Source organism: Ammospiza caudacuta, chromosome 3, assembly GCF_027887145.1.
Source record: "Ammospiza caudacuta isolate bAmmCau1 chromosome 3, bAmmCau1.pri, whole genome shotgun sequence".
Classification (NCBI taxonomy): Eukaryota; Metazoa; Chordata; class Aves; order Passeriformes; family Passerellidae; genus Ammospiza; species Ammospiza caudacuta.
Genome location: NC_080595.1, coordinates 37519324 through 37663502, shown reverse-complemented (window position 1 = coordinate 37663502; position 144179 = coordinate 37519324). Strand labels below are relative to the sequence as shown.

General features: G+C 40.2%; 3 protein-coding genes and 1 long non-coding RNA gene across 4 annotated transcripts; 2 read left to right on the top strand and 2 right to left on the bottom strand.

Annotated features, from left to right (window-relative positions):
* Positions 1 to 74936: 74936 nt before the first annotated feature.
* On the top strand, positions 74937 to 77419 carry LOC131555321 (uncharacterized). Its single transcript, XR_009274528.1, has 4 exons — positions 74937 to 75126; positions 76701 to 76745; positions 77005 to 77088; positions 77189 to 77419. It is a non-coding gene; the product is annotated as an uncharacterized LOC131555321 (long non-coding RNA).
* Positions 76623 to 91321, bottom strand: CEBPZ (CCAAT enhancer binding protein zeta). The gene is made up of 16 exons (XM_058801250.1): positions 91169 to 91321; positions 89284 to 90806; positions 87970 to 88201; positions 87479 to 87653; positions 87045 to 87133; positions 86540 to 86593; positions 85759 to 85861; positions 84814 to 84882; positions 83608 to 83674; positions 82232 to 82332; positions 80951 to 81008; positions 79771 to 79970; positions 78711 to 78794; positions 78177 to 78238; positions 78007 to 78088; positions 76623 to 77289 (listed from the first exon to the last, which is right to left on the bottom strand). The coding sequence occupies exons 1-16, from the start codon at positions 91319 to 91321 to the stop codon at positions 77150 to 77152; spliced, it is 3192 nt and encodes a 1063-aa protein (XP_058657233.1). The 3' UTR covers positions 76623 to 77149.
* A 74-nt stretch (positions 91322 to 91395) lies between these two features.
* On the top strand, positions 91396 to 98100 carry NDUFAF7 (NADH:ubiquinone oxidoreductase complex assembly factor 7). The gene is made up of 10 exons (XM_058802275.1): positions 91396 to 91495; positions 91580 to 91740; positions 91823 to 91903; positions 93234 to 93344; positions 94270 to 94480; positions 94971 to 95029; positions 95759 to 95872; positions 96666 to 96809; positions 97117 to 97290; positions 97665 to 98100. Exons 1-10 carry the CDS (start codon positions 91420 to 91422, stop codon positions 97875 to 97877), a joined length of 1344 nt encoding a protein of 447 aa, XP_058658258.1. The 5' UTR covers positions 91396 to 91419; the 3' UTR covers positions 97878 to 98100.
* Positions 98101 to 98373: 273 nt separating this feature from the next.
* Positions 98374 to 141906, bottom strand: PRKD3 (protein kinase D3). Its single transcript, XM_058800724.1, has 19 exons — positions 141758 to 141906; positions 138025 to 139049; positions 128320 to 128458; positions 126552 to 126683; positions 125710 to 125867; positions 123392 to 123581; positions 120589 to 120666; positions 118460 to 118643; positions 116793 to 116916; positions 113897 to 113974; positions 111994 to 112270; positions 108745 to 108797; positions 108297 to 108369; positions 105203 to 105309; positions 104482 to 104643; positions 103925 to 104023; positions 102844 to 103111; positions 101886 to 101971; positions 98374 to 101245 (listed from the first exon to the last, which is right to left on the bottom strand). The coding sequence occupies exons 2-19, from the start codon at positions 138313 to 138315 to the stop codon at positions 101072 to 101074; spliced, it is 2673 nt and encodes an 890-aa protein (XP_058656707.1). The 5' UTR covers positions 138316 to 139049; positions 141758 to 141906; the 3' UTR covers positions 98374 to 101071.
* Between the last annotated feature and the right edge of the window lie 2273 nt (positions 141907 to 144179).

The window sequence follows — 144179 nt, the reverse complement described above, 5'->3', positions numbered from 1 at the left end:
AAAAAAAAAAAAAAAAAAAAAAAAAGAAGCAAAAAAAAAAAAACCCACAACCAACCACCAAATAAAAACCCACCATAAAAACCCACCAAAAAACTCTTTAAAACCTATGTTCTGCATTTAACATGTACCAACCTCTTTCACCATAATGCCCACTTTTAACAGACAGCCAGTTCTGGTTTGAAACACTGGCAAATCATTAAAGAAAGCAGTAAGAATTTGTTCAATAGCTCAACAGTTCATGTTGCAGTTATGGTCACTAATTTAGCATCAAACCTAGCAGCATAGGTTCAGGTAAAACTTAGGGTGTTTCTTGCCTGGGTTCATGACATACTCAGCAACCAGACACATCTTAAGATTAATGCATGATTTTAAAGACAGTAGCCAACAGAAGAAATAAATGTAGAATGTCTGTTTGCAGCACACTTTCAGAGGGGAAGAAGAACTGTTACCCTGGAACAAATCCACAGATTTCTGTTTGTCTACAACAGCACCTAACATTAAATACTTGTGAAAACCCTTCCCCAGCACACCCAGCTACTTAAATACCTGTTAGTGCACAATTCCTGTCAGGGATTGATCTGCTTCTCTGCAGGCTGATGTCTGAGGTTCAGCCTTTCTTAAACACTCCTGACACTGTTTCTAGTCTTTTTTCTTCACCTTGTTTCCTGCTAAGTTAAACAGCAATTTGCAAGTACCTCCTACAGTTATTCATTGCTCCTGAATACTTTCCAAATGGAAATACCTTTGATAAAGAAAGGCAGAAGCACAGGTAGCTAGAGGTGTGGGAGAAGCTAAGTAACTTGGGTGCACAGCTTTTAAAAAGTGTTGATATTTTTTTTACTAATCACCAGAAAGATTTAATGTTTCTGCATGGAGAATTCCAGCAACAAAAGATATTATCAATTGATAAGGTCAAGATATTATCATTGACCAATAAAAAGGCACACAGACCACAGAGAAAAAAAATCATGTGCAGTTCAGTCTCTTAAGATGTCTGATTCTTAAGCCTAACCATTTATTAAGTCAATTACAGCATTACTCTTGCTGGTTCAAACAAGTCCATAACGTTGAGGCATTTTGTTCAGTCTGGATTTCCAATTTTGAAGGGAGAGGTTGAAAAAAAGTTTCAGACTCTGGCAAGACACAAAAGAATTATTCAAAGACTGAAAAATCTTGTTTGAAAAGTGAACAATTGGCAGAAATTTTGAATGTTTCATTTTTCTCTAAGAAATTTAGAAGCATGATGAGATCAGAGTCTTGGGTGAAGATACAATATTTGCATAGAGAGAAGTTTAGAGCTGTTAAGAAGAGGGCTTGCTTGAATGTTTTACAAAAAGGCATTGCAGAATGTAGACAGAGGTAACAAATTATTTTAACAGACTGTTAACAAAGCAATCTGACTTATTTTATAGGTCATTTCAATCCTGTGTATCAAGATTCAATGCCTTTCCAAAATATGCTGTTGACAATAGGGATGAAACAACATGCTCTGCTCTATACAGGAAATACATTTCCCAAAGGTTCCTTCCAACGTTCAAAACTAATAGTAAAGTTAATGATTCAGTGGAAACAAGAAAGGCCTCCTTATAATGAAAAATATTATAAAGTCCCAATCCAGCACATCAAATAAATATGCACTTATACAGCAGAATTTCAATTATCTCAGTCAAAATACCACCAAGATGTTCCTCCAGCAGCTCAGTATCTACACACTGGACAATCATATTGTAAGAAAGCAAGAGTTTAGAATTGAAGGAGAGGGGAAAAAAACAGAAAAAGCATTGGAGAAATGAAGCATAAACCCATGTCACACAGCAGGGGGCCCAGAGGGACATGGAAGTCAGAGAGGGACCATGCAGGAAACTGATAAAGAGCTGGTGGTGAAACAGAGCTCCTAAGACATTCCTATTCCTATCACAGTCTCTTTTCCCATTGCACACCTGGTAACTACTGGAGAGAATCCTTAGTGCACACACTGGCAGGGTGGTAATACCCTTGGAGGGAAGAGATTAGTTTAAGCAACACACCTCTCCAAGGATGTTTTATATTCTGAACTTCTTTTGAGAGGGCAAACATTATGAAGGAGAGGAAAAAAAAACTACTGGAGTCATCACAGGGAGTTCCTGTTTCTTATTCAAAATTCACTGATAGTAGTTTGTGCTGGAGACTAACAGTTAGAAGAGGTTTGTTTCACCTAAAAAGAGAAGACAAATTAAAACATAACAATTTGCATGTGGAAGGTGATAGAGTCACCTTTTCTGAAGAACAGAGTGCACAGTACTCATCCAAATCTTTTAGATAAAACTCTCTAGCTAGTGGGCTCCAGTTCTGAGTAATAAGTACAGAGTATTTGAGCAGACAGCAATATAATATCCCCTTCTCCAGTCACATACAGAATATAATCTAACACACCCATAAAGGCCTTTCTGAGTCCTTTGTTCTGCAAGAGGTTCCTTTACATGTACACCTGGTACCAGACACAATACACAACTTTAACTGCACATCACCCAAGCTTCAGCTCACGTTTAGATCATGCTAAGTTTTATTACAACAGACTGTTTCCTACAATGATGATGTCTTATACCACAGTAATAAGATTAATTTTCATCACAGAGTCAATCTAAGTCAGTATTGCCTTCCAGCTCTGCATTTATAAATGTGTGAATCTCAAAACAATGTTGAGGTACCTATTAGACTATACCATTAAGTGGCAGCTGCTAGAAAAGCATATTTAGATTTATTTAGCCTACAGAAATTTTCAGCATGTCATAATTTTACTGCATATAAAATGTGTATTAAGACATTAGGACTCATGGGGGAAAAAAACCAAACCTAATGGCCAGTTGTATGTACACTGGTTCATCTGTAAAGACAGCACAAGTGCTTGCAGTTAGTTCAGTCCTTGTTCAGGCACTTCTTACAAACAGATTGACTTGCAGATTCCCTGCACACCTTTGCTTCCCAAGGAAAGCAGGATGGTTGGTGTCATGCCAAGTGCTACACAGTTCAAGCTCTACGAACCTTTCCTGTTTCCCGAGATGACCAACATAAGCACACAGACACCAAGAGTATATTGACTATTCAATACAGAACTTTCATCTTATACAGTCTTAGAGATGTAAATGTCCAAGAATATTCTTTTCTTAAGGACCAATAGACCATCAGTACTCTTCCCAAGTTTATGGATGCTTTCCAAAACTGACGCTCATGATGGGACAACTTTTCAATTTGTTCACCAGCCTTAACTGACAGATATTAACATGTCTCTCACCATATTCTGCCCAAGCTGCGTATAAGACATTGTTCAGGAAGTATCATAACAATTCTCCAGCACTCCAGTGCCCTCAGTTTTAAGATACTTCTTATCCAGGAACTTTTCCTGTGGCAATAAGGAGACACCGTGCAGCTGATTTTCTAGCTGAAGATTTAAGTCCCCTCCTTCATTAAGAGGTAAACACTTCTAGTAGGCTTTAATGGTAGATCAGATTGCCATTCTACTAAAGCTGTGGATAAATCCCAGTGCTGACATAAGTCCTGTAAGGCATCTATCAATTCTTTTTCTCCTAATATATCTGAAGTATTTTATTTGCAAATATATCAGGACATTGATAAAGATTTTTAATGGAAAAAAAAAACTTGCTGGAGACTATAAAAATTAATTATTTTTGTACATTAAAATGCATTAGATTTTATAATAATTGATCTATATTTAAAGATAATTTATTATTTTTCCCATAGCATGTATTAATATCTTGGTAAAAACATTTATTCACTGTTGTGCCTTTCTGGAATGAGTTGGAGTTTCTGCAGCAGCATCAGTATAATCTCATCCCCATCTTTAAAATCAAAGTTCAGGCAATTTCCCTTTTAGCCTTTCAATGACTTATGATATCACATCTGTCTCTGTTGATAATGAGACTCCTTTTAACATATGAAATACAATATGTGTGCAATCCGTTGTTCTGCATTTAAAATCAAGCACATGAAGGTAATTCTGTCTTATTTCAACTTCTGACTTTTATAAAGAACTAGTTCTTTACAAACTCTTAAATTCATTAAAATTTTACCATTAGAAAGCCAATACCAAAATTCATTAGAAGAGTTTCTCATTTTATCCTAATACTATTCATCCAGATTTCTAATTTCATTTTAATAACTCCTCTTTTAAAGACTGTAAGAGCTATGTCGTACATATCTATTACATTAACATTTAAAAAAAACTGAAATGAAAGAGGGTTAGGGGTTTTTCTTATTCTATAAATACACTGGAAGAAAAATACTCTCCTTTTAGTTTAATAAATTCTCCACACTAAACAAGGAATTTTTCTTCCAAACACTTGTTCATCAGTCAGTCTTAGATTGAGATAACTAAAAAGAATCAGAATGTATTATTTGCCTGCACTGCATATACACTTCAAAATGTATAATTTGGGAAATTAAAACTTCCTTTCTTTACAGAGAAGAAAAAAAGGAAAGATAGAACATTGTTGCACATCTTTTTTTGCAGGTATTTAATGAAAAACAAGCAATGACTTTGGAAACACCACTTTAGTGAAGCAACATAGTTATAACTGACTATTTCAAAAGTGCTGTGCCCTTTAAACATATGTCAATTAAAAATTAAATCCACAATTTCTCTTCACAAAAAAGCTATTTTAACCCACTGTCTTTTGTTTTGTTGCTTTGTTTTGTTCTATCACAATACTGTCATCACAAGCACACAAAATCTTTGCAGATATAGTTAGAACTACATTATACTGCAACTTTTCCATGCCAATCCTGAAATCAAGTGATTCTTCCAAGTGTCTGGGAACACATCTCGCTGAACAATGTCAAGCAGTGCCAGTTGTTAGAGAATTGTTTCTTGGAAAGTGTAAATTACACCAAACAACAAAATACTGCATTGCTATGGAAGATGCAGCACTTCACACGGCAAAATTCCCTTGCATAACCACCCCTGAGTGAGAAGTAAAGGACCAGTGAATAAAACTTTAGCTGGACCAGGATCTTGTGATCCTACTGAATTGTTCCAATGATAAGACAGGCTCAGCTCACAGACAACACCACATACACCATGACACACATTATTAAACTGCAGAAACAGATCTTTCCTGTCAGAGACTCAGAATCAGGGTTTTTTTTTTTAATTAGGTTTGTTGCAATTGCTGGACTATGATGCATGATATGTTACATAAGATTTGAAAAAATTATACATGAATAAGGAAATATTTTAAACTGTAATATTAACAGACCAGCAGCATGCTTCTTGTTTCTATCACAACTTTATGGTTATAACACTATAGATTCCTATAAATCATTAATGAAAGCTATGATTATTATTTTTCATTTTCTAGTAGCACTACCATGTGGGCAATAATATTACACATTGCTAGCTGCATTTTCCACCTCAGAATTGCTTACCTGGTTTTAGTGGAATATGATAAAGCAATGGACACGGCTGTGTTTGAGTAAGTGCATTTGAAACAAAAAAGTGACTGGACCTCTCAAGTTAAAAAGCAAGCTAACTGACTTGATACATTAAAAACAAAGAGTTCCACTATTTTTTATTTGCAGACTGTTGAAGAAGCATTTTTTACTGCAGTTCAGCTTTAAGCATTTTTGATTTTATTTTATAGAACACAGATTTCTAAAATTGAGTTTGAAGCACAACATGGCCTCAATAGTAGATGACTTTTTTCAGTTGTGCATTGTAAAATCATAGCAAAGAAATGGTAGGATAGCACAGATACACGTATGAGAATTACGTGGTAATGGATTTATAAGCTTCAGCACTGTTTAATGGCTTAGTTCTGCTCAAGGACAGAGTAAAATGAAGTAGCTGGGGGAATAGATAGATCCATCTTCTAATAGAAGTTGGATAATTACTAGAAAAAGACTGTGACAATACAGTATCTCCCATGAAAACATGAAAACTGAGAAAACATTGCAAATTCTCAGACTTCAACTATTCTGCAGCTGATGTTGAGTAACAGATTCAGATGGTCCCTCTGAACACTGTACACCCTCATCAAAACCACTCTCTCTAAAAGGACAAATTAAGCACCAATCAGAGGGAGTAACATAATCTTTCCAGATTACTTCTGCCAATAAATGCTCTGCAGATTCTTCCATCCTTATGTTTAATGCATCCATTACTACAAAAATATGGTAAGAAAGCCCATAGTGAAATGTGCTCTGGGGTCTGCAGTCACAGAAGACCAAAACTCTAGTGGCAGCAGATCTGAGTAAGAAAGTGCTTGCTGTCACAATATCCCAAATTCAACTCAGAGGAAATTGCTCCTTAGAAAATGTTCCTTATCTCTCTGAGACCTTAACTACTGCTGAGCACATTTTTTGAACCCATTGACTTATTAAAAAAAAAATTAACCATCTTTGTTTGGTGGGTTTTCTTCAATCATCTTAATAAACCAGTATCTAGAGGTTTTTTGGTCATAATTAGTCTTCAGATTTAAACATCACTGTAGTTCATTTTATTATGCTTTCCGTTTTTTTAATATTACAATATTGTTCTTCAAAGCAATGCAAAAATTTCCTGGAGATAATTTCCATCTGAAGTGCTGAGGAAGGGTAATGTGGTAATGAAGAAGTAGTAAAAAATAAATCTAATCAATTCTTACCATTTCATCTACTAAATTTGACAGTTTGCTCTCTCTGATCACAGTATTTTCTCTTGAGTCCTTGCATATACATGAAAACATCAGAAATGGTTCAAAGGAGAATCACTTGTCAGGTAACTCTAAATGGTCAGAGTTCCATCAATTCTGTGACAGCCAATATCAGTTTAACGATAAATCTTTTGCATTAGGCACTCAGGTGACATAAGCCAGGGTTAACCCCATCACATTCCTCAGGCACTTTATACAAATTAAATTGCTGTTAATTGAGCAAGGGGTGCTCCTGATTTGGCTATTATCATTTAATTGGTTTCAGCAGAGTGAGCACTGTTATTTTCAAAGATACAAATAAGATCAGAACAAAACCTTACTGATTACATAACTTCCCTACCTTGCTTTATTAAGGCATTCCAAATTAATTGTTAGTTAATGAGATTCTAAAATAAACTATTAATGGTAATTGTTTCCACTTTTCTCAAACACTTTTCCAGATTAACCACATTTAGCATTTCTGCTGCTTTTTTATAATCCACTCATCTACTTTTCACAGCTTTTTGGCAAAACTCTGCTATCAATTAACATAAATACTAAGCTTTTTCAGTGTTGACTTGACAAATTAGTGAAAGAGAGAGAGAGAGAAAATCTGTTTTCAATGAAGTCACTACAAAAAGCTTCATAGATTTCAACTGGAGTAGGAACAGTTCCTCCAAAGATGAGATCTTCTGGCCTGAAATTGTTGGATAGGTATTTAGCTGGTTAACAAAGGGAGGCTTGAGCTCTTCACTACAAATTCTGCACAGGTCTCACTGAGCAGTTGTGACTGAATTTTTTTCAGTCCTGGTATTCCAAAGTATTGCACTGCTGTAGCACAAGAGCTTTCTTTTTTGATAAGGCTTATTTATGAAAAGGAAACCAATTTCACCAAGGTCAGATACTCACCTGACATATGCACTGAGAAAGGACTCAGTAACCATTGCTCTGGCATTTCTAACTGGAAATCAGCCTGTCCACACTGACATTCAGGACATTGCCCCTTTCTCTTCTGTCTCCAGCCCCTTACCTGCTTCTGAACAAGTCTTCATGGTAGGAAGCATTGATTTCATTCGTGCTCTGTATACTACAGGCAGAAATGGTAATTTCCTCCCTTAATTATTTTTAGGACTTTTTCTGCTTGCACTGAAAAATGGATTATGGGCAGCAGGATCCATGAGATAGTTACTTTTGACTGAAAATGCATGACCTCAGTCTGCATTATTGGAAAATAGGAACTGACTTTGTATTAGCTGAGGTAGAAAATATAAAGCCATGATGACCAGATTTATAGGCAGAAAAATTGTTCAGAATTATGAGATTTTTATTTGTTCTTTACCTGAGGTTAAATTGTAATGGTAACAATGTAACCATGATAAAGCATTTACTGCAGATGTGATATAAAGTGAGTCAAAGTTTAATCCACAGAATAGCCTACCCAATGCAATATGAAACAAGCCACTAGGTATGGTTTATAAGAATGTGTAAACTGTATGGCCTGCTTTAAAAAATGGCATGGTCAGTGGAGCTGCTTTCTAAGTTTTTTCTACATGCATTGTCCTATTCAGGTATAAAAAGGAGGTCAAATTTGTCAAAGATACCAAATTGCTGATAGACTTTGCTTGTTTAAGGTGTTTATTTTGATGTTGGGAACAAGTGTGCAGCAGTTGTTTTGTTTGGCCTCTGGTCAGGATCCCCAAACACACAGGCACTGGAACAAGGCTGATCCATCCCTACCTTTCTAGGATATCTGGTCTTACAGCCAGTTTGGAGTTGTCAGGTTTAAACACTGTGGGACAAAGATTTCAACCAGATCAAAAATATCATGGTGTGGTGGCTTGACCTGGGCTGGACACCAGGTGCCCACTGCAGCCGCTCCATCACTGCCCTCCTCAGCAGGTCAGGGGAGAAAAAACATAACAAAAAACTCACAAGATGAGATAAGAGCAGGGAGAGATCACTCACCAATTTCCCTCACAGACAAAACATACTTGACTTTAGAGAAATTAGTTGAATTTGTTACCAATCAAAATCCGAGCAGACTAATGAGCCATAAAACAAATCTTAAAAACTCATTCGCCACACCCTTTTCTTCTATAGATTAAAAGCATAAAGAATTGTGATCAATACAGTTCCTCAACCCAGCAAATTTGTTTTCCTTCAGAATGGATTTATAGCATCCTTTTGTCTTCAAATCTTAGTATATTAACAGTGATTATAAGAAGACATGTTCAGGTGAAACATACATTAGAATCTCCCTTAGCATATACTCTGTAAGATGAAGGTAGCCTTCATCTCCATGAAATGGAGATGGCTGCTCACAAAACTGTGCTGGACTCATTAATGCATTTGTGAAACCTTTTAGATGCAAGTTGACAAGTATCTTTGATAAACTAACTTTGGAAGTGTTTTTTCCAAAACTAAAAGCCTATTGATCATGTAGAAATCATATTAATTTTAATATGAACATATCTATTTGCATTGGTTTCTTCTGTCCCCCTCACTCTGATTTTAGAGATCAGTGTAAAATGTTGTCAGTGTGGTTTATTTCCAACAGTGAACTTTCAGTCTAATTTTGTCTTGAAGCAGGGACAAGCAATTTCAGAACAGTACTATAGGTAATTCCAATTATTATGGGATAATTCAGACCTGGTGAAGCATTAAGACAGTGCTCAGATGTGAGAAGGGATTCAGAAATTGAGTTTCGTAGGCTCTTTGTGTGGGGCTCTGGACTACCTGGCTTTTCTCTGTCCATCCACTTCTCTGAATCATTTCTGCAAATTCAGAGAACCTGCAATTTCACTCTACTCTCAGAGCTGGAATCTTGAAAAGCAATGTAATTGAAATAAATGGCTGTCATCTTTCTGAGGAAGTAAAACACTCTCTAACATGCTTTAAACTCTTGAACTTTTGAAGCCAAAGCTCAGTACATGCTGTGCATATTTCCTCCTGCTGATGATGCATACACACAACATGCATGCACATGATACCTACATTACATTTAAGGACATTTCATTTGCAGGGCAAATATTATAGCTGGGTACAATGAGTTACATCAGCAAAGGAATAAAGTAAATTCCTTTGCTGATGTATAAATAAAATAAAGTGAGTAAATTAGCAAAACTAGGTTGTTGCATTGCTAACATCACTTTCACATACAAGCTTGAAAGCATGGAAGATTAAATGCATCAAAATCTAGCTTCAAATTACAAATTGTATTGAAAACTGCTTAGTCATGGCAGTCTAAAATCATTGGTGTCAGATTGAGTAAGCAATAGCAAAAGAGTGATAAGTTAGGGGATGTGGGGCATTGCTCAAACTAGGCAGCCAGACAGGAGATGGGGTGAAGAACTCTATGGAAAATTAAAACAGTGCAAAAATCAAACTATGGGTTCTGCAAACTGCAGCATTGCAAAGAAAATCAGTTTGCTGCTCTAGTCTGCACAGCACATTGGATATGACCCTGGAGATAAAGCAAAGAAATTTGGATATAAACGCAGCAGAAAAATTGAACATTTTGCTGAGTATGGTATGCTGTTTCCTGTAAAAACAGCTAAATAATGTTACTGCTCCTGTGAAGTTGATGCACAAATATTCCAATGTACATTGTGTTGGGAACTTGTAGTTATGCTACATCAGAAGTACAGATACAAGTGATTAATTAATGTGAAACAGCAGTTCTATGGTCTCTGCATCATCTGAATTCACTTACTTGCAAGGCTTTTCAAGGTTTGTCCCTTGCTGACCCTCCATTATATGCAGTGAGTGTCCTGGGGAACCAATTGCTATGCTTGGTTGGCATAAGCATATGATTTTTTCCCAGATAGTGCACTTGCTGTATTTCATATTATGCATAGTTATGGGAAACATGGAAATATCTACTTGCTGTAATATTCTAGCAGCACTTTATGCTACTGTAACAGGCTAATATCAGTGACTGTACTAGAGAAAACATTGCCATGTAAAAGGTTTGTTCACAGAAACAAAATGCAATCTTCTCTGTGATTCATACAATAGAAATATTTATATTTTAAAGAAAAATCAGAAGTCATATTTGCAAACTGCACAAAAACGTCATTTAGCCTGGAATACCGTGTACTGCTACATACTGTGGTGCAAGAACAGACAATTCTACACAGGAGTTAGCTCACTTGGTAGATTTCTCCACTTTAAATGGTATGCTACAGATTTAATTCCATGCCCAAAGCTTTTTAAAGAATGACAGCTATGTTTCCCAATAAGCAGTCTAAAGTCTGACATCAATATAATGGTGTTTAATTGGAAAGATTTCTTAATCTCTGTAGTACAACCTTACCTTTACCTTTGTGCTGCAGTACAGCACCTTCACATGGTGAGGGGGAAACTGTGCTTTGTCACAGTTGGCAGAATTCTCTGGTTTTGTGTTTATTGTCTCCAATAAGAGTAAAATTCAGAATGAACAAATACAATTACATAAGTTTTATCCCCACCACGATCACAAATATGTTCTGGCTTAAATTGTACAACGTGGTGTGTTTTTCCTTAACTGCGCATCTGCTGCACAATTGTTTAGAGCAAAACTTTGTGGAACTGCAAAGACTCGAGGTAGTGAAATGCTGATTTGCAAACAGCAGGTATTTATATTACTGCACATTATTGTGACTGCCACTGCCTCCATCTATGAATGTGGGCTCCTGCAAAACTTGCAAAAATCTACAGGACACTGAAAACACCATTGCATTTAAACCCAGACCACTTGAAGAAACTGAGAAGAGCATTCCCTTTTGGACAGAGAAAAGTACATACTTTAGGATTACAGATTTATGGCTTAGTGCTGTAATTTACAGAGCCATTGAGTATTCCTAGTTTAATAAGGCCACTCCTACAAAAATGACACAGCATCTTGCCCACAAGATCTGTTAGTTCCAAGCCCCCTCATCCACCTCTACCTAGCTACTGTTCCAGCTATTCTGTTACCCTTCCCCACAGAGAGCTATGGTTCAAGTTGTTCAATGATCTGTTATTCTAGAGAATTTACAAATATACAGTGATAATTTCTCCATCTGGATTACAATTCATGTCCAGCGATTCTCAGAACAAAAGAGCAACTCCAGGACCCTTATCATCAGTCTCCTGGCAAAGCAGCAGAGCCCTGGCATCACCAGTGCAGCCTGTCCCTTCACGTGATTCATTGTGGGGAAGGTTTGCTACTGATATCAAAGACCTATTTGTTCATGCACCATTGACTTCTGCTTTGCCATCATGCTGAGAGATTGCTTTAATAAATGGCCAGAAACAGCATTTACGTCACAAGGAACACTTGCTACTGTAATTACTTTCCTGTCCACCCTTTCCCGCGGAGTGGAGCCCAGAAGAATTAGTATCCAATAATGGATCACAATTCACACTCATAGAGGCTGAAACTTTTCTGGGGAGGCAAAGCTTCATACACAGAAGATCAAATACTTTAATTAAACTTTGGAAGAAAGGTGTACTGATTGCTGGGCAGAAGACTTCCTACAAACTTACACAGCATGTACTTTCAAAAGTGTAACACAGAAGATGTTTCCCAAATGACTAAATATGAAAGAAGTGAAAAGCTAAATGCTACTGTATTATAGATAAGCTACTCTGAAACAGAAGCATAACTGGATATAAAATAAAACAGCCCAATAGATGAAGTAAAAGCACAAAACAGACTGAAATGATCCTCATGGTGCTAAGAATCTGCAAGCATCTTGCTTGTGAGAATATAAAATCTTTGACTTTTAAGTAGGAGAATCAAAGTCCATGTTGCCTCTCAAGACCATCAGAAAAGAAAAAAGAAAAAAAAAATTGCACCTCTGAACTACCCAACAAGACAAGTCAAAATGCCCCCTTGACTAACACAGGAAACACAGCTTATCTGCAGACAACAGGGCATACATAACAGTTTCTGAGCAAAAAACACAGAAGGAAAGGAAGATTATTTAACACTCTGCCAAATCCTGATTAACCACCTCCAGGCACTGCAGACCATTAGCTAAATAAGCATAAAAGCTTAGCTTTTAATTTTAATAACCTTGTCACAAATCAGTTTGCCTATTTGCTCCCTGATCATATGACTCCCTTGTAAACGGCTATGTGGCTGCTGAGACAGTAGATAATAAAGGCACTATTTCATTACTATGTGCATGCAACACCTCTCACAACAGGCACACATAGTCTTGCAGTAGAGGCTTGGGAGGTGCTGCTTACAAGTTTGGCAGGCTGCCCTCTCTCTGCAGATGCCCAAAACCGAAAACTTTCTGGCTTGATGCTGCCACTGCTGTGACCCATCAAAATATACATCCTTTTACTGAGGAAAAAACAGACAAACCACTAATAAAGAAATAAAAACTAAGATAAACATTTACATTACTCTCCATGAAAGAAAAGATACAGAAAGAGAGACATGGGGTGAGACATCACAAGAATGCAGTCTTGGATGTCTGGTTTCCAAGAATTTTAGACATTTGTTAGATTTTTGACTAGTGTCTTCCCCCTGATATTTTTCAAGTATGTTCGAGATCAACAAAAACATATCAAAGATTTATAAACTCTTGCAAATCTATGAAAACTGGTAAGTGGGTATAGAAGGGACTGAATGTTCAGGAGGAAAAGAAATGGGTAATTAGGTAGCATTTTTAAATTATGCTCCAACAAATCAACACATGAGAAATCCCATATATGACTCTTCAAATTGAGCTTATAATCAGTTGAAAGGTTCCAATCCAGAGAAATTCCAGTTTCAGCTTCTTATAACACATTATTACTGAAAAGAAGAAAAGTATTGCAAAGAGTACATTGCACACTTCTCAAGTATTGCAGTCATCTCTGAAAAGTCAGTGTTCCAGGAGGATTTGAAAACCTGCATTTGTCACTTTAAAAAAGGAACAGGCAATGCCTTGATAGCCTTACCCCCATGGAGCTGTGAACAAACGCTGATATTAATGGTCTGAGCACAGCTGTTAATATTGCTATCAGAAAACCACAGCCACTCTGTTGGCTACAATGCATTGCCTTCTGCCATTCCTCATTATCTATCATTCAAACTGGCATTAAAACATCAGAAAGCAGAGGTGAGTAATGCTATAATATCCTGGCTAGCAGCAATCATTTTTTGTTATGATGTTCAGTTTATTTTGTCCAACTATGTTAGCAATCACTGATTTGAAATATCCATTAGGCTTAGAGGGGACACACATCTACAAAGAGATAAAGACAACAATTTTGTGCCAGGCATTGATAAGCTATTTACTGCGCCACAAATCAAAGGAAATATTTTCACTGAATAACAGATATACCATTACAGCAATCACCAAACATCTGCCTCATTAAGATCAGAGAGGCATGCAGACACTCAAATGACTTGAATGATCAAGTGTCTGAGCACAAAGTACAAGTTTTAAGAAAAAAAAACCTACTGTGTCAACTACTGTGTTCTTCTGGGATAAGAACTTTCAAAACATAGATTACTTCACCATACTTTCAGTGGCTCATCTGAAATTAAGCAGAAATTGTAGCCTGTTCAGTTCATACAGATCTCATCTCCCACCTCTTTTGGTTAGAAACCATGTTTATAAATACAGAGGGGGTGGGTGAGAAAAGGAGGAGGAGAAGAGTTGTGTTGGAAATTAGGCTTTGGTCATCATTTTTTGACCCAAATCATAGCCTGTCTGACTTTTCATCCTCTTAGGACTTGATTGCCCATCCATTTCTGAGGGTTGCAGTCCTAAAATATTAATTTCATTCTTCACATTGACAAGACATGCCACAGCACTGTGAACAAATACCAAAGTGAACACTTATCAATATAAATTACACTTCAGTCATATTTACAAGGACATATTTCTTTCACAAGTTTTCATTTTGAGTCTTTGCTGGTTTATCCACTTGACCAAAATGACTCTTTACAGAATCAAGCAAAATACTCCATAGTTTCTCTAAATCTGAAATTCCTGCAGAAGTGATGTAATTAGTAAAAAGGTACCCCTGGGAGGAACTGTCTCAGCTGAGGATATTTCTGATAGTGATGGGCCTCTAAGGAGATGGGGTTTTTCCCCTCCTCCTCCTACAGAGGCACACCACTGCGGAGAGCCATAAAAAATTTCCATCTATTTAGATTATTGTGTCCTGTCCTTTATTTGAGCACAGTTACTGTTTGCCATAAATGTCAAATCTCATCCAGCAATGCACTAAATTCTATCTTGTGAGAACAGGTGTTTCTTAGTGTCAAGGAGAAGCTTTCCCCACAGTTTTTAACCTTTCAGCCTGTGCAACAGAAGCTGTGCTAGCATTCTGAAGGTTAAGGTTACATGCTGTGAGATTCAGACATCTTTTCTTAAAATATATTACAGCAGCTTTAATATCACCTCTTTCTCTTGCACAGCATGACAGGGATTTTAACTATCAGCTTAATTAACTGTTAATTAAAACTAAAAAGCTAGATTTTGAAGTACAATTCTTCCACGCTTTCAGGTTTTACGACTTAAGTTTTGATTTAAGCCTGCCCATTTATTGAATACTGTCAACGTTCCCTTCATTTCAGTGTTGGCAGAAACTGCCTTTATCTTAATTATATGGAAAAGGGGGGGAAAAAAATGAGCCTTGGCTTTCTTTCCTTTGCTTTTGTACTGGGCACTTTTGACAGCTTTCTTTAAAAATAAAATTGCAGTTTCTTAAACATTGGTTGAGGTATGGTTTTATGTCATTAAAATAACGGGTCTGCTTCCTCACTGGGAGATTAGCATTTTACCAGCCAGTCAAGTGAGTCTGCCTTCCTTTTTTTTTTTTTTTTAATGTTGTGATATATAGGGCTGTAAAGCACAGAATACAAATTTCCCTGTCCCTGGCCATGCACACTTTCTTGTAATACATCTGCAATTTAGTTATAAGTTAGAAAGGGAATTAATTGTGGTATCTCCAAGCACAGCTTTTCTTCTCTGGCAGACTGGCAGCTGGTCCTTTTATAGAGTCTCTCATAGGTGCCATTGAGAGGGGAGGCCCAGAAGTCCCTTATGCATGTTTCTGGTTTTATTGCAGTAGCAAAGTTCAGACATCTGTCAGGTATTACCAGTGAAGAGATGTTCAGTGGTCTGTTCAACACAAGTGAATCAGGGACACACAGTCCTTAAATGCACTAAGCAGTAAAACACATGGAGAACCATTTATCGGGAGTACAGTCTAGACACAGCCCTCAGTCATGGATCAGGGACAGACTCCAGGAGATTTCTTTCCTGCAAGGTCTCTCCCATTCAACAGGGCCCACCAGCATTGTGGTCTGCTAGGCTACACCTCAACTCACTTTCAAAAACAAGCTAGAAAATTTCTGCCCTCCCAAAATAGTTGCACTACATCACAATTTTTCCTCATTATTGCCAAATGCCCCATCAAAAAGAAAGATCTCAAGCAAGGAAAAAAATGTCCCCATCATTTTATGCATCATCATGAGACAAATGAGGAGAAATGCCCCCAAGCAATATGCTCAGTCAATATCCCATTCATCTAGTGAGGCTGAAGCATTTCTCAGAGCTGTAAGAAGCAGAGGCTGTAACCAGAAGTGTTTGTGATTATGATACAAAAATCAGCACTGCAGCCCTTCTCTCTCTCTGCCTCTCAGAAGGAGAAGGAAACGGTGATAAGCTGGATCTAAACACACCCTCATGGGCATTTTTGTTGCCTGTTCAGCTTGAAGCTCTTTATCGCTCCCAGCTGGCCTGACTCTCAGCTCTTCTCTGTTCAAGTTTTCTCCCCTCAGCCAGTTCCGAGTCCTCTACATAAACCCTCACGGGGTTCTCAAACTCTCTCTTTGCTCACTTGTCCTGCCTGTTCTCAAGAGATCCAGGACCACTGACTGTATTTTCCAAAACTACTCCAGCAAGCCTTTTATCTATCATTTCATGTAAGAAGCCAAGCAGGTTTAATCATCAAGTTCCTTAAATCATCTATAGCACCTACATTTTGGTCAATATTTTCTCAAGTGTCCTCTGAGATGAACCACCAGAAATTAGAAAATTGTGAAAATTAATCTCACATTAACACAGGAGCATAAGGGAGAAAAAAACACGGTACCAGAGCTCAAAAAGGGCAGTGAGCTTAATTGCCATCTAACCAGCCTAATGTGATCCAACAGAAAGACTTTAGAACTAGGAATCTTAATATGTGCTGAAAGATAACTGAGCAAAATTCCATTTGACATGACTGGAAATAATTAGGGCTTCAGTCCTAGGAAAGGAAATCTCACTGGTTCCTGAGAAAGGTATTTTTTTTTATTACATCCAAAGACAGTAAAAAAGCATCACAAGACCACTGTTAGCTAGAAAATAGGAAGCTCAACCCTGTAAAATTGAAATTACAAATTTATCACCTAAGCATAGTAAAATAGATATTTTAAGCTAACAAGTAAAGTAAGAACAGTTTCTAAGAGGCATTAAGTGGCTTTTATAGGCATTAATTCACACATTTTGCTATACACCCCTAGTAAACTTCAGTATTGTACCAGTGGGAACTGATGGCTTGACAGGGTGATCACAGTCATTCCTGTGGGCCTCCACAAGTACCAGTACCTAGCACATCAGGAAAGGATTTTGTCCCACATTTGTGCAGGAGCAAGAGCAGAAAATTTTGCCCTTCTGTTTAATGACATAATTTTTTTCCACTTTCCATCAGGGGAAAAAGAATTGTTCAGATTTCAGAAAAACCGTACTCTAAAGTCAAGAAACCCCATACTTTCAATACCATTGAAAGAAAATTTAAAAGAAAAAAAAAGGGTTCACCCAAGCAGTCGTGTTTACATTTCCATTAAATTTTTATCTTCTGAATTTCCACTCAGGTACCTCCCAATATCATGCCCTTAAACTAGTCCTTATGTAACAAATAATTCCTTGACACTTGTGGCACAGATGGATTATAAACAATTTGTACTTGAAACAGAGGCACTAATACCATCAACAAACCCATTTGGGGGTTTTTTTGCCTTTCCACTACTTCTGAAAAGCACTTACAACAAAACACCTTGTTGTCAATTCTGACCTCTGAGAAATGCAGTGATGGAGTGCTGGGATCATTTAATTGAAAAAGCAGCATCAATATATCTAAAAATGCAGTGACTCTTATATGGAGGCAAGGTACCAAGTCACTTAGCAGAAAATAACAATGCAAAACAAACCAGTCTCTTTCTAAAGAGGATGTTTTAATGGTGGCTCTGTGACTTGGCTTGTTCTAAAAGACCTTCTGATTTTTTCCAGAGGGATGAAAAATACTGTGGCTTGGAATATCAGCGATAGTAGGACTAATTTCCCATACTGTTAATACAGTTTTGTTTATCTGAGACTGCAAAATCAGGATAGGTTGACCTATAAAACCCAAGTACTGATCCCAGTATGATCTGCATGAGCTGATTCATCTCTCCTAACTTGTTTATTTAACAAAACAAAGCTCTAACCCTCACAGGTGTTAAAAATCAGCAATAACTATGAGACTGCCAATAAAATGCAATCCAATTCTTAATTATCTAATATGTAATGAACACTAGCTGCTTTTCAGTTTGGAATCTGAAATGTAACAGCCTATCCCAAGCAGAACTCCAAAGCTCCATATTTCATCATTACCTTTTACCAGAAGAATACAACTCTGGACTTAAAAGTTGGGATGCCAATGCCTCACCATAATCCCAGGACTGACATTCAAATATTTGTTACTGTTTGTACCACTCCAGTGATAAAAGGCAGGCTAATATATTTGCACTGCTCAGTTTCTTTACTGCAGATAGCATCAGTTCTGATCAGTGAATTATCCCATTTATTTTCATAGTCAACAAATCCCTCATTCTCTATATGCAAAGAACAATTAATGCCTGTAGTCATTCTTTACTTATAAAATATAAAGGAATCACGATTTTGTTTCTGACAACTTTTTTAAGATTATTAACCAGGTGACTTCCAAGAGGTTTCTCTGTGCCATTCAGTCTCCCTCTCTTGTTTTTCACTTCTGCTCCTGTCTGACAGCTTTACAGAACAGCAATTATCAGCAGATCCACAGTAGCAGCATTGTGACTATTAAAAATGCTACAGTTCAGAGCAACATTTTTAATTAGTCACCAGAGCAAGGCTTAAACTGGGCATACTACTCAGGTATTCTTACCAACATTTCATTTCAAATGTTTAAATAGATCTTCTAGTCACAGTTCCTACATATTTTGCATCTTGAAATAAAAGGCATTTTCTTTCCACATCCTCTATGTGCTGACTAGTTATTCAAATCTAAACAGTCCTAATCTGTATTCTCTGTTTATAATACTCAGTAGTATCTGCAGTTGCTCCTTGCATTCATCAGAGCACATGAGTACGTGAAATCTATCTCTTAATGGCTACTAAAATCTTTCTTTCTGGAGGGGTTGCACCACTGGCTAATGTGATTCTCTACAAAGTAGCTCCTTCCCATATATTCATGACTACAGATCATCTTGGGTTTGGACAAAAAAACAAATTAAACATTAAATACTAGGACTGTGTTGTCCATTTGGAAACTTTGACCAAACTCCCACTAATCTCAAGCTAAAACATGGCAATTAAAAAATTTGTAATTAACACTAACTCACTGAGTACAGTTGGGCGTGTTTTCAAGTCTAAGATCAATGACTAACATCTAAAACCTGCAAAGCTCTAAACCTTTTTTATGTACATTTCTCTATCTGAAGTGGAAGTCCAGCTCTATTTTGAGACAAAGGCTGGGCTAGTTAAAAGTAGCAGTACAATACTAACTGAATCTAATAAGAAACTTTTTGTTTTAGCAGTGAGCTAAAGATATATAACTTTCTTCATGTTTGTAGCTGTGTCTCTTGGGCACTTTGAGCATGCATTTCAAATGTTCCAGTGGTGAGGGCGGATGAGCAGGAATGATGGATGGTCGACTATCTGATAGATAATGCCGCTCTTTTCCATCTCAAAAACTGAATCCAACATAATTAAAGTTTCTTTTCAATATTCCTTTTTTTCCTCTCCGATGCCCACTGCCTTCCATTTCCCTCACTCTCAAGATTTTTCCTAATATACAATGGGCACTATTTATCAAAAATGACATTCTTAGACAAAAGCGTCTCTGGAAGGTAAGTGCATAGCTTACAGCCTGTAGAGATCACTTCTACTGCCTTGGCCAGGATTTCTGTATAAACAGTGGTTCCCAGTCACTTTTTGAGTCTTTTCCACTGTTGTGTTTCTGTTGCTGAAAATTGATTACCATGAAATATTAAACAAATTCAGCTTTGTCCTGAGAGTTTGTGAACCAGTTAATGGAAAGGGAATAGGATAGAAATTTTCAGCTCCACATTTGGTTACTTTTATCCTTTCTTTGTTTTCTTTATCTTACCCATTTGTCTGTATAAAATATATCACTCAAATGTATGAGGGCTTTTTCCCCAGAATGGTGGGGGGAATAGTCCCATAGAGGCATTTTACCTATGGCTCTATGGGATTATTATTTCAGAATAGAATAGGATTGACTGAGAAGCAAATAAAATTATGATGAGCAATGCTCCCATTAAATGAAGTGTTTTCCTTGCAGTCAACTCAGCTTTTTATATTTCTCACCCTCATTAAGTATTGAGTATAAGAGAACTGAATACTTGATGGTGCACGAAGGGGAAGGGGTAAGCATCCTGTGTCACACATACACACATTTTACTTATGAAAGATGTAATAGATATTCCCTTAAAACACGTGTGATCCCCTGGCACCACAAATAGCTCTAAATCTAGCAGTTGGCTCTCAGATGCCTTCCCACATTCTCCAAATAACTACACAGTGATGCCCTCAAGCATATTAAGGGTAATTCTGATGAATAAATATGCAGCAATCACAACTCTTAGCAGTGATGCCTGTAAATAACCTCAGGATTTTCAAATTTTACGCAGTGGTCTTAATTTTCTGAATGCAATTCTTGAAAATTTCTGAAATCTAGACTTCTTAAAGGGGAATGCAAGTGATTCAATGTCCATTTTATGCATCTAGTATCCAACCCTGTAAAATATTGATAACACTGCGATGACCTCACAATTTCCAACTCTCAAAGCCACTTCAAAACCTTGAGAGATTATGCCTTTGGAAAACAGACATCCTGATAAAATGATGGCAGTGTGACAACCTAGAAGAAAATATTGGCTCTTAACAAAACCTTTCTGGAATGTAGGGAGAAAATAGCCTCCTCAAGAGTCATTTTAGAAACTCCTAATCATTCATTATCCTTCTTACAGGCTTACTTTGCCATCTTGTTCAAACATTCAGACAAACTACTTTGCATGACTCTTGTCTGTCTTTTGAGTTCATCTCACTGTAGGTTAGTTAGGATGATAATTGCACATTCACAAAGGGGAGAATCCTCAGTTGCTAAGTGTAGGTGGTGAGTTATTATCACTGCCTTAGACTGCTCTCCATTTGATTAAATATACAAGACCTTCAGTTTTCTAGCCAGAAGGGAGTTATTTCTATAACTCTGCAATTGGGATAAAGCACAAACTTCAACAAGTAGGAACTGCTATAAGCAAACATAATGAGGAGCCATGGGAAGAGTTCAGACACAAAAAAAGTGGAAACTTCAAGATAAAAAACAAAACAAAAAGGTCTAGAATTGTCTGGTCTTTTCCAGCCTAGATGATTTTATGATTCTATAACATGACAGGATTTTTTTAAAGCAGCACGGTTTTCCATCAATACATTTGTTTTGGTTAGACAAGTACTAGGCTGAATCTATAAGAATTTGCACCTGATGAGACCTGGGCCCAAGACTTCAGAAAACACGAACACATCATCATCAGCTAAAGCCGATAGCTTCCTCCTATGAAGGAAATGGAGGCTGAAGTATGTGCTCAATTTGAACAGGCAGAAACTTTGCCCAGAAAATGCCTTTCAACACTGAAACTTCAACAACAAAAAGGGCAGAAAACATTATTTCCAGTAAACTCCTCCAAGCAGAAGCTCAATTTATTATCAAAAATCAAAACTACTTTTTTTTCCCCAGCAAAAATTTGCAGAACCTAATCACTTTGCCTCAGGCCACCTGAGAGGATGAATGAGAAGTGGGTCTCAAAATTAGAACAGTGAGGATTTTGTTATTTCTGATGGAAAGCACTTCAGACAGAACTGTCCTTTAAATGTAAATTAGACCATTCAATATAAACCCAATCTTGTTTTAAGAAGGTATTTTCTTCTTTTATCAGTCAAGCTAGTGCTATAGCAGATACAAGTGTCATACTGTGGACAAGAAGATTATTTCCTGCCTTGCTAGTTTTAAAGCAGCTTTTAGATGCACAGCATGAAAATATCTTCATTAGATTATCTAGAGAAGAAATACAAGCCTATTCACCTGAGTTTTCTACAGACCTCTCTCCACTTTTCAGAAATTTCAGGGCTCTTAAATCCAAGCCTACCAATGACACTTATTGGCTTGTTCTCTTGTCTAAACTATAAAAATTAATAAATTGTAGAGGGCAGGCCTTTTTGGCATAGCTTCCTGTAGTTTTCTACTATACTGACTCCTGGTGGCTAGAGAAGGAACAATTCCTAAAATGTTCCTAAACACATGCATGCCAAAACATGCCTCAAACATAAGTCAAGCAGTGACATTCCAGCAACTAGGAAAGCAGAGCAGACAGCTAAGAGGGTGAAGATTTGCTCCTCAGACAATTAGATATGTAAGAAGCAGCCAGTAGCCACAGCTGGAAAATAAAATTTAAAAAAAAAAAAGCCAAATATGATGCCTCCACATTCAAGAACCTCAGTTTATTCACATACAAATGGGGGCAAGAAGGGAGAGTGGGGGAGTTGCATTAAAATTTCTTTTCCTGCTTTTCTTGTGCAGTGTGGGTTGCTTATTCCAACTGTAAATTATAAAGGACAGGTATCCTGGCTGAACTACAGCATCAGTCCCCACACTCTTTTCTGTTCTCATAATCTTTTTTTAATCATGTTTCTGTGTGTTTGCAATACTTTCCATTCCTTCTCTACCAGTCCTCATTTCTCTTTTCCATCCAAGTCCTGACATTTCTGCCTGCTTATTGTGGAGCCTCTGCAACTTTTTCTTAACAGTCTGTTTCAGCCATCCATTCTTACACAGTCAATTTCTCTGGGGATTACTGCATGTTCAGACCAAAGAAAACCAAATATGATCATAGGATTGGCTGCACAAACAGATTCTGAAAATTTGCAGTTTCTACTAGATTCAATAAGAAGCCTGTTCAATGACACAGGGTTTCAGTTCATCATTACTGTAAAAATTATCCTTATCAGCAGAATCCTTCATGCATACCTAGCAGAGTGTGATCTTTTAAAATCTGAGTATTCTCAGATTAGATATAATTCTTAATATGAAAACAACATCAACAAAAAGGTAGTAGTTTTTTAAAAGCCAATAATCTGAGAATGCTATGTTAAAATTCATCACCTACACTGGTTTCTTTTTTGTGATTCGTAAGGCATGCACATCTCCAGGTGCTGTTTCTGTTTACTGTGCCTCACTTCATTGTTTATCAAGTGCTTACACATCAGATGCTTACACCTGGTGAATTTGTTGTAACCCTGTGCTATTGACTATCTAAACTGTGCTCTCTGCTTCCACAGATTTTCAAGTATTCTTTTCTTCAAATATAAAAATTTTGATCATAAAAAAGTCTCAATAGTGTGTTTTTAAGATGGAATGTTTACTTTTATATCAATTAAGCAAGGGCAAACTGGCAGCTGCTTGGAAGAAATGGAAATCACACACTGGACCTTTCTAAATGGGAAGTCCTTCCTTCTGCAAAACAGAAATAGCCAGAAGAAAACTGCAGGGCAGCTTCCCTGAGGGAAAAGCACAGAAGAATTTACTTAAGTGTGAGACAGTCCCACAGTTTTCAAAGGTCAAAAATTACTGCATTCCTGCATGATTTTTCCTATATATAGAGAGAGACTGAAAATATTTTAAGAATAACAGCAGTGGGACCAGTGTCCTGGCTTTGTCAGTACCCTTGTCCCTGTTTCTTACCTACTCTTACAAGTTTATCTCGTCATAGTTTCCAAATGCTTTCCACAAAAGGAGAGGTAAAGCATATTTTCATTTCATTTCAAATATCCAGCAGGGTCCTGAGGTTTTAAGCTAATTTATCATGCTTACCATTCATCCATCTTCTATCCACTGTGTTTGTTTGAAAAGTAAAAATCATTAGAGCAGAACCCAGCTGCTTCTTGTGTTCATAAAAAGAAAGTTTCTCTGTTTGGTAATGAGATCAAAACTCCAACGAGGACAGAAGAATGCATATGTACAAAATATATTTCAGTATGTCTGACCATCCTTTAAACTCTCTTTTTACTATCCTAAAATTATACATTTACACTCTATTTCAATCAGCCCTGGACCTGCAAAATTTTTGTGTATGCTTATTTTTAAGCACTGTTAGTAGCTTCAGGATTACTGAAATAAGTCAGTCTGCAGTTTTATCAACAAGTAAAACTTCACCGAACCTGGGCCTAAACCTTGAATAATACATGGTTTCCTTCCTTAATGCTTTTATTCTTCCAAATTGTTCTTTAATTCCTCTGTTTTTCCTCTCTCATCAGTATCCTCAGATGACCAGTACAGGGCTGATTAGCACATGAAGAAACATCATTAAAGTCTAGCTTTATGTTCTGCATCTAATCTAAATTCTGCATCTTATAAACCTATGTGTAACTTTTCATCAGATCAATTGTTCTCATTTTAGAGTTCAACAGTTTTATCCCTCCAGAACTAAAAGCAGGAAATATTATCTCTACAAAGCAAATAATAGGTGTGTGCAGGGTCACTATTGTACCTCTTGGCACTTTTGGGGAATTTAACAGTTCTGCTGCGTGCAGATATATACTTTGCACTTAAATTCCTTCTTTGCTGTGAAGTGGGCATTAGACATTGCATTCATGCATACTGCTACTTTGTGCAGGGTAATTGTGGGCTGTTTAATAGCCACAGTGTTTCATTTTGGAGGTGGCTGCACTTCGGGTATGCCACAGTGCATGTCTGTACGTTGTGCTTTGCTGTTTTGCACGAGAAAAGAGATTACAAATGTTACACAGCAATGTATTTGAAGAGAATTATAAATACAATGTAATAATTTTTATCTCAAATGGATTTGCAAGATTAAAAGCTAGTTAGAAAGATAAGATCATGAGCTAAGATACAATCATAGGCTAAAGCGGGAAGAAAGGAGGTGAGAGAGAAAAGATTGAGATGAGGTGGAAACAGATGAGCTAGACTTATGGAAAGACAGCACTGAGTAGATGAAGTTCCAAATAAGAGACAAATTCTTGTTGCTGCACCACTGAAATCATGTGATAATGACACAGTGTGTTGAAGTGCAGAGGAATCCAGAGTCATTTGTACTGACAACGTGTGCAACAAAAGGAAAGCAACATAACCAACCAATATCTTCGAAGGTGAAATCATGAGCACAGAAAGTACCATCAATAAAAAAACAAGTATGTAGAACACCAGATAGGAATCAGAAAAATTACAGGCTCTCCAGAACATGAACAGGAGATAACAGGAGAGTCAAGACATGCAGGAATTTAGAAAAAAAACATTTAAAAGTGAAAAGCACGATTATTGGAAGCTTTTTTTTTTAAGTAAACTAGGGGAAAAGTCAAAATCAGAGAAACTGGAAAGGAATCTTGAAGACATCAGAGGAAAGAGATGTATAGCAGAGGCTCAGAGATGAATGGCACATAGGCAGCAGTTCCGTACATACAACACTACACTTTATGTATATGTATGTAACATTTCTGGGTAGGTAATGTTGCCTTCCTAACACAGTCAGAGGGTGGTCCAGCAGGCAAGCAGATCACGATGTACAGACAACAAGGAAGACTCTGCAGGTAAAAGAAATTAGTCTGTAGAGAAATTAATTAGAGAATTATGACAGTGGTAGGAAAAGTCACAGCTGAAGGGCTTTTTTGATGCAATAAACCAATACTTATCCAAGGGGAATATAGGTAACAGAGATTTAGGAATGCTGAGAAATTTAGATTTTTATCAAAAGAAGAGAGGCATTCTTCTCTATTCATATTTACATGAATAAAAGGGATCTGGGAATAAGCATCCTAAGAAAAAAATTATGTTCGTGTCTCACACTCTACAAAGAAGTAAATGAATACTAGAACATACAGAAAAGAAAACCAGACAATGAGGCAGAGCTGGGACAAGAAACACAGAAAAGAAAACCAGACAACGAGGTAGAGCTGGGACAAGAAACATGCAGCAACTAAACCCAGTAGTTAAGTGAAAGCACATGAATGCTTTGCTAAACATCAGTCAGGAAGAATATTCAGACAGATAAATTACTCTAATGTGTTGACAGAAATTCTCATCTGTAATTACAGAAGTTACACCAAGCAGGAATACATGCTGGGAGGAAACTATGCCAGCAAGAGGATTGTTTTTAGTATAGCTAGTTAAATGTTTATATGTCTGAGAGAAGCCAGTTGTGATTCTGCTTTAATCAGCATCTGCTCTATCAGATCAGTCTGAGTTTTAGAAGGTATCTATTGCCTTTCAACCTCATAAAAATGATATATTATTTTATTCACCCATAATATTTTTTGCCTGGGCACTAAGTAGCCCCATATCTAATCCTTACCAATGGTTTGCGCTTCCCAGTGACAAGTGGAGCAACCATCTCTGAAGCTCAATTCTTTTTCTGTACATTATCTGGAGTTTGGCTGAAAATACATTTCCTCCTGATCCATGTTTCTGACTCCTCATTATGGAAATTTGGGGAGTTTTTTCTCTGCAATACTTTATGGTCATGTTCATATCACTGACCATTTGCTAGGCTTCTGTGTTATTCCCATTAACCATTTTTTCTGGTTTTAATGAGTTACCAGAGATAGATTGCTGTAATTTTCCATACTATCACCACAAAGTTAGTGAAGATAAAGCATCCCAAAAACATGACAACAGCTTTTCCATGCCAACATGCCTTCAGATGAGAGAGGTCAAGCTCAGACATAATTTATAGGTTTGGAGAGATATTTCTTCTCACTTTCAGGTGCAAGCTTCAAACTGTCCTGTCTTTCAGGGGAAAAAAAGGCAGAGCATTTCAGGAGTGCTAGGCAGGTGTATCCAGCCAACAAAGGGCTGATCCAGGGAATGAAACATTGTTTACACTGACACTTTGTGAGAGTAACCACACAGGCACGTACACCAAAAGGAAAGTACCCCAATGTGCCCAGCCTGGTTTCTTACCCTGCAGGATGTGCCACATTCACTGCTGAGTCAGTATGGTGTTGATGTCACCTCCTGTCTCCTCCTCCTCAAAATGGGGCAAAAACCCAGGCATGACTTCTCCTTTGTACTTTCCTCTTCCCCTAAACCAATTCCTCCACTTCACACTGTGCTTTTCCACTTTTTACTGTAGTGCCATCTCTCTTCCTCCAAGTGCCAAAAGGAGGCCCAGTTGCCATTTTTATGGAAGGAAGCTTAAATATCACCTAGGTTGGAAGGAAGCTTAAAGATCACCTTGTTCCAGCTGCCCTGCCATGAGCAGGGACACCTTTCACTACATCAGGTTGCACAGAACCCCATGCTGCCTGACCTTGAACACTTTCATGCATGGGGCATCCACAGCTTCCCTGGGCAGCCTGCTCTAGTGCCTCACCACCCTCACAGAGAAGAACTTCTTCCTAAAACTTTTCTCTTCCCTTCACATAAAAGAAGCCTCAAGTTAAACTTTGTAGAGAACTTCAGGCTGTGTGTTTTGAAGGCTCATCTCCACAAACACAAACAAGAACAGCAGAACAATGCCAAGCATGGGAACACCAATAACTCGATAAGAGAAAAAGGGAAACCCCTGCCCCCTCTCAAGAGGAGTGATCAGTGCTGCTGCCCAGGTGTTAAACCATCACTTGGAGTCAACAGGTGCAGCTCCTAGTTGAAAAACTGATGGGGTGGGAGTTACTGCCTAAAGGGGTATGGGATTCCTTATGGGACACAGGGAAATAGTACTGGAGGGACAAACCAGTCCAAGCAAATTACTGAAGAGAAAAAGAGCTCTGGACTCAACTGAGACACTCATTTGCATGCTAATCCATATAAAAAGCCTACTATTTTGATATCAAGCATAAAAGTTGTTTAAGGTTCTCCCTTGTATTGTTCATTTCTTGTATTTACTGAAGAACTTGTAAGGTCAAAAATCAAATGTGGATCCTGGGTATGTGCTTTCCGGTCATTTTTTCCAGCAGGTTTAAGAGGTGATTTGAAGACTTGTCATGCAAACTGAGATTAATGGTTTCTAGTGAAAATGGTTTAGCCACAACTCCATTTCATTTCCCATTTTCCAGCTTCAGCAAAATTTCTTCACTCCAAATCTCTCTATGTATCTAAAATTTAGAAAACTTGCTGGCCATTATCCTTTACACTTCCATATGCCCACATTGTGATCCGAACCAGAAAATAAAAGAAACTTTTTTCAAAAGAAGGGCCATTGCAGAAGAGCTCACAATGGTGTGTGATATTGTTTGAAGTTGCCTGCTGAACTCACACATTTCCAGTGCTTCAGACACAGGGGTTAGGCAGGCTTTAAAAAAAAACAAAGAAACACTACTGTTCAGAAGCTTTCTTTAGCTATGATGACAATTCCTCTGCAATTGCTTATTTTTCAGATCAGTGGAGAGTGATACAGAAGGTCTTGGATCATTACAGAACATGAAGATCCTTACACATCTGAGCATATTGCAAGTGACAGCAGAACATAGAGTGAGCCCCCAACAACACTGTCAGCAGCCAGAGTTAAGAAAATAACATTCACTGAAATTTCCCTTACTTAGAGATGTTTTCTGACTTTTTCATTGACCCAACACTGTTGTATGTTTAAAGCAGTCAGAGATGTGCGTTACATCAGCTCAAGTGCCTGGTGCAGAAACACTGGGAAAAGATCATCCAAGGAACCTCACTGATGACCAGGTCAGCAAATCAAGCTGCCTACAAATGCATATGCCACCCATTTTAACAGCAGCACCTTTCCAATCCCTTCATCCAGGAGAAGCCTTCTGAAGGTGTCTGTAGACAAGGAAAAGATGGGAAACAGAAAGAAAGTGTACATTGCAGTCCTCCCACAGAAAAAGGATTGGTTCAAGCTCAAGGCTGCAAGCAGAGCCACACTGTAAGGAGAAAGCTGCCATGCTGGAGCCAGCTCAGAGGCACTGCTCCCACAGGTTTGCTGCTCCCATGCTCCACAGGATGGCTGAGCAGCAGCAAATTCACCTGCTAAAGATCCACCACAGCCAGCACAATGATCCTCATGCTATTCATCTCTCCTTTTTAAACCCAGGTTCTGACATCCACAGGCTTACATGTGAATGATTTGCTCTTCTTTTATTCAAAGTTTCTGAAAATTACCACCAAAAATTCCAAAATTTAAGCTATCAAAGGGATAAGAAATTTTAATTTTTTCTCTTAAAGGCAGTGCGTTAAATATAATATCTTCATTTTTGTGACATTTAGCACATGATTTCTGACTGCAGAATTCATGTGCCACTGAAGTTTCCATGCTAAGCATATTTGTAGGGTGCCTGCCCAAAATGCTTTTCCTGTGTGAGGAAGTGAACTGCCTCACTGGCAGGCAGTGACCTCAGGACACCAATTAGCAGAGGAGCTGCTCTTCTGTCACTAACACTGACCCACTGCACACCCAAGCAAGTGAAGGCATGTTGCTGTAGTCACATCATCCGCTCCAGAGTGCAAGTCCACTTATTGTACCTTCCCAAATCTTTAGGCAGAAGTTTGCTGTTTCACCCTTGAAATGTCAAGGTGACAAGCTCACCATAGGCTACATGTAAAATAAGGCTACCCATAGCACACAGCACTGTTTCTCCCCCAGTGTGTCCTCTGAGCAGAGCACAGAGCCTGCAGAAGGGCAGACAGGTGTCACATCTGTGCCTCCTTAATTTGTGCAAGCACCTTGAAAACTCTGACCCTCAGCAGGCAGCTGTGACCTGTGAGCAGAGGGGACCCCGTACCTGAATGACACGAAACTGCAGTGAGGATGCTGCAGAGCAGTATAAAACCAGAGGGTGAAAGGCATGGAGTTACTCAGGATACCTTAGTTATGTGTATCAACAGAGCCATTCCTGGCAATATGAACACATTTGGGTGCAATAAAAGAATTTCATTGAATTATTATTGTGATCATCATCTGACCTGACCTCAAGGTGTCGTCTTATATTTTGGTTTAACAGCACCCTCCCACTTTGCTTCTTTCCCTCTAATGACTTGGTTTCAACTTGAGTTAAACTCACAGGTTACAGAATGGGCCATTTACACACCATTATCCTTCCAATTTATTCAAATAACTGGGAAGATTTTAGTAAAGTCTAGACCACACTTTAGCCTCTGGTTTCTCTTTTCCAGAAAAAAGATGGTTGCTGACCCATTTAATCCGCCTTTAACAAAGGGGAGGGACATTTGGGGTTGTTCTCTTTATACTTGTAATCTTTCCCTCCTCAAATTGCTTTCTGGGAAGATGATCAACAGACAAGAGAGAACTGTGTCACCTTGTGATGGATTACAGCTTTTCTCCATGTCACTCTCCTCATCTATTTCATATGACATTTACAAAAGCCAGCATGATGTTATATTCATTAGTTTCTAGAGAAAGAAAATGTCTAGCAATAAGAGATCCATTTGTTTCATCACAAATAATTCTATTTCTTCTCTATCTTGGGAAACATAATGAATACTTTAAAACACTTTCCAAAATATTTCTCAGACATATTTCTTATATCATGTAAGAAATATTTAGTTCTGCTTAGCTATCATCTAGTACTGTTTCTGAGCTTTTATGTCTGTTTTTTCCAAAATCTCTCTTTAACTGACTCCACAGACACCTGCATAGTGCACATACACATTTCCATTTACTGCACAAAGCCACAGAAAAGCGGACCAAAACAACAGTTTATATTTAGGGCTGTGTTGCATCCTTAACAAAAGGGAGTGCAGTTCTGAGCTGCTCCAGAGGCACCACAGGAGGGAATTGCACTGCAGGCTGCTGGTTATTTACTGTAAGCATAGAGGTAAGCTAGCAGTAAATAACCACTCTGCTGCTCAAGTCCAGCAAGCATCAATTGTTCTGGCTCCTACTCCAGCAGAAAACACAAAGTTAAAGAATTATGCTGTAGCTGGCTTCTCCCATCCCTGCCTTGCACTCCTGCAGGGAAAGAAAGAGTGAGCACATGCTCATTTAACTTCTCCAGTGTCCTGGGAAAGCACGGAAGGAAGCACTTAGCAGGAAGCCCCTGCCTTGGAATGAAGCCTTCCTTTGTGTCCAGCTCCTGGAGAGTACCTGGGGCTTCAAAGAACCAGGCATGGCCAGTGCCTGTACCGAAGCCAGGCACAACAACCTGCCCAAAAGCCCCACCTATACCCTCATACACCATCTCAGAACCATTGTAGAACGATAAACATTAGCAGTAAAATATCCTCTCTGCTCTTGCTCTGATCTGTGAATCAGAAAGAGCAATAAAGCATTAATACAAATAGCAAGCATGCATTTGAGTGTCCTTCAGTGCATAGACAGACATTGGCTTTTTGTCTGTAAATTACTGTCCTAGTTATCATAAAAACAGTCTCTACATTCTACAACAGACCAACAGCCCAGTTCATTAATTTGGTCTCATGTCCCTCCCAAAGGTCACACAAAAATATGGTGTAGGAATGGCCATTGTGCCTAGTACAGAGCCCCTTTAACTCACCAGGAAAGGTCCTTATTCATTTAATTCTCCTTATTGCCAGTACAAAGATTTAAAAAACTGTTCATTAACAGAGGAACCCAGTAATATTTAGTTCCTATTAAACATTTCAACAAAATGGGCTCTGTTGTGTCAAAGCACACTGTTTCAGCTCAGTGTCTGAAAGGAATACTCACTCTTAAGAACATGAACTGGCAAGCACAAGGCAGGGCCATACCTGGCAGCAGCATGTACCAGTAACAAGCAAACTGGCTAATATCAAGGGCTTGAGAGGCAGATGTGTTTTGCTTGCTTTCCATTGCAAAGTGCTATCTAATTAACATTTCAGTCCTCTCTGAAAGAATGAACAGAGGGGCTGTACAAACTCCCAGTCCCCTCTTTACCCAGAGCCTCCCACGAGGGCAGGAAAATCCTGCAGATCCCAGATAGACCAGTCCAGATACAAAGGTATGCTGGGTGGCAGATGAAAAACATCCACTCTTCAGCTGAAACCATGGGAAATATACAGCCATAAGAAGAAGAGATGAAGTCCAAAGAGAAGACATTCAAAAATGGATGCCTGCTCCTGGCCTTTATTATCCATCTTGCAAGTAACTTCATACACACATGTGATTTCCAGCCAAACCTTATTACTTTCCCTCTTCCTGCTATAATTGTTTTATTTGCCAATTTACCCACTTTGGGGGTGCCCTCACTTATGCCCTCTATTTCCATGTTGGTAACATGGAATGCTTTCCAAGGCCTTTTTTTGTTTTCATTGGCAAGTATCCCTTTTTCCACTAGGTACCTTCCTCTCAGCTTCCCTGCAGTCAGTCACACCTGCAGCTCTGCTCAAGAGCAGGAATACAGACACAGCTTTGTTATGAGGGCTGCCAGCATCTGCTTCTGAATGAATGATACACAGGCTAGCTCGCAGCAGCTGCACCTCACAGATCCAGGTTTTCCAGGATGAAGGACTGACTGTCAGGCTGGTAAGAGAAGATTCAAGCACAAACACAGCTCTGAGGAGCCTCTCACAGCAGCTGGGCTCCAGCAGCCTCCTACACAAAGTGCAGACATCAGCCATGACCAAGCAGACTAACTGCAGCAGTTCTGCTGGGGGTCAGAGCACCAACATTGGAGGGACAGTGAGAGCGGGTCAGTCAAGCATATTTCAGGGGGAAAAAAATCCAACTAAAAGATAGAAAAGTATGTGTGTGTTCCTGGCACCTTGCAGCTCACAAAAATCAGTCCCTATCACCCACACTGCAGTGCTAGCCCAGTGCTGCAAGCTTAGAAAAAGCTGTCATTCTGACAGATCCATGCCAGGCACAGAGACTAGGCACACAGGCATCCCTGCTGAGCACGTGAACAGCCCCCAGCCATGCTGTAGCACCTGCTGGGCAAATATGGGTCAGCACAAAACAGAGCAAACACAGTAAAACTGACTGGCCACAGACTGCAGACACATGAGCACGATGGTTCACATGTGCACAGCAGCAGGCTGGCCTCAGCAAGCCATGACTTGCAGTTATCAGATGTTACCCAAGTGCATCTGAATGATGTTAAAACATGGGACCTCGCCTTGATGTCCTCTTTCAGGATGCCATTTTTACCCAAGATTTTAGAAGCTAAACACAAAATTCTGATACTCACTCTGTGACAACTCAGCAGAGATTCAAATCCAGGTTGAGCATTCCACAAACATCTGCATCTCACTTTAATAGAAATTAGTTTTAAAAAAGCATGCTGCCATTTAATTTCCAATAGTCACAAGCTCTGTATTTTTCTTTTTGTACAAGGGGAAAAGAATAGATGAACATACACTTTGCTCTGTTCTTTTCCTGGATCCATGCCCAGAAATCAGCAATACACACCAGTTTGAATGATTTACAGGGAAAATATAAATTCACATTTTCCAACTGCACAGCTCCCTGTGTCTCCAACACACTCAGCTATCAAACCTTTCAGGTGCAGGCTGTGGCAAATTGGTGCTCCCAGACTGCATCCCTGGAGTTAACAGAAAGCAGAGTACAGCACAGCACACTGCTGGACTGACTCCAAAGCTGGGGGAGGTCAAGGAAAAGATTGTCCCTGACTTTGGTGAGATTCAAAGAGGCTCTGGAAGGTTGTGTGTGAAAATAAATGGTAACGCAAAAAACAAGCTAAGCCTCAGCAACAGAGAAAGAGAAAGAAACCTTGCAAAAGCATTATGCAGCACACTGAACACTCTTACTCTGACTGGAGAGCAAGTTGCAGGCAACACCCAGATTGCAATATACTCAGCAGAGAGCACCAGTCTCAAAAATCCCCAGTCAAATCCACATAAGCTGTTTTTTCAGTAGTTAGCCGACGCATCACCCTGAACATCTGGGAAAAGCACTGGAAAAACTTGCTGCTAACAATTGGTACCCATCCTGCACTGGAGTGAAAGGCCAGCAAAGTGCCTGGGCTCTACAAAACCTGCTCATCTTTTGCACTTTGTACAGTGGCCACCAGAGCTGCTGCAGCTCCCTGCTCCTGTGAGCAGTCATGGTGCTGCTCAGAGCAGAGACCCTCATCTGATGTGGCCCAGAGAGGGGCTGTACGACACCCAACTAGAACATCAGCACTGCCTGGCATAACTTGTATTCAGCAGGAGCCATAGTTAGAGAAAATCAGGGACCAAATAAGCATGGCATTCTTAATTTTGCTCCAATCTCCTGTTGGTTTAGCTCAGGGATATGAGCTGCTGTATTTTCTGTGTAGTTAGCAGCCTCCAACACCAACTTTCTCTTATCTAATTTCCATAAAACTAACAAAGTGTTCACAACACCCTTAACAAAAAGTTCCATGCCCAATACCCTCTGCGTGAAGATGCAATTTTTTTTAAAGCTTTTTTCCTATTAACTTTATTTGATGCTCAGCAGTTCTTGAATTGGAACACACAGAGAATATTCAACCCTTCATGTGTCCCTTTATCAGAGACTACTCAGCTGTCTCTTTCCAAACTGAGTCCCAGTTCAGTAACAGCCTCCTACAAAAGACTTCTTGTGCCTTTGATCACCCTTTCTGTCCTTCTCCAAACCTTTCCAGTTATATTGCATCATTTTTAAATACAGAGATCAAAGTTTCACACATTATTCAGAGGCACGAAAACCACATATTTACACACAATGTCATGTTTTGTTCTGTATTCCTTTCCCTATAAACATGAACATTTGATTTGCATTTTTAACCACAAGTGAGTAAATGGACATTTTCACAGACTTATCCACTAAAGCCCCAGGTTCTCACTCCAGATACCCCAATTCTCAGTGTGAGCTCAGCTCACTACTCATCTTTATGCAAACCGGATTGTTTGTTCCCCACATGGATCAATTTATCACCACCTAAACTGAATTTTATCTAACATGTTCTTAGCCAGTCAGTCTTATGAGGTCCTCCAGACAGACTTCACATTTGCCACCCCTGCTATGATGGCATGGTATCTCCAGAAGTTTCTCTCCAAGCCCTGTGTGAGCAGAGCCAAGAGCACACACATTCCTGTGTGATCTCCTCAGTCCAAGGACTGACCACTGACCTTGTCTTCCAAATTTTGGCCAAATTATCTATCCACACCAGAACTGTTCTTTGGATGTCATAACTGCTTAGGTTTCCTAAAATCCTCTACCAAGGAAGCTGGTTTTCACTAAGGTCTCTGACAAAAGTGACCATACTACACATCATGGTTATCAACAAGCTTATTGACTCCTACAGAGAACAGCAACACATCTGCAAGGCAGATGCACAACTTGACTCTTACCAAGCATGCAATACTTATCCAGACATCCTCTAATTCTTCATTTTGTTACAGTTTCTACACTGTATCAAGTACTTTTGTCAAACTTCCTGATCATATGTATCACCTCCTGCTGCAAAGGCATCTCCAAGCCAGCAGATACACAGTGCTGCAAAGTTGCAGCTCCTCTGAGGATTTTGGATGAGCACAGTCTTGTTGTGGTGATTTGTTACTGTTCATTTTGACTATTTCTTCTACAACTTTTTACAGTCACTGCAGTTTTAGAAAGACTTTCTCAATGGGACCCCACAGAAAGGTTTGTGGCATGGGAAATTTCCCCAGATTATTCCATAGAAAACAATTTACAGAATTAACGAAATTTCCTTTCATTTACCTTAACCAAGTTGGAGTATTCCTGTTACACCTTGATCTCCTATTACTCCTACACATATCCAAGCAGGTTTCATGCTCCTGATGCATTTAAAGAAATATATGATAGTTACTATAAAAGTTTGGATCCCTTTCGGCAGTTGATAGGTAAAACTGAAAAATTTGAGTACATTTCTGGGCTTTATATATAACATACAAGAGTAGGATTTTTTTTTTTCCTCTCTTTCTTCAAACATCATTTCAGCTTCTTGGCAGATTCTTCTTACTTCTGATAATCTCTGTTTTGGGCAAAAGAAATCATCATGACTTCCTGCAAATTCTTCTAATAGGTGCAGGGTCCTTAAATAGTCTTCATGACAGCTTATTAATAACACTTCTTCAATTTTACACAATTACCCTTCTCCCCACTGGGGACAGCTGTGATGATTTTTTTGTTTCCCATGTTCTAACAAGAACACTTAACCAAAGTATATTAATAGTCCTTGTAACAGAGTTTGTAGGATTCAGGTCCTACACATCACTTGGCACAAAGCCACCCACCCCCTTGCAGGCCTGCTGATCAACTGCTCCATGAACCAGACACCACCAAGTTCATCAACACTTGGTTTCTTCATCACATCTTATCCCCTTCAACAAGAAGGAAATCAGAGATTGCCATTACTCTTGTTTTCCTTGTCCCTCACAGGCTTTATATTTTCCAAATGCACTGTGCTGGCTGCTCTGTCCTTCACTAAAGTTTTTACCCCAGATAAAACTTTTTCCTTGGAGCATTAGCAGCCACAGTACATTTCTTCTTAGAAGCTGACTGGTTCCCTAGACAATTTATTGTGCTACTGTATGTCATGATGGACAATGTAATGATGGACATCTATTCACACTGTAAACAGAAACAAAGGTAAAGGCACACTATGGTAACAGTGAAAAGGCTGTTAACCAAAATTAAGGCTTTGGAGTGGGAGACATGACTATAATACCAGCCAAAGTGGATAAAATTAGTAAAGAGGACGTGGAAAAAGAATAAAGTGGGTGAAATTAATCTAGGACCAGATTTGTCCTATTATCCTACTGCTTCATATAGTCTGCCTGTGCTCACAATTCCAGTCAGTGGAGGGATGATAATAGCATTAGGCAGAAAAACCCAGGAATTCATATGCATAGTTCTGAACAAAGGTCAGAGAGAAACCACTCCCTACAGTCTATTTTGCTGTACAGAACAACAACAAAAAACCCCACAGAGGCTTATTTATAGGAAAAGACCACACACCACAAAGATCTGATGCAATGGGACACCAGCAAGTTTCAGCCCAGCAGGGTTGCTCTCCCTCTCTCTTAAGACCTTCCTAGCTTTTTCTTTTGAAGGACCAGAGCTATAGAGAAGGCTCCATTAGGACATTACCATACCAGGAAAAATAGACCTGCCTGGAATATATAAAGAAGATACTGTAAGGTTGTTTCATGTGCTGCCTAATCTGCATATCATTTCTGGTTTGTGTGCTTCCAGGCTGTTTGAACCCCCTGCTTGTTCTTCCACAGCTGTAGTAGTGCAACATCACTTCTCAAATGGAGCAAAATTCAGCTTCAAGTCACCAGGAATAGGATTGTCTCCAATATTCGTAATTTTTAGCAAGATCGCTCAAAAATACCAAGTTGTTGTATTGAATAATACAATGCAACAAAGTTCTAATTCTTTTTCCTGATGCACTGGAAAGTGTTGTATAAAAGTACTGCTTTTTGTACCTTGAAAGCAAGAACTATTTTCAAGTAGTTTATCTACATTTAGGATGAATTGAAGGAATAAACACATCTGACGACTCCTCTCGTTCAACCATGCTGTACAAATTCTTCCAGGGAAGGGTATAAGCTTCACAGGAGGCAAATACGAGACAAGGAATGCCTTGCACTTTTAAAGTCATAAAAGCAAACTATGTCACCCAGTTCTCTATGATATGCTTCAAATTTTTTTCCCATTAGAGAAGTAGTTTTCATCAACATAAATCAGTTCAGAAAGGTTATGAGTTAATACAGCTGTACATGCATTCATTTACTCTGTAAAGATTTCTAAAAATTCTTTTTTGACTTATTTATTAATGTGTTTCTTGACAGTTCTTCATCTACAGTCTATGGCAAGAGGGCTGCAGAAAAAGTGAATTTGCTTTTATGTAAGTCCCTATTGAAGACAAGTTTTGATGTATTTGCTTTGTTTTACTGCTTTCTGAGCCCTGTTGAACAGTTCACCCTCCATGCATCCAAGAAGTATAACATCCCTAACAGACACACTACAATAACTTTACATATGGCCAGAGAAAAACAGAAGGAAAGGAAAACTATCTCTGCAGGTAATCTTTAAATAATATTCCTTAGATGCCCTATCACTTGATAATGCAAAACTTCCTCTAGAAGAGGAAAAAACACCTGACTGCCAAGTGACCAAGACTAAGGCGTGCTGCATTTCCCCACCATCTTCACAAGAATACATGGCAGTTTTTCCAGCTCAGTCTAAAACAGCCTTCATTGTATTCCAACAACGTTCTCACTAGAACAGACATGAATAAAAGACTGATATTACCCTATAAAATGCCTGTCCCCAAGTCAAAGCACATGCACTGCTTCAGAACATGTTTCTTTTATTACCCAAAAGAATTGTTAGTACCCAACAGGTCTTGAGTTAGACCAGCTTGGCTGACCAGGTTTAAGTCACTTTACAGCAGAAAATGCAGCATAAACAAAAACATATCCCCAACAATTACAATACCAATTTCAGGGCCATTTTGCAGTTTCCATTTATCTCTTTTAGACTGCACTGTCCAATTTTACTTACAAAAAAAATTAGGTTAGACTTAGAGAGATCAAAGAGAACCTTGTGTCTGGACAGATGTAGGCTAATTGGCAATGCCTTGACCCTCACAGGGGTCTGCAGTCAGTGCAGTACATAAAGAGCTATTACAGTTAATGGGTTAGTTCTAATTGCACTTTCTTTCCCTGAACACCACACTAAAAATGTACCCCACAGAGACAGAATGTGCTGCTTGGTCATTCAGACAAGACTCAGGAAAACTTACAGAGTGCTTACAGTAGGGACTAAAGCGCACAACTGTGACATGATTTGTTAAAATTGAGAGATAGAAAACATAGCAAAGTAAGTACACTACAAAGGAGCTGACTTAGCTTCTTCTTATAAAGTTTAGACTTCACAGGTGCCACAGATTTCTGGATGAAATGTGCCTCCATAGACAGTCACTTTCCTGTCCTCTCTTTACTATGTTTACTAATGTTCCTATAGAATATTAATTTATAGAAACACTGTATTAACAAAGTCACCAATTCACAGGAAGATTTGAAATACCAACATCCCCACTTACCGAAGTCAATCAAAACCCAGAGGATTAATTAACCACTAACCACATGGGACACAAAAACCAGTGCCCTCCCCATAACAGCAGCCACCACTCTAAGTAGCTCAAAACTTTCTCTGGATCATAAAACACTGATCAGTAGCAGAAACTGGATTTCATGGGATGAACCACTAGATTCCTCTTGATTCCTTTACTCCTTATAAATGGAGATGAAGCACCCCAAGAGTGGAATGGAGAGTCCAGATTTCACCCTAATGCAGCATGAAAGTTATAATGCCACATCTCACACAATTTTCAGCCTGATCAGAGTACCGATCTCCTTGCAGATTGCAGAGAAGGCTTATTTCTGCTGTGACTTTTTCTTGTGCAACTTTATTTTGAACTAGCAAGATCACTGACCACATTTCTGCCATTTCTAAACTAAGACTCAGAAACCAGAGGGTAGAATGTTGTCAAACAATAGGGAATGATCAATTTCGAGTTAGGAACAAGATTTAACCTTAAAAATGAAAATTTTAAGGTTATTGGTGAGATAGAAAAGCACTTTGCACAGATTGCAGGTGCTGTGTTTTCTATGGCAATAAAGCAAGATAAGCACATTTTTTAAAAATGAAAATATCTAGAAACACAAAAAAAATTTCCCTCTACCAAGTGCATATTTTCACCTTTAGAGGATGCATACAAACTACTCAATTAGCAGAGCTGAGAGGGAGGTATTGAGATTCAAACAGATTAGCTTCTCCAGTTTGCACTAAAATACACAGGATAGAGTAGAAAGGCTTGGAGCTTGCTTCTAATCTGCTGAAGACAAAACACCACAGAACACAGATTCCCCTGAAAATCTGTTGACCTTCAGTCTGTACTAAAAGTCCTGATGTTTGGATACCCAGCAACTGGATTTTTCCATTGACTTGCTTAAGCAATGAAAAGAACACATCTACTTCTCTTACACTTTCAGGAGCAAAAACATCATATTTCCCTACAACCACAATTTTGAACTTCAAGCTAAAACCTGTTGTAAACAGGTCAAACCCAGAGGCAAAAATTCATACTAAACTTGGAATCTCATAGCTAAGCTCTTGCCATGGGCCCATCCATCTTTCATGATCAAGAGATATTTTCTACCAATTTTCTGTGGGTGTCTCTGAGACAGTATAAGACAGGGACAAAACACACTATTTTTTTTTTTCCTCAGGCTTATTTCTGTCATGATTTCAAAAGTGAAAAACAATCAGCCTGCAGGACTCTTCTTTAGAGGAAAGCTGACATTTATGTCACATTGCAAATGTTACAGGGCTTTCCATACCGTCTATGATGAAAATAAGAAGAATCCCTTGAAATTCTGTAATCTGACTTTAGAACTTTTTCTCCCCATAGCAATTTTAAATCACTAGATTGCTTTTAATGAAAGAAAGGAATGATTTATGCACATGTTCCTCTGCAGTTTAACACCTACAGGCACACTGCATACCATGGGAAGGCCAGGTTCAAAATTCAGGGCTGTTGAGTGTCTGGGAACAAAAGTAACAACAAACTGATGCTTAAAGAGGCTACCTAGAACAGAGACTAGACAGTGTTAAAGGAATTAAAGTAGGTATTTATTAAAAAGATATTCAAACAATACACCTTGGGCAGTACAAGAATCTAGCTGTGGCTATACAAAAGATGGACTTCTGTTCAAGAGTTTTCACACTTTTGTAAGTTTTGGTCCATTTACGTATTTGGGTTATTTGTCTAATTACAGCTGCAGTTTATGAAGTCCCATCCTCCCAGACTGCTCTCCTCAATTCATTGTTGTTTACACTTTTTGGGCCTGAAGCTGCAACGGTGTCCTTGGTTCTCAGGCTGGAAAAGGATTGCTTTGTCTGACAAAAGTGTGAAGAGAACTTGCTAACACTTTATATGAAGTTCAGAGTTATATACTAATGCAGTACAGAATCTGGAAAATAAGAAAGCTAAAACTTAGGGCACCAAAACCATTCAGGGAAGTCCCTTTGAATTTAGATGCTGTTTGCTCTCTAAGAATCATCCCTTGTTACAGTGACACCACAGCCCCAGGACTCCCAGAAAACCAAGTTAATAACCTAAACAGTGACAACCCCCATGGTGTTTCTCCAGTACTTCTGGGAGAGCCAGGACTAATTCCAAAAACCAAGCACAACTCTTGTGCACTGCACATACAAATGTTTCACTAGTACCAGGCTGTCTGTGGAAAGGCAGGTCACTTCCTTCAGCATTTCAATAAATTAAGGTTTAAAAAAATGAGCAGTCCTCTGTAACTTTGTAACTCCAGAACCAGCTTAAGACATAGGAAATATTTTATATTAAAAAAAGGTCATGCATTTAGCCTGACAACCTGGATATTAAGCTTCATCACTGTGGGATTTCAAATGACTGAATATAAATCTCCCAAATTAGGCAACATAGAAGCCGATGTGCCCCATCACTGACAAGCATTAGTAGCTCCAATCCTTGCTGGAGAATAAGGGCACTGAAAGATGGCATGTTTATTGAACAATCTATTTTCTTACTCAGCATGCAAGGCTCTTCTTAACAGGTAAAAAATGAAGCAGAAAGAACTTAATCAGCACAGCATCTGGTCTTCTAAAATATGTGAAATTATAATAGCACTTGTGGCAAATCCTCATGCAAAGCCATTAATTGAACTTTGGTCCTAGGCAGCCTTGCCAACTGATCTGTTTAATACAAACTGCACTTCTTTTCAAGAATGTTCTATTTTGTTTACATATTTGAATCATTAATCAGACAAAGAGTGACTGAAGTGAGGGTGTCTCAGTAGAAAACATTTTGGCATCTTGCTCCAGTTTCTCTCCCATCTGCCTCCTTAGAATAAAAAAATCTCCTGAAAGTAACATTTGTTTTTCTTATATATCAACTGTAATTAGTCAAGAGGATGTTCAGGGAGCTTGACATAAGAAAGCCAAAAAAGTTACCACTTTTTATTTATTTTCTGCTTGTGATTCCTGGTTAAGAGCCATGCAAAACAAACATATGAACTGCTGACCTCCTGGATGGATTTTACCAACATGAAATATCCAGGGTTTTAAATTATTTTCTGGTGCCAAACCATCCTTACAGCTGAGCACATTTAGTGAATGCGTATTGCCTATTTAGATAAGACTACATGCAAAAAAAAAAAAAAAAAAAAAACATATACAGATAATACAGACACACAGGATCATGCTAACTGGGAACAAAATTCCAGAATAGTAACATCAATGCTAAATTTAGCCTAAGAGCCTTCACATGCAGTGCTGAATCTTTCTTTCACAAGTAGCTCATTCAAATATTACAAAATTTACCCTTACTGCTGGTATTCAGGGTTCTAAAATCAGTCCTGAATAAGTCTTGTGGGTGGGATAAGTGATCAATAGAAGCAAAAAATTGATCTTGTCTTCAGAGCTACTTTTAGGGGGAATAGGTTGTTGCTGGCCATGCAGGTATTTCACTGAACTGAAGAAATCCTCTGTGAGTGTCTGACTTAACAACCTTTTTCACCTTGCAGTTTCAAAGGAACTAATTTGGCACACCATAAAATGTTAATTTTCCAGGTGTTTCCTTAGAGGAAAGACATGACTTCTCTTCATTAAAGAAAAAAAAAATCTCAGGCTCCAAATTGTAACCTTTCTTTTTTTAATTTAAAAGCAAGCTGGGGAAGTGGGGTGTCTCTTACAATTAGGTAGCAAAGCCAAAGTCACAGGTGGGTGACCTTCATTACACCAAAACCCTAACTCTCACACTAAGCAATAAATGATAGGGGCCTTATGAACTCAGGACAGGGAAATCAAACTGAAATACAAAACCACTTTTATCTCAAAGCACCAAGGGTTACAGCACTTCCTTCCAAGCACACAGCAGCTGCAGGTTGGCAGGGGTGAGCTGGCTATAGGACAGCCTGACCCTAGCCCCCTGTCCCCTCTCCCTTCCCAAATGGAAAAAAAGCACATCTTCCAAAATTCCTTTGAAATAAACACAGAGGTTTCAAACAAACCTCTCCCAAGTGTACTTCAGTTGCCAAAATCTCACATCCCACTAACATGCTTCATGTCAAATGCCCCCCAAGGCAGAAGCAGCCTGTACCCTCAAAAACTGGAGCTGGGACTTGGAGCAGTGTGTCCTTGGCACGTGTAATTCAGTAAGGTTCCCTTGGGTCTGCACCATTTGCCTCAGTAAACAATAAGTTAGGTCCAATTTCTACTGTCAGTCCTTCTCTCTAAAGAAATAATCCCCCCTCGAAAAGCTGGTCTTTAGACTTCAAGGCTGACAGGGCAGGAAGATGCATGCAAGAAAATTAAGTTGGAGAAAAGACAGAGAAATATGCAGGAGGGAGAGAAGACAAGTGAAAAAACATAAGAATCACTACTTGATTATGCCTCTAGAGAAACTGCCCTAGTAAGCACAACAACTCAATGTTACCTATTTGTATCTTATCACATCCATGTCAGCACTGCCTAATTTATTGTATACTTTAATAGCCATATTTGTATTAGTTTCTGCTCCACACTGTCAACATTGCTTGCAAAACGCAGACAACAGCATTTCCCCCGTACATCAGCACCACCACTAGCCAGAAAACAGAAAACAAATTCTGGGTTTGGAGCATACAGTAGTGCTAACAATTTATATACAAAGGCAGCTGGAGCTCATTTTTATTACCTCTCAAGACAAAACTGCAGATCTGGCTTTGTTATTCTTGTGGACAAGATGGCAGGGACGCCACTAAGGAAACATGACAAGAACGCTGCAAGGTGCTATCTCAGCCTGTTGAGTTTTTCCAGAGGGAAACAAAATGAAACGTACTTGCAAAGAGCACAAGCACTTGAAATTGCTAAAAAAGTCTCAGATCCAGAGGAGCTGGTCCCCTGATCTCTGTGCTCATGTCTGGCAGGTGCTACACATGCTATGGCAAAGCAGAATTAAGCCTTAAAATAATCTTAGCACTGGTGAGAGACCAGGGGAAGGGGCAGTGAAGAAGGAAGTTAAACTCATTGCCACATTAGGCATTCAGGTATTAAAGCACAGCATAAATGCTATGCCATCATCACTGCTCAGCTGGTTGCACACCACAGAAGAGAATGGGGGGATCCTTGCTCTCACAAGGTCACAGTGCCCCAGCAGAAACCTCCACAACAGAAACTCCTTATTCATCCTTAAAAGAGCTAGAGTAGCCCCTGAGTAATTTCTTTTCTGTTTCATTTATTTACCAAACAGGGATCTCTGAATCGCTAATTCAGTGTTTAATCTTAGTGGTTCATTTTAAATGCTTCAATTATTGATGTCAACCATTCCCTCAGTTTCTGCACAGGAACAGTGTCTGGTTTTATACAGCACTGTCAGAACGAGGATCCAGGATGCACTTAACAAATACCAGCATGGCTTTTGTGACAGGAAAGGTTGCAAGTGGAGACCTGTTTCAGCAGGTTTTGATCAACTTGAGAGAGAATTAAATTTTGTAACCTTTAGCAAGGCTGTGCTAAGAGGAAACAGGAATGTCCTTTTCTGTAAATTTGAGAAACACAAAGTAGGCTACTTCCTCACTCAGAGGCCAGCCATTTCTGTAAACTTTTGATGCAAAAATAAGTCTCCTTCCTTCCTTCCTCTCAAAGCCATACAGATGTTCCTGCACTCTGTTCTTGGGCTTCCAAGCACTGTTCTCTTCTGGGTGTGCAAAGGTGGAGAGCCTTCCAACCCAGCTCTGCATTTCTTAGACACTCAAAAGTCTCCATAACCCTGAGCCACCAGCTCCCAAGTCCAATCTCTCTTGAAGAACAGGAAGGGATGTGTATTTTTTCTACTAAACTGAAAAATCTGTTTAGAATAATCCCCCTCCAGAGGCTCACTTGCTGGTGGTCATTATCAGCTTTTAACATCGAGCCTCCTGATGTCCCCAGGCAGCTGCAGAGGCACATTAGCTTAATTCTGTGGATACAGAGCAGAGGCAAAGATGCTTAGCCTAACACAAGCAGGGAGTCCAGCTGAAACAGCCAAGCCACAACACAAATCTCTTGGCACATAGCCTCACACTGCTCCTTTCCATGACCACAACCTAATCCCTCTTCATCACAGAGCCATGGAGGAAACAAAATGTCACAATATATTTGAGCCTCCATAGAGGTAAAGGACAAAGACCCATGTGTCTCACATTGCAATATCAATCAGTGCCATTGTCCACAGTCCACTTGCAAGAAAATACTTCTGCAACTAATGTAATGCCTCAAATTTGCCTCTGCATTTAATCAATCACAGAAGCCCCAGATCATGCTGGGACCATCAGAGAATGTTATCAATTTCACTGCTAATGAGCATGGAGGAGCAGAACAGTTTTCAGGGAGTACAAATGAAAGTGTTAGGTGCTGTTTGCACTCACTTAACAGAGAACAGTTGCATCAGTTGCAGAGAATTTCCCTCAGAGGCAGATACCTGTGCCCAGAAATGACAACAGGTATCGGCAGGTCTTCTGAATGTTATGATTTCTTGGAGCTAGTTCAGCTGTCCCTCTAAACCAGGAGAAGTACCACTGTTAGCAGGGAAGGCACACATAGACAAGATCAAAATGTGGTACTAGAGCTGCCCCAGAATAAAAATTCTGTAAGGTGAGATGAAAATTAGGTTTGTAAGTGAAGTCAACTACCTTGGGGCATTTGATTCAGCAATGTGCAACAGCAAGATAAAAGTAAGAATTTAAGAACACGTTGGTATCCTGCTTTTGAAGTGTATTTGTGCATTCAGCTAGCAAAGGTATTGGTAGGTGATTTTAGAAGGTTGCACTTAAATTCCTACTCACGTTTCAAAGACAATTCATTATATATAAAAAAAAAAAATTTAACATGCTCTAAATGCTTGTTCCTAGTCCTGTTGAAGTCTGGGGAGATTTTGCTAACTGTGCCACAAGAATAGACAAACCGGAGAGGAGAAGGTACGAAGTTAGATGTCTGAAATCCTGCCACCTTCCCATGCATTACTGCCCAAGGAAGCACACATGGCAACAGGACAGAGTGCCACAATATTCCCCTCACTAGGAAGGGGGCTGCATCCATCAGCCAGCAGCAGAGAGCCCCAAAGCCATCACTGATCTCTTTCACTAGTAGTTTTGTGGCTATAAACTAAAGATAATCCCCAACTAGAAAATTGAAAAAAGGTTAAAACGTCCTGGAAAATCATCTTAGACAGCCTCTAAGTAACCACACCCTCTCATGTGAGATAGTATCTGAGACCTTACCAGAGAAAGGAATCATCAACAGGAAGCAAGGAGAGCTGTGCTCCTTCTAGAGAGACCTTGACAGGCTTGAGAAGTGGACCAGTGAAAACCTCATGAAGTTCACCAAGAGCAAGTGCATGGTCCTGCACCTGGGTCAAGGTAATCCAAGCACAAATCCAGGCTGGGTGGTGAAGGTGTTGAGTGCAGCTCTGAGGAGAAGGACAAGAAGCTTGACATGAGCCACTGCAGCCCAGAAAGCCAATGGAATCCTGGGCTGCAGCCAAAGCAGTGTGGCCAGCAGGTCCAGGGATTCTGCCCTTCTGCTCCACTCTGGTGTGCTTCTCATGGAGTAATGCATCCAGTTCTGGGGTCAAAGGGCTGGAACACCTCTCCTGAAGACAAGCTGAGAGAGTTGGGGCTGTTCACCTTGGAGAAGGCTCTGGGAAGACCTTACAGCATCTTCCAGTTCCTAAAGGGACCCTACAAGAAAACCGGTGATGGAAATTTTACAAGGGCATGTAGTGATAGAACAAGGGGGAATTGCTTTAAAGTGAAAGAGGGCAGGTTTAGATTAGGTATTAGGGAAAAAGTCTTTACTATGAGTGTGGTGAGGGACTGGAACAGGATACCTAGAGGAGTGGACACCCAATCCCTGGAAGTGTTCATGGCCACATTGGATGGGGCTTTAAGCAACCTGAACTAATGGAAGGTGTTCCTGCCCATGGCAGCAAGGTTGGAGCTAGACAATCTTTAAGATCCTTTCCAACCCAAACCATTCTGTGATTCTCCCAAAAGAAAACAAAGATACAGAGATTAAAAAATCCATCCAATCATACAGCAAGACTATAGAAGATTGCAAAGCTGAAAACACATTTATTTTGCTCCTCCTAATACCTTAACTTAAAAGAAGCCGAGTGGCAGTTTTCAGGAAGGAAGGGATAAAGAGAAAAAAACAGACCTGATGTCCCTATTAATGCCCATTACTCTTGTTTCTGAAGCTACCAGAAGGAAGATCCTGCTTGTAAGAACCTATACTGTCCCCATCCTTCCCAGTGTAAAAGGCTATGTGCTTTCTTGCTCTAAATATGAAAATTTTCCTCTATCCTTGTATGATCCCACAGACTGAAGGGAAATGCACCATTTGATGTAAATCATCAGAAGGAAACAAATGGTCCCTGTGGAGAGATAACCCCTTCTTCTATCTGCATCTGTCAAGTTCGGCTCATGACAGAATTATGACCCCAAAATAACATTTTAATAAGTGTTTACATGTTACCACTCCCCAAAGACTACGCTGATAAAATTCTGCCTCAGAACTAATTATGCTTCAAGACAAGGCTACCCTCAGTGGATGCGGCAATAAAAAACGGGACAGGAACAGGTCTGTCCTTGTCAAGCTCCGGGCTCCTCCTTGTGGATGCCTTTGAAAACTGCGTGCTGTGCACACATTCCTGTGAAAGGAAGGAAGAAAGCAGCTCCGTTTGTGCTTCAACATGTCTGGAATTTCCAGTGCCTTTGTTAGTTACATTAAAAATATGTGAATATATATAGGCATGTGTCCCCTTCTCCTTCCACCCTCCATCCCGATGGGACAAGGAGGGACAGATCAGCTGGCTGTTCACCTCGGAATCTCTCCTTGATGTTGTGTTCAGGATCAGAGCACTGGAAAGGTAACACCACAGCAGCATTTGACAGACCCCTTCCAGCCCTACCAATTCTGTGATTCTGTGATTATCACCTTGTGCTACACAGATTGTGAAGTGGACAAGACCAGACATGACCACTGCAGGTGTACGGGTGAGAAAACACCCAGCAACGCACACCTGAAGACCTGAGGGAGATATGACATCTTGGTGTTCCACATTCCCTCCCATACATTTCAGATCAGTTTCCGTGTGCCCTAGACCATGGGAGCAGCGAGGAAACAGAACAAAAGTGAATGAAGATTTTAACATCTTCCCTTTTTCATCTTAATGCCCAGAAGAAAAAAAAAAAAAAAAAAGGAGGCTTCTACTGCTAACAAAAGATCTTCTGCTCAGCAGAGGTAAAAGGACAAATTAAGTCCATTCCAATACCAGCAGAGGAGCAGATCAGCTTTTGAAATCCCTATATCAAGACTCAGACTGCTGGTACAAGTAAATATTCCCACAGTAGCCCTGTAAACAGGCAGGGCTTAGAGGCAGTATAGTCCACTGCTGCATTATTATTCACTGGGGCATCAAACATTTCAGTGATGTGTGTGTTCAAGGAATGAAAAGAGCTGAGAAGATGAGTCCTCCCACAGTCAACCAAGACACATAATTCATTCAAGAAAAGCATCAGTTGGGTTTATCTTACCCACATTAGACATCCCTGTTCTGATGGCAAGGCATATTTTCCATCTAGAACAGATAGCTAATGTACATCCACTTGCTATTTTGCTACAATGATCCTTTTGCTTTTTCCTCCCCTTCTCCCCTTGTATTGTCACCCCCAAACAGCTTCTCAACCTTCACTTTGCTTCAAACAAGAAAAAAAGTTGAAGTCTCTTCTTGAACTTTATGGCTGAAGAGACCTGGGGCTGGGGGGGTCTATTCACCTATCCTACTCCAAGTTTATTTTCCTTGAACATAATGCGACCAGAACTATCAGATATACAATATCTGATAGTTATATATATATATACACATATAAAAGAGAGAGAGAGGGGGAGAAGATACAGAGCTATCTCAGGATCAGAGATTAACTTCTCCAGAGCACCAATTCTGCCCTGACTTCAGTGGGAATACCTTAACAGAAACATCCTATGCTTATTTTTGATACTAGGATGCTATGGCTACACACATGCTGACACATACATGTAGTCTTTCCCCAGACTGCAATCTCCAATAGGAAAAAGAAATTCTTGCATGAAATGGTGAATCTAGAGTCTCTGTCCTCAAGAAAGCTATTTTAGAATATTCACCTGCTACTGTATCAGCAGAAAGTTGTTTCTCTTCTGCTGTGAAGTTTGTTATTCTGATTAACCTTCAATGTTCATATTGTATTTAAAGAAATATATTTCCTTAATCCACAAGTGATTAATACCATTTTTATCTGTTTTAATTAAAAAATAGTATTTCCTGACTTCTCTAAGGATTTCTAAACTCCATCTCTCTAATAGTGTATCTGTGCACTCCAGAGATATTCTATATCTGCATCTCTGGAAACAGCTTTGGTAGGAGCTGAAGAAATGTTAGGGACAGACTTTTGGCCCTTTTTGTACAGCCCATGATGTGCACCAGTACCTCTGACCAAAAGCACCCAGAACTTCACCACAAAGAGATGCCAGTGCATACCTGGCCTCCCACCTCCCCATCTCACAACTTTCAGGAAAGCCTTTGCCTTGCCTGCTCTAGCACAAGCCCTGTGCTGTGAGATGTTTACTCATTCTGGCACACACACTGTGTCACATTATCAGGTCAGAGTTTCAGTATCAGCCTGAGGTGCATGCTGCTCATGCTTTATTTTTTTTATTATTTTTTTTTTACCTGTACAGAACCTAGACCACACTTGGCTCTAAAACAGTCACACGAAAAACCACCCATCAACCACAGAACAGACAAAACTGCAGCAGTGCAAAAGGTCAAATCCTTCCATTTGGGCTTTTCTTTTTTAAAGATCTTTATCCAAAATTTGAGCCACAACACTAAGGAACAGTAAGTATAGAGATGGATTAACAAGAGCTCTAAAAATTGTTATTTATTTTCTGAGATGGCCATGCAATGATAACTTATTTCCTCGTCCTACAGGCTCACGAGACCCTCTACCTTGGCTATGTAATCTGAACGAAAAAGACAGTTTCATCCAGTGATTACAAGAAATAAATTAAAAGCTCGCTACAGGCATACAAGAGGGCCCTTGGGCTGTGTCACGTTGCCATCTAGTGATCGTCTCCAGATGTTACACACGAGCCATCCCACCCAGCTGTGCCTAAATCGCCTGGCCTTACCCCAAATCACCAGGGAATCTCATATCAGCCACCCCATCCTGGCCAGAAAAAGTCAGTTAAACTGATTTGTAACAATTTTATAGAGCCACCTTTTCTACATTTATTATAAAATAATATAATAGCTTGGATTGGAAAGACCATTAAAGGCCATTAGGTCCAACGCCCCTGCAATGAGCAAGAGTATCTTCAACTAGATGACATTGCTCAGACCCCACGTAACTTGACCTTGAATGTTTCCAGGCATGGACGAGACATTTACCAGCTCTCTGGGAAACCTGTTCCAATGTTTCACTACCCTACCCATCATAAAAAATTACCTTAATCTAAATCAACCTTCTTTTAATTCAAAACCATTGCACCTTCTCCTATTTCAAGAGACCCTGCAAAAACTTTGTCCCCATATATATATATACACACATACGTCTTCAGGGTAAATAGATACAAACCAAATGTTGCCTCCTAATTCACTGACCAAAACATTTTGTTTACCCTACTTAAGGCTCTAATTTAATGGTGATCTATAAAGAGAGGGGTAATAGAAGAAATTGCCTGGAAGTCAACAGTGAGGCTAACTACTGGAAAAGAGCAAACTTGCACCAATGCTTATTCCATATTCAGATTTGAAAATTCACTATTGATTAACCTTGGCTAGGGAGCAGTTTTCCCACAACAGGAATAATACAGATACCCAAGACTTTAAAAAGGGGGATAGGGGAGAGCAGTAGCCAACAATAAAAAAACATCAATTGAAGAAATACAACCCAGAAAAACCTTTAAGGATGAAAGCACACCCAAATCCATTCAACATGGAGAGCTGTGGCAGTGTCTGCAGCAGGCAGTCTGAGAGGCAATATTTGTGTGTACTGGCTGTGCACCAGCATCACAGGATATTTAAAAAAGGTAGATTCTCACAATTATTTTTACCCTCAGGTCTTCCTATGTCTGGCTCAGGTGGTGGCCAATGGGAAAGATCAATGGAGTTAAAGAGGCTCAAGACAGGCCACTCAAAAAATTTACTGTCAATCTACAACTCTTCTGTGCCTGTGCAAACAGCAGATCTGAATAGCTTCACAGGGAGAAAACAAAAGGAATCACCAACTTGCCACCCTCAGGCACTGCCCAATGCCAAACCCTGAGTTACTGGCACCATTGCATTCTCCTTCAACAAAAATACTAATAATAAAAATCAGGGGGAAAAATAAAGTGAAGTGAAATAAAGCAGCAAGGTTTTACTTCTTTTCTTAAGACATGGTTCAAAATATGCTGGAAGGAGTCAGAATTAGAAAGGTCAGATTCTCAAAAAAAAAACCCAACCAAATTAGTTGCAAGTCCAAACCATCAAAATAAAAATTACTCAAGACAGAAAGTCATTAAGTGTACACAACAGTACAATGATATAGAGCAAACAATGAAAAGCTGTTCATCTGACGTCTCGTTCTTCTTGACTATTTGACAAGGCAATTACTGTCACATTTAGCACCTTTCTGTGCATTTCAGGAGACAAGGTCTAATTCTTGATCCTTTTGAGGAAGTCTCACACCAAAATGTCATGTATAACTAATGAGCTTTTTGTAAACACTCAGCAGAAAATCCATTTATAGGGTCGGTTGTGTGTGCATACAGGTCCTTTTATGAGGCTCCTAATTCACCATCCTCCCCCCTCTCATAATTTGAGCACTTACAGTGAGAGCACAAGTATTCTTAAGAAATAAATCAATACAATTCAAGAGCAAAACAAACTGTGCTCAAAAAAAACATTGTTTATCTGCCTTTTTAACAAAGATGTACTGAAGAGATCTGTAATTATCACCTGAGAAAACGCACACTGCCCAAGTACTGCCAAGTACTCTGAAGAAGACAGCACAGCAACAGGGGCAGATATTTATGGGTTTTTCTCTCCATTTTCAGTACATATTTGCCATGAAAAATTTTATCCAAACATGGATAATGAGCTGATGATTGTCCACTTCCTTGAGCTGCAAAAATACTTTTATTTAGTAGACTTAATGAATTCACCTCCCTTCACACATTTTTATGCTTCTCTGATTGAATACTGTTCTGTTGATAGGATTTTTAGTTCAACTTTGATGCAGTAAGACAAAGACTCAGAAAACTAATAAGTGCCATCGGCTAAGGGACTAATTCATACACCAGAGATTGACTACAATGTTTCTTACAGTTCTCTGCTCCTGAACGCAGAACCTAGTAGAACTGTTCCTCAATTGCTGTTTTTCATCTGCATTTTAATAATTATTTACTCCCATCTTTATTCTTACAGCTGAGTGAGCTCTTTCAAGCTGATTTTTCAGACAAACCAAGTCCATATTTTGGATTCAACACTCACCAAAACACAACCAGGAAATAAAGACCAGAACTGAAGCCTGCCTCCTCCCAGCTACACATCTTAACCACCAAACCACAAGCACAGACACTCCAGGCAGAACTTTAAAGCTTGCATACCACATTAAGCAGCAAAATTACCCCTTCTCTATGTGTAATTAAAAAGAAATCAGTCACACAAAACTCTGTTTTGTAAGGTATCTCCTACCATAGACCAATTCCATGAGCACTTGCAGAATCAAGCAGTCGACAAGCCAGAGGCAGAAAAGGACTTTCATTCCTGTGCCTGCAGAGTTCAGACTATGCCAAGAAAATGATAATTCCTAACATGTGCAGAGTGAAGACACTCTGGGAACTTGAGTCAACCAAAGATGCCCTTGCATAAGTTAGAAACCTCTAGGGTCTAAATACTATCTAAACAAAATTCTTTGGGTCATAATTTACAAATCAAGGACCTGAATTTATCCTAAATCCAATGCCAAGCATATAAATTCCAACTTGCAATTGGTCTTGCTCCTACCATCTTTCCATGCAACAAGCCTTGAGCTGCAAGGGAGGCTCCTATACTCTGTGGGACCACTAACATAGTAACCACGGTCAGAAGTTTCAGAAGGAACACACATGGAGAGATGAAACTGGGACAGCCCTGTAGAACAAAAATAAAACCATTCACATGCATCAGGTATTAATCTACAGCCACATCTGCAAAGATGCATGCCTCAAAATTGCTTCTCTTGCACTAACAAGCCTGCTATGGAGATAAACTGACAGAAAACTTGAAAGCCATCTTATTCTGTGTCTGTTGCTGTGCTTGGCACGTTTTATGGCCGTACAACTCTTTTCTTTCTGTAATTGGCTGTGCTCAATACTTCACAACCATTTTTATTCTCTGTCTCTCTGGAAAGTTAAAAGGATTTAGACTTTCACTCAGGAGAGAAATTAAACCTCTAATTAGACCAGGTGTGCTTAGAACTGCATTCCCCAGGAAACCTAAACAATTCTGCATTCATTTTGCAAATTCATAAATCATTAGAATGCAAAACGTGTAAACAGGAATTAGTCAGGAGCTTAAAACTGCACTGAAACACCAGGAATAGTGTATGCTTCCCACGCTAAAAACACCCCATGAAGCATTAAATTCCTGCTCCAAAGCTCACTGGAATTAGTGAAAAGAGACCCATAGGGGTTTGGATCAAACCTGAACTCTGCAGGTTTACAGTGCTTAACCAGCTGGAGCTGCCCTGGCTTGACAGAAACAGCTCAGGAGCTGCAGGTTAGCTCACCCAATGAGTTACATGAGCTTCCAAAGGCCCGTGTAGAGGCTTTCCATGAAGGATGAAAGCATGAGTAAAGCTGGACCTGTGGTGCCAAGTGCCTCAGAACAAGAAACAATCTGCCTGTGGCTCAGAGAAAATTAAAGTGCAAAAGAAGAAACAATTTGCTTAAGGCCACATAGGAGAATCAGAATGTCCCTACACGTCATCTGAATCCCATTCTTGTACCTCATTCCTCACTCTGAGCTCTGCTTGCTGCATTGGAAGGCTGCACTGGATATCCAGCCTCCCTGGAAAACACTATTGGTGTTGGGAAAAGCAGGTCTTCCTGAGTTAAACAGACATCAAACTCACCCTCTGCAAGGAAGAAAAGGTTACGCTGATAGCTCTGAGCAGACAGATCTGTGGAAGAAAAGGTTATCCTGATAGCTCTCCTGAGCAAATGGATCTGTGGAGAAAGGTTACCCACACATGTACCAAAAAGTGCTCAAAGGGCAGGGCCACTCACATCTCAATGGGAATTTCTTTGCTATTTATTGGACTGCTTGACTGTCCAAGAAAAAAAAAGTGTGGAAACCAAATAAATGACATCCATGTGAATCTAAAAGGATGAACTCAGATTGGTCAGTTAAGCATCCACTGATTTTCTCAATTATGGAACAAGTGCTGGCACATCGGTAATTAAAAAAACCAAAAACAAACAAACAAAAAAACACCAAAAAACTTGCACAAAAACACCTAAATTTGTCTTCCAAAAGGAAGCTAACTTTTCTAGCATTGGTTCTGAGCATATACTATTTTCCTTAAGACCTCTCTCTCCTCAACTCATTTGTAAATCTTCCCCATGGAAAATGAGACATGACAGCTACCAGGCATGGCAAAATGCCAAAGCAAAAAAAAGAAAATTTTTTTTTTTAAAAAAGGTGACTTTAAGAATCACATGACAACTAAACTAAGGTCAAAACAAGTATGACTTAAAACAACTAAGGAAATACAGTTGATTAAAATTACACTTGGATCCTAGTATTTTGGACAGACTTTGACACATAGAAGAAAGAAAATACTGTTAAAAACAGTTTTCAAAATCGTCCATATTTTACTATTAATTCAAACAAACAGGAAAACAAATCTCTCATTGAAAACAGATTCCATATTTCAAGTCTGCAGCAGCCCTTAGCTCTTCTTCTTGCAATAATGATACCACATTTGCTCATTTACCCTGTTTTTATTAAATGGCGCTCAGCACAGGGTCCAAGGCTGGAGCCATGATGCAATTCTAAAATTTCTTTCTTAGAAAAGTGTAATGACTGGAAAGAGATGAAGGGTTGTTTTTCCAGTTCAATTTTAAAAACAACTCAAAGCAGATATTTTCCTTACTATCCATCATGTTTTGTATTAGCCACTGAGATTAGTGCAGATGAAGTATAGCCTCTAGCCTATCTTTCTAGCTTATTAATCACAGGAGTGATCCTATCTATGTGGAAAATAATGAATTTTTAAACTCTTCATAAAATAAGAGACTGGTCGAGTTGTATCTAATGATTTTTCACTCTCCAAATTACAAGATAAGATTCTGCAATTCAATTCTATCAAGCAGATGGTGGAGAAGTATTCTATAACACCACACAAGTCTTTGTATGATCCTGATTTTCATGTGTAAAAGATTTCACAGAGAGGGGGTTTCAAGATACTTTTTAAAAATACATTGATACATGCATATATGTATGAAGATTTTGCTTTCTAGCAAGAACATGGTTAGAATGTTCCACTGCAATTACAGATACACACATTTGGAAAGTTGAGATAAGCCTTGGGCTGCCTGACCCCCTGAGCAAAAGGACCATGAGTGTGGGAACTGTGACTTTCCATTTGTGGAGGCTGCAACTGTAAGGGACCAGCTGTATCAGCTGAATGTTCTCAGGTCCTTGGGGCCTGATGGAATTCACCCCAGAGTGCTGAGGAGCTCGTGCAGCTATGGCAGGACCTCTCTTGATCACGTACCAAAGGTCTTGGCAGTCTGGGGAGGTCCCTGCTGACTGAAGCAGGCCAGTGTTATTCCACATCCTCCTACAAAGAACAAGGTGAGGGAAGACCCAATGAACTACAGACTTGTTTGTCAAACCTCAGCACCTGCAACCATTCTGGAGTACCAGAGTCTGCTGGGTACTGCTGAAAGGCATTGAAGAATAATGCACTCATCAGGTACAGTTAACAAGGGAAAGTCTTGTTTAACCCTTTTGACACCCTCCTATGATAAAGTCACCTGCCCAGTGGACAAAGGAAAAATGATGGATGCAATTTTTCTGGATTCTAGGAAGGCTTTTGATACTGCCCCTCACAGCATCTTTCTGGAAAAGCTGTCCAGCTGTGGGATGAGCAGGTTCAGGGTGCACTGCGTGGAGAACTGGCTGAAGGGCAGAGCTCACAGGGCTGATTTGGGCTACACCTGGCTGGCCACTGCTCACCTGGGGCTGCTGCTGGCAGCAGCTCAGTGTGAGCCAGTAGGGTGTGCCCTGGCAGCCAGGAGGGCAAACTGCACCCTGGGGTGCCTCAAACAGCACCATCAGCTGGGCAAGAAAGCTGATTGTCCACTGAGTTCAGCGTTGGTGCAGCCTCACCTTAAACACCTGGGCAGTTCTGGGCCCCACAATTTAATAAGGATGTGAAAGTCCTTGAGTGCATCCAGAGGACAGCAACAAAACCAGTGAAAGGACCAGAAGGAGTGTCCCATGAGGAGCAACTGAGGGCTTTGGGCTTGTCTTGTTTGGAGCAAAGGAGGCTGAGGAGTGACCTCACTGCTCTCCACAGCTTCCTGAGGAGGGGAAGGGGGGAGGGAGGTGCTGAGCTCTTCTCCCTGGTATCCTATGACAGGATGTGTGCGACTGTTTCAAAGCCATGCCAGGAGAGGTCCAGACTAGATATTAGAAAGCATTTCTTTACCAAGAGGGTAGTCAAACTCTGGAAAAGGCTTCCCAGAGAGATGGTCAATGCCACAAGTCTGTCAGTGTTTACAAGGCATTTGGAAAATGCCCTTTATAACATGCTTTAGCTTGGCCAACCCTGAATTGCTCAGGCACCTGGACTAGATAATCACTGCAGGTACCCAGTACCTAGTCTATTCTAAGATGGCTGCAACACAGACATATTATTTTTATTTACAAAATCTATTGATTAGGATCTCTGTGCAAGCCTGATGTTGCCTGAGGTTATGTGGTGTAGGGCTATGGAACTGGCCCTCTATGTGCTGAGCTACATCCCCGCGGCCTCCTGAAGTTCCAGTGCTGGAAATTATCACCAAAAACCTGGTGTGATCTCAACTGAAAGCGTTTCCAATACTAGTGTTACTAAAGGTTTCTAAACAAAATCATGTAGCTATAGAAAGAAATAGATAAAGGGAAAGGAGAGAAGGTCTGTACTGCTTTTTTCTGTTGAAGGCATCTTACAGTGTTATTACTGAAGCCCAGACCCATTTGAAGGTTTCCATAAACACTTCAGACAACAATCGCATTCCATAACCGGCAGCTTCAAAGCCACAATAAAACTGTGCTGGCACAAAGAAAACTCGTTCAAGAACTGACTGGGCATGACTTACAGCTACTCATGCAGTACATGTGCTGTGCTTGCACACCACACAAAGCCTTTGATGAGTGCTGCAAACACAGCACAGCAGGGAAATGCCCAGAGGCTGCCTGGCTGTGCAACTCTTCAGTGCTAGCCAAGAATGTTTTGTTTCAGCACGAAACACGCTGCCTATTTCCTCTGCTGTGACCCATAAGCAGTGATGCACTCTTGCTTGGAGAAGTCCCATGGCACAGATGTAAGCACAACTGAGAAGGGCAGTCCCTGGTTTTAGACCTCTGGCAGCATCCAGTAAGGTGGCTTGTCCACAGAGGGCTGCCAGAAAGTAAACATATCCTCAAGATATGTTCAAGAAAACAGACAGGAAAAAGTGCCGCCAATTACTTGGATCAGGAACACAGCTTAACAAAGTCACAGGGCCTACAAGTTTACAAGGGCCCACTGTGGGTTCTGTGGCCCTTCATCTCAGGGCAAGTTTCAAAAACCTTAAAAAGTGTCATTGTGAACTACCTGGAAATGTTAGACTTTAATACGAATCCCTAAAGCCTGACTATCATTTAAGAAGAAAAACAGTCCAAATTTGACCTCCTACACCATTTCACTGTACCATAAATAAAGGTGTTACTCATTTTTGTTGAGTCAGACATCTCTGAGAGCTCAGTCACATAATGCACTGATATAGAAGATACACCACCTACTGCATCTTGCTCAGCTTTGTACACACAGAGAAACAATTCTGAAAGCCCTTCATTGTCTTCAAATTACAGTCCACACTAGAGATAAACAGAGAGGAAAAAGTCAAGGACTGACCCTGCAATCAAAATTAAGCTTGCAGCCTGGCATTAGCACTGAGAGTTCATCATAACCCACAGAATCCATTTAAATGTATATTCATAGGTTTCCCATTTTTAAATGCATAATCAAAACACCTTCTAGTACTCAATACTTCACCTCATACCAGAAGGCAGGAGTACTTCACAAAGCAATTTGTGGCATTTTGGAAGGGTTTTTTGTGCAGATCAATAAACCCTGGAGTTCAGTTACACATAATTTCAAAAGGTCAGCAAGCCTTTTATATTTTTTCAGAAAATCAACTGTTCTTAGGATCTTTATCTTGTTCAAAAAAAATGTACCTCACTCCATGCCTGTGACAAAACACGTTTTTAGTAATCCTTGACATTTGGCAGTACACATGAGAGCTATGTCAAAACTACATTTGAACCCCAAGAAGCAGCCGAGCCTTTTAACCACAGGAACAGCAAATACTTTTACAAACTTAAAAACCAATTGCATAAGCAATCTGAAGGGAAGAACCACCCATCCTTGACTCAAGGAAGAATAACTGGAATTATATCAACTATAGAAAGAAATATAATTATATCAGAATTTTTTCAGTACCATATATCTGATCTTTAGCTCAATAAACTGTTAGGGGTAAGGCTGAAACTTTTATCAGGATGAATGTTCTCCCATAAGTCTTGTAAATTCCCCAAAACCTGGAGTAACCTGATGCCAGGTGTAACCATATGGGGCAATTCCCCTAGTTCCAAAAGACAGTAAAAAATATCTTCTGAAGATAAACCATGGAAATAGAAGTTTCTGCCACCATAAACATTAAGTCCCATATATTATTAGAGTACAAGGAACAGAAAGAAAATTTTAAGTAGTTTTAAAAAGCTATGCAAGGTCTTCAGTAAAAAGATCAGTAGAAGGCAAACTTATTTGATGAGTAGCTAATGCAAGGATGACTGAACGTAGGGCATACATTTTTGCTTTCTACTGTGGATATGCATGTATGAAAAACCTCACAGAATGTGAAGAATTTTTACACAGTAAACTGAAGGAAAATGTTTTAGAATAATCCATTTGAGGAAGGAGAAGAGAATGAACCCTTTCCTCCTTTTTAGTAACATTTTAGTTTCACCTAAAGGTCTGAGAAGAAGCCCATGGCTGCTGTGCCAAGCACTCTGCCATTGTGGATTTGCCTCACCCTGTGGAACTGGGTTCTATACCCTCCATTCATCCTCATTAACATCCTGCAATGCTTCACATGAAGGATGCCTGCACTAAAATATGTATTATTTTATTAAATGTCTTCATGTTTATCAGGTAAGAGAAGTCCTCAGCACTGGTACAGCAGCTCTCAATCAACTGATGCCTGAATCTGTATCCTAACTACAAACGCGCTTTTTTTTTTAATGTTAGCATGGTTTAAACTCTGCATCTGCATTTCTCAACTGGTCATATCATTGAAAATAGGACAACCCCGGATATAAGGGTATATAAAGCACTCAGCATTTGTACATTTCCTAATTAAGGATGTGGAGGATTATATTTCAGGTAACATGTAGTGGTCAGTTCCATCCTGAACCTATCTGAACAGCCACAGCCCAAAATGACAAAAGAGCCCAGAGCAAAGGTGAGAAGGAGAAAAGGCAGTCTCAAGCTTCCAAGGGGCAGTCTGTACAACAATCTCCTGAAGGACTTTGGGGCTCACCCACCTTAGAACAGTCATTTGTCTGGAGGGAATATTTCACCACCATTTGAGATAGAGGAGGTTGGTGGATGAAGGATGAGGGGGCCACAACAAATGGACCTAACCCAAACAACGTCATAATAGAAACATTCTTATGCTGCAGGAAGAACACCCATCAGGCCTACAGAGGAGCTGCAACTAAGCCTGTTCTCACATGTTTTTCAGAATAGGGATTGATTTAAACAAGTGTTTTCCTTAAAGCAGGAGCTTAGGCAGTAGAAAAATCAATAGAAGCATTTATCAGGAAAAGACAAAAATCAGTTACTTTTGATTCAAAATGAACACCGTGGGGAAAACTAGGTTCAGAGTACATCCTTCTGTCCAAGCAGAACTAGAATTTTTAGTGGAAAGTCATGTAACATAATTGGCTAACTTTTAGCATGTCTTTCAACATCAACCTAAAATCTCCCTACAAGTAAAATGCTATCAAATTTTATTAGCAGCTACACACAACAACAACAACAAAAAATTAGTAAACTCTGTACTGGAGATAAATGGTATTTAGCTGATCAATAAACAGTAACTACTGCAGTTTCAGCTTTGCTTGGAGATTAATACAACTGATAATGAGAAGTCTACAAGACTGCAAGAATTGCTTTTTAATATATGCTTATATAAAAATAATAGTAACTATATTAGTACATTATTAACCTTGAATGCACATACAGCCTTGGAACAACATGCAACTTACAGTGAGAAGAAATCTTCTGTAGTGTGAACAGACCAGTGAAAAATGCAGATAACCCCAACTTTTTTTTACTACATTTTTAACTTACTGATAAGTCTCATTTCTTTTATCTTGCCTGCTGTCTCCTTTTCCTCATCTCCAGCCTGCTAATCCCTTCAGTTATCTGTCCTGAAGTAACTGGCCTGAGGTGATTAACAAATCTTCAACACCTGCAGGTAACAGGTGTTGAAGATTTGTTAATCACCTCAGGCCAGTTGGGCTCACCTGTTCAGCAAGCCTTCCCAAGAGGATCACAGGTGAGCAGGGTTTGTGCTGTTGAATAGATTCTCTGGGGAAAAAGAAAAAAAAAAAAAAGAAAAAAAGTGAGAAAAAAAAATGACACTTCAGAAACTTAGAAATTACAGATGTTCCCAGATTCCTATGTAATGCTGGCAAATCTTGGAGTACTTTTATCTCTTCTGTCCTGAAGAGATGTAGAGATAGCACTGACTAGAGATGACACTGCAAACTAGAGAATAACCCACCCATTCTCCATCTGGGCACCAGTGGCAAAGTGCCATCAAAAGCAAACAAACCACTTCTTGTCCACAACACAGGAAGGACATTGACCTGTTAGATGAGTCCAGAGGAGAGCCACCAAGTTCAGATCAGAGGACAGAGCACTTTCCCTGTGAGGAAAGGCTGAGAGAATTGGGATTGGTTATCCTGGAGTAGAGAAGGCCTCAGAGTAACCTAACTGCAGCTTTCCAATCCCTGAAGGGAACTTCCAGGAAAGATGGAGCATGACTATTTACAAGAGCATAAACTGACAGGACAAGGAGGAATGGGTCCAAATTGAAAGAAAGTAGGTTTAGATTAGATATTAGGGGGAAAATTATTTACAGTGCGGGTAATGAGGCACTGGAACAAGTTGCCCAATGAAGTTGTGGATGCACCATCCCTGGCACCATTCAAAGTCAGATTGGATGGGGCTATGAACAGCCTGCTCTTGATGGAAATGTCCCCTGCCCATGGCAGGGGGTTTGGAACTAAATGATCTTCAAGGTCCCTTCCAGCCCAAACATTCCACAATTCTATGATTCCATGATTTTCCTATATTCTCTGTGCTGCTTTGGGTGTGTCCACACTGCCACAGGCGCAGAGAGCAGGTGGCACAAGGCAGTCATAAAAGCCATGCTGGGCTTTCTTGCACATACCAGAATGGATGTTGTCAGACATGGATTAGGATACAACAGAGGTTAAAAGCTACAGGACAGTTGGACAAAGAGGTCCTACCAGAACTGTACAACTGGATTGTATAGATTTTTTTAGCAATCCTCAGAAACCTTTTACCACCATTCATCTGTCAGAAATTGCTTTTTTTTCAAATTTCTCCAGCCTCCTTCTTTACATTTATTTCCCAGCAGTCCTGTTCCTTTTACCCAGCAAGTGTAAGACAAACAGGCAAAGGAGTCTGCCCGGATGAATGTTACTCTGTGAGCAGAAATTTCCACTTGACCTGAGAATCATATTGTTTTCATGCCTACATGTCCATATATTTTCATTTCCCATGCCAGAATAAGCAGAAGGACATTTCCCACTCTCCCTGAGGACCTCTGACCTCACATGCCTGCCTGACATGCACCTGTAGGATTGCTGTCCACACCAGGTACAGCAGCAGCAGCCCCTTCCACTCGAGAAATACAGCACAGTGCAGAGTTCAGTGATTAATGAATGCACTGCTGCAGAGTGCCAGGGACCAGCAAGCTCCTTCCCTCCTCCTCAGGCGCAGTCCCTCAGCTCCCATCTCCCAGCAGCCTGTATGTTGGTCCAGCCAGCCACAGTCACTCTGTCTTGCCTGACTAATTCTTATTGTGCAACAGTTTCCACAGGAGACGGAAATATACCACAGGAGATGGAAATATACCACAGGAGTGGTATATTCCTCTTTATACCACAGGAGTCTACAACTTCTGTCTTATTCTGTCTTGGGAGACACAGGTTTGATTCGTCCCTCTGCAGAAGGAATTAAAGTTAGGAGTAAGATCTCACTATAAGGTCATTCCATAAACACAAGAAGGGGACACTGGACTCATCACTTTGGTTAAACAAAGAGAGAGGACCAGTCCCTGCTAATTTTTTATTTTGTGGGGTGGGGAAGAGCAAAAAAGAGGATGCATCAGTGTCTGACCTCAGGGCATTGAGACGCTGAAATCCCCTGGGGATCTACCTGAAGGAACCTGAGTTTGTATTTTAAGGAAAGCAGTGTAAAGAACAAAACAAAAAGTCCAGTACATTCCTTATATCCTGTAACCACTACCAGTACCTAGATGCTGTGGTTTCATTCTCAGGACCGTTGCCTTGAAAGTATAAGTAATGAATTTACATCCAACTAGAGAGACTTTCCTGTCCCTCAGGATTTTCTCCATAATTCAACATCTCTCTCCTGTAATGCTGCAAAAACACAATGGGCTTTTTTATCTGCACAGAGAAATGGGCTGTCACAATACAAACAGAAATCTGACATTTGCAGGGCAGGATCATGCCATGTTTTGCTGAATGGCATTTTCATGGGTCTTTTCATGTACTACTCTTGACCGAACCTGATAATCAAACAGAGGGAATAAAATGAGCACTTACTGACTAAACCAGTGCTGGCCTTCAGCAACCCAACTGTGTTTGCATGGCACAAAAAAACAGCACAACATTACCTCCCTCCTGTTCCCCTCAACAGAAAGAGACTTGGAGCATTTTCCAGCATACAGGGGAGAGCACTTAAGAGGTCAAACTCATCCCCAACAGTACCACAGCAGCAGCTGATTCTAAGGAGAGTATTTACCTGAGAACAGAATGTGGCACTGTTCTCTTCTTCTATTTAATTTCAGGTAACATTTATGGTCCACAGAAAGAAAAATTAAGGGTTTTTTTTTTTGCTGTAACAATCCCCAACATCCAGCTATGTTTTCCAAAGATAAACATAGGTTCAAACTTCCTCCCCCACTTCAAATCAGTTCCTAAATAGAGCATTAATTGTATGCCACAATTGTATAATGCAAAAATAAGGAAAAAATAGCCCCAAAGATACCAAGCACACATCCCTGTAAGAAGGTTCACTCATATTTAAGGGGCCAAAACCAAAAACCAATTTTACTGACTACATGGACAATTATTCACAGCATCAGAATTAACATAATTAATATTATAATGGATTTCTTCAAAAGGGAACTTAGTATAATAATTATACAAGGCGTTCTAAATGGGAAACAAAGCAAACTACAAATTTCAGAGGTTATTTTATGCAAATACTGTAGCTGCAGCATTCTGAGAATTCCATTGTAAGCTGAATTGTACACTTCTGATACTATGAGAAATTGCTTACCCATTTATTTCTAATAACCTATTATTTATGTGCAATTTCTTTTATCCTTTTAAATGCTATGAACCCATTTAGAGAAACCACCTACATGACAACTTACCAATTATCCTTATAAAATGTTGCATTACTTTGGATTAGCTACGCATATAATTAAATGCCAGCTAACTGTTGTGTTGTGTTCATGTAAGTTAGCAGAAGTCCATGAACCCTAGCAATATAACATTGCATTTAATTCTAAACAACTATTTCTAAAATAAGGTAATTTATATTTAATCACCCCAGAACATAACAAAATTGCACTCAGTTTGGCATTAAAAAGATTAGTGAATGCAGGTATCAATATTTAACATGCAAATAACAAGTGCCATTTTCCACACCATCCCCAAACAAATTCATTCACTGCTCCACTCTTCCAGTGCATCAATATTGCAGCCACTCTCCTATGCACACCCATGAGCAGCTCCATGTGCCATGCATTTACTCACCCTGCTCACCTCAGCTGACACTGACATTTTACAAATTGGCTTAGAGTGGGCAAATTGTTGGATTACTCACACTGATTGCATCCATGCTGTGAGACTCTGCTTTCCTCTGGGTCACACTGCTGAGCACCAGTGTTGCTCAGAGGGGCTGGCCCTTGCTGATGTGGGCCCTCAGAACTGCACTTAATCATGACTCCCAGAATGGAGCTGACTCCTGCCTGCTCATGTCCATGTGCAAACTACCCAGCAAACACTCAGTGTGTTTCTTTTCAAGCTCCTTTTGTCTCTTTGAGCTCACCGTACAACTGCTGTAGCATTCCACCAGCTCCTGCAGCTCCTGTGCCCGAGACACTGTGGCTGGCACTGCCTTGGGGACAGCAGGGCAGCTGTGGGGTGCAGAGGGACCTGCCAGAGGAGGAATATGCTGCCACAAGTGGGGTACACAGGGAGCAAGCAGGATTCAGCCCTGGAAACCTCCACACCTTCTGAAAGCTGTACCTCAGCTATAGATTGTCTTTTCCTCCAATCCTCAATGATTTCATGCTGGACTTGGAACAGTTTTCCTTCTGAAGCAAACTCAGGCTAATTCTGTTATCATTTTTCTGGAGGGTCTGCCATGTCAGCAAACAGTTTTATATCTACAACATTTAATAATGATATTAATTCTACTCATTACATAGTCTTCTTTCTATATTCATGCATTTTTCTTCTCTTTCTGTGTCCTTGGGCTTCCAGCAAACAGTTCATTTGTGGACAAAGCACTTGTATGGCCCTCAAATCATAAACCATTCAAAACATGGACAATGAAAAAGGCAACTGAGGCAAGAGAGACCTGGAGGGCCAGAAACTATGAAATCACCCATGTATAAAATACACTGTCTGTCTCTTGTGCTTCAGATTGCTGAGTTAAAATGGCAAGTCAAGGCACGGGGGCTGGAGAGGCATAGACTGGCCTGCAAAAGCAATTAAGTGCCACAGAGACATTTGGACTTGATAAGAACAGAAGATTGTTTACAGCTCTGTTTACTGCTGACCATGAATACTGTGCTTTGTGTACAACAAGGACCTGAGCAAGCCCAGCACTCTGACACATTTGCTGCTCTGCTGAGACTCTGGAGGGCACAGACACCTCCCGCTGGCACCATTGTGCAGGTGGCTTTCCCGAGGCTTTCTGCTCCAAATTACGATCTCCAGCCATATGGGGAACACACTCATCAAACACACACAGCCTTCAAAGCCCATCTCCCTCTGAGCCCTCTTGTTTTTATGTGGTCCTGCTCCCCCACATGCCCCCACGCTATGTTTTTTCTCTCTCTGGCAAGAACACAGTCAGGCTTTACTGCTAGAAAAACCCTTAGGAGTCTGGGATTCAGACAGAATGGGGAACCTATTGAGATTTCACCACCAAGAGAGCATTGCTCACCCCAGGTAGGCTGGCACCCTCAGTCACCAGGAGGGGAACAGACTCCCAGCTGTGCTTGCCCCAGCTCCAAGAGCTAAGCTGCATCTTTCCAACATGGAGAACAACTTCTCTCACCTTTAAAAGCTAGGCATGTAGCACCAGACAGCCCAAGAGAGAAGGCTCCTGCAGCAGGAGAGCCCCAAGGCAGTGGGCTGTGGCAGCCATGGAGTGTTCCCACTGCTCCCAAGGCAAGGGGAGAGGGGGTTTCCCACTGCAGCCCCCTCTCAGCGTGGCGAGGGCCCTGGGTTCACACCTGGCATGACACTGCCCACCTGGTGCTGCGGGGATGGAGGTGCACGGAAACCCAGCCTCCACGAGGTCTCACCACATCTGCAGAAGTTGTTCCAAGAGCTGTCTGTGAGAAATAAATGACAAAGAAGATTATAAGTGTTCTATTTTTGGTTGCTTGCTGTTTTGGTTTTTTTTTTAACATTTATTGGGATGTATGTCTAATGCCTAAGATTAGTATTTCCTTTTTTCCCCTGAATATAAATACATTGCCTATGGATATATCAGAAATACACAATAATGCAACTATGAGTTATTTTCCTGCTGGGGCAATGCTAATGAATATTCTAGCAATGAAAATGGCTTTGCTGGCTTGTAAAATATAAAACAGCAGGGAACTCACTAGAGACCCCACAAGCATATGACAATAAACTTAAATTATTCACAAGTACACAAGCCTCTCAAGAAACCACCTTCCCAGCCCCCTCTCATTTCCTGACTGCTCCTGACTGCCTCACATTTTGAGCAAAGTCAAAGACTAATTTTCTGTCTTCCTCAAGCTCATCAATTTTTTTTGCAGAAGCCAAAAAATCATGTGAAAAACATTTAGTTCAGATACAAACTAAATATTTTATTGGCTAATACTTCATATATCCATTTGACATGCATTGCAAAGTGCTATAGCAATACAGGACAATTGTACAGACCATAAATACCTGGACATAAATGACATTTTACAGAGTGCTCTAGCAATGAGTTCAGACACAGCACTGATACAGTGTGGTCTCATTCAGAACATTGCTGTTCTTTGTTTCTCTCCTCTGCATCAATCCTGACAATATTAACATCTGTAGCAGTCACTAACCACTCTCATTGTGATACAGTGTCAAAGTTCCAAGCTCTGCAGGGTGTTACAAGTAAAACAGAAGGTTCTAATCCCCACCAAAAGTCCTTTAGCCAAAATTCAAATCAATGTTTGGACTTCAACACAACAACCAACAACTAAAAACCAACACATTAGAATATAAGTCCAGGCATCTGATGTCATAAAATGATTGTGATTGTTGTATTTTATCCCTTTTCATTATAAATCCATTTGGCACACTTTATAACAGCCTAGCCTCAGAAATAATTATTTGATGTTGCTGTAGATGTCATATGTGCCCTGTGTTTTTACAGCACTTCTATTGTAATTCAACATTAATTATCTTTCCAATTTATGTACTGCATAAAGCTGCAATATGAAATGCTAACATTTTACAAATGAGAAAATTGAGCTCAGCTCTGTCTGCTTTAATCCCATTTTACTTTTATTATAATTCAATACCAGAATCCTTCTCCTTCTTCACTGAGTTATTGACACTCTGAACACACACAAGGGAACTATCTTCTGCATAGAAAAGATACGTTTATTATTTTCTTTTCCAAGAGAAGACCTCCAATTTCTTTTTCAATACCATTTAGATATACTTTCCTGCATTATGATCACTACTGAATAGCTCATAAGGAAAACTGAGGTGACAGAAATACTAATATAACAGCATTTACCAGTTACCATAAATATCTACAACTGATGGAAAATGGTACATGTGAAGCAGATTAGAAAGTGATACCAAAACTGTGGTCAAAGAATGGAAAATACCCTCTTATTCAGAAGCTGAATGATCCAACATATTCCTTAAATGTTGTGTGTCAAAAATACCATTCAAAGCTTTACTGCTGAGTACCATAATAAAAAACCATAAAAGCTAAAATATATAGAGAGCATAATGTATAGAAATGGAAAATACATATACAAATTGCTTCCTGCATTTATGATGGAAAGAATATATAGTGAGTTTCCCCAATAAGGAACTTTATTTTATTGCTTGTTTGGTTTAGCTGCTGTCAACAGCTGCAATCTTTGTGAGCTACTGGATTTGACCTGGTGGAAAATGCCACCATCTCAAAGCACCTCACAGTTCTTTTTGATCCTCAATGTGCTAAAGTGCTTGAGGAAGGTACAAATTCTCCCTTTCTCCAGCGACATTAGGTCCAGCTTTCTTCCTTGGTACCCCAGCACATAATTTTTAACAGAATCAAACCTGTGACGCACAGAAAGCTGCAGAAAACAAATCAGCTGACCCTCACACTCATGATTCTTATATTCATTCTTTAATGCCCATCACCAGCTAGGAAATACTGAGTATGTGACTCTGTCCTGGGAAGAATGTGCAGATGAGACAGAAGGAATTTTAGAACATCACCTATAAAATATTCCCTCAGATAGCTAAACAGCCTCATTCTAAATAACATTGCTGGTGTATTTTTCAGAACATGCTTAAGAGCAGCCTATTTAGCATCTTCAGATAGGATTTCCTCTTGACCTGTTTTGGAATACTCCACTGAACTTAAAGTGCACAGGCTGGCTGTTACTGATCTATTAGTAATTCAGACAACAGGAAGTAGTGCTCCTGCTTCAACACCATCCCTGACCAAAGCCTTTTGAACTGTGTGGCTTTTAACTGCAATAGCTTTGTTTGTTGCAATCAGACACTGCTCTAAGCTGCAGTTTATCTTTCATCTAGACTTTGGAGAGCTCACAAGTAGGGATTGTCTGAGGTTCTAGCCTGATCCATGGCTAAAAACCACAGATCAATCTGTGGAGCATCTGGATTCTGTGAGTTGACTGTGGTCCATAGGCAATCCCAAGAAGAAAGATCTGTGGAGGCACTCAGTCTACTGGCCATCCCCAGTAGTCACAGAAGCCAAGATAAATAAAACTCTTCTTTGTTTTAGTTGGTGCTTAGTGCATACCACGATGGAGGTATAGTACTGGTCCTTGGGGTGAAATCAGTCGAGATTCCTGAAGCACAACTGGTGTTTCTTAAACAACACCCAGCCTTGAAAATTACACATAAATATTAACCACCTATTGATCCAAATTCCTGTCTGCCCAAGACAGAGCTACTATTCACCATTCTGGCAAAATACAAACAGATTAACCTTCATGGAAAAGAATCAAGCCAACAGCACCATAAGTCTCCTGAGCTTTAACACTCTCTGGCTGGAAAGTGTGCCTTCCTGCAATGGCCTGGATCTGCTCAGCTGTTGGTGAGAATCCAAAGAATGCAGCTATCTGCTTTACACTGGCACTCAGGTTCTGAAAGCAGTACAGTGAAAGCAAGATATGCAATATGCTTCCTCTAAAAAAGGAGTCACCCACTTGGAATGTGCATTGCCATCATCTACTCATTTCATTCATTGTTTTCTGTGTTGCATTTCTGTTTTCTGGAGCTTTGCTTCTGTATAGCCAGACTGAACTTGTCACTAAAATCAACTCGATTTTGCTTTTTCAGAAACCTGTGCAATTTCCTCTTAATTTCAGCAGATTTCAAGGAACGGGCTCAGATGTGTTTTGGCTGTCAGTAAATAGCATCTGCTGCACCCCTTTCAGGTCTTCATATATCATGACCATAATATTCTTATCTTCAACGTGTTTGTTCCAGGTGACTTCAGGTTCAAAACAGGATCCCCAGCTGACTGTAAAGAAGAGAAAAAAACCATTGGTGTGATCTTTCTTTCTAACTGGGTGCGCTTTTTCTGTTCAACTGAAGAACTGCCTTCTGTTGCCTGTTAGTTACATCAATGCAGACAAAAAGAACAGCCTGTCCTTTCCGTGGTACTGTCTGTACAGGAGAAGGACAGAAGCTTCCTCTGAAGGTAAACAGTTTGCACACAAAAACATTAATCTCACCATGTCCTTCTCTTCTGTGACTATACTGTCCTGTAAACATCTTTTAACAGACAAAGCCTGACATCTAAAATATGGGTTGCTAATGATGTATTTGGTCTAATGTGGAGAAACACTAAAGAAACAAACTGCCATTTTATTAACACTTTGAACCTGCAGCATTTCCTCCAATACTAAGTAGCAGAATGTTCACCCAATGCCATTGTCCAGCTGCCATGCAATTCCCTCACCCTTTGCTGGAAGAACACATACCCAGAAGCAAAGCATCTTTTGGACATTTTCCCCTTCTGGCATTCTACGGCTCCCTTACTGTGACATATGGCCATCAGGAAATTAATTATGGCACAGCTGTTTTCCCACTGGCCCCATTCAGTTGTTTTAAAAATACTTTTTCTGTTGCTTTTTCAGATACAATCAGTATCTGTGAAAATACAGATCTGTCATGAATCCTGAGAAGAACTCATCCCTGGAGCTGTAACTGGGGACACTTTGTGTTCCATTGTTATGGAAATGGAGAACTGAAACAGCTGTATCTTAAGGGTTTTGAAACAACACCATTATGTGGAGTGGGAGAAAGAGGACACAATTTTAGAGGACACAATCATCTCCCATTTTTCAATAATTTTCTTGAAATCCTTAAGAGACTGTAATCCTCAGAGAAGCATAAACATTGCTGAAAACACACTATACACATTAAACATTTTTGCCAAATACATTTTTTTTTTTCCTGCCTCATGAAGGAAAAAATTACAATAATACATGGAAAAAATCTCTATCCCTTAACTAATTATTTGTTTCCTCTATGGTGCATCTTGGACGTGCTAAGTATCTGCCACTGCTCAGTGACCAAGTACCAGAAACACTCAAGTTTTAACCTCATGAGTCTTTGCAAGGGGACAGCCAATGTCCCAGAGACACTGCTGCCACATTCATTCCCATCATGACTGTGAACAGAACAGAGTTGCATAAAAAAAGAAATCCTGACACTCCAGCAATTTCAGAGCACTGCAACAGCTCTACCTATGTCCCTGCTTATGTCAACTCCAGCACCCCTGAGGCCACTGTAAATTGTAGGGGGTGCTAAGAGAGCCCAAGTTTCATGAGACTCCCACTGTCTCCAAGTTGTTTTCCCTCAGGGCCACCTGCTTGGGTGCAAAAAAAGGATATGGCCTCAGAATTAGTCTTGCACACTGATACTGTCAGAGAGATGAGGCTTGTTCTTGGAAAAATAAAAAACCCACTATAAGTTTGTCCTTGAAAATAGACTTGGGGAGGTGATTATAATTTGGACGTGTTATCAAAATCCTTAGAAATGGCATCTATTTTATCCTCTTCAGAATTAAACAGAAACAGAAGAGAAAACATGTTTTTTACACAGGTGCAGCAATGATTTGTGAGAGTTTCCTGTGTGAAAGATCAAAAGGCATTAGTCATCCAAATTATCTTCTTTCCTATTTTAGGAGAAATAGCCTTACTTACTGCATGACTTCATTTTAACAACTTTTGTGCAGGAGTGCAGGAGAGAGAAAAAAACAGTTTTAAATGGAAAATTTATTTTCATTAAGATTATATTTACCTGGATCTTCACATTTAATACAATCAGTTCTGTGCTTACATGTATTCTCTGGACAGTTGTAAATATCAAATAATTTAGATAAGCCATTTCATACCTGCACTAAGAAACCCAGAGAACAAAATAAAACATGTCTGAAGTTTAAATAAGATGTCAGAGCCTTCTCATTACAAAGCTTAATTCAGTATAACAATCATCAAATGACAACACCAAAGCACTCAAATGTTTATAAACAAAGTAATGTTTTCCATTAATGAGATCCTCAACAGCTTTGTAACTGTGACCTTCCTGAATCACTTCTGGAGGCAAAACTGATTCAACAATGCATTTACTATTTTTTTAATATATTCATAACATAGGCAGTGGTGAAAATGATGAGAGCTTTTCTGCCTTTTACAGAGAGACACATTCTGGGTAGGAGAAGGAAGGAATTAGCAAGAAACTCCACTCATTCTGCTGGGGGAAGTGTCTGCCTCTCTCCACTGCCCTGGGTGAAGGGCAAAGCAGAGTCACCTGTTCACTGCCACTGCCAGTGCATGTCCCCAGCTGTGCCTGTAGCTGTGTCCATGAAGAACGTGCCAGAACAAGTGCTAGAAGAGCTGTTCCCCCAGACACCTGCGTCCCTCCCCATCCCTGGCCCTCTGGAAGGCATCTTGCAGCAAAGCCTCTCCCATGCTGCATGCTCTCCCATGCTGCATCCCATTCCAGCATGAACCTGTGGCCTGTTCCTGGAGCTGCACCTCCGAGCCAGCTTCCCCAAGGCTTCCGTGACTCCCCCTTGCCCAAATGCTGCTCTGCCGACTGCTGGCAGGACAGGGCAAGGGCACAGGGTGTTCCCCTTGACCCACAGCTGTTACAGGGCTTGCAAGGGTCTTCAGGGTGAAGAGAGAGGTGAGAATCTTGACTTCATGTTCAGAAGGCTTGATTTCTTAGTTTATTATATATATACTACATTATAACTATATTAATAAAAATAAAGTTCTCAGAATACTAGCTAAGCTAAGAATAGAAAAAAATTAGTAACAAAGCTCTGTGTCCAGGCAGAAAGCAAGAACAGCTCTGCTGTGAGCGGTCAGTAAATCTAAACATCTACCCAAGACCAATCACAAATCCACCTGTTGCATCCTACAGCAGCAAACCATTGCTTACATTTTGTTGCTGAAGCCGCAGCTTCTCAGAAAGAAGAAAAATCCTAAAGAAAAGATTTTTATGAAAAGATGTCAGTGACACACAGCCCCCTCCCCGTGTCCTGGTCGGGACGCGCCCCCTGCAATGGAGTTGTGGAGCTGACACTTCTATTTCTGCCTGGTGGCACTATGGCTTGGCGGGTCCGAGTGTCACATCATGGGGCTAGAGGGAGCCCAGCAATTTCTAGTTTCAGACTGGGGCAGGTAATCTTTCCTTTTCATTCTTTTTCCTCTAGTCTTGCCTTTTTTCACCCGGCATACAGGCTTTCCCACCAGAGTGCCTACCGGGTAACAAGGTGCTGCATTCCTCAGCACACCATGGGGAGCTGTGTGCCTGCTTTCCTACTGAACAACTGGCAGTGGTCTTTAGCAAAACATTCTCCTGCTGAGCTACCACAAACTGCCCAACTTAACAGTGTGAGATCCCTTTTTTTCCTTTATCTACTTATCCTTTGGCCTGAGCAGGAGAGGTTTACTGAGTTACTAAATGTCAGAGACAACCCGTATCATTCTCCACACCTGAACTCTTCCAAACTCTGTGAGAAATAAAAGCTAGTGCCAAGATAGGATAAACAACCTCTGAGTAGGGTCCAGCAGGAGTCTGGACCCAAACCCAAAGGGATTGTGGGCTCCTTAAAACAAAAATGCATATTTTACATTTTGTGCCTGCTTCTGTTTATTTGGCCTCTTACAGTTCAGTGCTCTGTCTCACAGCTGCTATAAATTCACCCCAAACACTACAGGCATACTTTTTAAGCCCCTAAATACACTACAGTTTCTTTCCACATCAGAACTTGCAAAACAATGCAAATTCTATATGATAAATGAGACCCTGACCCAGGATCCTCTCTGGTTAGAGCCACAACTGCTACAATGATAATGCAGTGAATTCCTTCCTCGGATCCATGTTTTCTCCAACAACCCTAAGCTTCTGCTGCTTGGGTTCATCCTGTTCACTTAAAACCCTCAGAGCAGGAATTACTTTACTAAGAAATCCCACTGAGTACAAGCAATACTTGCAAACTCAGCCACCAGGGCAAAGAGAATTGGAAAATTAATCACCCTGTAAGAATGAGCAGCAAAAATATTATATCTAATCTTACAAAACACTAGCAGAGGTGGGAGAAAAGCGTCTTACATAGAAAATTAAGGCCCTATTAAGGAAAATCTGAAGAGCTTTTATTTTGGCAATAAAGTCAGTCCCATAATATGAGTTAATAGCAATATGAATAACAGAAGACAATGAAAATGCAAGGAATAAGATGACTGTATCTTTACAAACAGACCATGTGAACCTGCTTGTATACGGGGCTAAGAACTTATAGATAGCAACAGAAAAAACTTATAGAAGCAACAGATGAAACTCCTAGTTCTAAAAGATGTTACTATCAACACAGACTTTGCTCAGCCAAGGCCAGGTTAAATTCCTGATCCTAGAGAAAAAGAACAAAGACTTAATAGAATTATGAATAGGTTTTTCTTTCTTTTATATAATGAAAGGGGGGTGCATACTGGAGGGGAGCATAGAGCGGGCGATTCAGGAAGTCTGTGCCTTTCAGGTACCTCAGCCAGTGGGGAAAAGGAAGAGGGAGATGCAGTCAGAAACTTAGGGTAAAAAACGGGGCTGTATCCCCCAACAATCTGAGCGACCTCATGGGAAATGCCCATGGCCTTTATTCGAACGAAGTTACAGAGCTCCTCTGTCTCCTTTTTGGACATAAACCTCTGGCATAATTTATTAATTTTCCTGACACTTGGGAGACACACTGATTATTTATTTCAGAGTTGCACAAACTCAAGTGCTCCAAGGTATTCCACAAACCAAGCACGCCAACTATCAGAAGTTCTTACTATTTATACAATTTAGCAAACTAAGGAATTAGTGTTCATTGGCTGCAAATGACATAGTTCCCTTATTAATTAGTCTTCTATCTTCTGTTAGATAATGATTGGCTCACTTCTCATGCTCATCAGTCAACATGCTTTCTCTTCTTGTGGGTCGGTGGTTCTCTTGGGTCCGTGGCCATGAGTTGGTGGTCACAATCTGCCCCTGACAGAAATTACCTTTTACCCAGTCAAGCTGAGTTTGCTTTGTCAGTTTTTTCCTAATCATGGGGGTTCTGCTGTATGTCTTTGTGCCCACTATCAGTAGTCCATTCTTCTCGCCTGGCTTTATTAAACTCTCCCTATATCTGAGATTACTGAAGCATATGGCGCCCAAGACCTTAACAAGGCAATTCTACCGACAAGTCACTTGTATTTCTAACTCGTGGCCATCACTTAGCGCTCGTCTGTTACGCGCTACCTGCCGCACGGATTAATGTCTTTTCTCGCTGATTAGGCCGGATGTACAACAAAGCCCGCCCTTTCCTAAAAAGATTTTTACACAGCCCACATTTTACACCACTTGCCTCCGGGCGGCCCGAGCGGGGCCGCGGCCATGACGGGCCCGTGAGGCGGCGGACCGGCGGCGCCTGCGCAGCGCTGCGGGCGGCGGAAGGCGCCGAGCCCCGGCCATGGCGCGGCGCGTCCTGAGGGGGCTGCTGCTGCTGGAGGCGGCGGGGCTGCTCGGCGCCCTCCTGCTCTACCGCGCCATGGACCGCAGCCAAGGTGCGGCGGGGCGGGCGGGGGCCGCGCCCCGGCGGGGACGGGGGGCGGGCAGGGGAGGCTCCTCCGCGCGGGGGCCGCCGGCGGTGCCCGCGGAGCACCACGCACAGCCTGGGCTGTGTAAGGAAATGCCGCCGTGTGGGGTCAGGAGCTGGGCTGGCGTGAGTGCAGGCGCACAGGGCTGGCTCGCTGGCACTAGGATTTACCTCTGAAGAACGAGCTGCTGGTGTAGCTTTACAAACCCAAGCCCGCGAGCAAGCAGTCCTTCGGGCGGCAGCACGTCACCACACCCGGAACAAAAAGGAATCCTGCCCGGTGTTATAGTAGCAGCACAGGGCCGGATGAGTATTTGAAAGGAAGACAGGCTGCCCGCAAATGAGGCAGGAATTGATCAGTCCTATTCCAGGCACCTGGCGTTGAGCCCCTGAAGGGATGCCCTGGCTGTGTCTGGGTCTCGTAGCCTTTGCAATTTGACATTTCCCAGGCTGCGGACAGAGCCGGCTGGCAGGAGGCGGCCCCCATTGTCTCCCAGATTGTTTAATTTCAGTCTCTTAGACTCAGGATTCCGTGCCCAGGTAACACAGAATAAGCAAAGCCCCAGTTTGGTTACTACGAGGGGGCTTGCTCTGCAGAGCAGCAGCCTTACTTTGCATGCAGGGCTCTGCAGGGTGCAGCACTGGTTAGATAGACCTGTGTCCCTTTGGAAAAGGAGCTGTCCTGCCTGCAGGGTCACGGTGAGCCAAAAGGCAGCTGCTGCTTTGGCTGGGAGGGCAAAAATCCACCCATTTCAGCAGCGGTGTGGTCTTCATGCTGAGTGCAAGCTGAGCTTTACCTTGGCATCAGTTTGCTTTTGTTTTCCAGGACCCAGATGGTGTCAGGCAGGCTCTTAAATTTCAGCCATCTTTGCATTTTTATTAGAAAATACATGTAACAAAAATATGGAGAACAGATGTTTTCAGCCTACTGTAACTTGATGCTAGGCATTCATATTTGAGATTTTTTTCTCCTCTTTTGCAATTGTTATATCCATTTGCATATTCTCTATAATTGCAGTTCCATAAGGTGCAGTGGGCTAATCTAACAGCTCAGTGAACTCAGAGGCTTTTACTGCTTTTTTTGTGTTAGTACTAGAATGGGTAACATCCTTTTACAAGCTGCTGTAAATAATTAAAATGGCATAAACCTGTTGTGATTTTCTACTGGGTTGTCAAGAGCGGCCCGCGGAATGATTCAGTGAACATCTAAATCTGCACAAGGAAACAAAATTTCCCTGGTTTTATGTGCATGTCAGTCTACGAGAGACATGCAGCTTCCTGTGAGCTGTAGGACTTGGCTATCACAATTGTGAGGAAGCTCAGAAAACACTGCAATGATAGGGCTGCATGTATGAGTAACCTGAATAAAGTCTCTGAAATTATTTTTTAAAAATAAATTCCTATCACATTGTTTAATGGTGGCTGTAACTAGCCAAAGTTAAACAAATTTTGATGAAACAACTCTGGTTAGAAAAATAGTGCATTTAATTATTCATCTTAATATACGCTGGGAAAGTAACTGTGATTTATCTTTCTTGTCAGATTTCAGATACACAATGCAGAAGAGGTTTCCATCAATTCTGGAAGGTGAGTTTGTAGTCGCTGGCTTCAGGATGGCTGAAGCTTCTGTTGCATCTCAATATATAGAACAGTATCTTAGGATGGCTTAAAATTTTCCCCAGGAGACACTGCAGAAGTTTTTATTGTTAAGGCATGGCTGGAGTGTCAGACTGTTGGACAGAGACCTCAGAGCTGGAGGGTTATACACTAAATAAAATCAGCCACAAAGGGGCTGCTCATTACATATGTCTAACTTAGAGCTGACATGGATTTTCCTATTTTTCAGTTTATTACAAATCCAATGAGCGGTCTGGAATTCATGGCATAAGGGAGAATGACCAGATGACATGGTTAAGCAGCAAGAACTGAAGTAAGAAAGATTAAATAAAAAACTATTTAAGAATAATTATTTTTAAATGTCCACATCAAGTTCATCGTCTTGATTTCTTGCCTTTGAACTTGTTTTTCAGCCCTCTGTGCCTGAACTGTTTCTTCCTTTTGATGATGCTTTTCACATCCCTGTTGTGAAGCCACTTGTCTCGCTCTATTTCCCACTGGATCTGTTTGACATCTGGAGAAGGAAAGATGAGAATTTAGGAGCCGATGGATACCTCTGACCATGATGTGGCATGCAGATCAATCATGTCCAAGTTAAAACTTGACTACTGTATTTATAAAAGTTAATAAAGTGCAAACTGCCTTTTTTTCTGAGAAAGCTGCGGGTTTTTTTGTTTCACAAAACAAACCTACCATCTCAGAGTTTTAGACACTGCTTTGTATTTTACTAATGCTAGACACGTTTGCATTAGGAGCAGTGTTTATTCAAGCAGCATATACACATATAATTCATTAGAATTACTTTGGGAAAACTGCTTTCTGCTTCACTGACACTGCAAGAAGACAGTCCAGTAGGTAAGTAAAGACAGCAGTACCTTATGCTTTCCCTTCCCAAGGAATCACAGACACTTTACCTTGCAGAATTCACACAAATGCTTGACAAAGAGCATCCTGCCTGTCCCTGTTCAGAGTGAAAGGGCCAAGGACAGCCTCTCCCTCTTTTCTGAAGCCTTATTACTCCACTACTCCCACTTAATATTTAGCACTGGGCATGTCTTGTCACCAGAGAAAACTGTGACATTTTCCTGATGCTGAGCTACTGTCCCTGCTGTGTGTGGTTTCTGACCCTGTGTTCCAGTTAAAGGTGGTTCATCTATTCATGTACAGAACCTGAAGGGAAAGAAGTGAATTTCAGCATTACAGCTGCCTGCTACTTGCAGTGTGTACTTACTCGCGTTATCTCTGTTGGCCATGGCGTTCATTCCGATATTGTCGAACTTAGAGCCAGCATTTTCATCCAGCAGATAGCCAAACTTTAAAGAGAGAAAATTCAGTATTCTGTTACAAAGCAACAGGTGAAATGCTTGAAAGTGCTTTTTGTTCAGCACTGATCAAACTCACCTCTTCTGCAGATGCCAGTATACCAGCATCTTGGAGTTTTCTCTTCTTTCCTCGCCTGGATCCTTCAAACAAAGAGTATTGCTCTTATGAGACACAACTTCAAGTTCCCAAAGACACTAAAACAAGTTTTACCATGTTTTAAATGTTTAGAACTTTTTATTAATGAGATTGTCTGCATTAGCTATGCTGTAAATCTTTGTTCCTCACCCCCTCTAAAAAAAGTTTCCAACCAAGAATTAAATAGCACAAATCTGTGCATCAGGTGTAACAGATGCACAGAGCACCAGTACAACTTCATCCTTCTTCAAAATTCGTCCTTCAATTCTCATCTCTTCAACAGCAGACTGTTACTGTGAATTATGCTGGCTGGGGATAACCTCCTTTTCATTTATGGTTTATTCAAATCTGAACCTTGATCCAAAATGTTATAATCTGCTGTAGTAAATCCCTCTATTTGCTGTAGTAAATCCTTCTACTCCAAAGGTTTTTGAACTATTTTATTTCTATTAAGCTTTCATGTCAGTGTTTTCTTACCTTCCAGTGATCCCGCAAAATTCATATCTTTCTTTTTCTTGCCCTTTTTGCTGACAGATTTCAGTTGCTTGTCATTGTTTGAGTCTGATAGGAAAAAAACCCAAATACATCAGTCTCCAATTTTCACACCATGTACATGTATTTAAAGTGCAGCAGAGACTAAAATTCATTTCTAGGCATACTTGTCAAAATGGTCCAAGTCTTTAAAAGGCAGTGCACACAAGCAAACCTAGTATTTCCTCAAGCTGGACCATTAAGAATTGGTCTTTGGTGTGCTGTTCTCTATGTTGTTTCCACAGCACCAGAAGGGAACGATACTATGATACATAGAATACAAAAGCTAAAAGCAGGCATTAGGTAAACCTTGAATGTCTGCATGGCAAGTTTGGTGAAATAATCTCATGAAAGATTGTGTTAACAACTGTATGAGCAGTTTGCCTCCTCTACCCTCAGTCATCTTCCTGTGACATTTAGTTATTAATTGAATACTCCATTAATCTCTGCTTTTCCAGCCACATGCACTGTATTCTGTGTAAACTGTGCTTTTCAGGTGAAAAAATAAAACCATGCAGATACAAGAATCAGTTACTACTACTCCAGTGGTAATAAAAAATTGAGTGCATAGCTCTATTACAAGAGTAAGATGTTAATTGTGAGACAGCCATTTCAATAAAACTAACTTCATCTAAAAAAACCCAGCATTAACTGTGTCTGAAGAAACACAAAAATTATCAATTACCAGATTTTTTTTCCCCCTTGAGCTCTTTTAATATTTCTGCCTACTGAAGCCAGTTATTCATGTATAAATTTTCAGAATGAAAGAAACATGTCTCATTTGGAAGTTTTTGATGCCTAATTCCCACCCTCATCTAGGAGCTTGTGCCTGGAAATGCTTCTCTTAAAAATTTCATTGTACAGAGAAAGGCTTGTCATTTCTTTGGTTAAAAGCCAAACTTCCCACCTAGATAACTAAAATGGAATTTGCATATGTAATTACATATTATATAACCTATTTTTAAAGCTTTTTCTTCTTGCTTTTCAGTAACAAATGGCACTTTACCTAGGTCATCATCATCTTCAGACACATCCATAAATACACCTCCTTCTTCATCCATATCCTCTTCAAAGTCTTCATCCATACTTCCTAAGGAGACTTCCTCATCGTCCAGATCGCTGAAGTCATCTTCATCATCAGAATCCTCCCAGTCAGCACCAGATCCCTCACCTTTCTTGTGGCCCTTGGGATTTTTTTTTATATTACTAAAAGAAGATGAAACAAGCTTAGCACTTCATCTGGAAAAATGCTGTTTGCATCTAGGTGACTGGCAAAGACTATGTTAGGAAAGTTCAACATCATTGCAAAGTACTGCAAATGTAGGCTGAGACCTAAAATATACATATTATACACTCAGGTATGTTTTCAACATTGGTATAGGCAGTTGTGTTATAAAAGTAAACTATTTTAAGAAGTTCTGGAGAGAATCCTACTCTGAAATTAGCAGAAATGACAGCTTGAGTATTTTATCTCCTCTGGGTGTTTGCTCCTTTTCAGAAAGTCTTTTCTGTAAAACACAAACTGCTCTATTAAACACCAGTCAAGATCACAAAAATGTTTCAAGTTTCACTAGTTTAGACTTTAGTTCTGCTGTTGACTTAAGTGAAAAAGTCTCTGTGCAAATTCAAATGCTGCATTATAGATACTTTGAGTAAAATAGAAGCTGCTTAATCATTTACAATTGGACTCAATGAACCTAAAGGTCCTTTCCCACCTAAATGATGATTAATGGAAATGCTGACTGCAGGAGAACTGAGCTCTGTGACTCTGGATCTCACAAAGCTTGTTAACTGTGTTAGGTCCAGTTACAGCCAGTACTTATGGCAGCAATGCCATTATGCCTCATTCTACTTCCTTTTGTACTTGGTAATTCTCAAACACAAACCCGAGACAATGAAAAACAAGATTTTACACTGCTTACTGGGTCACTCTATTGTATAAAATAAACAATTAATTAATTAATTAAGATAATCCAATACTACAAGTCTCATTTAAGGACTATAAGCATCCCAAAGTCACCACTATGGGACATGCAGAAAACCTGCATTACTCAATGTAAATCTGATATTGCCTTTTTTGCAAGGTGGTATTCTAAATCGTTCTGAAAAAAGTCTATCTCCTTCCACAGAGGAAACTCTATACATGTACTAAGACAAGAGGAGTAAGAACTAATCTGGAGTCTTACCCAGCAAAATCAAGGTCATCCTGGTCAACAACGGCATTATCAGCAGCTTCAAAAGAATCTAGGGAGAAAGAAAAATGTTATTACAACAAAGAAATATGCAAGTCATTGCATTCAGCAGGTACCTTCCAGTACCTAAAGGATGCCACAAGAGAGATGGAGAGGGACTTTTTCCAAGGGCATGTAGTGACAGGATGAGGGGGAATGGCTACACAATGAAAAGAGTTTAGATTAGGTATTAAGAAAAAATTCTTTACTGTGAGGGTAGTAAGGCACTAGAACAGGCTGCCCAGAGAAGCTGTGGATGCCCCATCCCTGAAAGTGTTCAAGGCCAGGCTGGATGGAGCTCTGAGCAACCTGTCTTGTGGAAGCTGTCCCTGCCCATGGCAGGAGGGACGGTATGAGGTGATTTTTAAGGTCCCTTCCAACCCAAGCTATTCTAGGATTCTAGCATTGCAAAATATCTGATTTTCAGATATAGGGCCATTATTTGAAGCTTCTGAATTTATGAAGCAAATTCTCATGGGAGATACTACTAATAAAAGACAAATGCAATTAGTAACAAATTCTTGTTGTAATAAGACCACGTTAATTGAGTCACTAAGAACCTGACAAAAGAATGCAGAATTCTCTGAAAATACTGTACAAAACACTTATGGAGATTTAACTGGATTTTTTTTTAATACATATAAGTAAAATCTGAAATAATAAAATAATGGACATTTTCTGGTACACTAACAAATTTAAATTCTGGAACAAATCACACAGCAATTCCAAAGCAAAGTACATGCTACAGGAAGAGCTAAGGCTACTGCAGAAGTTTGCCAATGACCATCCTGAACTCATAATCTCATGAAAGATGTTAGAAACTATGAGAGAAACTGTAAGCAAGACTGAAAAAGGCTAGGCAGTAAAGAAAAAATAGAGGCAAATGTTACATGCTGTTAGAACAGGTTACTCAGACTTAGGAAGAGAACAAAAGGGCATGCCACTCATGAGTGTAGGTTCAAAATCAGACAATTCCCAGCCACTCAAACAAGCAGACTACTGCAGTGGAGGGAGCAAGGCCCCTTTTCCAAACAGCCACCCAGGCAGCTCACACAGCACATAGCAGGAGCTGCTGTCAGCAGTAGCACAAAGAACACTGGAAAGCCAGTTTTCTCCCACTGCCATATTCCTCTATCTGGCTCCTTTACACAATATGAACTATAAAAAGGATAAATTAGTAATTTGAAAAATCTGGGAATACTGGGATAGTTACTGCAAGGAAGAACACAGCCTTACCCAATGCTCTTTCAAATTCGTCATCATCCACATCTTCCACACTTTCTTCATCATCCAGACGCTTTTGTTTCTCTCTCTTCTTATCAAACTTAGAATAAAATCTGAAACAACAGACACAAAATTACAGGGGATGATGTTTGACTCTTTTATTAAAGAATCTGCAAATTGTTTCCCATGTATGTTGCCAGTGGAAAACTGTAAGTGATGGTTTCAAACACATCAAAAATCAAGAGACTTGTACTTCCTTTGTTTATCAAAAAATCAGCCACAACTGTAATACTTAAAACAATGAAATTTCACTGGCCAAAGGTGGCAGAAGTTATTTTCAATGTAATGAATTTATAAAAAACCACAACAAAGATGTAAAAATCTGCCTTAGATTGAGAAGGAAGAAAGGATCAAAATCAACTTGAATATAATTGGGAAAAAATAAAGAAGACATTCACACATCAAGTTTTATTACATTTTCTCACACAACCCTCTTCTTTTGGGTCTTAGTTTTATCTTCTGTCAGCCATTTTCACCTTCATTTCATGTTAAAGAACCACCAAACACAGAAGGCAATTTTGACCATATACAAAAGAGTACTTTGTACAGAAGACTTCAAATGTGTAATCTCAGTTTTAGCCATCCCCAATGTAACAATAATGTTAACTTTTCACATGGGGGCACATTTTTAAGATGCTTTTCTTTAATCTTGAAACTAACACCGCTATTTTATTTATTTAGTAGTAGTATATTCCTCAATACTACAGTATCAATTAATTTATAATAAATGAAGTTAATTCAAATAATAATTTGCTAAGGAGACACAAGTAATCCGTATTTTGATCCAACAAAAACAAATCTTTGCCAAATGCGTATCACTTCAATTTTAGTACTACAACTGCATTTTTATATTATAATCTCAAAGGAAATTCAAAGAAACAGAAACAACTATGAGTAATAAAAATCTAAATACTCTGAAAGGTAGCTCCTCTTTTTTTTTGCCTTGTTCCATTCTAAAAAGCTTTGATGTTAATAACATAAACAAGCTATATTCCAGCTGTTATTATATATACCTCTAATGTGTAAGAATTACAACCCACAAGATATTCACCATTACCCACTACTTAAGGCTTCTCTATTATAATGTCAGCTAACTTAATTTACTTAAGCTACAAGCCCCAATTGCCTTTGTTCATAGGTGATATTCTTTCCTAAGCACTTTTGACAAATGTAAAAATTGTGTCCAAGAAAAGCACTAAGTCATTCAAATGAATCAAAATTTGCAAAACCTTGAAATACCAGAAAGTACTTACAAAATGCAGTGGGTTTTAATGGCACTGCATTAAAAAAACAACACTTAAAATGAACATTCGCAAGTGTTCCTTTACCTGTGAAAGAACACTTCATCCACTGGGATTTTGCTTTCATCTTTGGCCCGGAATTCCTTACTGTTGACTGCAAAAAGAAAAAATGAACTGATTCAATCCAAGTTGAAATGCTGGTTATTCTTTCCAGAGGTTAAGCAGCACACACAGATAGAAGCAGACACACGGTGTCATCCATTCAATAATGGGGAGCTTATCTGAAAACCTCTTCAGACCAACACAGAAAGCAATTCTGACCATATACAAAAGCGTAATTTTTACAGAAGACTTCAAATGTGTAATCTCACTTTCAGCCATCTCCAATGTAACAATACTGTAAACTTTTCAGACAGGGGCAGGTTTTTAAGATGCTTTTCTTTAATCTTGAAACTAACATCACTATTTTATTTATTTATTAGTAGTATATTCCTCAGGACAGAATTGCTCCTAAATTGCTCCTTAAACTCAGAATAAACTAAAAAATGTGACAAAGTGTATAGGCTAAAATTTCTGTTTTCAGCTTTAAGAGCTGTAAAACCAGCCATAAAAGTACATCAGTACATAACTAAAACCTCTGCAACACAACAGACTCAAAGCTGGTGGAAAAGCACATCCCTGGGAATGCTACAGAGACACTGTACCTCTTCTGTCCTCAAGTGGCATGTTTTACTGATAGTTTGCTCTGGTTTTTTAACTGCTGGTTTTTAAACTACATCCTACTCTTGACTGTTAGAAAGTGGGACTGGACAAAAGGCAGCTTATTTCTGGAGGCAGGAAGACTCTAAGCAAAATAACAGTGCCAAAGAAAAGATACCTTACACTCATCCTTAAGCTGCAGCTGTGGCATTGTATGGAGCAATCCATATAATTTAATGAAAGAACTTAATGTCATTTAAATAATTATATAGATCCTTTTTTTCTGGTATTTAAGCCACTTTTCAATAATAATAAACAGAATAAAAATGGCTATAGAATAACTGACTTTCTCTACATAATTTTTTCTTGAAATGATTCAACACATCCAAAGTTCCATCTGTGAAGATTCCATACATCCTTACAAGAAGATGAGGTGATCCTGAACAGGAGGCATGACCATTGCACTCCTGATGGATGGCACTTTCTTTTATTGCTAAAACAAACAGTATAGACAGTGCAGATAACACATCAACATCAACCAACCAAGGATTTTTTAGTCATCATAATCTTAACTGATTTAAGGGGCAGACTTACCTGCAAGATTCTGTATATCCTTCATAAACTGCTTCTTCTTTGGCTGCATTACCACACTGCTGGTGTTTTCTGTATCAGAATATAAATCAGAGAGAATTTTTATTTTATGACTATTGATACAGAACTGTTAGGAGCAGCTGTCAGACAGTGGGTTGTGCTGCCATCCAAAATGACCTCAAGAGGCTGGAGAAATGGGCTGACAGAAACCTCCTGCAGTTTAACAAGGGGAAGAGCAATGTCCTGCACTGAAGGAGGAACAACCCCAGGTACCAGTACACACTGGGGGCTGCCCAGCTGGAAAGCAGCTTGGCTAAGAACACCCTGGTAGTCCTGGTGGACACCCAGTTGGCTGTGAGCCAACACTGTGTCCCTGCAGCATAGAGGGCTGATGGTTTTCCTGGCATTTGTCAGACCACACTTGGAGCCCCGTGCCCAGGTCTGGGCTCTCCAGTGTAAGGCAGACATGGGCATACTGCAGAAATCAAGGGATGGGTCGTTAAACTGATGAAGGAGACTCCACCTGAACACCTGGAAACACTTTTTCACTGTGAGCACAACTGTGCACTGGCACAGATTGCAGAGAGGCAGTGGAGTCTCCACTCTTGGAAACATTCAAAAGCCATCTGGAGAGTCTGCTCTAGGTGTCTCTGCTTGAGCCCACAACCTCACAGGTCCCTTCTAGCCTCAACCATTCTGTAGTGTTCACATCTCTCCATCCCTTGCTGATTCCTGCAAAGGGAGCAGTTCTGCACTGCAGGTGTGAGGGCCAGCATGATGTGGCTGTCAGCTGGCTCTGGGTTGCAGACATCTCTCCACAGCCCTGAAGACTGATCCCACTCCTCTGTTCCACCACTTGCACCCCAAATACTCAACAAGGCCAATCTGAGAGAATGACAATTCAGAGAGCACCTACAACCAGGATCACAGGTACAGAGAGGTGCCTACCTTTGCCTTTGCTGAGCTTCGGATTTCTGTACACAAAGCGATCCAAGAACCTCATTAAGGTGAAATCCTGCAAAGGGTCACCGGAGTACTGAATGTGATTTCCCTGAAAGAAGGAAAAAGACAAAAAACATTAAGGTGTCCATTTTAGAAAGACACCATCTAAACACAGAGGACTCAATCAGTTCAAGAACAACATTAAAACATACTTTAAAAAGATAAAGATTTGGGGATACAATACCACATAACCCTGATCAGATCCTTCTTTTTGCAATTTCACTATTTGCTTAACTAAACCACAACTCCTTTGCTTTGTTTCAGTGATAAACTGCCTGGCAATGTACTGTGCTAACAGCATGTTAATACTCAACATCATTTCACCATATATTCAAATGAAAAACAAATATTTTAAATACATATCTGTGAAAGTTGGAGTGGTTTTTGCATACAACAGTATTTTTAAAATAATTTGTTACTGTAGTAGGGTTTCCCATATTTAAAAAAAAAATTAAATGAAAGGATATTAAAAAACCTCTAATAAAGCTTTAAGCATTATATAATACCTACATTTCTACAAAACTAAAACTTTTGTAAGCAATATCCTTTACATATAACATTGTCATTCCATGAAAAGCTTGGCATTTTAGAGTATGATAAGAGCTCTGCAGAGCTGCTAGTTACCCACAAATTGTAAGGAGACTTGATAATGTATTTTTTCAAATGGCAAAAGATACCGGACATAAAATATCAAACCTCAAAGCAACAAGCTAGCAAAAGCACTTACTTCTAGAATCGTTTTTGCAAACAGGGCCACAGATGGATGAAAATGTTCAGAAAGCTGAAAAACATGAGTCATTAATTTATTTCTAATTAAAAAATACATTGTAAGACCACTCTGTGACTTACTAAATAACAGACATACACATAGCCATGCAAGGCTGATGGAAACACTTTAACAACTGAAGAACTTCAAGTTCTAATCTTTTATTTGCATTAAATACATTTTTATTTACAATTTTATTTAAGTCAACACTAAAAAGCTTTAATGATCAAAGCTAAGATCCAATAGTCAAAAAATATTATTATTGTCCAAATCCCCACTTTAAAAATTTCTATTCCCCACTCAAGAATATCAATATTGTATGGAACATATACAAGCTTAAAGTTAAACAACGTGTCAGCTTTAACCTCTCTCTTCAGCTACTTCAAGAATAACCAAGTTCTTTTCCCTCTCTTCATACAAGGGCCTCACTTTTAAACTCAACAACAACAATTCAAGAATGTCCTACCTTTTTCAGTTCCCAAAGGCTTGTACTTTCAGCACCACAGTACAAAGGACTTCTGTGCAGAGGATCATAGGAAGCTTCACCCTTCCTGCCTGTGGGGTGGAGGGGAGCAAAACAAATTTTCTCAGGTAACTTTACCAGAGTATTATTCTTATTTCCCCCTAACAGTAATGCTGCCCATCACTCCCAGCTGGACAGGCCAGGGTTCATCTGGCAGCAGGACAAGGCTGTATTCAGCTGCCCTTGAAATACACTAGTCAAGAGTCTCATCACTGCTGAGGTAACAGATAAATTGCTCTGAGTGGTTGCTTTCAACCAAACTGCAATTTAAAAACTAAAATAATGTTTTAATCACTGAATCTTACAACAACTCTTAACCAGCATGTCCCTGTTGTGGACTCTTAGCTGTTAAATTATCTATTTTCTTGCCAATTTACCTCCCATATTCAGATGATGAACCCACGAGGCTGATGAATTTGAATTGTTTGTTTTAGCAGAATTTTCCATTGTGCTTTTCTTTTCATCTCCTACTTCTTTGTCAGCATCCACAAATTTTTCCTCATCCTCTTCAGCCTCTTCTTGATCCTTAAAGCACTCCTCATCATCTGACCCCTAAAAAACAAAAACCATTAGCAAACAGCTTTTCCTATCCATATTTACTCTGATTTTTTAGAAAAACATACGTAAATTTCTTGAGCTACTTATAAAAATTCAAACAAATTATGGCTGATGTTTGAAAAATACGGATTTTTGTCCTTGATATAGTACTTAAAATAGAACTTTACTGCTTAGAGCACACAATTATAATGGTCCCTCCCCATCTCAAGAAACATGTTAGCAAATGGTTACTAAAAGACAGGTTAGGAAAATGTGCTTATGAAAACAGCTCTTATTGAAAAAGGAGTGAGATAAAGAAACCATCTTATACCATGTGATCCTGTAACTGGGCCCTTAACTCTGGTTTTACTTTCAGAAGCTCAGACAGAAGGTACAGGGTTCCACAAATGAAGGGAGGCATTTGTCCACAAGTGACTTGGAGCAGCCTCTTCACAAAGGCCTTCACACGCCGCAAAACGACATCTGCCTTCAGAGACTTGTAGACAAGATTTAGAAACATGGATGGTTTGGAGCACGTTGCTAAAGCAGGATCCAGAAGCTTCCTGTAGGACACACAGGAGAAATTTTGCTGATTGTCACAATGCACACAGGAGAACAACTGCTGTTAACAACAATTACCTACATTTTTCAGAGGGCGATCTAAAAACAGTTTGCTCCTCAGTATTCCATACCATTAATTTCAATCCTGAACTGTCAGGAGCTGTGTAATATTTCTGGATATATATGAGACACTGAAGATTAATACAAAAAAAACCAAACTGCCTTGGTAAACAAAATATTGCAAGAAAATAAAAAGAAACTGAGTTCAACTGAAAACAGTTTCAAGATCTGAGTTATTCAGTGTTAAGAAACTAATCTGATTTGTTCATTTTAAAAAAGAAAGCAAATGGTTAAAAATCAGCACACTCCACAATCAGATCAGACACTTGTACTGAACAGACAAGTTCATTTTCTGTTCCAATTTTTTTCCAGGCTGCCAAGCACAGTAAGACCCTTAAATACACTCCACATTCTCAGGGAACTTGAAATTCTTTTTTTTTAAAAATCAATAACTTCCCCTTAGTCGTCTAAACAGAAGGCTGTAAGGATCCTATAAAGAATCTAAACAATCAGCTGGCACAAGAAAAAAAAGCAGTATTTTTATAACACAAGGCTTTCCAGCTACACAAATTAAATAATCTAAAAAAATTAAGATAATATTCCTCCTCCTCAAAATAAGGAAAAAAAAAGAAACTATTTTAGGCTATTTACAGGCCAAACTTATAGGCCTAATTACTTTACAGGCTAGTACCTGTAAACATGATGTCAGAAGGAACAGTTATCAATTAGTTTCAAATAAGATCTGGAAGTAAAGCAAGCCACCAGAAAAGTGGCAAAGGATAAAATGCACATGTGCTCTCAGGACCTATCACTGTCTTTTGTTTTTATCCTTATGTTAAATCAAAGAAATCATCAGCAGCTTCCAGCTTCTACAAAACATCAGGAATTTTAGCCAAAGAAACACGAAACTAGGAAGATCTTAAAAGCAAAGTGTTTCTACAAACTTTAAATTAATGGTGACTACCATAAAAATGAAATTTAAATTAAAATGAAATGAATATAAAAATGCAAACCTGCCACTTACTTGTACAGCGCTGTATAGTACCTGTCCGACACAGTCTGCTGAGAGTCCATCACTTGGAACAGCAGCATCAGGGCCTGGACACTGGTACTGAAGTTCACAAGATGCAGAACTTTGAACAAGGTGTTCATTTGCTCTTTCACTTTCTCATCACCAGTCTCAGCGTAAGGGTAAGCTCTGTTTACCCCACAAAGAAGAGCACTGAGCATTTTGGATTCAACGTCCTTTTTCTTTATGCAGTTCCGGAAAAAGGAGAAGTACAGAGTTATCAGCCTGTTAGCCAGTGCACTTTCCTCATGACTGAGGACTATCTGATTCAGAAAGCAGATAGCATAATATTGAGTTTTCACGTTGATGTTTGAGCGGTACAGCAGCCTCTCCACCTCACTGCACACCACTCCCTTCATGTTTGGATGCTTGTGAAGCAACGTCTCCAAGAGATAGGAGGCTTTGGTGGCGATCTTGTTCTGAGGGTCACCCAGTTTGTTCACCAGCAGAACCAGCAGAGCTTTCTCCTGCTCGGGCTTGTTACAGAGCAGCTCGTGGGACACTGCCAGCGCCCGGGATTTCGTGGCTGTCAGGCAATCATGGCTCAGTGTTTCCAAGGCCTGCACGAACTCTGCTATGTGCAGCTTCAGGTGATGCTCAAAGTACCAGAGGATCAACCTCCTGTCTCTTGAGTCCTTGTTGCCACTCGACATCTGCACTATGCTGTTAAGGGGTCGCTGGGAGAACGACCGCAGTTTCCGATTGTCTGGTAAGATATCTGTAATAAGAAGCTCCTTGAAAGTATCCAAAGCCATAAGGCTCTGCTGCCTGCTGCCCTTTTTCTTTATGAGGTTTATCAAGTTCTCAATGAACTGGAGACTGTGGACAGCACTGTCCTGGATGAGAAGGGTCATTGCTGCCATCCTGTCAGCCAAGGTACCCGAGGACACAACAGTTTTAATCCATGCAGCAGAGGCCCCCTTCTGATACTCTGTCTTATTCTTAAACAGGTCTGTCTCGTGTTCATACAGCTTCTGAGCCAGGGCCTTGTACTTGGACAAAAGTGTGTGATTCTGTGGTTCTGGAGAGAACTCGTTGGTGTATTCCATATCATACCACTTACCTCCTGGTTTGATCAGGATTGCTTGCCTAGCATGAAATTCAAAATCTTCTTCCAGCCTTTCTTTCTTTGCGGAAGGCTGCTGGCCCTGATCACCACCAGCCTGCTTTTTCTTGCTGTCTTTCACACTGCTTGCCTTTTCCTTTCCTTTTTTTTCTTTTTTCCCCTCTAGTGAAGGACGATTTGTTTCCTTTTTGCTTTTCTCTTTCTTTGGAGGCTTCTCTTTCTCCTTGCTGCCGCCATCATCATCATCCTCATCCCCCTCCACCACCAGGCAACTGTTTGCATACTTGTTGAGCCCCAGGGAGCTGACGAACGCCTCCAGCTCCCCTTCCTTCAGGTCATCGATCGTGTCCTTCTTGCCGCCGTCCACCATCTCGCTCTCCTCATCCACAGCACACAGCATGAGGTAATCTTGCTGCAGAGACAGGGCACATCTGTCACTGGCAAGGTTTGCCAAGACTCCCAAGGCTTCCCCACAGAATCCATGAATGGTTTGGGTTAGGAGGGATTTTAAAACCATAAAGTTCCAACCCGCCTGCCATGGGCAGGGACACCTTCTCCTAGGCCAGGATGCTCAGAGTCCCACGCAGCCTGGCCTTGGGCACCTCCAGGGATGGGGCACCCACAAGTTCTCTGTCCCGGTGCCTCACCATCCCCTGAGCACAGAACTTGTTCCCAACACCTGCGTGTGCCCCGCAGACCCCGCGCCCCGCAAGGGCCCGTCCGGGATGGGGGTCCCGGCCGCCACGTGCTCCCGCTCCTCCCGCGCTCCCTCACCTTGGTGCCGCCGAGGCGCAACACCTCTTCCAGCGTGAACTCTCCCGCATCCCCGTCTCCTGCTTCTTCGTCACCATCGTCGTCCTCCTCGCCGCTGTCGCCGCCCGCCTTCCTCCGCTCCCCCAGGCCGAAGTCCCAGAGCGCGGCCGCCATCGCTGCCCGCCGGAAGCGCTGCCGCGCACACGCCTGACGCGCCTCCGGCAGGGACCGGGCGGGGAGGAGGAGGAGGAGGAGGAGCGGGAGCCGCTGCCATGGTGCTGCCGCTCGCTCGCCGCGCTTTCCTGGCGGGCCGCCGGCGGCTGCCCCGTCCCGCCGCCTCTCCCCGCGGTGAGCGCCGCCTGTCCCCGCTTTCCCTCCCAGCCCTTGCGGGGCCGCTCCACTGAGCCCTCCTTTCCCCTTCTCTCCCCACAGCTCCGGCGGCCGCGGCGCGCCTCTCCTCGGGCGCGGAGGGCGAGGCGGCGGCGGCCGGCGGGCCCGGGGCGATGCTGCGGCACCTGACGCGCAAGCTGCGGGCCAGCGGGCCGGTCACGGTGGCCGAGTACATGCGGGAGGCGCTCACCAACCCCGGGCAGGTGCGGCGGGGCCGGGCCGGGCAGGGGGGGCCGTGCCTCGGCCTACGCTCACCGCGGCCCCTGGGCCGCTTCCCCCTCGCAGGGTTACTACACGCGGCGCGGCGGCGTCGGCGAGAGCGGGGACTTCATCACCTCGCCCGAAATAAGCCAGGTGTTCGGAGAGGTAACGCTGCTCCTCGCGTCCTTAGTTACTTGTTGTACTTTAACCACGCGGGCCTGGCTGGAATCCTGGTGGACAACAAGCCATCCATGAGCCAGCAGTGAGCCCTTGTGGCCAAGAAGGCCAATGGAATCCTGGGGTGCATTAGGAAGGGCACTGCCAGCAGGTCAAGGGAGCTGATCCTGCCCCTCTGCCCAGCCCTGGTGAGGCACAGCTGCAGTGCTGAGTCCAGTCCTGGCTCCTCAGGACAGGAGAGACATGGAGCCCCCGGAGTGGCTCCAGTGAGGGTAACAAAGATGATTGAGGCTCTGGAGCATCTCTCTAATGAGGAAAGGCTGAGGGAGCTGGGCCTGTTCAGCCTGGAGAAGAGGCCCTGAGAGGGGACCTCATCAATGTCTGTGAGCATCTGAAGGGAGGTGCCAGCAGGATGGAGCCAGGCTCTGCTCCGTGGTGCCAAGCAATAGCACAGGAGGCAATGGGCAGGAACTGATGCACAGGAAGCTCCACCTGAACATGAGGAAGAACTTTACTGTGCACTGGCTCTCAGATTGCCCAGAGAGGTTGTGGAGTTTCCTTCACTGGAGACATTCAGGAACCATCAGCACACAATCCTGTGCCATGTGCTCTAGGATGACTTACTTGAACAGGTCCAGGTGGCCCAATGTGGTCTCTTCCAGTTTCCATCCCAACTGATTTCCAAGCCAGTGTTCAGATACCTTATCAATGTCAAAATACTGGAGTAGCAATGATAAGGTTCAAGTTACTTCCCAAGAGAAAAATTGGTTTTGAGGGAGGAAAGGGGGTTTTGTTTTTCTGAAAGTCCTTTGTCTGAAACACCATCTGTGCTTAGTAACACTTTACTGTAATACAGAACTTGCTTATAAATAAAAAGAGTTATGGTGCTTTTCCAGTGTGAAAACTCTCCTCAAAAATTATCTCCAGAGTTTGATCTGGCTCACTCCGGTGTGATCTGGTTTCACTCTGGTCTCATTTCCAGAAGTGAAGATTGGCTAAATCCTGTTCTCAGTGATGCTTTGGTAAATGCATTGTCAGGAAGAACATTTGTCCAAAGGTACATGGGCAGTGCATTTAGGTGAAAGTTCTTGCTCCAGCCAGAACAGACTCCTCACATTTACTGATGGAGAGTTTCTTCTGCTGGGCTGACAGCAATCAACAACCAATGTTAATACTCAAAGGCATAATTCTTCTTAACTTTGAAATACTGAGACAGAATGTTGCCATGTTATTTAAGTTATGGGACAAAAGGCAGGCATGATTTTCCCCAAGTGCTGAAGTTGTTACTGTAACCCTGTGTGCTGTTTCTCACTGGCAGCTAATAGGAGTATGGTACATCAGTGAATGGATGGCCATGGGCAAACCGAGCACCCTGCAGCTGGTGGAGCTGGGCCCAGGGCGGGGCACCCTCACCGAGGACATCCTGCGGGTAGGTGAGAACATTCCTGTTCTCTGCTTCTGCCTGTATTCCACACCTACAGTCAAATCTGAAGGGAGGATGTTTTGCTGCCAGGGTTTACCCTTCCCTGGTAGCCAGATCACCTGAGTCAGGGTGGCAGCTCAGGCTCTGATTAGAATGGAGGAGTTTCTGGGCCCAGGGCTCTCAGGGGGAAGGAGACTGGGGCCAGCGTGTGCACACTGCACAGACACATCTGTGACCTTCCAAACACCACTGGATAGAAGGGCAGGGCAGGAATACTCCACTGTAAATTATTTCTGTGTAGGGAAACATTATCCAAACTGAGAACCATCTAGGAAGTTGTTGCTGTGTGCAATTGAGATGGAGACCTTAGTGTAAGGAACAGAACAGGGGAGTACAATAACAGAGAATGAAACTGTGTTAATTCCTTTGGGGATTTCAGGGCCATATTTCTTTTTGAGTTAATGCTTTGTGTTCAGCCATGCCTGCATGGCTGTCTTAATTAAAATGCTGCAGATTCATAAACAGATTGCTAATGGGACTTAGCATGACATAAGAACTTTTATTCTATTTACCTATGTTAATAAAAATAGTGAAATGTGGGATATCAAACACTTCTTCAAGGTGGAAGGGAAACTGAACCATTTCTTTTCTAATGGTAGACCTTCTACAGGTCTTAGAGGAGCTCCTACTAGTCTTCCAAATTAGCTTTTCTTGTTGTTATCCTTTATTAAGATTTATGCAGAAACTCACACTTCCTACTGGAGGAGCAAAATGCAGTCTCTCTCACTGAGATTGTTAGTGAAAGCCAACGAAAACCTTCACCTTGAATAGTTAATAGTGAATAGTAAATAGTGAGAAGGAAGGTTAATACTTACACCTTTGATGTACACAGCACAAGACTGCACCTAATAGAATTCATCTGCCTTTATAGGTCTTCAAGCAGCTCTCCTCTGTCCTTAGTAAATGTGATATCTCTGTTCACCTGGTAGAAGTGAGCCCTAAACTCAGTGAGATCCAAGCAGTGCTGCTGACAGGAGGGAAGGTGCAGCCAAGCCCCGAGGATGAGTCTGCTTACATGAAAGGCATTAGCAAGACTGGAATTCCCATTTTTTGGTACAGAGACATTCAAGATGTGCCACCAGGTGAGGAGCTTGAGTGCCTCGTTAAAGTGATGGTGCCCTTCCTTCACTGACAGCTTTTGATAGCAGAGGGCATCTCTGCTAGCCTTCACACTGGACAGAAAAGTAGTTGTATACATATTTGTTCTTACTTGAGTCTGAGACAGGATCTTGGTTCATTTTCATCACTGCTGCCTGTTCTGTCTACCTTCATTTGGGCATAGCTACCCAATTTCCTATATTCTGACTTTCTTTTCATGGCGGGGGAAAAGAAACCTCACTTTACTGGCTTTGCCTGAATCTTCTTTCACAAGATAGTGATCTGAAATTCATGGATTGGCAGCTAGAGCTAGCTGTAAAAATGGTATCTTTATTGTGTGCAAGCTGGAAATAATTATAATTTTTTTCACAACCACATTAACTAGCTTAATTCATTAAAAACCATAAAAATATTTTAAACTGGAAGCTGTTAAGTGTTAATAATTTAATGCGTTCTTTTTTTACCTTCCCATAGGTTACAGCTTTTATCTAGCACATGAGTTCTTTGATGCCCTGCCAATACACAAGTTTCAGGTATAGCAAGATTTTTTAATTGTGACCATCTGCTTAAACACTTTTTCTCTTTGATGAAGAGCAGAATTAAGGTGCCAAACAAGTCACATGCCCTGTCTCTGGTGATGAAATAATTCTAACTGAGTTGGACAGATAAGGCTTAATTCAGCTGAAAACTGAATTATTAAATTCAGTAAAATTAGTTATTATTTTTGAATGGAAAAACTTGAGGAAAGCTAAGGATTTCTCTCTGCTGAGATAACTCTCAAAGTTTCAGGTTTTTTTATTCCTTATGCTACATTAACGCAGCTTTTAATTTCCACATGATTTTCTGTAATACTGCTAACAAAAGACTCAAGGGCTTTCACTTGAATAGTAATGAGAGTAGCAAAATAGAGGCTAGATACAATTCAGAAGTAGGTAATTTATGATAGTCACCAGTAGAATGAAATCTTTTATTTTGATAAGTTAAATGTTGCACTGTCAATAGAAGAGGCAGTGTGTTTCTTCAGAGCATCATTCATTCCTTTTAAGTGTAATTAAACCTGTATTGTTGGCTCTGCACATGAGACTCCACCACAAGCTTTTTCTAAGGCAGTTACTGGAATTAAATAAGAATGAGTAATAGTTGTTAGCAATGTGTTGTTCCTAAAACCTTTGTGGAAAGGCTTGACCTATTATTTCAATGAAATGAGCAAGATACTGTGGTACTGTTGAGTGTAACCTGAGTGCTTTGGGCTCGTTGAACAGCGAACGGAGAAGGGCTGGCGTGAGGTGTTGGTTGATATTGACCCACAAGTTCCTGACCAGCTGCGGTTTGTCCTGTCACCATCCAGGACCCCTGCAACACAAAACTTCATTCAGGTGAGGTTATGCCTCCCAGAGCTCATCCTTACACCTTTATTGACTCTTCCAAGTACATTTAGTGCTTCTCAGTTACTCTGACAGCAAGAAGAGGGCTCTCAGTCTATAAATGAATAGAGCTTAAAATTTCCACCAGCATTTAGCTCTGTATGCTGTGAAACTGCAGCACAAAAATTACCACATGTATGAAACCTCACAAAATAGGAGCTTGAACACAGAAAATGCCTCAGAGAGCAAACTGAGGCAGCAAGGGACAGGCAGAGTTCTCCACTGTGTGTGTGGCATCACCATCTCAAGAGTGGCCCTGCCCCAACCAGGCTCTCAGCCTGCTGCAGGGTACTCAGGGCAGCTGCCTGGCCTTTAATGGAGAGTGGCTGTGGTTTCTTCCTGAAGTGCACTGGATACTCAAAGCCACAAAATTTAGTACTGGAGATTAAACAGAGCTACAGAGTCTCACACAAGAAGGCCTCTCAGAAGGGTGTGCACAGGTGAAGCACTATTTTCCTTAAGTACCACAGTAAGGAAGTTTCACCTGATACAGATATTCTTGGTAGAAAAATTTGCATTTCACTACAGGTTATTGAAGAGAGTACTGAAATCCAGCACTCAGAAAATACTAAATGAGAATGAGTGATAGTATAAACTAGCTCAAGCCAGTGTAGGTAGCCTAGAATGCACCTCCTGTACCTGCGTGTCCTTGCAGAGCAACAGCCTCAAGACACCAGGTGTGAGGGACACTTGCCTTGTGCTTGTCTGCTAATACAGGTGTTCTGGTCTTTGAACTGTGCACTAGCCAGAAGAAACAAGAGACCACGTGGAAGTGTGTCCTGAGGCTGGTGTCATTGTGCAGAGGCTGGCCTCTCGGATAGAGAAGGATGGTGGGGCCGCTCTGGTCGCAGATTACGGCCACGATGGAACCAAAACTGACACGTTCCGGGTAAGGCATTTGCCTACAGCAATAAGCCAAAAGATTCTGTTATCTTTGATCATTAGGTTCTTGTAAGATAAACTTCCTAGTGGGCATAATAGCAAAAACTGCATAGAACTGAGTCATTCCTGTTTAATCAGTACCTAGAAGGGTTTCTATCAGATGGAAAGGCTAATCTGAGCTCTTGCTACATTTATCTCTAATTTTCCCTGTGCAATTTGCTATTGTCACCACTCAAAGGCACAGCTTAATTTTGCTGTCTCCAGCTATGATGGTTGGACTACAGCTGGGTGTAATCTTCCAATTTCATTTTCAGGGTTTCCGGAATCACCAACTTCACGATGTGCTGAGTGCTCCAGGTACAGCAGACCTGACAGCAGATGTTGATTTCAGCTACCTTCGAAAGATGGCCCAGGGAAAAACAGCTACGTTAGGCCCTATAAAACAGAGGGAGTTTTTAAAGAACATGGGCATTGACCTCCGACTGCAGGTACAAGAGTGTTCTGAGCTGCAGAGCTCTCCCAGTCCACAGGCAATACTCTTAAGCAGCACAAGAGCTCTAGTAAAAATCTTTGGTTTTAAAATGAAGTTGTTCAAATTAGCATGTAGGTATGAGATCAGAATGTTGTTTCTGCTAGATGTAAGTTACTCCAGATCCCTGAAAGTAAACTGATTATATTATATTTAGGAGCACTTAACGCAAAACTTGCATCGGTGTATGGGCTGTGGGTCACCACCAGTGATCTCACCAGTTCTACCAACCATCACAGCACTGTTAAGTGAAAAGGATGCAAGAAGGGATTGCAGGTATGCAGCAATTTATAGGAATGCAGGAGGGGCTCTAACCTGCTTTTTTTTTTCCAGGTGCTCTTGCAGAATTCAGGTGACACAGCAACTCGTGAGCAGTTACTTCACAGCTATGACATGCTGATGAATCCCGAGAAGATGGGGGACTGTTTTAATTTCTTTGCCCTGCTGCCTCACCACAGACTTGTACATCCTGACAAGAAAGATAAGCCAGAATCAAAGTCTCCCCTACCACCTGTTGCTGGATTTAATGAACTGTTACTAAAGTAATTTCAAATACTATCACAAAATGCATGATGGCTGTTTCAGAATAAGCGTGGTGCAGCCCACCAAACCTCTGGACTGACCTACTCAAAGCAGTACGAGTGGAAATAAAAGACTGCACACACAGAAACAAGAACACAGAGAATGAACAGTGGTTTGGGGGTCTTATGAAAGAACAGAGTGAAATGTTTGCTAGTGGAATCAAAACTTGTCAGTAATAAAGATGCACTAAGGATACTCTAAATGTATTCAAGCTTTGGTACTTGAATAAAATCAAGATGCCTTGATGTCTCTGAAGATATTTTTATAAAGAGAATAGTGACAGGATGCATGTAAAAGGAGTTCCTACTGGCTGAATTTCCACAGCAGGACATATTTAATAAAACTACAAACAAGAAAATATAGAACCATTTACTCCTAAGAACATTTGATAGGAGAGAAAATTCATGTAAATAAAAAGAACAAGTCTGATAGGGAAATAAATTTTATTTTCAAGCTTACCAGAGGATATTTACAAACAATGGGGTGTATAAAAATATAAAAGTACTTGACAGTGTCATTTTGAGGCTATAAATTTTACATGAGCTTTTTTCTAGCATCACCATAGCACTATTGCTTGAATGAATGCAACTTAATTCATCTAGGGGTAAGGGTATTAAACACTGTAACCTACTGCTGTCAAAATCTGCAGTAAAGGTAGAAAAAAGGGAATAAAAAACTCAGCTATTTTTACTACTCTAGGAATTTTACTCATGATGTAAGCCTGATTTTTTTGGTTTCCTGACTACTACCTGCTTGTGGCTTCTCTTGTCTGGCTCCATAAGTCTGCATATGATCAGGCAATCTCCTCCAAAGGCCAACAGCATTATTTTTATTTTCATACAACCTGAAGAATAAATAGTTCATATAATATTTTGAAGCAGAGCAGACTTCATGGGGAGAGACAAAAGCCAGGCCTTCTACTTCATTATTGTCCCCTCCTTCCTCTGTTGCTGTTGTGCTTTTTCAAGTGACTGAGCTGCTTTATTTCCTCCCTTACAACAACACAAACAACAAACCCACAGGTAACCTGAAGTAACAGCTCAAGTAAAAAATCTGAAGTTTAAAACCAAACGGTATCTACATATTAGTTAGGATGGAATATAGCAATGGCTTCACTGAAATTTGGTCACTTGAGCACTGCAAGCTTTTCAACAGCACTGCTTTCCTTGCCAAGAGCAGGCAAATACCAAACTACCAATGTCAGCGGTGATTGCTCTGCTTGCAGATGAAAAGCAGTGCCTCTGTGAACAACAGTCCTGAAACCCTCTCTAAACAGGGTTAAGAATCCAGAGCTCAGCCTTTGCCAACACAGACACCTACAAAATGCAGTGGCACATAGATAAAGGGCAATGGGAAAGAAAGAGTGAGTTACAGACCCAGACCTGCCTGTGGGCACATCCTTCTGCAGCTGCCACTGACCACTGCCAGGTCACTGCTACTGCAAGCAGCTGCCAGCTCTGAGCTAACCATGTAACACTTTAGGTACATCTAACAACTTAGAAATCTGCTCACCTGTTTCCTTACCTGAATAAAAACAGTAGAAAAACATACTTATCTACACACAAACAAAAAAAGAAATATCTTTGTAGGAGAGAGGAGATACCCCAAAGCCTCTCACTGCCTTTGCAGTTCAAGCCTGTATCAGTATTTTAGAAATATTTCCAACTAAGCTCCAGTTAAGCAGCTTGGCACATCAGGGATGCATGCAGCCATCCAGCACCCTCCAGGAGCACAACACTGTTACCCACAAAAAAAAAAAGATTTCACCCTTTTAATTTTTTAAAATAAGACCAAAAAACCTCTTCCATTTGCACTTAGCATTACAGCCTCAAACTTCTTTGAAATACCATTAATTTGATCTGTCCAAGGGAATCATTCCAAAGAATACTGCTGCTTCCCCTCTGCTGTGCCACAAGTCCAATTAGTGGTTGGGAATCCTTCAGTTGAGGCATGTGCACAGAAAAAACTGAGTTAGGAGTTGCTTTTGGCCTCTTCATTCAGCTCAAACAGTTCTGAGCACAGTACAGAGGATGGGAGGGGCTGCAGGTTAAGGTGGGAAGGCAAAGTCCTTTCTCCTACAATCCAGCTGCCCTGGCAGAAGCAACAGCTGATGTGCTATCCACTGTTACTTCTAGGTTTTGAGCAGAGTTAACATAAGACGCTAGCAGGCTACAAACTACTCCTGATCTAAGTCCGGGGAACCTTAAAATATTAGAAAAATATTAGAAGAATTTAAAAATCTTATTACTCAAAATGACAGAAGAAAGCTGCATGTATTTTTCCCTATTTTTCCACATCCTTCTGCTAGAAGCTGGTCTTCCAGAGTGAAAGGATATGCTACATCAAGTCTTGTGTGCTCTCTGCATTATTTGTGTAGTTTTAAGGCAAAATGCCTTTGGTGTGTATCAATGATGTGCCAGCCTTGCACAGCAGCACACTGTTGTGGCTTATTGCTTTTTTTAACAGACAAAATAAAAGCCTAGCACAGCTTTGGTTGTTGTCTTTTTAGAATGTCAGCCAGCATTTCAAGAGGAATGTAAGAAGTTATGGCCTTATCTTTTTTTTTTTTTTTGGTTGCTTTCTGTAAAAAGTTCAATTTGGGCCAAGACACACATATTTAACTGTCTAAACAGCAGCAAATTATTCCTTCATGTATGAAGCTGTATTCAACTAAACCACCATGTTTTGCTTTAGCCAAGGTATTCTGTACTGATTTCTTTATGGAGTCTCTTCACCATCCACAGTCTGAGAAACGGGAGATGTATCTAAGTAACAGAAAACAGTCCTCTATGGCCTAGTAAATAGGGATTAGAAAACTATTACAAAACTCTTACTGCGTAGGCTATTAAAAATCAAAAACCCTCAAAAAACACAAACCATTCAGTCTGTACACACTACACCTCTGTAATGGCTTTGTAGTCACCCAGCTGGGTGAAATGCTACCCAACAGGGCTCTGTATCCCACTGTTCAGTAACTACTCCGAGTTAAAGTCAGGGATGGAGAAAAGTTTGCAGACAGCAGTCTAATCCCATGGCAATGGAGGATCCTCTGGGGCTTCACACACCAAACTATGTGTACGGCATTTGGAAAGAGCAATAGCTGTTCCACTTTCTGCCTGGAGCATCCTTCTTTGCTGCAATTTAGCACAATAAACAAATCAAGGGTCTTCTTCCATGTCATCTGGATTGGGAGCCATAATGAAGTGCTGGGGGTACTCGAGGTTGTGCTCGTAAGCGTGTTCTTTCCAGCGTGCATCGTCGCTCTCATGGGTAATGTAGCGCTCTCCAATGCGGGTTTCAAATTCTCTGAGGTCAAGCCAGGTCTGATAATCCTAAGGAGTAAAAGAGATTTAAGGAAGCAGTTTTAAGAAACAGCAGCACTACATTCCCACAGATAAGTTCTGCAGTTTGTGTCCATTTTTAGTGTAAATAGCCACAAGATACAACCAACAAGATCTGTTTAAAAAAAATAAAAAAGCCCCAACATTATCCACAAAGAATAGTTCAGAATTAAATAGGCTAGTATCTGAGGTTGTCAAAGCAGCAGATAAAGTCCATTCCAAACAAATCTTTTCTAAAGGGACTACAAGTTATGGCACACACCAGGCTGTGTGTCCACTTCACCACTGAACAAATAATGTTTGCCTCCATGCTGACATCACAGGGCTTCATGCACTCATCACTGCCCACAGTCAGGGGGAAGCCAGGAGAATAAACCCATGCTGTTGTCAGACAGAAAGGAAAAGGTGGGAGAAACAGTAAGACAAATTTCCCTTGAAGAAAGAAGGCATTCATAGATGGTCAGAACCCTGGAGCACATCAAATGTAAAGCTAAAACCAGAAATGTTCAAGCATTCATGAATGCTTGTTAACAGAATGTGACACGTGCGGTTTTCATAAGCCTCTGAAGGATTTCAGCCAAAAAAATTATTCACCCATTATAAACATAGAGAAAAAGGCAGATGGGCTTACCTGTAACCATGGGTGACTGAGGGATTTGTCAACGCTGAAACGTTTTCTCATCTTCACTTGAAGTAAATTGTTTATTAAATCAATGGCTGGCAAAGAAGAAGAAAAATTATATTGTTAAAACACAAATCACCTCTACCATCATTCACATGCTGCAGTAGAAATTATTTATGTGTGAGTGTATCCTATACTGAATTCCTTTGTATTTAATCAAGCTCTTGAGTTGTTTATGTTAAATGTGGCTACAAAATAAGTATGGGGTAAGTTCCCCCTACTTTTGATGGAAACACTAAAAGCTTTACTATATTATTTGTTAATCTTTTTCCCTACTGCTTTTAGTGATTTTCAGATATGCTTAAGAAGCTTGAGCATAATCCTGTGTTCCACAATAATAGAGGTACGTCCACTATTGTATACTTTTGTATAGGTCCTTCCACATCTGCCCGTGTATTAATCATGTATTAACCAAACATGGTAACAACACATAACCAAAGCTGGCACTGGAGAGCTCTAGAGAACAGCTTTGTAAACTTCTAGGTTGACACTTAAATTTGTACTTCCTAATGTACAAGCTAAAATTCCAGATTCAACTTTGAACCATTTCTGTGATTATAGCTCAGATAAAATATACCAGCATTCAGCAAATACCCACACATGAATTAACTTTCCTCTGGGACTTTTGGGAAGTGTCAGATTACTCATCCCATTCATCATGCATGAAATTTGTATATCTTGCTAAATCTCCTCTCTCCCCTGCCCTGAAAATTATCTAAAGCACTGTATTCCACAATTTATCTTTCACAAATATATTTATCTCATATTTATCTACTTTGGCATAGTCTACTAAACTCAAGCTATCAATAATTTTCACACTCCTTTCTCAATGAACCTTGAAGTTTAAGCATTTGAAAGCATTACCCACATACACAAACATTCTAACAGAGAAAATTACTTTATTTACCTTCACTAGAAATTTCCTTCCAAGGATTTGGTGGGTACATAAATGCTGCATTTTGAATCTGATCATTGATATCCTCATCTTCATTAAAGGGGAATGTGCCACTGAGGCTGACGTAGACGATCACCCCCACTGACCACATGTCCAGGGAGCGGTTGTAGCCCTTGCTCCGGAGCACTTCGGGGGCCAGGTACGCGGGAGTGCCCACCACAGAGCGCCGGAAGGACTTCTCACCAATGATGCGTGCAAAGCCAAAGTCACACAGCTTCACCTGCAGCAGCAGCACATTTCAGACTCAGAAATCCCTGCCTCACTTCACACCCTTTCTGCCATCCCTTAAACATTGTATGCATGCAAACAGAACAAAACCCCATGGAAACCAGTCCATTAAGTTTTTAGGTTGCTGGGTTTGCAGCACACAGATCAGCCGCGCTTCAGATCAAGAGCTGAACTGGCTCTGCACAGACTCAGGTCTGAGGCAGTTTGTGTATTACACGGCCACAAGTGTGCAAATAAGGATGAAGTACCTTGATTCCAAATCCAGCTCATTTTCAGAAGTGAATCCTCACTCTCAAAAGGCACAGAACCAAAGTTAAAAACACACATGAATCCCAGCCAAATCACATTCCTCTAAATCATATTCCCGAAGTTTTGGCTACACAGAAATCAAACAATGAGTTTTAGCTCAAACTCAGAGCCAGCAAGCTCTTGACAGAGCATCCCAGTAAAATACATTAACACCTGGCACGTGCAACGATGCTCAAATCCTCATGATTCTACAACAGTTGCTCAACTTGAACACAGCAGGAACTTATGGAGATAAAACAATCCAGACCAAGTTCAACATGTAACCCCAAGTCAGTAAGCCCTCCTCAGAGTATAAGGAAGAGCAATGCACTAAAGGCACTTAGTGAGACAAGGGGAAAAAAAAAAAAAAGAGATGACTACAATACATGCAGTTCAAGTAATTCTAGAAGTCAGCTGAAAATCCCACAAGAGGTTGCTTTTTAAGCAGCAGTGCCAATACTGCTTTAAAAAAACCCCAATGAATAGTAACGAGAAGTATTGTTTAATCTTCACTCACTTGAGGGAATGGTTCTGCTGATGCTAGTAGTACATTTTCTGGTTTTAAATCACAGTGCACAATATTCTTGAAGTGTAAATTCCTCAAAGCAACAAGTATCTACAAAACAAATGAACGCTTTCAGAATATATTCAAGCAGGTCAGAAGTGTCAAAAGACACACAGACTAACCAATACAGCAATTTCTAGCAACAGAGTCCTCAAGAACTAACCCATATATACTGTGCAAGGACTGTTTTTCCAGCTTACCAATACTTGAAAACAAGGGGGTTTATTTTCCCCAAGCCTTTCCCCCCCCGTTCTGTTTTTTTGAATGCTTACTCTTTTGACATTAATTTTTAGATGTCCATAATGTTATGTCTTGGGAAAGAAGGGCAAAAAATTAACATAAGAAACATTCAAAGTTCTTTTCTTGTTTATTCAGCTTTCTTTAGATGTGTAGCTCTCTCTGCTCTCTTCTGAATAACAATACAGAAAACCCCTTCTCCAAATTCTCATCTTATAATTACAAAACCCAAATCTAGCCTTTCCCCTCAAAGCAGAGGAACTGATGCTCACCTGAGTGACCATGAATTTAGTTATTCGTTCTGGAAGTCGACTTTTCTCACTGGAAAGAATCATCTCTAGCATATCCCCATGCAGCTTTTCCATCACAACAAAGACTCGTTCTGGGGTTTCAAACATACATTCCAGGTTCACAATCCCAGGGTGGTGCAAATTCTAAAACAAAGCAGCATAGGTACATTACTAAAATAAAACAGTATGAAATAGCCTGAATTACACAGAAATGCTGACCACAAATAAAAAAAAAAAACAAACAGTTAAAGAGATGCAGGTGAAAATAATACCTGAGGAAAGAAACGAGCTTGAAATAAGTGTCAAAATGAAACATGCCAGCTACTAAGGATAACTTGTTTAATACAACTTAGCTCAAATGATTAATTTTACAGTTGATGCATGTTCTGTATTCAAGTTATTGAGTATAAGAATAATACTCAAAGATTGAGGAGCCAGCAGTGGAGAACAGGAGGGAGTCAACATGGAGCCAAAGTTCATGGCTTTAGTGGGACACCCTACAGTGGGGTAGATATCACCCCCAAGTTATCAACTCCACCAAGTACTCAAGAGTTCCTGCTTTTATAAGATTCTCTCTTCCAAAAGTACTCAGAAATCACAGATGTAAATTTAACAATCAATTCAGAAAACTTAGACACAATACAAAATCTCATTAATGGTCTATTTAAGACAAAACTCCAACACGATTCCGAAACACTTATACCTGGAGAATGGCTACTTCATTACGAAGCTGACTTTCCTGTTTAGTTGGAAACCTCATCTTGTCAATGACTTTGATAGCCACATCTCTTCCAGTCTTCCTATGTTTTCCTAAACAGAAAGTCAGTGTCAGCCACCAAGAGGTAGAAGCAATTTATAGCCATTAAATATTACAGCAGAAATTCCTTTTAGGGGAAACCAGTATATTCTGTCAGGTGTACAATATTACCATATTTATATTTAGAATTGCAAATGGCATATGAGTAAAAGAAGTGATCAACCTCCACAGGAATTCTGTAGTTTAAACTTAAACCAGTTACCACTCTGCTGTCAGGTACACATACACTGACATTAGCTGTATTGGGTGGAGCTTTTGCTTGTGCAAGGGACTTGCACATGAGCAAGTAATAACTGCTCCACAGAATATTGCCTCTCCTGCACAATCAACAACAATTCAAGGCCAAAGTGAAAACAGATCTACACACCCACTGTAGTGGTTTCATACTTTCATGGGCTCCACGTGGACAGGAAATTACACACCTAATACTCTTTGGGAAACATGAGAGCAACTAGGTACCCCAAAGAACAGCAACACATTTAACACCCGAGGCAGTCTGCTGTGATCAAAAAGCTCTAAAAGGTTGTGGTAAGAAAGAAAATGTGGTAAGAAAAACACCACTCTGACAGCACCACATATTATTCCTTGCTGCAACCTGCATCAGCTCCATGAGAAGCATTCTGCAATACACAGTGAGGCTGTTTCCAGGGCTAAGTGAGGAGCTGTTCACGCTTGCCCAGCTTCTTCACAGCTGCACAACTGGTTCCTTTCAGTCACATCAGAGAGCTAATGGGATCACACACTGCAAGGCCTTGGCAATCTGAGGCATTTAGTACTAAACTATGACAGAACAGTAAGTCTGCACCAAAGAAAAGTGTCGTTGTCCACTCAGTGAAGGGTTTGGAAGCCATTTTAGGAGAAGGGGTGACACACACAGCTACAGTGCAAGTGGCACAGAAGGTTCTACCAGCACTGCTGTGGGGAGCCCAGCCACACCTCAGCAGCCAGCCAGCCTCTCCTGCTGCCCCCTGGTCAGCACTGGGGCCAGGGCTTAGGCAGGGCACAGGAACTGCTCCACAGCTGCTCTCTCTGCCAAGGCAGATGTTAAACTACTGCACCTGCCTTTAACATCATCATGAATAAAGGGCTTAACTCCACCAGATAAAGGAAATTATATTGAAATGTAGCACAAATACAACCAATTACAAACTAGATGCAAAACACAGAAGGCAAATGCTAGATTGCTGAAGAATGTAAAGCAAACCAATCCATCTAACAAAACACCTAACTATATAAACTGGACTACAGCTAAAACTTGCCCATAAAGAGTAACAGACAAGCAGCTTGAAAATTCCTTTTGTTAAACAAAACACAGCCAGCCAGTTTTCAGTGCAAGTTTTACATCAGCAAGAAAATGTCAAGAGTAGTTTTTTCTGTCTCCCTTTTTTCAGATCTTTCAAACTAATTAAAGTTTGAAAGGAAAAGCAGAGGGAAACTGTTCTCACTGATACAGGGAGTTGGATATCTATATCCTATAACTTTTGATTTGCAATTTTGAAAACGTTTGTCAAGAATAGGGGACACAAAAAATGCAACAAAAAATAAAAACCCAATCCAAACCCCACAACAATGAAAGCAACCTAATTTTTCCATTAATTGTTACCATTATTTCAGTATGACTACACAGGTGCAGATAAGCCAACATCCAAAGTTACCAGGTCTAGCCTCTCCAAACACCAACAACAATTAAGCAGTGTGTAGAGCCAGAAAAACCATAGTCTTTTATACTGTCCTCTCATACTCTTTCAGCTTGTGATTTTACATTAAGAAGTAAGCATATCTGATATATTTTAAGCCTTTATTCAGTTAAAAAAAAAAAATCGATGAAAGTTTTTTGTAAGTGTTTACTACACTTATAAGCAATTGTAAGTATTGAATCATGCAAAACATCAAGCTGAGATTTATCTACAAGGCAATTTAGGAAAAATGAAACCCAGTCATTAAAATAACTGTCTGCATTTGTTAATTTCTATTCATAAGAGAGGGAGGATATTTTGATTCACACTATGCTTTAAGAAATGCAGAGGGGGCAAAAAACCTGATCTCTTTCAAGAGTGATGTAAAACCAGACCAAACTGTATTTCCACCAAGCAGTTTAGAAGTAATAAAGTAGCTAACTACACAATTGGCAAACAGAAAAATCAAAGCCACAACACTTCCTGATTAGAAAGAAAATGTGACAGAAGCAGAAAGATTACCACTTGTAAATCATTACTTATGACTTTTTCCAGATTTATGGTCTGTGGTTTTCTCAACACTTGAGATATAACACGAGATTGAAAAAAAAAAAAAAAAAAAAAAAAAAAAAAAAAAAAAAAAAGAGATAGAAACAGAGTTCATATGCATTTCTAGTATTTCTCTTTTTTGTGATGACATATTAAAAACAAGTTATATGCTGCATGCAACAGAAGGTTTTAAAAACTAGGTGATAATACTAGACTTGAAACCTAGGGCTAACATGCTTGGCAAAGAATACCTCTTTCTACTTTGCCCTGCTGACAGAAATTTGTTTGCATCAAGTATGTCAATAACATGTTTGCATCCATATTGTCAAACCATAAACTATGTGTTTTTCTAATTGCTTTTGGCCACATCTCTCAGGTGTAATTCAAAACAGGTATAACTGACAGCAAATATATGACTTCTAATACTGTAAAGCACAGTGTTAGAATTTGCAATTTGAAAAAATCATAAAGCATGGTCAAATTGGATTGCTTTGTATTTTACTGTGGCCAAAATAAAAATGCATATTCTAAACTGATTAGGATGCCAATGCAAAACTGTAAATGCAAGAATTTATTTGTAAGAAATACTGTACATAGAATTGCAGAACCACGCAGCAAAGTAATCCAAACACAACTTTTAACATGATTAACTTCACCTAGACATTCTAGATACAGCTAAGTAAGTATGAAAAGGATAATATTATCAAGCAGACATTCTACCTTAATAAATGCTAATGGAACATAATGCAATTTACCTCCATATACAATACCAAACTGACCAGAACCCAGCACTTCATCAGCAAATATTTGGTACACAGAGCTGATATCCTAAGGCATGAAAAAAAAGAAATCACAAATATCAGGAGTCATTAAAATGTTCAGGACCACATTAGGTATTACTGGCTAGGCTGTAATTATATCTGGCATTAATCAAAATCTGTAAAAGGTACCATCATTACACTGAGGTGCGAGAAAACACAACAAACTTCTCCTGAAGAGGATCCACTGAGCTGCACCAAAAGCAGGGACACACATTCATAAAAACTAACAGCCGTGGCAGGTGAGTAGGTAACTTCCTGCACAAACATGGACTTCTTTACCTAAGTGCTCTGGTGCTGCTTTCTCATCCAGACACTGCTACTACCAATTACTCTGTAATACTCAGTCAATAAACATCACTGTAATACAATGCACATGACTCACCACATTCTCCTGGACCTGGCAATTTGAAACAGAGATGCTTAGAGACAATTCTTCTGCAATAAAAAAGATAAAGCCAAGTTAGTAAATAAAAAGGGCAGACTTTTTCTAAAAAGAGTGGAAAAATGAGAATCAACCAAAAACCCTTTACTGACTTCTAAACCAGAATCGGTGAAATGATTTTTAGTTGCAGAAACTTCATACTCTGGAACTCATTAGATAAATAACCCTGGAAGTTTTGTTGGGACTATTTGTCTTTTTTTGTCCTATTCCTGATTACAAAAACAGTAGAGCAATACAAGTGTGTACACAATAGACAGCTGGAGAACCAAAAGCAATAGTAATTGTATCATAGTTCATTAAGTGAATAACGATTTCTGGTAACAATAAAGAAAAATACAGGCAAGAGGAGCAGGTAGATCCCTCATAGTCAGATGAATGTGGCTTCTCATCTTCTGTGGCACCAAGATATACAGAATTAATGCATAAGAAAATGAAACAAATCAAAGAAATCAAGTAACAGAATAACTGATAATTAAAAAGGCAATAAAGCTCATAAGATTAAAAAAAATAAAACCTTTGTTTTATCGATAAACTACAGAAGCAAATCAATCATTGGAACATAAGGGCACATTCAGGAAGATTATCTAATTTCCAAGTAAATGTATCAGATAAAAAATTCTTCAGTCTGCAGCAGACATTGATGTCAATTTTTCATTACAATAACACTGATGCACAGGCAAGAAGAGATATGCCAAGGAAGGCAGGAAATACCCTTCTCTTTTGAATTCCAAGGTCAAAGTAAAGCATCTCAGAGTAGCAGACATCTACCACTTGGAGTCTGTTTCTCTGAAGGCATTCCAGACCCAACTGGATGTGTTCATGTGTAACCTGGACCCTGACTTGTCAGTGGGGTTGGACTGGATGATCTCCAGAGGTCCTTCCAACCCTAACAATTCTGTGATATTATGTTAACTTAAAGAACAAAAAGAAGTAATTCATCTACAATGTACCTAGAAAACACACTATAAACTTACTAGCACTTTGAAAAGAGCCTTTATCATCCTAAAGAGAATTTAGAGAAAAAAGATGTCTGATTTTTGCCACCTCTGCTTCATCTCAAAGAAGAAATTTACAGAGAGAAGACAGGAAAAATTACTAATTGTCAAAGACATACTGAAGTCCGCATCTGAAATATGAACTCTGAGTCTTGCAGATGCCTACTGATTACTGACTAAAACCAAGTCAGTACTGAAGTAACTGTACAGAACACAAGGGAAAACAATAAAGAAGTCAGACAAAAAATTCCTAAGGTGAACAAAAACTGCTTCAAGGTAACTAGAAAATAAAGATACAGTTTTGAAAGTGTTTAACAGAACACACTGAACCCTTCTCCACAGATGGCTACAGAATACGAAATAACTCTGAGGTAAAGAGTGAGTTCTTCCTTCCATTTTTCTAGTGTCTGAAATGTGCAAGAATAAGGGCTAAGAAGCAGTCACTTCTAAAGAAATTAGTAATGCCACAATTCCATACAACTTCTGCAGCAGGTAGATTCTCTGTACAGTAGGCAGGTTTCTTTCTCATTTTAGCTCAGAATCACTCCACAAAGAAACAGCCAACCCCAAACATCAGGTAAAAAGGATGGTGGTTACAAAGGATTCTTTGCCATGGGTGATACTGGAAGAATATCCTCATTTCTAACTACCTCTGGCCACAGTGGGGTATATAAGAATTAGATGATACTTTGCGGACTCTTTGACACTACAAATTCCCTGCTGCTGCAAGTATTTCAAGCACTAGCAATGTCTCCCTCCTACTTTTGGTCTTTTCATTTAAAGGCATGTATTTGAGACTTTTCTAAAATTAAAATCTAAGGGCCCTTGAGATACAGTTCATGATTCACAAAGTGTAGGAAGAAGAGGGATGAAGAGACATTTTGTGGCCTTCTGAGAGTTCAAAAACCAACCTGAGTTGCCTAAAAATATGGAAATACCACTCCTTGACTCACTACAGTTTCTTATACTCCTAAAATACTAAACATATTAAAATACTTCCTCTCAGTATCTACCACTGCAGTTCTATTCCCTACCAATGTCAATGGAATGTTATTATTTATACCTGAAAAACAATTTGTTTTGGAAAAATCAAGTGTCTTGCAAGTCTGTCAGCAACAGTAACCCTTAGATGCTAGACAGCAAGACAATTTTTGTGTATCTACATAGAGATATATACGTACATATATATATGAAACCAAAAATTCCACATCAAAAATGGCATTTTATGTGTGTACAAAGCCAGGTATGAGGTAGCATCTCCGAGGTATGTTTCTTCACTGTAATTACATACCAAAGCCAGTACTGGCATTTCAAATTTTACTATTTTAGACCATTGCTGCATTTGCAGGAAGTGCCATTACCTCAGACTAGCATTTACATGCTCTTAACTGCTGCTGATGCAGAGTAGCCAGATATCAGAAACAGAGAAACTGATCTCAGAATCTACTGCAAAAGAAAATTTTTCTACAAGGAGATTAAAGAGTAGATGGAATTTGGAATGAAACTGAAAAGTAAAAGCATAAATCTCAGTACAGAATGAGAATGAATGTTGTTGCAAGGAACAAGGAGATGTCTTAAAAGCAAGAAAACAATACATAAGTTTAGTGGAGCCTCGATAATGAATATAATCCTATGCCAGATGAAAAAAAGGAGGGAAGGTGCATAAAAAGAAGAACAGGGTACTTTTTATAACTACCTACAGCTTCAAAAAAGTTTTTTACATCACTGATGGTATTAATATAGCAACACTAACTCCTTTCTTCTCCTTAGCTACTGACATCTCATAGAATTTTAAAAATATAAACATATATAGGTACTAACATCAAAAAAACCAAATTTGTTTCTTTCAAAGTGTATGCATGTAATCTGAATATATTTATTTAGTTATGTATGTTAGAAATATGTAATCTGTACTCCCTTTTTACATCTGCATTTGTTATTAGTGGTCCCACAATAAAACTCTGCACTCTGCATTCATATTGTATCTGATTCTTTACTACTTTCTACTACAAAGGATTAAAGGATTTGCCCACCCTCCACAAACCTGAGTCATTTTTAGAGACTCATGGCAAATGACAAACCCAATTCAGCAGTACTTCAACAGACAGTACTTCACTCTAAATAAGCCCCGTTCCCAAAGGAATCACTACCACCAGCAGCTTCAGCACATGAACAAGAGCACCTCACTGCTTACTGTGATCTTTCCCTTGCCCGGCAGCGGTGCAAACACTAGGCTGAGGGGTGACTGGCATCAAGGCCTGGCGGATGGCTTTCTCCCAGCTCTGAGCTACGTCAAGTCCCACTCCGGAGGCAGCAAGGACCGGACTGTGATGAGCGCTGCCATTGTTCTCGCCAACAAAGTACACCATCGTGTCAGTGATGATCTCAAAACAGTAGGGGTTGCTGCCCTGCACCACATGTGAAAAATCTCGAGGCTGAGTCACCTGGAGAATTTCTGAAAGTGGAATCTCCTGAAGAAAGGTATTAGAAATTAAAAAATGAAAATGCACATAATATTTTAATATACTAACACCCATAACTGCAAGCGTTGCAAAAAACCAAAATTAAGTAAATCAAAAAAACAAAACTGAAACACCAAGCTTCATAAATAAAATTGAACTGTGCATGACTATTGAACACCAGTGTTCTGAATATCTATATGCAAGCCTAGACAGACTTTAAGGCCCACCACAGTTCCCTCCATACAACTACTATTTGCTACTCAAACTACATTAATGTTCATCATGAGACACACCCCCACTGCATGGGTAAGTGATGCACAAATACAGAATGATCATTTTCTCCTTGCAGTTTATACAGCTTAGGCAGAGAAGAGCAGGTGGGGGAGAAAGTGAAACACTAACATTAAGGAGAGGATGCAGCTAATCAATAAGCACTGCTTCGTGCATCAGAATAATTTTGGGTAAACGTAATACAGATATTAGCAGATATTATCTGCATACAGATACTATCCTCTACCTGGTCAGTTTAAGACCATGGTACAAGAGTATTACAGAACAGATCTCATGGAAGAAATGGTTTCATGGTCACGCTAGGTGGAGGAGGACATTCCACATCCATGGGAAGGTGCAGGTGCATGTCACTTGCAAGAGCAGTGAACAGGCAGATGAACACCAGGCAGGCATTAAGAGGATAAGAGACAGCAGCTGATTGAGATGAAGAGCAAATAAATGTAAAGGCAAAAACTATGAATTACTTTAACAGCAAAGACAATCAGATCTAAGCAGTTAAAACAAGGGGTGCAAAGGGGCAAGTGAAAGGACTAAAAGCAGTGACGTAATGGAGCAACAAGCAAGGAACATATTTTACCAGCTGTGTTTTGAATGCACAGGGCAATACAAGTATCAGAGAGGTCTGAGAAGAGACTGCATTGGTCAAGATAGGGATGAAAAGGATCTGGGGGCAAGTTTAGCTGGGTGTACAGAGAAAAGGCTTGATCTTAGAGATGTTATAAAGGAAGAAGCTGCAAGATTTGGACCCCCACCTAAAGGCATAAGACAAGAAAGGGAAAAGTCCTGTTTACACATTCAAATGCATTTTCTGAATATTCCACCACCAAACACAATCCTACATTGACAATACACTACGCTTAAATTATATAAACATAAGGCTATACAGTAAATTTTCCTATAAAGCTTGCTTGAAACTTTCAGTTGTACGGTAAGGAGTAACTGAATTTGAGGAACGTTGAAATAAAATACATAAGCATGCAAACTTTCAGTCACTACTCAGACAACACAAAAATTCAAGCCTTCATTCAAATGGCGGCCAAAGAAATTCTCTGGTAATTGTGAGGAAAGCTTAATATGCCAGGTAATTCAGGAGAACAGTACATGCAAAAATGTAAGGAGAGACATACTCAAGGGAATTAGAGCAGGAGCTGCAAGCAACTTCTCAGAGTTAGTCTTGATCCTTCTCACTTACAGGCTTTGGGCAACAATTAACCTGGTCACAGTTTTGATTCAAAAAAGAGATGGGAAAATGGAGATAATACGTAAACTGCTCACAGTAGACTTCATATCTATAAAGCATTGAATAAATCAAGTGAAACAAAATTATTACTCATCATTAATTACCTTGTAATATTTTGTTCCAGATTCATTTTGAAATAGTGTGAGGCATTTGCTGTCCAGTCTCCAGTAATGTCTTTTTCTCTACAAAATGCAGAGTACAATTACATAAGGAATAAACCTTTCATATGGCTTTTGCTATCTCATTATTTAAATTAAAAATGCTTTAAACTACTGTGATAATCATTCAAAATTAATCTACAATAATCTTAGACTACAGAAATGAAAAAATAAACTTTGGGAACAAATACTTTGTCTTAATTGAAGAAGCTCAAAAATTATTTCCAAAAACTAGCAAATATCACTTACCTTCCAGCAAAAGCAGTGACAACAGGAGTTACCTCATATAGGAAAAAAGAGTTACTAGACAGGCTTTACTCCAGGTGCATATTCTCACAAAATCTGAGCCATTCAAATTTAGTGACAATTGTAGGAGTCATGCTTTCTCCCTTCATGCCCTCATACCAACATTGCAAGGTTCAAGCACTGAGCAAACCTAACAAGTCCTTAATTCTTCCATCAATATAGAGGCAAAACAGGCATATTATGAGATTCAAATGAAAAAAAAAAACAATTTAGGGAAAAAAAAAAAAACCAAGACAGACTACATAGCCATTTGTTGGAAGTATCCACCAAAAAGAAATCTCCCTGACCACAAAGTAACGTGGATTAACTGTTGTATATAACTGTCTTATAATTTAAGCAGAAGAATATTCTTCAAAACAAAGAAGCTTTTAGAAAGCTACTATGGTTGTATGAATCAAAGTACCTGTAAGATACTTTCCTTGCACCACGCTGATATAGTTAGAAAACCACTTCCATTTTTCTGGGACAAAAACCAAGACCCTTAACCCTAACTTAGGATGACAAAGTTTGAAATATCATTCAATTACATTTCCATTTTATAAACTTTGTCATATTAAAAGCAAAGCTGTTTTTTTCTTTTCCATATTTAAGCAGAGCTTAAATCACTTTACTCAGGGAGAAGCTAAGTCAACCTATAGGAGTTAGACAGAGAAAACTAGATCAAAAAATGGATTTAACTAAAAGGAGTTCCCAGAGAGCACCGGGACAATGGGTGAAACAAAAGATGTAAACCCCTCATTTCAACATATATGCTCTTTATTAAATTGTGAATCAGGAAAGACTTTGGAGAGAGGAATTAAGGAAAAGGCTGGTAACTTACTCAGGGGTTCAGAATCTGCCCATACCCTACTCTGAGAAAGGATGGGACCAAGGTTAGAAAAAGAGTAAAGATGATGACATAGAAACTTCTCATTTTAAAGAATGAAACCTCTTGTTATCAGGGAGCAGAAGAAGCACGCAGATCGTGCTGTTAAAATGAACCTGTCTGGAACTGATAGGAAGCTCAGTTGTTTCAGGAATAGGAAACAGTCTGACACTGCTGAGAACAGAACGGCCAAGGGAAATAGCCGATGTTGTAATGCCCAATACGGAAGTCTCCTCCCATTAGGAAGCTCTGTGAGATCTTGTTTGGCTGACTGTCCTTTGGGTCAGGATACTTCATCTGACTGGCCTTTTCAGTTGATGTCATTGAGGTAGCAGCCAGACTGACAGATGAAGAAAATCAAACTAAACTAAGTTGTTTCATCAGATCACTGTTCTAAGGGGAGGCTCAAAACAAAAAAAAGTCCATGGGAAAACATACTGGTTGTACTGAAAGTTTAAATCAGAGCTGAATACCAGGTCTGCCCTGAACAGTTCTGCTAGAACTATTCACCTCTGTCTGCTACCTGGCCTTAGTTTTTCCAGAGCCAGCTGATGATAATTGTGACTTTTACGTAGACTTGGCTGTTACCATATCTAAAATACGCTAGATACTTATTTTGGATTGTGATAAATATATCCAGGTACTAAAAAATTGTACCTTAAAGAAATGGTTTTTAAGGTAGTTTCACAAAGACCACTTACAGCAGTCAGTTTAGCTGACAATCACAAAAAGTGAAAACATTATAGTATAGAGCTGCCTATTATCACCTTTCAAATTGATTTCTTCAGAACTTAAATAACTGTGCTTTTTAAAATTCTCTAGGCCTCCTCCAATCAGATGCCACAGAGATAAAGAATGCAAAAGTATTTCTGCTGCCTTTCATGAACAGTCTCAGTATGCTATAATGTTCTCCATGAGATCTGGGAACTTCTTAAATTCCTCGTTTTCATTCATCTACCAAAAAACAAGAGGACTGATTCACTTCCTCCCATCAGACAATACTAAGGAACCCTGTTATTTTGCCTTGTCTTCCTCCTCAATACACAAAAATCAAGTAGCTTGCCTACTCAATTAAGGTAGCATTATTAGCAGCACTGGTAACAAACAACAGTGTCTTTCTGGGGGATGCTTGCTTACCCAAGGACATACAGTCAAGCCACAACTCTTAGAGTGAATTGCTAGAGGAATTAAGGGTTCTCATATCTACACATAACTATTTACACACACCTAGATCATTAGAATAATACTCTCAACCACTTCAGTACACAAAATATTCTTATGAATTCCACCTTTTCACACAGAAAAGAACAGATCAGAAAAGAGACAAGTATTCTGTAGAACAGAAAAAGAGACAAGTGTTTAGTTCAACTACTAAAGAGAAAGATGACACAAACAAATTATTCTAAGTTACTTTCTCAGGAAAGCTGAAATACTGCAAATGCAATTCATTTGAGGCAATGTAGAGATGCTTTTCCTTCTTAAAGAGGAGAAGGAAAAGTACTGTTTAATCACCACATGAAGAATTTTGAATAAATTACACTTTCTGTCTGGAACCAGATTTCTTTATAATGAACATCACAGCTAAATTCTTTCAAATTATACTCTAATCAGAAATAAAACATACTAGTTTAGAGAAATAACTTAATTTAGGAAGAAACTGAAGTAACTGACCAGGTTGTCTCTACTAGTATAGTGGACCATCCATCCTTCTTTCACCATTGTACTGCTCTTCCTCTTTGTGTGTTTGATTGACTGTACAACTCGCATGAGAGGAATGTTATTGCTTGTTGAAGGACTAAAAAGAAGATACAACAGTTTAATATGGAACAAGTTAAAACACAACAGTACTGCAATTATACTTGTTTTACGCATTTAGTCCATCATTTTCAGGAACAGACACCTTTTATGGATTTAGTCCATAATTTTCAGCAACAGACACCTTTTCTCCCCATGCAGATTTAGTTGATGGATGAATTTGATAAGGCATCTGAGCTCCTACTAGGTGTCCTAGGGCAAGTACTGCAGTACTTAAGGAAAAGAGAAGAAACACACTGGATTGAGGACACCTACAGAAATTATCCTCTTTCAAAACAATCTGCTGAGACTGCTAGTCTTTCATGCCATTTTACACCACAGAAATATAATTAGCATCAGCATAACTATAATTTCTTATTGTCTATGTAAGTTGATTATGCTGCTTCATAATATTGTGATTAATGAAGGTCCCTATCAAAGCAAACTTTCAACTTAAGAAAACACAAACCAGGGTGTGTTAAATCACAACTGTACTAGAAAATTCTGTCAATGCTAAGGTATATTAACTGTCCTGCAGACACAGGTTTGATAATCTCTAATATTCTGAAAGAGCCATTAATTAAACATACAGGTTTTAACAGCACTGAAAATGAAGCTAAACATCGAGGTGCCTGCCTATACCAGAGCTCTACATGTGGCACTAACAGACACATCTGTAAACACACATTGTAAGGTAGTTTCAAAACAAAAAAAGTAAGGATGCCTTACTTAACATGGCCTGCTATGCTACAGGATGTAGGACTGGCTACAGGATGCTGTCATGCCAAAAACCTGAATTGCTTCAAATTCAATTAGAAATAAATGGAAAAATGCTACTTGGAGGTAGATGTTGCTTCCCAGTCAGGAGATCCTTGAGCTGTGAATCACTGGAAGTTGGAAGGTATCATTATATGCTCTCCCTCACAAATTTGCTATTAAGCCCTGAGCTACAGTGATGTTTGACCAAGTACAACTGTGCTTATCTTATTAAGAATGACTAAGAAAATCAGGATGACACTACTCAGAATAATAAAGAAATAAAAAGATCAAATTTGATTTAAGGAACTATGTTAACAGTTATTGGATAAAAGACTTCAGAAACATCACTTTCAAGATAAATAAAGCAAATTATTGCATAACATGCATAGACTACGATGCCAATATTAAAATATCCCAACTAATGCTGTTTAAACCCACACATATATAACAGTAACTAAATTAGGCTCAAGTAACAGAGACCTTAACCACACATTAGCTTTGTTAAGCTCTAAGTTTTATCCTGCACTAATAATCTGGTTGCATTTCTTCAATAACTGTCATAGCATAACACTTTTTCCAATTAGAAGAGGCTATATTCTTTTAGTCTATTTATGTCTCAGATTTTCTTGAGATAGGAGAATTTTACAAAGTGTTTTCAAGCTAAAAAAAAACCCACACAAAGAGAAAATACACTTTCAGCAATAAAACTGGGCTAATTGGAAACGTTTTACTCACAATATTGAGCAACACATATCCTGAGCAAAGAAATCCATCCTGGAACTTACCTGATTGTTTTGACAGCTTCCTCATCTTTGTCTGCATCAAGATCAGATGGATCCATAAAAAAGATTTTGTCCTCTGGAGGAGAGGGCTCTTCAGCATCATCTAGAACTCTACTACCATCACTGTTCATTTCACTGCTATCAACTTCCATCGGCATATCCAAGTCCTGCCCTGGGCTAGCAGGTTCTGGAAACAACACAAGTCAGACATTATTTCACACATACAACTAAAAAAAAATAAATAGAATCCTCCAAAACTCAACTTTGTTTTTTTTAGTTAACACTTATGTAAAAAAAAATTACAATCACAATATACAAAATCTTCACACACTTGCTGTAAGATGCAGAGTATGCTAATGAACATTATCAATTTCATTTTGCTAAATGCCAAGGCAAGAGAGACCCAACTAAACACAAACCATTCTGAAAGAAACAGAGTGAAAAGCTTAAAGTCTACACCTAAATCTCATTAAGTAATTCTGTTCCACAAGTAATCAGGACAAAGTAACCTTTCAATGGCTAGAGATGACCCAGAGAATTATTCCTGTGCAAATGAAATTCTCCATTAACAGCAACCCAGCTCTGCTCTCCCTGGTCTTGTAGTCCATAATAAGAAAAGTAAGAAAGAAAAGGGGAGTTGTGCAATCGCAGGAAAAGAGAAAAGCAGAACAGATCTTATTCACCTGTGATTTTTTGTAGGAAGAAATTTAGTGTTTTCAAAAGCTGTACAACTTGTACTGTGGAAAACTAAGAATTAAGACATAAAAATATGTCTTGTAATATGTCTGTAGCCTTTTTATGGTTGTTTTTTTGTTTGTTTGTTGGCTTGTGGTTTTTGAGTTTGCTTTTTACCTGGGGTGAGTTCAATTAAGAATGGAAGAAAGAACAAAAAATAAATTGCTCTTTATGTCTTCAAAAGAATTACATGAAACCATAGTTCACAAACTCTGTGGCCTTTAGCACCTTAGCATCACAAGGGCAGTAAAACCAGGCTGCATCAACAGCACGTTGCACATTGCTGTTCACAGCCACCAACCTCAAGATCCAGGAAAGAGCCTGGGAGCTGGAGAAGGTTAGCATGAATGGATGGGATCTATGTGCAATGGCAACAGACCCTAGCACAGCTGTTGCCCAAGCCTCTGAATCAAGTTGTACTGTTTGATGCAATCTGCTCCACATCACCAATTTTGTTTCACTAAAAACTGTGTGACAAGGCAACAGAGCCACAGAATGGCTGAAGTTGGAGGAGATTTTTAAAGGTCACCTGGTCCAACAACCCCCTGAGTTCATTTCTCCCATCTGTTGAAGTCCTCAGGATAGCAGCACAAACCCTCTGTCATATCAGCCAGTGCTCCCAGTCACCTACAAAGCTGCTGAGGGTACACTGCCCCATCAAGATCATTAATGAAGATGTTAAATAGGACTGGACCCTTTAATGGCCCCTGGGGTACACCATGAGTTATTTGCCATTGATAATCACTCTCTAGGCCCCCCATTCAATCAGTTTTTAATCCCTATCTGCTCATCTACCTCATATTTCATCAGTTTTACACTGGTTTAAAACTTACAAAAATACTCTAAACATTCTTCCACAAAGTCTTCTGCACATTCCTCTTTCAATTCTGCAATGACTACGCAGAAAACAGTCCTACTTCATTGAGGTTTCCAGAAATTAGGGTGCAGTTCTTTCTTTTGGTTTGGCTTGGGGTTTTTCTTCTTTCTCTTTTATCTCAAACACCTCAGCTAACTCTGGCCAGTAAGATATGAGAAAGTCATACAAAAATTCCACGTCTTCAGATATTAACATGCTAAAGAATGTATTTCATGGTGAAAAATGAGCAGACCAATCACAATAGATCTTCAAATTTTGTACATTGGGGTGGCTTCCAGATTTTTCATTTTCATTAAGCAGTCCCAACAAAAGCATAGTGAACTTGTCAAGACTGACTGAAGTAAAATTTAAGTCACCAGAGTGTAAGTTTTACAGGGAATCTTTTTCATTTTAACTCAAAAAACTGGCAAGATAAATAAAAATATGTCAAATATTCAGAGATGAGAGAACTAAATAATAAGGTATTTAGTTTTCAGCCACAAAAGATCTCTCACTATTGGAAAGATGTTTCTCATCTTACCTCCATTGAAAACAACCTCTCCAAGACAGTCTCGAGGTACTTTAGGTGCACAGCGTTTGTGACAGTTGAATCTGCAATCTAAAACATCAGATAAATAAGCCCCTGATATCAGAACCTGACTCCCACCCAGACACTAGCATTTATCATTCACTCCTTCCAACTCTAACTTCAGTTCAGATTCATATATTTGCATGTAGCTGAAGACGGCACCAATGAGGTCACCTCCAGGAGGAAATTAGCAATCTTGTCCTTATGTCACATGTTGATTTGTCCCACCACTATTTATTATGTCAGTACTTCCCCTTCCAGTACAAAATGGCTTGCTACTTCTGTAGCTTCTTCTGCAGCTATTTTTTCCCTCATGATGTAACTTCTCCCATTCTTTCATTTGTTCCACATCCTTTTTTCCATTGCTATATGATTTAACTGTCTCATCTCTAACATTTTTCCCCACCAGCCAACTAAGACTTGCAGCCATCAGAGTCTGATCACACAACATCTATGATCACACAACTACATCAGAGCAAATATGTTCTGCAGTAAATCCTGAAGTCTGGTTCCCCTCTCATTCAGGTTACAGATTTGCCTGACTCCTCAGGCTCCATTTCTTGCTGACACAGGGCAGACAGAATAACATTATGCCCGGATTTGGCCTGACACAGGATGGAATCTCAGCTGGACGTGTGCCATTGCTGCACCCGAGGTATCAATGAAGCCCACTGAACCAAGTCCAGCACACAACATTACTGGTATGAACGGGAATTTCCTTTATTAGTCACATCCCTGTGATTTTCAACTCCATCAATACCATGAATTTCAAAACTCCCTACTGCCCCCACAATTGTTTTCATATTGGTAGTTTAACTTCTTTTTGCTATTCAAAACAAGCTCAATGTGTTTTTCTTTTAAGCCCAGACAAGAGAAAAACCATTATCTCTCCATTTTTGGCAGAGGAGCCAAATTTTGCAGCAGAATACAATATTACTCAGCCTCTGAGTGCCTAAAAAGATGCTTCCTAGGAGGCCCATTAACAGTATTTTACAGCCATGGCTTCAGTTCATATTATGAAATACAATTACTTCACTACTTTAAAGAAGGCTGGAAGAAACAGAGACATTTCAAATCCTGTCATGAAACTAGAAGACTGAATCTATCCTAAAAAATTAAACTATATTCAGAAACATTCCTGGGTACTGCCATGCAATTCTCTAGTCTAGTAAATAGCTACAAACATCCCCTAGCAAGCTTTTGGCCCACAGCATTAGCATAATCTCAAACAGTTCCAAGGTCTAGCTCATAAACCAGAGCATCCTATGAAATTGCTCCAGACAGTCTGCACAAGAGCCACCCAGGCTGGGATGCTAAGAAAATTTGTTCATGAACACGGTCATTCTGTCCCAGCTGACCTCAGTGTCCGGGAATGTTTCTGGGCACATTTAATTTATTACCACAAACACAGCCTTAGCATCTCAAACATCATCCTCAGAGCCCAAATAGCAATGAATTAAATCAAGAAATCCAGGGCTCTTACGGGTAATCAGAAACATAAAACTACTAGAAGACCCCCAAGCTTTGTGAATGTGCACAAGAAAGTTGGTGGGAAACCTTAAGAATCTGTAAGAAAAGTCAGTATGAAAAAATTTGAACTGCTTGATATCAGTTCCTGATATATCAAAAATAAGTATAGGATCCTATTGCATAAATGGAGGCCTACAAAGACACTTATTTCTGTCCTGCACATATACATGGCATTTCTCTAGGCTCATTTTCCATGCATAAATGCTTACAACATGCATACAAATAATATTTTTATCCAGTGCCATTCAATTCCCTGAAACTGATGTGGTAGCCCCATTTGTTCAGCTGGATACAGTCATATGCTGTATATGGCCAGCAGCATCTGTATGTTAAAACCACAAGGCATCTTTTTCAGGCTTCATTATTTCTGTATCATGTGTATCCAAGAGACACACTGACTGGAAAAAATATCAAAACCAGTTCAGGATGCAGACTTCAAACGGACTACAAAGACAGCAAATAACAACAGAAATGAAAAATAAAACTACTTCCTTACTCACATGAGACAGCACTATTACCAGTCAAAAAAAAAAAGGTTAACACAGCTGTAAACTTACAATAGTTTCTCTCCTCTAATAAAGCAAACTGAAAATGTATTAAGTGACCTCTATCAAAAAGCTGACCTTCGATACTCCTGTTTGACAAATTCACATGAGAGAAATGGAAACTCCTTTCCATATTAATGTTTATGATTCATTACTAGACTTTTGTTTCCTGCAACAAAGCCAACAGATCTGCACTAACTAGTAATAAAAAGCCAGAAGGAGATCACATTAGTTACACCCTAGGAACCATATGGAAGGGTCTGAGAACTGAAGCCATGCATGTTAACATTTGCTACATAAAAACCATGCAAGTTCAGCACAGGCACCTATCTCCAAAAGGTAATAATCAGTATCCTGTACTAAAATACAATGAAAACTCACAGATTCCTTAGTGATCGGTCTAGAATACAGATATTGAAAAAAGGAAGCATTTCCCATTTTTATTAATTCATAATTATCCTCCTAGAATTACAGTGTTTTCAATCTACACAATTAAATCTTATTTTTCAGAAAAATGTACAATGCACAGCTTACAACAATGAAAATGAGGGCTGCTGTGATCTTCTGAAAATTATGCAATTTTTCAAAACTTACATGTTTGCAGTATACAGTCATCAAACAGTTTTAAATACAAGACCTTTACTGAAATGTACTGCTGCAGCAGCAAATGCAAGGTTTACCTTTACACTGCATTCCTTGGCGAAAGAGGCCCTTCAGCAGCCGTTTGCAGTACTGGCAGATGGTGGGACGAGTGTAAGAGTGAACAGCAAAGGTGTGTGGGACCTTCACTCTGCACAGCACCATCTTATCCATCCAGATGGGGCGGCCACTCCAAGAGGGAATCCTCTTACTAGGCTCTGGGCAGCAACGCTGCAATAAAGAAGGAATACATCATTTGCACCAGAACAGCTCTACTGCCATGACTGCTTTGAAAAGTCACAGCAGTCAGGTGAACTGGAAAAAGGCAAAAACTGCACCCATTTTTAAAAAGGGCAGAATGGGCAACCCTCAGAACCACTGACCTTTCAGGCTTCCCTCTGTATCTGGGAAGATCACAGAGATCCTACTAGAAGCTATGCTAAAGCACATGAAGGGAGGAAGTGATTTGGGACAGCCAGCAGCCTTCCATGATGGAGTGACTCCATCCCAGTGGACAATAAAAGGGCTATAGGTGTCATTTATCTGGAATTCTGTAAAGCCTTTGACACAGTCACCACAACATCCTTCACTCTAAAGTGGAGAGATGGATTCAATGGGCAGACCTTTAGAAGAATAAGGAATTGACTAAATGGTCACATCCAGAGGGGAGTGGTCAATGTCTCAGCGTCCTGACAGACATCAGTGACAAGTGGCGTCCCTCAGAGCTGATACTGGGACCACAGCTATTAAATGTCTTCATCAATGACAGACAGTGGGAGTGAGTGCACCCTCAGCATGTTTGTGGATGCCACCCAGCTGGCACACTGGAGGGATGTGATGCCATCCAGCTGGACCTGGATAAGCTTGAGAAGTGGGTCCATGTGAAACTTCTGCGGCTCAACAAGGCCAAGTGCTGGCACTGCGCCTGAGTTGGGTCACCCCCTGTATCAACACAGGCTGGGGGCTGGTGTCAGCCCTGTTGGGAAGGACTTGGGGGTCCTGGTGGATGAAAAAAATGTCAGTGGGGCTGTAAGGGAGGTGTTGGCTCCAAAAGGGACCAGACAAGAAAGCAACCTGGCCAAAAGCTTTAAGAGGACATTCTGGTATTGTAAAACAAAACCATGAAAATACCAGATGGAAAAGTCTTACAGAAAGCAGGAAGTTATGTATGAACCTTTATTTCCACAGAAGATAAAATGCTAGAAATTCACTCACAACATTCATTTTTTGAGCAACCTGACAAGGTGCATACAGCACATACAAGCCTCCATATAGAAGGTAAAACAGAAAGCACTGGAGGCAGGCAGACCAAATTGCAATCACTACCTCAAGCTATTAGTTTTTAGAAGCAAGGTATAGCATGCTGGATAGCTTACTAAATTAGGCAAAACTGCTTAGAAAATTAAAAAATTACTTAGAAAATAAACCCCCTCAAAAAAAATTTTTGAAATTAAGTTAAAAGAAAAACTTCAATTAAAACAGAAGAAGCATTGAGTAAAATTAAGAGGTATCAAAAAAGTACTAAACATGCACACAGAAATCATAAAGTTAAATTATGTGATAAATGCTTACAATTCTATGTTCACTGAGTGAATCTTACCAGTAGTCATAAACATCAAAATAAATATTTTTCATTACTCAAGACTAAGCTTTCATAGCCTCTAGCTAAAAAAAATAATGTTCTTGAAGTAGACTATATGATTTGTAATTTAAATTGTGGTAAGAATAGTTATAGTGTAAAGCAACAGATTACTAGAAAAGCCTAAGGCACAAACAAATGGATCTAATCCTTGCCTCTCCTGCCTCATGATCCCAATATAGTTGGGATATACTTGATAATTGATATTTGTTATGTAATTGATAACCTCTCAGCAATCATCACAACAAGGAACTACTATGGATGTCTGTTTTTACTGTAAGCCTTTCATCTCATACACCCTCCTAGATAGGGTTTGGGGTTTTTTGGATTAACTCTGTGAAAAGCTTAACAGCAGATTGGGAACACTCTTCCCCAGTATAAAAGCTTACAATTTGTACTGCATTGGCCAAGAAACTAATCTATGCTGATACAATAATTACAGAACTAATCTGTATTACTAGAAGCCAAAGTTCTCAGGATTTCATATAACCATGAGTGAAAGGCCAATAACAAATTTATTTCCTGTTGTATCTCTCACAGTAATAATAAGCACTAAGTGTCAAAGTCTAAGAATCACTGTATTTTAAAATTCACTAAAACTGATCATAATGGTTAAGTTTGACTCCCACATACTCATCATGAGCCACTTAAAACACTATCTAGTTCTTCAGAGGTTAAAGAATTTAAACCAGAAATTGTTTCTTCTTTCACATTACATACTTCTTCAGAGGCAGAGGATGTGTGTTCAGCTTGTGCTGGCCTTGGAACTGAAAGCCCTGCTCCTGGCAAAGACACATTAGACAGGCGCCTCTTCCTCACTCCACTGCAGTTGTTCGGAATCTTGAAGGCACATCGCTTATGGTAGTTTAACCCACAACCTGGAAGAGGAGTTTGTTTATTCAAAAAACCTCCCAACATTCAAAGAAAAAAAAAACCACAGTACTAATATTTTGATAAACGAGTTTTAAAAAGATGACCCAGGACAATGGCAAAGGCAGAAATAGATTGTTGTGTCAAATTCTCAGATTTATTGTTCTTGATGTGATTCACAAAAACAGCTTTTTCTCCAGTAAGCCCAGTTCTAGTAACAAGGTCTAACACTTGGAAGCAGCTGATCTCCCAGCACCAAGAGGCTTTCATCACTCCCTCACTTTGGAGCACAAGAAGCAAGAAGAATTCAGTGAGAAGGCAGTGTTAGTACCTGACAGCAGGCTGCAGAGTGCTCCACAGCCAGCTGGATGAAAGCCATAAGGAAAGGGATTCCCCTTTGGGAGTCTCTCCAAACTACGTGTTCCTTGTGGAAAGAACACAAGGTTGTAAGCTAGCTATTTTATTCAGAGTGGGAAACAACATTTCTTAAGTCATTAGCCCAAGGTCATGCATTAGCCCAAGTTTGCATTAATGCCAAGATCAGAACTTCAGTTTTCCAATGCACAAACCCTTCCAGGTAGGAAATACTGTATTTATCACTTAGTAACATACCAAACACAATACAACTTCTTCTTCCTCATCTCATATAGATATACACACACAAACACACTACATATCACAGACTGACTTACCCTCACATTTTAATCCTTGTCGTACCAAACCCCAAAGCATCTCTCCGCAGTAGTCACAAAAAGTAGGAGCCTTGTAGGAATGCACATAAAGTGCATGAGGACGGATCTGGAAATCTTCAACTGTAGCCAAAGCTTTAAAAAAATTGCAGTAAGTTATAACTCTTGTCACAGGATCAACAAGGATTTATGGAAAGAATATGTTTTTTAAAAGGCTAATTTAAAGAATGCTTACAAGATATTTAGAAATCAGCATTTTACAGTATGTCATTTAAATATGCATTCAGGAGACTACATAGTTCTCAATAAACATTTTTATTGAGGAAAAATATCCCCTGAACTCTGTAGGCTAATGTTCCCAACTAATCAAAAGTATGAATCACTCGGTTGAAAACTTCACTAAGTTGAAGGCAGGTAGAACAAGCTTTGCTAAAAGCAACAGTAAATGTTTTAAAGAACAATTTAATTTTCAAGCTGTTCTGTAACCTACAAAATTTTCAAAAAAAGACAGTTCTAAAAATAGATTTTTATCTTCTAAAGTACTTCTGTAGTAAAAGCTTATTAGATTCAACTCAGTGTATCAAAAAAGAACTGTGGATAAAGTTTCCACAGAACACTGAAATATTATTTTCCCTAAATAAGTGTAGATATATTTCAATTTCTTTTGTTTTGTATCTTTGAGGGAAAGAAAAAAAAAAAAAAAAAGGTATTTTACATCAAGATTGCCTTGTCCTGATGGCTACTGGTTTTTTACCAGATACATACTAACACTCCCTATTCAGATCTTATTTTTAAAATCCTACTGAAAGAGATTTACATATCTTCAAAATGCCCCAGTTTCGGGTGGTCTGTCTGTCTGTAAGGAAACTGTCAGAGACTGCCAAGAGTCACACAACAAATTTTCCAAATATGCTATTCATCAGAAGCAATGAAAAGTTCAAAATAAGATGATCAATTACTGAACAGTTCAGACATGCCCTGAAATACTCAGCCTTACTTACAGCTATCAAATTCATACTTTATTGACCAAGCTTACAAATCTAAGCTCATGACAGTCAAGAGGTCTCTCCTAATATATAGTCTCAGTTTGTCACTTTATCCTCAAGGACTTGAAAAACTGCTCAACACTAGTCCAGCTTTTACTTGTAGTTTAACTACAGCTGACTTTTGATTGAATTTGATGAAGTATTGATCAAACACATACAATGACAACCAGGGCTGGGGTTATTTTGTCCTCATTATTGGTTAATAACCACCACTCTAAGGACTATAATGTTCAAAGAAACCATTTTTAAGAACTACAATAACCTGTAAGAGCCTGTTTTTATAGGTATGATTCAGCAACAACATTTATATGAAGTCTTATGACAGCATAAGCCATCAATAGCAAAAACTACAGAACAAAAAGACAGATATAAGCAAAAGAAAACCCACAACTTGGAAGAACAAATTCTGAATCCTACCTGCATTTCACCTTAAACAATCACAAAAATGAAAAACTGGTATTATTATACTTATAAATTCTCATTTGTATAATTCAGATTTATTTTTAATAATAAACCTGAAGAAGATTAAAACAGAACAATGAAAAATAACAAAACTGAGTGCTGAAGCATCAGAGACACTTGGACTTTCTCAGAAACCTCTACCCCAAAGTATATTGCCTAAAGTGAAAAAGCTCAAGGCAGACATGAAAATAATGCTCCATGAAGTCCTAATTTCTTTTAATCTACTGAACAAAGAGTTGTTCCACTGCTACAATAATACCTACCAGAGAGTACAACCTCAACAAGATCTCCCTCATGTATCTCTTCTGCTGATGTAATTCGTTGCAAAATATTATCTGAGTTCAGGTCATGGCGGAACAGGAGAATTTTGTCATACATGCCAAAGAAACCACACTCTGGGAACTGCAATAGAAATCAAACTCTAAATTAATACATGCTCTTTGATAATCCTATACATCAATGTTTTTAATAACAGCTACAGAACTCAAGAGTTGTAAATGTGTCATGACAACAAAATAAATCTGCCTATTTTTGAGGAAACAAAGCATTTTCTGAAAATTTCTAATTTTTTTTCTTTTTTAACCTGAAAAAAAGAAGTGTTAAAGTTTTTGTTTATTGGAGTTTTTAATCTCTCAGACCAGCATAATCAGTCTGGCACATAAAAGCCAATGCAGACTTTTAACTTGGATACCACCACCTATAATCCTCACAGGTATTCTGGTCAGGCAGGTATTTAGCTCGAGCCACTCCAGCAGCACCTGCTGCACTTTTCTTGAGCAGCAAGCCAGTTAAGAAGCTCCATACCATTGTTCTACAACAGTTTAGATCAACAGATATGAGTAATCCTGAGTAATATGCTGCAGAGGAGCATATGCTCAGCAGGCAAGTTGGACTCTATGACCTCCAGTGATCCCTTCTAACATTACTCATTTTCGGTGATTCTGTGAAAAGAAAAACTCAAATCCTCACAAGGACAGGAAAAAAATCCATACAGGAAACAGATACGCTAAATAACATGCCACTTTTCCATGATACATCACTGAAAAAAAGCTTTCTCATTCTGTATTTTCCCTACTCATTGAAAGCTTTCTCATTTTTTGTTTTCCTTATCTTCAAAACACTGTTAAGCATGAGTAAAACTTCTTAAAATGAAAACTTGTTAAAATGAAAAGCTTAAAAGTAAACAGTTCATGGGGAAACGAGGAGGAACAGACCCTGGAGAGGAATGAGCAGCATTCAAGCAGCTCCTTTGACCTTTTGGTTTAAACTAGAATTCAAACGTGAGGTGGGAACACACACGCAGATCAAAACAGGAAAAGTGTGGGAAAAAATATGGAAAAGCTCAGAAGATACTTTTAATTAATGAGGAAACAAGTTAGTAATCTATGTGTTGCACAGTCAATAGTATCTAAACTGCATGAAGCTTGTGGTATATTAATTGTAATTAACTAAGATTTGTTCTACCAAATCAAATACATAATGAAGGTATCATATCTATTGTGCCCATTGTTTTCACACTTTCTTCTCATTCAGAGAAAAAAATAATGTCTTCTTTACAGCAGCAATTTTATCTGAAATACCAAGTTAGTCTTCTCTGTTTTGGTGTGTATGCACTACATAATTACATGACACTTAACACTGAGGAAGTCCTTGCTCCAGAAAGCAGCTATCTACCTTGGACAGTCACTAAGAGACACAGAATTTGTACAATTTAACCCTTGCAAAAGCAAAAGACAGAGCTGACAAATTTATACTGACACAGAGGTATTCAGTCCACAGCAAGAAGAAACTGATTTACTGGGCCGATGCCAAAGCAGCCAGCTGCTTCCTCTGTCTCTCAACTCACTCTCAGGCTTCCTATGTAAAATAGCAAATATCCAAGAATATACTAAAAATTGCATTTTTCCAATTGCCCAAAGATCATTTGTAATAGGAAAGAACATACAAAGCAAGAATTAGCTGTGCTGCCCAAATATGTATATCAGTATCTCTGCAAGTACGCACAGGACTTGACTTTATATTCTGAACACACAAAGATGCAGTCACTAGTAATTCTTCCAAGGAAACTGACATTTCTTCATAACTGAAACCACATCATAAACTTACTTTAAGCTCTAACCCAAAATCCCACTGTGCCTTGATTGACAGAAAACAAGATATTATAACATAATTAAAATAAGTGCTGTGATGTCTATTCCTTGGTACACTGTTAACTTCTGTTAATTGCATTATACTGCTGAAGAACTTAATTCTAACAAAAGGGATATAAAATCAATATTACAACAGTATATATCTGCCTACAGATACACATGACACATTTTAATAACACCAATAATAATTTCAGCTGCCAGGAGGGACAATTCATGACTCAGGCAATCACGTGAACTATTGTCTCTTCATATTAAGTTCACAGAACCACCTACAAACCACAGATTTTAAGGAAGCCTCCAAGATATTTTACAGGTTTAAGTCTCCTTCTTTTGATAAAGATATGTCTTTCTCTTTAATTTTTTTTTCCACTCTTTAAGACCATAACCCTGTTATGCAGCTGCCAGAACATCCCTACACATAATCCTCCACCTCAGTAACCAGAGGTCACATAATCACCTGCCGAGCAGCACTTATCTTAATTGCTATGACAAAATATACTCTGCCTATGTGCCACTTACCCATTCTCATGTACAAATCTTGGATTTATTAAAATGTTTTAAACATACTACACTAATTTTCATTACTGAAAAGCATTAGCTGGCAAAATAAACTAAAGTTACAGATGAACACTGAAGTCCTCTTTGTGACAGCAAGTTTAATAATTAAAAATATGAGACATTACATCCCTTAGAAAGCAGCACCATCATTAATCCAAAGTTTGTAAATAACATTATTATACCCATAACTATGATTTTGCCTTTCAAATAAATTCCAAAGGCAAAATTAATTTCTATGGAGTAGAAATATTAGGAAAAAAAGCAAAATCATCAATTACAGATTGTTAGAACTGTTGATATCAACACCCTCATTTGGTTTTCCATTAATTAAATTGACCTTTTAAGCTGTGTATCATGAATGCTTTTCTTATTGACATCATATGCTTTACTGCCCTTTTCTTCCAAAACCAATATACATACACATAAAAGTGACTGTGAAAAATTGTCTAGTTTTGTAACTCTAACATTTAACCTCCTTAAAAGGTATTTCTTCCACTTCCAAACTTGAGCTTTATCATTGGCTTCTAGACTATGATGCAGAATCACAAGCTCACAACCATCAAGGGAATAATCTATACTAGGATGGAGTACAAGAGTTCTCTCACTAAGCACAGCCTCTGCATAGCATTTCTATAGCATGTGACAAGACTACACCAGGACACATTTTTCTAGGCATTGTGCATGCCTGATGTCCATTTCTGAAATAATAATTACAAAAGCTAAAAGGATGAGAAGAGACCCAGCCTGTTCATTAGCATGGAGCTTCAGTTGCTAGGAGGTTTTCCTGAATCCTTAAGAGGGACAGGCAGTAGTTGAGGAACCTCAGCAGCTCCTTTACCTGTCCTGCTTGTGAGGTGCTTGTCTGCACATCCACAAAGCAGCACAGAGGAAAAATGCAGGTGGGGGCCACCAACACCCTGCCCAGGACCTCCCAGACCCTTCACAGGAACCATCAGGCCCATCTCCACAAGCCAGGGGAGCACAGAGAAAGAAGGGCAGGTAGGAACCCAAATAAAGAACTCCAGGGAAAAGATACCCTGGCCTGCACAGGACATCCTCAGACCCGGTTTCCACACATACACTGATCAGGCAAGTCAACACCAGAACACCTTTTGGCCTGACAGTGGTTGCTGTCCAATGGTATGGTACAGATTGTAAAATGCTGGGAAATTAGGATTGTACAATACCTATAGAATGTTTACAGAAGGCAACAAAGGCAAGGAAAGAGGTGATTCAGGGAGGAATAAACGTGGGAAAAAACTGAGGGATAAGAAGATAAAAGAGGCTGGTCATCTGTAAACAGGGGTTGGTTAGAACAATTGTCTGATCATGCCCTGTGCATCATCAGCACCACCCGTCCTCTATTTTCATTAAATTCAATTTCTAGCTATTTTCCTGAATGATTTTCTCTCATTCTGAGCCCATGTGTGTGTATGGGGGGTCTGACTGCCAGCAATCAGAGCAAGAGGACCCTGCAATCTCAGTGACTGCAGAGATCAGTGAAATCAAGAGTTTGAATATCCAGGTGTCAGCAACTGAAAAGACCAAGATCTAGCAGCTACTGAAGTAGCAGAGAGTGCTTGAAGCCAGCTGCTGGAGACACCCACCTTTGTTTGTTGCTATTTTTTTACTGGTTGGTGAGGGAGTACGTGTCTGTACATTTTTCGCCACTACCAGACCTCTATCCTGAACCACCAGAGACTGATACAGCATAGGACCACTGGTGCTGTTTGTGCTTACATGAAGGCTCACAGACACCAACACTGTTGATCTGTTTGGATCTGTGCATACACATGTATGTGCTGTACACCTGCATCCAAATGCTAGTGTCTATCAGGAATACGTGGTCAGTCTTGTTGTCTGTAGCTGCACATAGGGACAGAGCTGCAGCAGCCTCCAAATTCAATCATACCTCACAAAATGTTTGAAGTTCAATGAACTAATCCTGCTCTTTCCTTGCACACTTCCCCCCCCAACCCCACCAAAAAAAAAAAATTCCCACTTACGGGGAAGATGCCTGCCTCCCAACTCCATTCCACACACTGTGGCTCAGATTCCTCTCCTCTGCCCCCACTGCAGCCCCGTGCACCCAAGCCATGGAAGCGCTGGCTGGCTGCCCTGCCCGTGGCCGGCTCTGATGAGCTGCAGGTGGCCCAGCAGAGCCCTGTGTAAGGCACTTGGCCGGGCCTGGATGCAGGGAGCAATCAGCTCCGACCAAGCAGCTTGGCTCCTTCCCGGCATGCGGCGCCTGCTCTCTCTTCCGCTCCCAGCCCACTCGGGAATGCAGCATTCCTCACTAGCACCTTGGCCAGAAGGCTCAGTGCACACTGCTGGCCAAGAATAACCTCATCGATTAACAGGGGTTTCATTTCAAGTGGGATCTTCTAACAGAATTTTTACACAAAGCTTAAACTATGTTCAATAGTTGAACTACATTCAAGTTGTACACTACCAAATTCTTCTCTCTTGTACTGCAGCAAAGTACAGCTTTTATAGCTTTCTTTATGCTCAGTTACACGAAGCTGTTAAGGAAGAACATTACCCAGTTCGTTTGAAGTGTTAAGAGCTCATAATGTAAACTTGAAAACAAACTCAAAGCAGAATTTTTTACAGCCTGTTTTATCTTATGGGATTATACAGCCATTACTTTCCTGCACAAAAGCCTAATGTATCTGCACAGTTACTCAGAACATACAAACTGCTAATCCCAGTATTACTAAGTTTCCTAAAAGCAAAAACATGACTGTTCCCAGTTTTAACAGTTCCAAAAGAGCATCTAGTGACAGGAAATCACTTGTGGGAAGTATACATATGCACTAGACTGTGCCAAAATTAATCTCTGGTACAACAATATCATCAACTTATATCAAGAATATATGTCATTATTAATACTTGGTGATACTAGCACAAATAACACAACTAGTGCAATATTACAATTACACTGAGGAAAAATCATTGGTGTTATCTAGCATACTCATACTGTAAGGATTACAGCATAGCTAGCTTTAATTGAGAGTGCACTACATTGTCTTTTTTTATCCAGAAGAACTCAACCAACATACAGCAGTCAGTACTCTGAGCGAAATACAACTGAGGCTTCTTTCTATCTTGGCAGTAACTGAAAACTCCCTTTACTTCAAGTTCCAGGAGTTACTTTGCAAAGTTCTGGACTAGTCGCCAAAAATTCTCACTAGGGAAAAGTGTAGGCGGATATTGTTTCAAGGTCCAATATCTCATGACCCGTCATAACTCAAAACAAATGCTTCAAACCACTGAAAGTTAATTCCAAAGTCTAATGGTCCAAAACACCATTAGAAAGTCTCTCCATTCACTGAAGTCATCCATTCTATTATCCTGCATCCCTACCCAGCTATTCACTCCCACTCTTTAGAATCATGTGCCAAATGACATTATCACACAGATGATTAGCTTCAAACATGTTGCAGAAGATCCTTCCCTCACCAGATGCCTCAGTACAGACATACTTGGACTACTGCTTGGCTAGGTTTTCAGGCATACAAACTATCACCATGCTGGAAATGCTAATCTGCCCCCCATGTAACACCCTCTGTGCCACCAGTAATTCCCCAGCTCCCACCTTCTCAAAAAGCATGTTTGCTTCTCATGCCTCAACTCTTGCTAATTCTCTGCATTCTTTAGCTCATATGAAGAAAAGAGTTGACAAGTCAAGAAGGCAGAGCAGTAGGAGGAAAACATATTTGAGCACATCTGAACAGAAGAGATGATTTGCATTCATTTTAGAGCCTTTAAAAAAACACCATGAACTATCACAAGCTTAACCTGGAGAAAAACCCAGAACACTGGTTGCAGTTCTGTTACTTATTTATTACGCTCAAGTTGTTACTGCAAGAGCTGTAGAAATCCATCTGTAATACGGATGGATTGCAATATGATCCTTGTAATGTAATGAAAATACAGAAGCAGAATCTAATCAGCAAGACATAAGAAACAGCACTTTGATTTTGCTAAATGGTGACTTTGGATGGGTTCAATAAAAAAACTGTTCTAGAAAAACTAGGCAGGAAGAATAAGAAACAGATTACATAGGTAAAGTATCAGTACTCAATCAAAAAGAATGCAACAGTCAAAGGATCATGAGAATTTCAGGGAAACATTCTAAGGTAGAGGAGCAGTTGGTCTGTTTCAGAGCAAAATATAACAAAGCCATCAGAGGAAATATATACAGAGAAGGAGAATGCCGAGTATGACTGAAAGTGAAAACGATGAAGGACAGGTCCAAAAAAGATAGAGAAGTTGCAGAAACATGAAAGTAAAGACTCATAAATTTACTGAAAAAGTTACAACAAATCTTGCAGGTATTGATACTATACAAGTAATAACTCAAGTTACACTTTTAGCTGCAGTAATCAAATGTTTTTCATTTATAGCTCAAACCAGAATAAAATTAGGTGAACTAGAATACAGCACTTAGAGCATGCTGTCCAACATAACTCTCAGTCTGCAGGCAGTGGAACATCACCACATGTAAGTTTCTAGTTTTAAGTCAGTAATTCCTTTGTTCTACTTCATGTGAGGAATGAAGAGACAGCATTCAAACACAGAACAGGATTAAGAACTTGCCTCTGCAATATCTGACTACTGTGCAAGGACACACACTGTCTACCTGCTACAAGTTTTTCTGCTTCTAAACACTGTCCCTCTGCTCCAGCAGCCATATGTGTCCAGCTTATGCTCCTCCTCAGACTGCCCCTGAGAACTGTATGTCTGATCCTTTAATACAGAGCACCCTAGATAAGGAATGAACAGAGAAGACCATGAATGTACTGGAGACCATAAGCAAGAATTTTTTTAAGCATCCCTATAAAGTCAAAAGTTTGGATTTTCTGAGGAGTTCTATTAACCATTCCAGTACAAAACAACCCTAACACAGTAACCCCCAAACTTAACTTTACACTTGAAAAAAATTGAAGAAAAACACTTAAAAAGAAAAAACATCTCCTGATACTCAGAACATCTGTATGAGAGCTAAGAGACACACCAAATATTTGCATTACTCATCTCACTCTCTTTGCAGACACATCTCTAGTTTCAGTTCTGCTGATGCCGCTTCTAATTACCCTTCAGCAAAACCTGAACAAGCTACACTGAACACCAGTGTCTGAAGCAGGAAACACAGAAAAGCAGAGCCCTAACCAACATTTTTGATACTGCAATTGTAGCCTCAAATACAGTAAGGCAGGTGGTTTAAGCTCCCAAGTAAGCAAAGAAGGACTCCTCAGTTTTTTTGTTCCAGATTATGTACAGGAATACAAACCTGAAATGTGACTGTTAAGTAAGGAAACATCTGTTTAACTCTAGTAACAATAACAGTCAAATAAGAAGAAAAGCTATCAATTACTATTCCAAGTAAAAAAAAAGAAAAGGTATTTCTCCTAATTCATTAAAGAAATGTCACAGTAAGTAGATACTGTTGAGTACAGAACTATCACAGTACCCTGCAGTCAGGACAAAACACTTTAAGCAAGCTGTGGAATACCAGAGGAAAGGGAAGCTTTAACACTGTTGAATCTCAACAGCATACCCAGCAGGTTCAAAGCTTTTAACTGGAAAAAAGCAGCAACCATTCACACAATTACCGACAAGAATGCAGTTTGCAATTCTCACATCAGGTATCCACTAATCCAAGAACATTGAACAGTCACCAGATCTAAGAGAAAAAAAGTCAAAGTAGGACATACTGCTGTCAAATAGAGTACAGGGAGAATACTGCCACTCGTGCACTAGCTGCAAAACTACTTATGAAAGATGAATCCACCACACATGAGGTTGTTTCCTGATCAGTTTGCTGCCTGTGCTTTCACTGAGCAGTCACTTTCTGGTAGCATCAGCTGCAGGAGAGCAGAAACTGCAGCAAAGCCAGACAAAAGGAAAACCAATCATGAAATCCTCATCAGTTTTGCAGTAGATTAGGCTTAGCGTGTAAGAACTTAGAGCTATAAGAAGACCTCACGTTAAAATTTTAGCTGAGCCTGCTGAAAAAAACAGAAAGGAAAAAAGAAAAATAAGTGTGAATGTACTTGTTTTCATCTTACTTTAAGATAAAAGACAGGAAATATGCAGATGTAAAGAGAAGGATATAGAGAGAAAAAGCAGCCCCTAAAATGGCTGCATAAAGGTACATCTAACATGCATGGTACAGGGAAAAAAGAAGTTGACCCAAATAACTCATCTCTTCAGAAAGGAACTAAGATGCTGAATTATATTTTGGAAGTTATTATGAAATTGGCTTGTTTGTCGACTAGTTTGTAAAAATACAAAAGATATGAAATATATTATATGAAAAATATGCAGTAAGTTATGAGATGGGGAAAAAAGATAAACAACATATACAAATAACATATCATGCACTTACATTTTTTCAGGCTATTAGGTGAAAAAGAATTATATAATAACACTAATCAATGATAAATATCACCACTATCTCAACAATGAAAGACATGGAGATAATTCCCTGACCTTGATGGAAAACAGCAATTATTTCTTACTTTATGAAATATTGTTAACTTCTATTCAGGCTGCTTCCTAGGATCTAACCTTCCTAACCTAAAGATAAAGATAAAATTTGGATGCAAAACCAACATGATCAGTGTTACTTCCTTCCTAAATAGGCAGCATTTGCAACAGGGTAGCCAAGACACAATGGAAAAGTGTGCCAAGGTTCTTTTATTTATCGGTCAACCCTCTCCTAACAGAAATATATTGACATATAGGAGTAACACATGTATTCAGTATACAGAAAAACAATAATAGAACATTATTAGCTGTTTGGTGGGATATTTAGTTATTAACCAGAAACAAAAAGAACAGCAAGTATCAAGTCTGTAGCCACAACTGGTCCTGTCACAGCAGCTGGCTATACAGATCCAAGAACACCCTTCAACAGAACAGATCCAAGTAGTAAAAACCTAAGGTATCAGTGGCAATTGTTAAAAGGAAAAAACTGCCCATACTGTGAAAAGTCATTCATGTAGGAAATTTAGAACTACATGTTCTTTTACTAGATTTCACAAGTGAGAAAGTAAGAGGAGGGTTTACTCCTATTGAATTAAAAGCTTCTCCCTTGAGAGCTACCAAAATTTCTTTCTGCATAATTGCAAATAGCTAGCATAGATCTTTGCCACCATACCAAACTCTTGGCATATCTCAGTTGCTATTACTAAACAGCCTGCTAGCAAACAGCTGTTGCCATCAGCACAACACAGTAGCATTATACCATACCTTCTGGTAAACTATTGAGCACACGAGGTCTTTAACAGCAGAGAGGGACAGGTCCTGAGCTTCAATGGTGACAGTCTCCCGAGTGAGACCAATCTGCAGAAGGAAGGAGATGCCATGCATGGAGCCTCGGGAGTTGGTGAGGCTCTGGGTACTGAAACTGCCATTGGAGAGCCGACTGGAGAGCCCCGACTGGGGACTTGAGGACAAAGATGGGGTCTGTGGTGCAGCAGCATGACACGTAGGTGGGGAAAACTTCTGTAAGGATGGGGGAGAAGAGTCGTTTGCTGACATCTGACTTGCTTTAGTCTGCCGAGATCTCCCTAGCAGTCAAATTCTGAGTGAAATGTTATCGGTTCTTGGTTTGAAATGAAAACAAGGATAATGTAAGTTTCCCTTTCTTAGTTCAGTAAAATGCTCCTGACCAGTAAAACTTAAATTTCCCTTTCATTTGGCGCAAGCCAAAGAGTAAAATAATTACAGCTGCAAGTTACTTTAAATTAAAGGTTCTCTTTCTGCAGTTACAATCAGCTGATCAAAAGCAGATTGCTTGTCCTTTAGCACCACATCCAGACACAGAGGATTACATAAAGGCCTCACAGAAACACATCAGCTCTTCTGTTTATACTTGTCCTTCATTTTTTATTAAAAAACAAAAGCCGGAGAAGCAGATTGAAATAGATGTTGATAACTCATTAAAAGGATCCTTGTTCACCTAGTTACACAGATCATATCTCAAATGAAGACTCATCTTCATGCAGATAGCCTTTCACAATGAAAAACAAGTGTATCCTTGAGCAACAACAGAAGTCCACATATGTGATGAATCTATTCCTCCTTCAGAAAGTCTTCTCTGAATTCACAGGACACGGTGAACTTGAAGATCAATGAAGATATCCAATTTCATTTTTATAAAATATTTTAGCTCATGAAATGGAGCAGCAGAATGTCTGAAGATACAATCATATTAAATGTAATCTGTAGCATCACCCAGATAATCTCCAGCATTTTGAAACATTGTACTCTGCCTGTAGGGGAAAAGATAAAGTTGTTATTTCACGTGAAATGCATGAAGTCACATACCCATGTCACAACCACTCTACTTTTACGCAGCAGGACACCAACTCCTTTTACTCAAAGAAGTTAATAATAAATATGGTTTAATAACACTAAATGTGTTACATTAGAAGCATTTTGTATTTGTAAATTAAACTTTACTGCTTTCCCATGGTATGATACACAAGAAAAATCAGATCTAGCAATGATCAATATGTTACTACAACTTCTAATTAACGACGGCTTAACAGAGCAAAGCCCTTAGCACTTAGGAGGAAAACAACAAAAACGTGGGGAGGGAGCAGTAGAACACAGCTCTGCTCTGCACATCTATATTGCGAAGCTGGTGGGTAGGGAATTCATTAAATGCACAGAAATGTCAAAAAAAAATACAAGATGAAAACTCAAACTCTATGTGGCAGCACGTACTCACAGGGTATCATTTTAATAGTGTTATTCAAGCAAACTGAAGAATGAGTTGCACAAACTCTTAACTATAGGAAGATATGCAGAGCCTACAATTGTGCATCGGTTGGTTCCTTTGGGAAAAAAATCATTTAATAATACTCACATGTCTGATTAAAAAAGCAAGTCAGCTACAACCTTTGAAAATAAATAATTTCACAAGCATGGGCTTGAGATGCTTGTTACAAGATGCTATGCTACCTGGTTCAGTATTTCAAGTATTTAATGAGCAGCTGAAATGCTCGAAAAGAATAATTTCAAAATTCCCCATGCAACTTCTGCCACAGGAAAAGTTTTCCATGGATGCAAAAGTGGTCCAAATACATAGATACTACATATTGCTAACAGTTTTTAAGGAGCATTGATCCATACAGGATACCAAAATCAGTAAGCTCACATATTTTTTCCTTCCCTTATGTAGTTAAAAAAAAAAAAAAAACTCAGAAAGTGTATTACTCTTGCAATGAAATTTCAGAAGAGAAATGCCACATCTTATTGCACACAATGGAAGCTGTCCTTCCCAGATATAAGGCTGAGACTAGCTAAAACAGTCCAATTAATACACTATGCACTCCTGGTATTTACCAGTCAAATAGGTGAAAACCCCACTGCCATTGCATTCTGAAAGGTAGATAAGGAAAGAGAGATACACAGTTTGCAGTACTGGCAGGAAAATAAGCTCTCGGTACTGTGACAAAATTCCTAACAGGGGCACTGTAAGAGAACAAATTGATACATTTGGATTTTCAGCACAGTTATCTAGAAACTCTTGCCTTCAAATACAGAAGACTTGTTGGACCTGTAGCAACGACATCTGAAAAGAAACTTCCGCCTTAAAGAACACGCTAAACACGATACAGATGAAAGCAATAAATAGGAAAAGCAAGGACAGCAACAGTAACATTTAAAGACTTTTCTCAAGAAAGCAGCTTCACAGTGCCTTCAAGTTTGCTTGCACATGACTTGTTCTTGTTTTCTACCTACTGCTTTCCTCTCCCTCACCTCTCACAGATACCAGAGACAGCAAATATGAAGCCTTAGGGGTGGATTTGAATTACAAAAAACAATGCCTAACCAACAAAATAGAGAACAGAAAAGCCTTATGATGTGAAAGAATTAATGAGTCTGCTAGGCAAGTTTAATTAAGACAGTGAAAGCACCCTGTGAAAGCTCACCTAAAACTGCCTAATTAGAACGTTAATTATGTTTGTCAAAGGCAGGATGCATTTGCATTGACAAAGCCTTGATACCATATGTATCAAAAGGCATGTGTGCATATGTATTTGCACACAAGCCTTTGAAAAAGTTTATTTTTGTTGCTTAATAGGAAAGAATGGATCTTTCTATGAAAGGAAAGTCATAGAAACTGTTCACTTTTTAGTGAGGATACAGTTCTTCCGAACACCAAATCAATAAGCGTATGCTGAAACTGACATGCAGACTACAATACTGCATTTTGTTTACGCAAAGAAATCCCTCTACCTCACAAAGCAGACAGGAGCAGGGGCAATGAAGGAGTCCCTCTGCCTCCTTCTCCCGCAGCCCGGCTCGCAGCCTGCGCCCGCCCAGAAGCGCTGTCCCTCCCGTTCCCGCTGTCCCCAAACCAAGCGTCTCCCGGGCAGCTTCTCCATCACCTGGCCCTCCACCCGCCCTGCCGTCCCGATCCGAGGCGAGGCGCGGACGCCGAGTCCCGCTCCAGGCGGTTCCACTCGCGGTTCTTACGCAGCAGGGCCGTTCGCACCGGGAGGGACGGCACTCCCCGCCACGGCTGCCGGGCGGGACCGGCGGGACGCGTCCTGCCTGCCGCGGGTCACGCAGCCCCGTCCGGGCTGGCGCTGGCAGCCGCCCGTCCGTCCCTCCCTCCCAGGTTTAAATCCCCGCTGCGCGACCCGCCCCCGCCGGCACCATCTCCGGAGATGATGTGGCCTCGGCCCGTCACCCCCACCCCGGGGCACCCAGGGCGGAGCTGCCGCCGCGGCGCTTTCCCCCCGCGGGGCCGGCGGGCGCTCCCCCGGGGCACGGCCCGTGCCGGGCTCGGCGCCGCTCCCGCCGCCGCGCCAGGAACTTTTCGAGTCCGCCCCCGCCCTTCCCCGGCGCGGTGGCGGCGGCGGCCCCCACCCCCGTACACACACACCCACATCCCCACACACCGCGACCCCGCGGCGGTTCCCGCCCACAGCGGCGGCGGCGGCGCCCCCGGTCCCGCCGCGCTCACCTGCGGCGCCGCTGCCCCGGGCCGGAGCGGCCACTCGCGCATCTCCAGCCCCGCGGCTCCCCGCACACACACCAGAGCCGCCCGGGACGGGACGGGACCGCGCCGCGGGGGCTGCCGGGAGCTGTAGTCCCGCCACCGCGTCCTGCCGCTGGCCGCTTGGCCTGTGCGAACCACGAGACCCGGCGTGCCCCGCGCGGGCCGGGGGCTCAGCGCGCGCGGCGGCGCACGCGCAGGGCTCCCTGAAAGAGTTTCCGTTAGTTTTCCTCGGCCGTGGCGGGCGCTGCCCCGAGCCGCTATTGCGGGACGGGACTAGAACAGGACGGCCCCGGCTGCGGGGCCCTGCGCTCCCAGCTGCAGCTGCCGCCCCGCCGCCGCCCTGGCCTCGTCTCTCCAGCCCTGCTAAAGCCCCGTGTCCGCGCCAGCTCGCACCCGCCGGCTGCGGTGCCAGCGCCGGCCGCGGGTTCGGGCAGCCCCCGCCCTGCCCGCCTCACCTGGCGGTACCGCGGCTCCTTCCCCCGCTCCGCCCCGGCCGGCCGGGCAGCCACAGCCCATGTGTCGGTCCGCGCCGCTCCCGGTTCACCTTGCCGGGACGGGGATGTCCCCTGGGCCGGGCAGGCCCTCCATCGCTGCACAGGAAATACTTGACCTAGTGTGTCACAGCCCCGCGCTGGTCTTGGCCGTGGCCGCGCTGACCTGGGAGCTGGAAGTGGCTGTCAGCGTGTCCCGCTGGCCCCCACGGATGTCCAGGCCCTTTGCACTGCCCATCTCCTGCTGCGTTTCAGCCCCCGCTTCTGATACTCTGATTCACCCAAATCACATTTTCTGCCCTGCGTTAATGATGCCGCTCTTGGCGTCAGCGGCAGATTTCTGCAGGCAAGATGCTTGGGAAAAACAGTGAGCTGAAGTACCAAATAAAACTGGTGCGAGGCAAAACTGCCTCTGTGACCTCCCTTCAGCCCGACAGCTCCCTGTTAAGAGACAACCTGTAATCTTCCCTCTTGAATTGGTCTCAATTTCTGTGTGCAAGTCTTAAACTAAAATCCACTACCATAGGGAGCTGCTGAATTTAAGTTATATACCAGACCGAAAATGCCTTGAAAAGGCAAACTGTCAAATTCAAAGGCTTCTAATGCTCAGCTCAGCGAGACACAGATGGAGAAGCAGATTAGTGCCTTGTCATTTATAGCTCTGTTTGTAAGGCACGTTTCTCATTTCCTTCACCTTGTGCTCCTGAGGCCTGGCCCAAAACCCAGTGAAGCTGAGGGGAGCCCTTCCGCTTTTTGCACCCTATTTTGCATCAGATCTTTACACAGTGCAGCTGACAGAGAGTGTGACCAGCTCTCTGCGCTGACTGGCGCCATTTTATTTGATAAATAATATGCCTGCAGCTTCTTGTCAAAATCTGGAAGTACTTTAAAGTAAAAACGTAGCAGTTAATGGTTGATTCTGCCTTTAACTGGTTTTGAATGCCAAAAACCACCCTGGGACTTTTTAATGAAGGCTATTCCATGAATAGAGGATGTTCTTGCCAAAGCTCTGCAGCAGATAGCTGAGCAATCTTCGTTTCCTTTTTCCTCTGAAGTGGGACTCCCACATGCCACCACTGTAAATACAGAGCTTGCCTCCATAAACATGATTTCTGATGCTTAGCACAGCAAAGAGACACACTCTGCTGTATTTAAAGTGCAGCAAGCTTCTCACATTTTGAGTAGCAGCCCTAAAAATATCTGTTTAGGGACAGCACCAGATGGATATTAGGTATTACCACAGCCACTGGGCAACGATTATATTTCTTTGTAAAGAAGATCAGCTTTATACCATCCAATAGGGTTGGTGCCATTTAATTTGCTGTCCTAAGCTGCAATAGCTGCTTTTTCATAAATCAGAAGATGGATTAGTTAAAATCAATTTATTACAGAATACAGGGCAGCATCAGCCAAAATAAACCAAAGTGCTGTAAGTACTTCTTTGGTGTTACTTTCTATTAAACAAATATCGCTGAAGCACCCAAACCCTGTTCTGTTTGTAGAGATCTCTGTTGTAAAGATGTGTAAAACACATCTGAAAGCAGCTCTGCATTCAGTATCTGTGTTTGGAGCAGCACACCCATCTGTGCACATGCACAGCTGACTCTGTGATTGCAGCATCATGACAGCATTAGCCCTGGCTGCAGTAATTGACAGGGCAAGCATTCTGGTTTGTTATTTTTATGACTACCATAATTAGTGATTTCCTGTGGATTTCATCAGTGTTCTTATTTTTTTTTCTGAGCCCACATCATTCCCTCAGATGGTTAGTTTACTTTCACAGCTCAGCTTTCCCTGCTGAAGCCAGCTGTGCTTTACAAATCGCTCTCTTACATTTACAAGATACTAGGAAATGGGTGACTTTCATTGTATTTACTTGCTTTTATAAACAAAAA

Bases quoted from the DNA above. Each gene is read 5' to 3' on its own strand.
- CEBPZ (XM_058801250.1), bottom strand. From the start codon at position 91,321: ATGGCGGCCGCGCTCTGGGACTTCGGCCTGGGGGAGCGGAGGAAGGCG. The intron at 85,862-86,539 runs GTAAGTGCTTTT...TCCTTCTTTCAG, and splicing joins TTGCAAAAACGATTCTAGAA to GGAAATCACATTCAGTACTC. The intron at 82,333-83,607 runs GTAAAGGAACAC...CTGTTGTTTCAG, and splicing joins GATGAAGTGTTCTTTCACAG to ATTTTATTCTAAGTTTGATA.
- NDUFAF7 (XM_058802275.1), top strand. From the start codon at position 91,420: ATGGTGCTGCCGCTCGCTCGCCGCGCTTTCCTGGCGGGCCGCCGGCGG. The intron at 95,873-96,665 runs GTGAGGTTATGC...ACTGTGCACTAG, and splicing joins CAACACAAAACTTCATTCAG to CCAGAAGAAACAAGAGACCA. The intron at 97,291-97,664 runs GTACAAGAGTGT...TTTTTTTTCCAG, and splicing joins GCATTGACCTCCGACTGCAG to GTGCTCTTGCAGAATTCAGG.
- PRKD3 (XM_058800724.1), bottom strand. From the start codon at position 138,315: ATGTCAGCAAACGACTCTTCTCCCCCATCCTTACAGAAGTTTTCCCCA. The intron at 120,667-123,391 runs GTAAACCTTGCA...CTGATGTTTTAG, and splicing joins CCAAGGAATGCAGTGTAAAG to ATTGCAGATTCAACTGTCAC. The intron at 105,310-108,296 runs GTAAATTGCATT...CTTTCTGTTTAG, and splicing joins GTTTGGTATTGTATATGGAG to GAAAACATAGGAAGACTGGA.